A 133736-nucleotide genomic window follows, 5' to 3' on the forward strand; every position below is an offset into this window, starting at 1 on the left:
GAAATAAATAGATACAATTCAATTTAATCAATCAAAACCAGGCCCAAACCCGAGCGTAAAGGGCCTGCTCTGCGCAGATCTGAAATTACACACTCGGCAGCTGAAGGGAGGAAATCAAATTAGAGCATTTCTTCCCCCATCAAAGGACATTAGTCCCGATCCAGGTCCATTACGCTCACGGCGTGCAGAGTTTTCCCTGTCAGCATTCCGGCTGACCGAGGCGTCCTGTGGCAGTACCGGGGTAGTGACGGAGAGTTCTGTGTTTGAGGTGACAACTTTTCCCAGCTGTTCTGCAGCACACATGTCCACGTCACCTCCTTCCCAGTGAAAACAGACAATTGTCAGATGTGCAAAATGCACCGAACCGGGGAGAGGTGACACAAAGCCACACCACAGAACCTCAGAGCTCAAACACCCTGTGAAATGCCACCGGTATCGCAGGAGAAATTGCTTTGCGGGCTAATCAAACACATCCCCTCCTTGCTGCCAAGAGTGCAGCACTGCCCTGAGTCCACTCAGCCTTGCTCGTGAGCTGATGAGTGCCTGACAATTTTCTGGTCTCAAATTAAACAGAAAACTAAATTAGCAAATTAATTGTTTGCCGTGTTTTTCCTTAGTCCCCATCAGCTGCCTCAGGTCCTGCAGCCAATCCAGAGCCCCTCTCCGCAGTTCCCAGTAGAAGGTGGAGCCCTGCACTGGGTCCTGCTATCTACCAAGTGTCAGTCATGTTAATTTTAAATTACTTTTGTACAGCTTGGTGTCAAAACGATTAAAGCATGAAAAGAAAAACTGAACTAGAGGGAGGAAAGAGGGGGGAGAGAGAGAATGAATAATTTACCTTGCATTTACAGCAAGGACACTTGGATTTCCTTAATTCTTCAACTCTGAGAAGCCTGAAACTTCTATTTCTTCAGCTGTCCCCTACTTGGAACAGTACCCAAGGAGGTGCTCTGGATCACAGACCACCTGAACCACAGAGTGGTTTGGGTGGGAAGGGACCTTAAAGCTCATCCCATCCCACCCTTGCCATGGCAGGGACACCTCCCACTGTCCCACACTGCTCCAAGCCCCATCCAGCCTGGCCTTGGACACTGCCGATGATCCAGGGCAGCCCCAGCTGCTCTGGGCACCCTGTGCCAGGGCCTCACCACCTTCTGAGTAAAGAATTTCTTCCTAATGAGGATCCTCCGAGGATCTGGGATCTACTTATCACCTCCTTCATGGTCTACAGAGAGGTGATAACTGCTTGCAGCACAATGCCGGGATTTCATCTGCTTCTTTCCAGGAAAGGCTTTTTTCCACACTGAACTCCCCGGTTGCTGCAATCACTGACACGGACAAACCCACCCACCCACGTACAGACCTTTTCTCCCCTTCCCAGTGCTCCGCTCCCAACTGGGTTTACTCCATGACTCGCACGTACTGTGCTAGATAATTACATACTCAGAAAATACAGAAATGCCTAATCAGATACAGCCTTAAATGCGCAAGAATTAGGGTTGTAGGATTGCGGCGTAGCATCCCTGGAGCTCTCTGCATCTGGCTCACACAACCAGCCCACGTGCACTGTGAAAATGTTGGGTTTGGGGCACAGACTGCTTTTATCCCCCTTATTAACTCCATCCATAAATTCTTTGTCTTGCCAGCTACTGAATGCTGTCATCAGTGGTCTTTGAAATACCATTCTAAATCTGTTGAGGCCAGGAGAACAGCAAAAAGATTTGTAAGAGGGCAACTCGACCGCACCAGAAAATGTGAATCAAATTTAGCCACTTCTGTTGATGTTTATGCTGTACCTGGCTTATCCATCAATGCATCTTCCATGCATTACAAAGGGTGTAAATATTGGGAATTATTGTGTCACGAGGGATGTGCAATGGAGTGCTTTGGTAGATGATCAGTCACAGGGCGGCAGAGCTGTTTGGGCAATGAAAGAGGCTCAAGCCCCCAGAGTAATGTATCCTGCAGGATGTGTGTGGGCTTGAACTGATTTGTCAAAAGCAAAGTAAACAATTTTACTAATGGGTGTTTGATGGAAAACGAGCATGATGCGTTGGAAATTTCTGTCTGTCTTGTACTCTCTCCTCATGGAGCGGAGACACCTCTGTGTTCTACCTGCATTTTACTCCTTAGGCCTTAGGACTAACTCAGCCTTGCCAGATGCCAGACAGGTCATGTGGAGGGCTGAGGAGCATGTTTGAAACATCCTCCTCCTCCTCCAAAAGCACCTGCCTGACTCCTCCAGCGTGTTTGCTTTGGCTGGATAATCTCCCAGGAATCTCCACCTCGCTACGTGGGAGCTGTGACTGGGCAGCAGCGTTGCTGGGGCTTCCACTTGAGCACAGAGGCACAGGAACGTTTCTGTCCTTAACAGATTAAAGGGATTTCCTTCACATGACAACGTTTCCTCAGCCTCTGATTCACAAACACCCCGTTTAAATGACTTTTTTTTTCCTTTCCCATTTGGGAAGCTGCCGTAAACTTCCCTCATCCTCCGCCAGAGACCTGGCAGAAGGCTGGGAAGCTGAAAAGCAGAGTCTCCTGCAGTGCCTTTCAGTGATGTTTCAGTGATATCACTTCAGATGCAGCGAGTCCCAAGCACCCTGGGCCCAGCTTTCCCTGGTTAAAATGTGCTCAGCTTTATAAAACTAACACCTTTTTTACTGGATTCTGCTAGTCTGGATTCATCTTAGGATTGAGTTACTTGAATAACTTAAAAATTATGAAATGTTGTCAGCCAGAACATTAAAAATACCTGTGTAAATACTGCCCTGGATCTGGTAATCACTTAAAGCACATTTGCAAAGCAAGCAGGGCTGCCCTTGCACCTGGCACTGGGGAGCCAACAACGCTGGGAAGCTGGACAGGGATTTCTATTGGATCTGTTACCAAAAAATCACTCCCATCTGCAAAATCTTTATGTGCCAGTCATTAAATGGTTTGCCAGGCAGGCAATTAACATCATTAATTGAACAAAATTTATCCAGAATAATTAATTTGGACTTAATTGCAGGACCCAAGATTTCTCAAGGTGCATCTTAACCTTTCACAGCCGCTCTGAGGATCCTGGTATTGGGCAGGTTGTCCCTCGCAGTTCTTGGGAATCTGGAAACAATCCATCGCAGCCCAAATTTCTTGAAGGAGTTGTTTTAATTTACTCTAGAGAAAGCTGCCTGTGTGTAAAGTCACCGATCTGCTGATGAGTAATCGGAGAGCTTTTGTGTTTTAATATTTTGATGTTTAAGGGAAGCAATGTGAGGCTGACAGAATAAATCCAAGTATTTACAAGCTGTTCTGCACTGACTGGGGTGCAAAGAGCAAAGGAATAAAAGTACAACAAAGAGCACACAACTAGAAGATATTAACACAGCTCATCTTTGACTGAGTGGTGCTGGAGGAGTCTAAAGCCAAGAGATGACGCCTGGTCCAAGAGCTGGAGGCTGCCCTTTCCAGTAGACCCTGAACTACGGAATTTAGAGCTAAAACCCAAGGACACGGGACTTCAAAGAGATCCTCCCCCCTCAATTTACATTTGGTGTTTAGGCTTGTAAATGAAGCCATGTAGGGATTTAGGAATGGTGTTAAGGAAATGGAAGCGTAGGAAAGGTGCTGGGCATCTAGAATCAGGAAATTTCTATGGAAATGCTTGGCTGCTAACAGGATTTACGGGTATCTCCTTGCTCTAATGGATCTTTCTTTTCCAAGTAATTTCATTACATGTTGCCTGCCTTTCCTGTGTAGTCCCAGCATCCCTGAAACTTGTGGATTCAGTGGAGGAAGGGGCTTTTGGCATCAAAGAGTTGCATTGTATCACCAGAGAGGATCAACAGCTCAACATTTAAAGCAGAGCTGGAGAGTGGAGCTGGTAGAAGGCACCAACCTGGAGAAGGCAGAGGAAGTGTGAGGCCTTTAACTGCAGGGCAGGATCACCCCAGCCCGTATCTAATGAACCACACGGTATTTACTGCCTGTTTGTGTATCACAGGCATTTATCAGCATATTCGCTCTACCCTCCTGTTTTTTCCATTTTTTTTTTCCTGTGGCTTGCATGTGTTAGCTATTTGTACTGTTGTGTCATTAAATAATTCAAGTTTTAAAGTGCAGACCCCAAAACCCTCTCGGCTTGGGGACATCCTTCAGCTTAGTCTGACGGGAAGGAGTTTTACCTTCTACTGAAGTTGTTTGCAAGTAATGTAAGCAGGAGCACATCCACACGTGGGAAAATGGGTAACTCAGTGCATCCAGAGCCAGGAAAGGTTGGGCTCGATGATCTCAGAGCTCTTTTCCAACCCAACTGATTCTGTGGAAGCACCACAGGTGTGCAAACTGGCCCGGATTCGTCCCTTTTTTTTCACTCCGGCAATGTCAGCCCTTCCTCGGCCTCGGAGGCGGCCGGGCTCCCCCGCAGCCTCGGCAGGCAGAGGGCAGCAAAGGAGCCTTTTCACGTTTTTTCTTTTCTTTTTTTTTTTTTTTTTCTCTCTCCTTTTTTTTTTTTTTTTTTTTGTTCTCAGCCCGTTGCAGTTGGAGCTTTCCAGCCCGATTGTGCTAAAACGCTTCTGTACCAGCGTTTTGCATTTACCAGCCCGGCCTCCCCTCCCCCGCTCCGCCTCAGCCCGCTCCCAGCCCCCCGAATCCGGGGATCGCCCCCATCCCGAGGAACTCGGGGGGAAAGGGGCTCTTTTTGTGGGGGTCTCTTCCCCCTGTCCCCCGGCCATGCCGGGTTCTCTCCCCCCACCCCGCTGCGTCCCCCTGCTCCCCACCCCTCAGTTTTGGGGGTACAGGGGCGCTGTTGGCTTGTGAGGGAAAAAATGGGGGTCTGCTCTTCCAGACCCCGTGTTGTGAGGGGAAAGGGGGAGTCTGCTCTTCCAGATTCAATGTTGTGAGGGGAAAAAATGGGGGTCTGCTCTTCCACACTGTGTTGTGAGGGGAAAGGGGGAGTCTGCTCTTCCAGACTGTGTTGTGAGGCAAAAAATGGGGGTCTGCTCTTCCAGACCCCGTGTTGTGAGGGAAAAAATGGGGGTCTGCTCTTCCAGACCCCGTGTTGTGAGGGAAATGGGGGTCTGCTCTTCCAGACCCCGTGTTGTGAGGGGAAAGGGGAGTCTGCTCTTCCACACCTCGGGCTGTGAGGGGAAAAGGGGGAGTCTGCTCTTCCAGACCCCAGGTTGCGAAGGGAAAAGAGGAGTCTGCCTTTTCACCCTCCGGATTGTGAGGGGAAAAGGGGTCCAGCTCCCACCACTCCGCACGGCGGTTACGAGGGAGTTTATCCCCTACTTCCTCCTGCTCCATCGGTACAGGAAGAGAGGGTGAGGGTCGGTCTGAGGGGTGTCAGCGGGCTCGGGGGGCGTCCGGGCACGGGGAGGGGGCTGTGCCCTGCCCCCCTCCCATTCCCGGCCTGGGACTCTTTCGCTCCCGCCCCCCCTCGCTCCTAAGCGGGAGTTTCCAGGAAGCGCTGAGGAGAGCCGCAGCACCACACAGCCTCTCGCTGAAGCCCGCTCCTTCCGCCGAGGCCGAGGCAGGAACGCCAAGTAGTCCTAACCGCCTCCTCTCCCTCACTCGGCAAAAGGCTCCGTCCCGCGGTCTCTTAGCCGGGACACCGTTACAGGAACGGGCTGGGAGAAGCGTTTCCCTTCCCGCATCCTCCCCGCAGCTTCAGGCGGGATAATCGGGATGAAGCGATGGGGGTGGGGGAGGTGAAAAAGCCCCAGCGCCGGCTGCGGCGGAGGGATCCGGAGGCGCGGAGGAGTGAGGAGGCGCGGGGAGCGGGGGGTGAGCGGGAAAACGCGGCGCGGAGCCGGGAACAGCGCCCCCCTCCCCCTGCGGCGGGGGTGGGAACAGCTGCTGAGGGGGGCGCCGTGAGGGGCTCGCTGAGGGGGGACGGGACCCCCGCGCCAAAGTTTGGGCAAACTTTCCCCTGGGTCGAGGCCGGGGTCGCGCCTCAGCCCCGCGCTCCCGCTGCGGGCAGGGAGCGCCCTCAGAGCGGCTGCGGGGCCGCCTGTGCCCCCCTTCCTTCTGTCAGCGCACCTGGGCTCTCCCTCCCTCGCTCCCTCCCTGCCCGCGGCCGCGGAGCCGCGCTCCCTGCGCCCCCCAGATAAGGCCGGGGCTCGCCCCACCCCGCGGGGCACCCCGGGCCCGCCGTGCTGGATAAGCGGAGCCGCCACGTTGAGGGAAGTTTGCCCCGTGTTCCCCCCCCCCATCCCCAGCTCGCCCGCGGGTGTTGTGACTTCGCACAGGACCCCACAAATCCCAGCGCACGCCGCCGGCAGCCCTGCGGGGAGCTGCGATCCCGGCCGTGCCCCCCCGGCCTGCCCTTATCCCGGTGACACTCGTGTCCTCCTATTAACCCTGTGGAGAGGGGACAAAAGCTAAACTGTGATCCTGCGCTGCTTCCCCCCCATCCCGCTGCCGGCTCCATGAGCTTCACATCCTCCTGCTAAGGCTGAAAGGAACAAGAACAAGAGCTGCTGATGGTTGTAAGGCCTCGCTCGGTTCTCCCCACCCCCTCCGCCAGCACCATCCCCCACTGCAGCTCCCATGGACTCGTATCCCTCCCATTAACGCTGGAAGGGGAGGACAGGAGCTCTGATGGGTTTTTCTCAGGCTTTACTCAGTTTTCTCCCCCCACACACCGACCAGCACCAGCTCCACAGCCCTGCAGAAGTGCAAAGCTGGCTCTGCTACCACATCCATGAATGCCCCTTCCCTCTGAGCTCCAAGGAAAAGGGAAAAAAACCACCCTGATTCCCCACGTTTTGCTTATTCATTATAAGCGGTTGGCAGTGTGCTGTTAAAAACGTGCGATCTCTTGTTTCAGAAGCATCTGTGCTTTAAGAATAAGGTTTTGTCTTCTTGAATGTGGCTCTTCATAATAATCTCTTGAAGTGCTCCATTTTTGTCCTTAAAGTTCTATTTTATTACCTCTTCTGGATCAACGAAGGTCGGTTTAACCCTTTAGAGATGAAAATCAGCAGCCACTTTAGGAAAACGTTGCCCTTCTCTTTATTAATTCATGGTTACAATAATATTTTATGGAGGATTTTTTTTTCCCCAGCCTAGTCCTGCTGCATGCTGAAGGAAGTGTGTGCTTCAGCACTGATTAAAGTCATGTATGAGTTAATGAGAAGCTTGCAGAGTATGTGAAGCAAGAGAAAATCTTTAACCAGCTCTGCTGTTCCTTCTACATACCATAAACTTGCACGCTGTAACCAGAAGGTGGATTGAATATGTGTGAAATGCTGCAGTAGGAGACTCTTAAATCGCATCACAGGTGGATGCTCACTCAATTAATATGTTATCATTTCAGAATACCTTGAAGTTAAGTGGGTTTGTTGATTTTTTTTTAAGTATTTTGAGACTTCCCATTTCTACATACATAGAAATGGATGAAGGATGCTATAAGCTCACAAAGTATTGTTTTGTGGGTGGATTTTTAAATTTTGAGCAGTCTGTGTTCCCCTGTTCTCACTGCTTCCCGGGTTAATGGATTGATAATGCAGGAGGGGACTCTGAGGTGCTGGAGGAACCAGCAGTGGTGTCAACATTCCAGTTGTGGGACTTCTAATTTAAGAAATGTATTGTCATAAGGAATAAGATCAAGGCTGAATCCTGCTTGCATTTAGGTCCAAATACAAAATACGCTTTGGAAGGAGTCCCCAGGGAGCACTGAGAGTAATTAAGTAAAAATAAAACCTTTCACTTCAGCCCCCCCCCTTCCCCTTTTAACATAGACAAGTCAGTGCAATGCTGGTTTCATTCCACCATTTTCATTATGTGTCCTGATATTTCTTAATTTTGTATTGCAGCTGAAATACTCGGGTGACTTATAATTTCAGTGATTTGGGGGTATTTCTAGACCATACTTTTAAAGAAGTCATCTCGCTGTGTCCCAGAAGGAGCCATTGAGCAGTCGTTCTCATAAACAGCACTGAACTTCTTACAGCCTTGCCTTTCCAAATACCTTTTTTTCCCCCTGTAATTTTCATCCTTAACTGTTGAATTCCCTTTTCTTTACATTAAGTAAATATTTATTAGTACCACTTGGATTTTTTTCATCTTTTTAGAAGAACAGAGCGTTGTCACTGAGACAATCCTTTCGTATTGAGGAGGTGACATAAAAAAGGAGTGAAGGAGAGTTGTCTTGTGCTGGGAAATGCCATTTTTGGAAAACAATACTATAGGAAATGGAAATGAAAAATACATTTTATGCTGGTGGGAACTTGTAATGAGGCTAAGAGAGGATTTGGTGTCTCAGAAAAGCAATGATTACAAGGGGAAAAGCGGGACTTTATCATCCATTTGTAGAAGTTCTCGGGCTGAATATCCTTTTGGGGAGCTGAAATTTGGCTCAAGTCTGTTTATGAACATCTGTTGAATGGAATTTTAAAAAGGCACAGTTTATAATCTTAGTTTCTGCTGGCTGTTTAAGATGATAAAATAAAGCAAAATCAATGTATCTGCAAGTACATTTTGGGGTTTGTTTTGTTAATGATGAGCTGCATGAGTGTTCAGTAGTCTCTACTGCCAGTTATTGGGCTCGATATGTGTTCCCATAGATTTTTCTATAACATATAAAATATTGCCTCTACCCCTTTCTGTAGCTGTCTAATTCCATTTGAACACTCCTAGAAAGCATTCAAGCTTTTGCAGGGCGTTTTGTTGTGCCAGGAGGCTCTTGCATTTTGGCAATGTCTGTGACATTTCTTGCAGTGGGAGCACAGCGCTGTGTTTGGAGGGCGATGCTGAGAGCTGTTGGGTATTCCCAGAACTGTGGCCGTTTGCTTCGATTCACATCCTGCCCACCTGTCCTCTGCCTGGGCTGTAAATGCAACCACTTTGTGTCCCCTGGCTCAGGATAGCACCACTTCAGCTTCTATTTCTGCAGCATTTGTGACCTCCTCTTATTCAGGGAGGACTTCACTGTAATTTTCCCTCCTATTATTTTGCCTCTTTTCACAGCCTGATGTTTTTTTGCTGTTGTTTTCTATTCCAAGCGAGGATGCTGTGAGTGCTTCAGCTCAAAATTTAGGTCATCTCCAATAGAGGAAGGGAGACCTAAAAAGTAAAAATAAGATTTCAATGTGCCTTTAAAAGTGACAACTCTTTGGGAAAAAAATGTACAAGCTCACCTGTATTTTGTGGCAGGACAGAAATAGAAGGGGCCTTTCCTGATTCCAGAATGAAAGCTAAGCGAGTCTCTCTTTGTGAGTGTGGTTTCTTTTCCATGTGCTTTCCTGGTCTTTCATTTTCACACCTGATTTGAGCTTTAATCACTCAAATTATTCATAGACTTGCCCTGGAAAAAGAAGAGAGTGACCTCTTCCCATCTGGAGTAGATGGATTCATCACCAAGAATTGTAAATGGATGACTTAATATCGGGGTTTGCACTTAAAATTTTTAATTCTGTGGTTTCATTGCCTTTCAGGAATTCTGCAGGTTGTCTTTTCTGAACTGGTATGTTGGAGTTGTACCACAGAGATTTATTTCTTGCCATTTATCTCTTAGCATTGGGCTCCTGTCTACAAAGAGCTGATGATCCCCTGAGCTGCTGATCTGCCAAAGCACCTTGCCCAGGACCAGGCCTGTGAGTTATTTTTTTTTGTCTGTAATTATATCCAGCGCCTTCCATGACAAGGAACCTCAAGACAATATATGAAATCAACAGCCACGAAAGCACTGCCCGCTGCAAGTTATGTGATTACAATTTAGCTGTCCCTCAGCCTGAGGGTGCCTGAGGGGACACAGAGCCAACTGCTCCTCAGTTCCTGTGGGTGGCTGGAGTCAGCCACTGGAATTGATAGATATCTGTTGCTCTTTCTTTCCTGTTACTTTAGTGGCTTAATTTAAATTAATAAGGAACTTGTGAATCTGTTTTGTTTGGTTTCTGCTCTTCCTAGCAGCTCTCTGCAGTTTTATATGTATTAAAAGTGCTAAGCTTCCTCTGGCCTAGATGTACAATAAATACCTTAGTCAATGCAGTTAAGTCCAGTTTCCTCTATTCACTCAGAAGAGATTTGTTCCTTATCTGAATTGTTCCTCCATTCAGAAGGAGAGAAGCCTTGCACAGCCAGAGCTCACCTCATAAATCACCCAGACAAATGGAGCTTGGGGCAGAAGAAGATACAAAATGGGAATAGTTGTGATTTAGGTTTGTGGAGTTCTGCTGTGGGAATGTGCTTACCAACTGTTTGAAATACAAATGTTTAGAATGGTCACCATTTTCCAGCTATTCCTTCAGCTGAATTTGCAGTTATCAGCTGGGCCCTGCTCCTCAAGGGTGCCTCCCTGCACCCTTAAACATCCTCTAATATTTGGTGGCTTCTCTTTAACAGCATTGGTCTTGTATTGATAATTTTTTTATCAGGTTAGAAAGAGCTGCTTGGTCTTCACCAGGCTCTGCTCTGATGCACAGATATGGCACATTCTACTCACTGATTTCTTTGGTTCTGTCATGGCAGAGGTGCTCCCAGCAAGCAATCAGTGCAGCCACAGCAGCTCAGAGACCCGGACTGTGGGTCCTGGAGCAAGCAATGATAACACACAGGTTACATCCCCTCCCAACCCCAGTCACCCTGTTTCTGCTGCTCACAACTCTTCTGATGACACCAAGCTTCTCTTTGCTTGGTCTCCTGCCTAACTTAAACAATTCATCTCATTTGTGTTCAATATAAGCTTATTTTCTACTGTTAGCTCCTTCATAATGTCTTCATTGCTTACAGTTCTGAAGAGTTCTTTTCTATTCCAAGAATGTTTGATAAATACATTTGTTGGCACCTGTCCTTGTTTCCCTCCACTCCTCTCATATTCACTCTAAGGACCCTTCACAACAATCTCACCTCCCTCAGTAATAAGGGGTCCCTCTACCAGATTAGAGCTTCCTGTTGGTGTTGTGTCATTTCTGAGCAAGAAAAGGCTGATACCTTTGAGCTCAGTGGTTGCTTCATCTCCTCAGCTCTCCCAGGGGTCTTGCAGGCGCTTTCAGTTCTGCCTCACGTCTTTGATTTGGTGAGGTTCCCTGCTATTTACATTTCTTCACATATATCCTCTTCATACCATCTGCTACCTTATGTTTTGCTCATCTCTGAAATGTAGTGACCATATTTCGTGCAATGTTGTTCTACATGATTTTCTTAAAATTTAATTAAAAGGTTCTGAAAGAACAAAGCAAATTAGAATTCACCCATGTTGTGCAGACACTTTAAGTGAATGGGAAGCATCTCAATAAAGACCTTCAAATGCCTTGAATGAATTTGTAACCAAAATTCTGTGCAGTGTTTATCCAAAGGGTCTATTATTGGATTAATTAGGAGAGTTTTATTACTGACAAAAGTTAGGGTTGTTATTAAAGAACAGCATCTTCTCTAGAAACTCTTTCTTTGGAATTCAGCAGTTCTCCTGAGTAGTATTTACTTTGGAGTGAGTGTGTGGCTGTGCCTTGTTAGATAAAAGCTGTAGCACTAAAACTGTTTTACTGAACTTAGCTCCTGACCTGCCTTCTGAGGCCACAGCTACAAAGGGATGATACATCAATCTAGTTTGTTTGATCTAATTACAGCTGTTTAACCATCCTGAGCACAAGTGCACTCACCCCACTTTGTTATGCTGATTTCAGGTATTTTCACTGTTAATCGGGTGCACAGTGCTTGGTTCTTTCTTCTATTAATTTACCTCTCAAGATATTCTGGGCAGTTATCCCACAGAGAGGTGTTCTGCTACTCAGCTGTATGTTATTTTTCACAATGTGTTGACAGGGAATTCTCAGGAATTTGGGGATTCTGTGGGTCAACCTGACAAATGACTACTCCTTTTCTCCTGACATCCATTGGTTTTTTCCCTGTGCAATTTCTTTTCTGAAAGGCTGCAAGGTTCATGAAGAAGAAAGTGATAAATCCATTAAAACATCCTTTAACATGCAGAAGCCCGTTGCCACCTGTGGAAGAGCAGATTTCTGATTATTTCTAACTGAAAACTCTGGGGTTTATGTCAAGAATATTTTCATGGGATTTTCTTTTCATGTATATATATATATGATCTTTTGTGTTTGGCTTATGAAATTACCTGGAGTTTTTTGCATGTACGGTCTGTGGATCAAACAAGGGTTGTGGAGCTTTGAGGAATAAACATGGTCTATCTCCTCTTCTGTTTCCAGTGCCCACAAACTTTGGATTACTGACCTGTCCTCTAATAAAACGGACTACTGGTATTTTGTCCCCTCTCAATTCTACCATGAGCTCTCTCCTTTTTATTTTCTCTTTTTTTTTTTTCCCAATTGATTAAGCAAATCCAGCATTCCGGTTTGTTCTGGAGGGTTAGATTTCCTCAGCCTCCCAGCATTCTTGTTGCTCTCTTTGTGCTCTTTCCAGTTGCTTTGCATCTGCTTTTATTTTCTAACATGAAACCTGAAAAAGGACAGAATATTCCAGCTGAGAATATTCCAGCCAAAATTATGGGAAAGCATTTGAATAAACACCAACAAATACTGTTCTGGAGCTCTCATTTGGTCAAAAACATTGATGATGGGAAGATACCATTCATGGCTGTGAGGTGTCCTCTGGTGAGAACACCGAGAAAAACAAAAAGGTAGCCAAAAAAAGGAGGAAAACACCCAACCAAAGATGGGTGCTTTTGGCTCCGTGTTTGTGTGTGTTATTGTTTACAGGAAGGGGAAGAAGTGGCAGATCCAAGGAAGCCTGGAACAGAGGGATGGAAAGCATGTGCAGAGGGCAAGCACCTAGGACAGAAGATGCCAGAAGGGCAGCCCTGGTTTGTCGCTATTTTGCTGAAGCAGGTACGGGAGAGGGGAAGAGATGTGAGAAGAAAGAAATGGGTGATACGTGTTCCTGCCGGTTCCTTATGATGGAAACAGAAAGATTTCGGGAAAACCAGACCTATGGTGTGAGCCTTTATGGTCTTCTGAGAAGTGCAGTCCTCTGGGATCTTGGAAGCTTTTCCCTTGGAAATCTGTCTCTTTGAAGAGTTCCCCTGCAGAGCAGAGGAGCCTCCCTGCAGAGGTGACAGTGTGTGCAGGCTTGGCCACACAAGGATCAGTGCTGAGTCCTCCAAGCACTGTCTGACACAGGGAATGTGCTGAGCTGGTGTGTGCTCCAGGCCCACATTAATTCACCCTCTGTTCCGTGGTTCTTCACGCTCCTGTGACCCGGATGAATTCACCAGGGAGCTGAGCAGGGTGTTCAGTTTTCCTGTCTGCAGTTCTTACTCTTCTGCCCACCCTAATCCAGTTCTTTGCACCATGATGCAAACTCTAATTATAAATAAAACCGTACAACCTGCCTTCTCAAACTCTTGTCTCATTCAGAGTTTTCTTTTATCCTTGTTATTTGATGTTTGCTTCCATATTTTATTTATTGCATATAATTCAAGTGCTGCAGTAAATACAGAATTACTAATTGTAATGGATTTTTGGTACACTTATCACTACAGTGTCTGAATACTTTTTAACCACCATAAATGCATCTTCATAATATTACAGAGATTTTCTTCTCATTTCACTGATTAAAAAAAACTGTCGAAGTTCTCCACTGGGTCTGTGTTCCCCAGAGAAAAGGATTCTTTAAAATCTAATTTTTCTAATAAGACATCCTATTTTAGCAATCATTTTAATTGTATCAGGCCTTTAGATATGTATTTGTTGCCAACACAACCTTTGAGTTCAAATACTGTCTTCAAGCCATAGTCTGTGTATACAAACTCACCCTCTCACCCCTCTCTTTGTTGAGGTTTGCTGAAAGGAAGCTCCACTCTTCTCTCCTGACAGATTCCTTGCTCTTGTAGCCAGCTCAGGGAGCTTTCTCGGTCATTATTCCAGTTTTCATGTGTCATTCTTGAACAGAAACTGTACCCAAAATTCTGTAAGAGAGCTGTTGCCATAACATCTGGATGTGCCTTACCTGCTCTTTAGATCCCATTTGTCATTTTCATTTCTGTGACTAAATAACACTTCTGAGTCTTCATCCTTCCCTGCTAACTGTGGTGAATTCCCAGTTTTGGCTCAGTCCCTGTGTGAACAGCCTTGTGATTTGCAATAATCTTATTACTGCATTCCACCAGCCCATTCCTCAGGATTCCTGTGCTGTTCCAGAACCTCATCCAGTTCTTCATTTAGGATATTCCAGTCTCCTGCACTGATGCCTTGGGGTGTTGTCAGGAACCACCTGTATTAACGCTCTTTTTCAGTTCCTTGTGCTCGTGTCACTTAGAGCCCATCCATAGCACCAGTTCTGAGACCAAAGCTGCAGGAGCTTTCAAAGCACTCTCTAGCCCAAAACTTCCAATTTCAGCACAATCCAGCACTGCATTTTTAGTCATTTTTTTACCCACAAAACTTCTCTTGCCCTGACTTTCGTACTTTCCAATTTAATTGGTATTTTTACATGATGCACCAGAACAAACACTTTATTGATTTGGGGATGGGTAAGATCTACTGTGTCTTCCTTTACCCAGAAAAATTTGCTGCCCTATCAAAGAAAGACATCATGCTTTGTCTGGCATGATCACAACCTTTGTTGTATTTTATCTCTACTTTCCTCTACATCTTTTCCCCCCTCATGAGGAAAAATAATTTAAGTTTTGCATCTCACTGAGGTCAGGTTAATTAGCCTATTATTGTCTGGACTTTACTTTCACTATCTTTGGCTTTGAGTTTTTTCCTTTCTCCTCTTAATAGGATGGCAAATTTAGATTATTTTTGTACCTCTAGAAGTGGTGGAAATAAATTCACTCATTTTCATCACAACTCAGCTGTAGTGCTTCATGTTTTGGTTGAATTTTGTTTATTTGTGGGTGTTTTGGTTTGGTTATTTTATTTTAAAGAAAGTTGTGCTGCAGCTATGAAACAGGTTTAAAAAAAAAAGAAGAATTTGGAAGTATTTGCAAAGTTCTTTAAAGCATAATGATAATGAGCAGTTTCTTGAGCAATGGATCCAGGGCTCCGTTATCCTGTGGGATGCTGATAAGTGCCAGGGGCTCGTTGCAGCCTGTGGCTCATCATTGCCCTGCAGAAGTTCTGCTCCTCGTGCTGCCTCAGCATTATTTACTGCTCTCAGCCTGTGTTTAAACAGAACATGAAGCGTGCTGGGCACTCTGCACACATGTATGAGGCAGTCCTGCACAAAATACTCGCTAAAAATAGAGCAGGTAGGTGAAACAATAGGAAGGCAGTGATTGCAGAGGGTCGGGATTGTGCAGGGAGAGCTGCAGGGCCCTCGGTGAGTGCCTGAACCCAGGCACAGGAAAACCCGGGGTCATTAACTATGTTTCCTGAAGCTGGGAAAAGTAATATTTTTAAATACTTTGTTTCACAGTACTGTTAATTTCACTTTTTGTGACAGCTGTAAAGACTCTGACTCTTTCTGATCACGTTTCACTCAGGATCTAATTCCAAAGATTGGGATGCAAGCAACAATCATTACGTGTTTGGATTTGGAGTGGGTTTTTTGTTGTTTTGCCAGATATACTCAATACTTCTATAAATATTTGAAAATGACATATTTTTTATTATTCTTCAGTATATCTGGAGCTCAGTTTTACAGAGGGAGCTCTGCAATGGCTTTGTTTTAGTGAACATGTGTGTGATATCCCAGCCTCTACCAGCAGTGCTGTTGCTGAGGTGTGATCACGGGCCTTTCTCAAGGCAGAGATAACTGATAGATAAAAATGACCTCATTTCACAGTCCCACAGCTGAACTCTGAAAGTCCCAGCAAAGCTGGGCAGAACGTGTTTGGATTTTTGTTTCTGAGTGAATGGCACTTGTGGTGCCTGTTTGAGCCCTTTGAGCTCGACGGGGAGGAGGCCTGGAGCAGAAAATCAGTCCCATCCCCACACAGGGACCTGAGTGTGTGGGAAGTCCCAACACTCCCGGGGGGCTGATTACAGAATTCAGATTGGAATTATGCCTTTATGTCAGACTGTTGAAAGGTAGATAAGGACAATTTCTGTTTGACCCTTTCTTGGCCAATGTTTGCAAGCTGCTCAACACCGTGTTTATGTGGAATATTGCGATTGTTTTGGGTTATTCATTTTTTCAGCAGTTATTTGTGCCTGCCTTTGTACAGCTGGAATGAAGGGACGTTACTAAGTGTTCTCCCCATAGCATGAATATTTAATAGTTTGTGTGTTCCTTCTCTGTGTCGTGCATGTGCCTATATATTACCAACAAAATCTCTTAAAGTCAGTTTTTGCAAGAGATTTTCAAAGCACATCATGGAACTGAGTCACAGTGCTGAGTAAACCACTGTTGTAGAATTTCGCTTAAAATCTGAATTTGTCAAACGGTGGTATTTTGCAAATAAGCACAGATTCTGCTAACTTCCCCTTGAGATTTTATTCCGGTCCGATCCAATTTCCCAGTATGGACGAACTGGTGTCTTAGAAATAAAGGAGAAATGTTTAGCCTATTGAAAAGAAGATTTTCTTTGTTTCTCAGATGTGCAGATACTCATGTTCTGGAGCTCAGAGCTGCTCTGAGTGTGCTGGGCGGATCCTGCAAAGTGCTGAGTGCATGGCTAACTTTAAGGGAGTAGATCCTTAAAATCACCGGGGCTGCTGATGTTTAAAATTACTCAGAGACTTAAGTACTCCGATGGCCCCCGGCCAGTGGCTTTCACATCTCCTAGGACTGAGCCCTGAGGAGACGCAGTGATCAGCTGCAGCTCAATTTCCTCCTCCCGTTTTAAATATAAGGTTTAAAGCCCAAATTCTGACAGCTGTTTAATTAAAGATACTCATTTTAACTGTGAGGAATGTGATATGCAGCGGCGCTACGCCTGCTTTCTTTTCTTTCTGCCTCTCCTGGCATCCCAGCTCACTCCTCTCAGCGTTAGTGCAGGGCTTGCAGTTTTCAGTGCTGCTCCGTTCCTGCTTTATCCTCTTCCATCTTTTCCATCTGCTTTATTCTGTTTGGAAAATGGCAATGTAGAATGTGTTTGGTGTAACCTTAATCCTGACCAGCATCTGGGCTCCGTTTGGAAAAAAAAAAAAAGCATCAACTGCAAGGAAGGTTTCTGTATGTTTCCCCACTTTACTAAAACAAAGTTGGGGGGGGGACAGAACCCAAAATAACCGTCGCAAAATTATATGTATTTTATTTGACCTGTTAATTAATATGCGGGTTTTAATGTGTTTTCCTGCCTGCATGGACAAACCGTGGGGCTTGTGCTCTCACCTCTGTCCCGGTGGGGGTCGAGTCAGAGGTAAACCGGATTTGGACCATTTTGGGAAAGGAGAGAAAGGGGGGAGGGGGCCGGTAATTTAAATCTGTTTTTAGCAGCCTCGCTGCTAATTACTCCCAATATGTAAAAGTTAACGCCACCATAAAACACGGGATGCGCTGAAATTCCTGCCTGATGCTTCCTGACGTTTCCCTGTTAAACTTTCCCAGGCCCGCGGAGGTCCCGGTGCGGGGCGGCTCCCTGGGACCGCCGCTGCCCCGGGGTGCGCCCCGACCCCCGGCCCGGCCCGGGCAGGGCAGGGCCGCCTCCAGCTCGGTGGGGCCGGGGCCGCTCCCGGGGGGCACCGGCACCGGACACGGCTCGGGCAGCGCGGAGCTCGCTCCCATGGGGGTGGGACCGCTCCCACCCGGCCAGGACGGCGCTTCCCGGGGGGCAGCCCCGACCCCCGAGCCCCCTTTTCCATTCCTGCTGCCGCTGGATTTTCCCGAGCCGCGTCTGCTCCGCGCTCCCAGCCCGGGGCTCTTGAACTTCAGTCCCCGGCAGCCACAGAGGTCGCTTCTGAGCTCCACGCGAAGCCTTTTCCCCATTATTTATTTATTTCTTCTCCCCCAACTCAGGCTCTCCCTCCCTCACGGCCGGAGTGGAAAAGCACGTTTAAATCCCGAAGCCGGCTTTCCCACGTGGTGCCTCCCCGAGCTGCTGTCACAGCCACGCCGCGCTCCCACCGGGCACCGCAGCTTCTCCCGTGCCCTGCCCGAAGGCACAAGGTGATGAACATTTTTAATCAAACCGTATTGTCGGGACGCCTCGCTAAACCCCAAACTTGCGCTGAAAAATTCGCTCTCCTCGTGACCAGGCTCTGGCTTTTTAATTCCACCTGGACAAAGCGTACAAATAATGAGGGGATTGAAGTTCTGCTCCCTTTCCTGCTAAAGGGATGGATGTTTGTCAGCGATTTGGGGGTTAATTCAGACAAGTTTATTTCACATTCTGGGTCTGCGGCGTGTGCAGGGTGATAAAACCAATTGTGGATATGAATATGGGATGTACTGGATGTGTGTCTAAGCATTAAATCGAGGGGGGGAGGCTGGGTTTTAGGTGACTTTTCACCCCATTCCGAGATCACGGTCACAATGCACCGTGTTTCAACACTCACTGGGGAGAAAGGGACACAGAGGGGAGGCAGGGCAGTACCCCAGATTGCATCTGGGCTTCAGACCGCGCTGCAATCCCTAAGGCAGGGTGTCCCCAACCTTTAATTATTCCGTTTAGACAGGCCTAGAGCACGCCACATTTTTAAGGCCTTTTCCCTGGTGTCTCTAGGAGGCAGCCTTCAGCGAGCGAGGAGAGCTAATCTTGGCAAAAAGAGCACCGAAGGATGTGAACCCCTTGGAAAATTCCACTTCCTGCCCAGCACTGCGTGTCCTTGGGTCTCTCACTCATTCCCATGCACTTAACGAGGGATTTCTGCCTCAGGCTACCACACCAACTTTCTAAATAAATGCCGCGCACACCCGAGCGCGGTGCTCTGCAGTTAATCTCAGCCCAGCACCAGCTCTCTCTCCTCTCTTCCTACTTCCCTCCATTTTATTTCTCCGCTGGTTTTTCTCTCCAGCAGGCTCCAACTCTCTCTCCTGCTGAACTTGCCGGGAACAAAAGGCTCCGTTCCCGATCCAGCCCGCAGTTGCCGTGAGAAACTTCCTCGCCAGCGCTGTCTGTCGCTCCGCTCTCCCTCCCTCGCTCCCTCCCTGCCTCGGGAAAATGGCAGTGCAAGAGCTTGATGAAAAGGGGGAAAAAAACCTTCTTTCTCAGCGCCTGCCTCTCCCGCAGCACCCCCCATCCCCAGTCATGACGCCTGAACTCAAACTTCTCTAAAAATACACTTTAGGAGGGTAGATTTTCACGGGAGGGGATGTGTTTTTTTACACCCCACTGAAAAGGGGCGCCGAGGTGGGGGAAAGGCCGAGGGACAGCTTTTTCCAGACAGGAGAACCTGCTGCTGACCCCTCCCGCACGGCATCGCCAGGTCCCAAGGATTTGAAACACAATAAGTTTTCCTTCAGTGGGAAAATCCAGGCCCAGAGTTCAGATCTTTCTCTTTTCGAAGCTTTAAAAGCCTTTTTTTTTTCCCCCTTGTTTTAACTCTTCACAGTGGGGTTCGCAGCAGAATGTAGTTGCTCTGCCAGCCCACCCGAGAGCTCCCAAATCTGGTGGGATTCAGGGAAAACAGACTGCTGGCTCCGGATCCAGTGCAGGGGTTTTTGCAAACTCCGCTCCGCGTTTTGATTTTATTTTTTGCCCTTTTTTTTTTTTTTTTTTTTTTTTTTAAAGTAGATTTACTCTTCCTTCCCCGAGCGCACCGGAGCTGCTGTGCGAGGGCAGCCGGGGTGCACCCCCGGCTACAGAATAAACGGGGTTCGTCTTTCCCTGCACTTCATTATCGCTTTCCTCCCCTTCCCAATATCCCCCAATTTTCCCTGGAATTACTGAATTCCACCCCCACCCTTACTTTCACTGCAGGGTGAGCGCTGCTCTCCTCGTTCAGCCCCGTATCTCCACACTTGTGCCCCCAAAACTTGCGCTGTCCTGCTTTTCCCCCCGTGGGGCGGCTCGGCTGCGGGCCGGGGCCGCGGGGCGTGGGACACGCGTGGCACCAGCCCCGGCTGCCCCGGGGGTCGCGCAGGATGCTCGGGGGCTGCGCTCCCGCGTCCCTTCCCCTCCGCAAACTCCGCTTCGCTTTTTCCTCCTCCTCGCCAGCGCTGCTAAAATAATGCATTTCCTCGAGTCAGGCCGAGTCCACTTTCCTGCCTTAAAATGCATCCAAAGTTTCGCAGCTCGCTGTCAGATGTCACCAGCGGGCTCTCGCGGGGCGGCCGAGCCGGGGCTCGCTCCCTGCCCGGGGGAACCTGGCGTGGGAAGCAGCAAAACCCCTGGAAAATCCACGCCTGCCTTTGAGCTGCTCCATTCAGGGAAGGGACAGAGTTACCTTCGCCTGGCACTCACAGCGCAGAGCCATTGTGTCTCCCCAGAAAGCGACATTATACAGTATTTTAGCATTATGTTGAAGTGGATAAGTGAGCGTTGTCTCGCATGATGCTCAGCAAACAAATAATTAAAATAATGTCAATCTTAGCAGCGAGGAGAGTGCTTAACCCAGATACAACGGCAGCCTAAACACTGCAAGGAATAGGCTGGGCAAATATAAACATATTGACAGGAAATGTGATTTTCTTGAGCAAAAACCCTATAAGAGAAGCCGAGGTACAGGCAATAGCCCTCCCGGCTCCATTCCATCTTTTGCAGGGCGCCCCATGGATTATAATAGATGTGTCTCTTGTTCTCGGGTCCAGCGTGCACATCCCCGCACGCCGCCGTGCCTCTCGGTGCGGTGGAAGAGCATCCTTCCCCGCACAGCTCCATCCCTTCCTGCCCAGCTCCCTCCGCTCTGCCTCCTTCAGACTTTATCACGGGAGCTGCAGCCGGCTCCGGCAGCCGGATCCAGTCCGTGTTTGTAGCCAGGGAAAGGCTGGATAATGATAACTTGTGTGTGCGAGCTGAGCCGAGGCAGCGCTGACTTTAGTCCGGTTTCCATGTCAACGATTCAGTCCATATTTGCCATCACACAGTTGGCAGAGCCCGATTTTTTTTTTTTTTCGTGGAGGGGGGAGACACTACTCCTGTTTCTAGTACTCTAATCTAGACCAGGTTTCCTAAACTGCCTTAGTGCTGGGTTAAATGGCACGGCCACCTTCATGAAGGAGACTTCCAGTCAGGAGGAGGCAGCGCGGTGGCGGTGGCCTGCAGTGCCATGTGAGCGCTGCTTTCCCAGCCTATCTGAGAGCCAGGAGCCGGGCCGGGCTGAGGGAAGCGTGCTCGGCACTTGGGGACACGGCCAAGGGAGCACGGCAGCCGCAGCCGAGCAGGGATGGCTCCGGCTGCGAAAAGTGAGGATGTGCCACAGGGAAAAGTCGCTGCCGGTCCCCATGGATGGTCGTGACATCCCGGGACGGGCGAGACTGGCGAGAGGATTTTCAGCTCTTAGGTGGCAATGTTGTTAAGAACTGTGCTGTCATCTGCCTCCCAGTCCTCATGGCTGGGAACTCACTGAATGCCTCAGTATCGAGTAAAGTGCCAGGGCCTCATTGATGAGGCGTATTCCAAAATCTGCTGCAGCTTTCACAAACATTTGGTAAAGTGAGTGTCTCCTCATTGTGTGGGTGGCTGGGGAATCCAGGCTGCTTTTCACATTACTATCAACACCGGGTTTCATAGTCTGACATAGTGCTCCTTGGAGGTGGCTCCAAAAGACGGACACAGGTAGAGAGGTGTGAGCTCGGGATCTTTGCCTGGATGCACCCGAGCTGCTTCCCAGGCTCCTGAAGTGAAGTGGTTAAACTTTTGGTGATGCTCTGTGACATGGTGGGGCTTTGCTCCCTGAAGTAGGCTTATCTTTGGGGCTGGGGATGTGGGTGCTTGGGATGGTTCTGGGATTGAATGGCAGAATTCTCTGCACTTTGTGCTTTTTAAAGTTTAGTGCGGATGAAACACCCAAGGAACAGTGTTTTGGTGCAGTGGGGCACCAGGGACATGAATAGAATACCGGGCTTCACTTCTGAGAGTCCAGCCTGATACTGGAGGAACCTTCCCCCTCATCTCCTTTGTCTTTCCAGAACCCAGGATTTCATCAAATAACTCCTCTGATGAGATTTTCATTCTAGCACATTCCACAGTTGCCAAACTCTTCTGAAGAAGAGTATCTTGGTGTTTTTTCTTCTCTGTGATCCATACACATCTCACTAAAGCCACAGGGCCTCCCATATGAGATTTCAGCATTGTACTGGGGCTCCAACCCTTGTGAAGGCCTCGAGTACTATCAGAATACCAGTATCATCATTTATTACCTGTTTTTTCCTAATAGTTTATTTACTGCTGAGGAGAAGGGCTGACCAGCCACTTTGCTGGGTGGGATCTGCTGCATGTTGCACATGAGAAATGGCAAAGGTGCTTTGTCTGAGGGGCAGTTTGTTGCTCTAGAAAACATTTAGAATTTTGCTATTTATCACCATATCCCACCTCCCCTCCCACTTTCCAGCTTTGGAATAACCCCTTTGTTCCGCCACCTGCACTCTAGATGATAAATATTTCATATGATAAGTTTTGTAATGGGTGTGAGGGCTGAGTTGCTGTCAGTAGACACTGACACCTTCACTCGATCCCCAGCAGGCACACGGTGCTGGCAGGGACCCAGTCCTGCTGCCCAGGGCTTTGCCTCCTGCGCTGGACTCGCGTTTGCTCCGTTCCTTGTGGGAATCCAGTGGGATTCCTTGTGGTGTGTCCCGCTGGCTGCCGGGCTGGGGCCGAGCCCTGATTGTTGTCACCGCACAGGGGTCACTTCTGCCACATTATGAGTCCTGTGGTGATGTTATAAAATGGCAGCCTCAGACCTCAGAGTCTCTTTCGGCTCCCCATCCACTGTTTTCTGATATTTTCTCTCATCTTAAAGCTGTATTTACTTCAACTTCATTTTTCCAAGTATTTCCATATTCCAGAGGAACACCAGTACACGGGACCCAGGCCTAACCCACACCGTGCCTGCCATTTTTACCAGACTTCCACGTCCTGATTTCTGAGAACTTGGTGTTTATAACCCAAGTAACCCATCTTTTTGTCCCTCCCGTGCCCTGCTGCAGCCCTGCACCATCTTGAAGTTAAACAGGCAGGTTCAGACCCCGCTGGCACAGGCCAGGCTACGTCCAGGACGGAGCTCCAGGTACATTGCTCTCCTCCCTCTTACCGCTCTGCCAAGGCCTCGGGGATGGTGGAGGTGGGAATCTGGGTCTGAAAGGGTTGCAGAAAAGCATGGCCCAATTCCCAGTTCACCTCTTGACGGCCGGGGAGCTCCAGCACGGCGTTGGGCTCTGAGTGCCAGCGCATCCTGTCCCATTGCCCAACATCGTGTTGTGTCTAGATGTGCTCAGGTGGTTTTGGATCTGGGAATTCCTGGTTCCGTGCCCACCGCCCTCGCCTTGGCAGGAGCGGGGAGCCGGACTTTCTTGGATTGTCCGCGCGTGCAGTCACAGCCCTGGCGCGCCGCCAACGCCTTTTCCAGAGGGACACGGCCAAGCGGAGAGGAAATGACAACCGCTAACAGTTCGCAGAGGGCTTAATTCTAAATGGAATTTCTAGGGACAAAGAAGAGGCGCTTCGGTAACCCACGGGCAGAAACCCCAGGGCCGGCGGCCGCCGAGCGGCCAGCACGCCCCCGGAGGGCTCCGGCCGCGGGACATCGCCCGCTGCCCCCGGGGATCGCCCCGGGCGGCTCCGGCCGCGGCGGGGGAGCGCTGCCCCCCGGCCCCCGGCTCCGCCGATCCGCCGCGGGTTTTGCGGGCGGCAGCTCCGCGCCGGCGGCGGACGGGGCCGGCCCGCCCCTCCTTTGTGACGGGGGGGGGGGGCCGCTCCGGGCCGGGCTGCGCTCCGCTCCGGGTGTGGCAGGCGGCCGCGGCGCTGGGTAAAATGGCAGCGCTGAGCCTCGTGTCGGACTGACCCCGCTCGGCCGAGCAGAGCGGGAGCTCGCCCAGCCCGGCCCCGCCGCCGCTCGGCCCCGCTCCGGGGACGGCGCCCGCCCGCCCGCCGTGTCCCCCCTCCCTCCCTCCCGCTTCTCCCGCACCGGGAGCCCCGTCCCGGGTCCCCCCCCACCCCCCCTTTCCTCCTCCTTCCCCCCCACTCCCTCCTCCTCCCCTTTCTCCGCCGGCTGCAACCGAGGAGGTACAGCGGGGCCAGGCCCCGGGAAGCCCAGCCCAGCGGAGCCCTCCCCGCCTCGCCGAGCAGGCCGGGGGGGAATGAGCCCCCGCTGCCCTGAAGAGCCGCCCGCCGCCGCCTGAGCGGGGAGAGCAGAGCAGCGAGGCCTCACGCCGGCCGGCCAGGCAGGGAGCAGCTCGGGGGGACCGGTCCGGGGGGGGTGGCCGGGTGGGGAGGGGGGGGATCATGGCTGCTCAGGTCGCCCCCGCCGCCGCCAGCAGCCTGGGCGCCCCGGCTCCATCCGAGCTGAAGAAAGCGGAGGCGCAGCAGCGGGATTGTCCCCCGGAGGAGGCGGGGGGTGAGGCGGCGGCGGCGGAGCGCGGCGAGAAGCAGGCGGAGAGCGAGGGCCCGTCGGGGAAGGAGCTGCAGGGCGGGGCCGAGGGGCACGGAGGGGGCGCAGGGGCCGAGTCCGACCTGAAGAGCTCGAACGGGAACCCGGGCCCCAGGCCCGCCGCCGCCGCCACCCTGAACAATAACCTCCCGGAGCCGCCCGGTGGCGGCGGCGGCGGCGGCAGCGACGGGGTGGGGGCGCCGCAGCCGCCGCCGCCGCCGCAGCAGCAGCCGCCCCCTTCCCACCCGGCCGCCTTGCCCCCGCCAGCCTACGGCTTCGGGCAGCCCTACGGCCGGGGCGCCGCCGCTGCCTTCCACCAACATGGCGGACAACAAAGCCCTGGCATGGCAGCGCTGCAGAGCGGGGGCCTGGAGCAGAACTACCCGGGGCCGGCGGGAGCCCCCGCGGGGCCGCCCCCTCCGCAGAACTCGCACGGCGCCGGGGCCGAGCACGGCTTCCCCAACCACCAGTACAACTCCTACTACGCGGCCGGGCGCAGCGCCGGCTCCTACCCGCCTCCCCCCCAGGCCTACGCCCTGAGCCCCCCCCGGGGCTCCGCGCCGCCGGCCGCCAAGTCCCCCGCGGCCGCCGCCGCCGCCGCCGCCTTCCAGCAGCAGCAGCAGCGCTTCGGGGTCATGGGTCCCTCGGCCGCCGGCGGCGCGGGAGGAGGGGGCACCACCCCGCAGCCCACGGCCACCCCCACCCTCAACCAGCTCCTCACCTCCCCCAGCTCCGCCCGCGCCTACCAGGGGTACCCCGGGGGCGACTATAGCGCCGGGCCGCAGGACGGGGCGGGCGCCGCCAAGGGCGCCGCCCGCACGGTCTCGCAGTACGGCGGGGGGAGCGCCCAGGGCGGGGCAGCGGCCGGCGGGGCCCCGCCGAGGAGCCACCACGCGCCCATGAGCCCCGGGAGCAGCGGCGGCGGGGGACAGAGCCTCGGCAGGAGCCAGCGGGTCCGGGCGGGGCGGCGCGGGGGGGGCCGGGCACGGGGCGGGGCGGGGGGCGCGGGGCTCGGGGGGCTCGGGGTGGCGGCGGCGGCTCTCCCGCGGGGTCCCCCCCCCCGGCCGGGGCCGCCGGGCGCCGCCCTTGGCTGTGCTGCTCGCTCGCTCTAAAATGGCTGCCTCGCCGCCTTCCCTTCCTCCTCCTCCCCGGCCTTTGTGCGGGGCTCCCGGGCCGCCGCCGCCGGGCTCCCCGCCGCCCCGGGGGGCTCTGCCGGGGGGCCGCGGGTCGGGGCGGGCGGCGAGGCCCCGGCGGGGCCGGGCGCGGGGGGCCGGGGCGGGGAAGGGCGCGCCCGGGACAACGCGTGGCCCCGGTAGCGCCGCCGCCTTCCCGCGGCCCCGCGACCCCCGGCGCCGCCCCGGGGGGGTCCCGCGGCCCGCGGCGGGGTCCGGTGGGGCGGGCAGGGCCGCGGGGGGCCCGCGGGGCCGCGGGGCGGGCGGAGGGGCCGCGGGCCGGGGCGGGAGCGCTGGCGGGGAGCTGGGCGATGGGAGCAGCGAGTGCGGATCGCTTGGGTTTGGGATTTGAATTATGGAGGTAAAATCCTTCTGTCAAAGCCAGGAGACAGTTGGTCTTAGGTTGACATCCCATCTGTGATCTGATTGGCTCCCCATCCCCTGCTCTTGGCCATTTATAATTGCCTCTGATGTAATGGTACAACCATCCTGATGAGCTCATAAACTTCCACACTCGCCTCCTCCGCCAGCCCCGGGACGGGGCAGCCCCGCGCCCCTCTCCGCATCCCCCGGCGTGACCTTGAGCCCCGCATCCCTCCGGCCCGGGCGGGACGGGAGGCGAGGGCACGTTGTTTGTACCTTGGGCTTATTTTCCTTGTGATGTTGGATTCAGCCTGGAATAGAGTCTGTGTTGTCGGAACGGTGGCAGGGCCACTCCGCACAATGGGCTTGCTGTTTATTTTGGTTATGTGACTTTCCCCTCGGTATAAATGATTTCTTTGATGGATCTGAGGATGCGTTTGTTCCCGCCTGGTTTTGGCCCTTTTCAAAACCGGGTCTGTTTGGGTTCTTTATTAGATGGGAGCATGTGGGGGGTTCTGGGGTGTGTTACAGCCTAAAGAAGGAAAAAATTCCCCACACAACCAAGCAATCGGAACCAAACTTGACACCAAAACGCTGAAATCGGTCGGTTACCAAGAATTATTAATTTACATTCAACAGAACTGTGATACAGGACAGGAGTCTCTAGCTCTGTGTCTTAGGGCACATTTTGACTTATTTTGAGTGAGAGCTGATGTGTCTCCTTCCCCCCCATAAATACAGGCACTTCCTACAGACTTCAGGTGCTGGTTGTGGTCAGGCTCAGCAGTGTCACAACTCTTCTGAGGAGTGGAACTAGGAAGAGCAGGCCTGGGGATTATCATCATTGTTGCATGTGTAGAATTCCCTCTTTGCTGGAATAGGGGTGGCCAGGGAACGTGCAGAGGAGAAGGCAGTGCAGCATCAGACATTTTAGATATGGGGAAAAGAGGTGCTGGTATCTTTATCTGAAAGCCTTTGATTGAAACTGAGTTCCTTTCTGTGCTCAGACTTGCATCTCCAAGGCCTGTGGTGGCCTTGTGCAGGACTAAACTTCCCTTTTCATTCCGTGTGCTTTGCTCCAACTTCAGGCCGGGCTCGGGGACGTGTGATACCACGTAGGGTGACCTGCAGCCTGCAGAGCTTCTCAGGACTTCTCCTGAAAACTGCTCAGTTGTTTGTTCCTTGATTACCAAAGGCACCCCCTGCTGCAGCACCTTGAGTGACTGGATTGGCTTTTCTTTCACGTTGGAATTCTGCTCTCCCAGAGAGCAGATCTGCTCTGCTGGTGCTCTCAGAACGCCAGTGGTGACTGGTAGTGAGTGCTGGAGCATCCTCAGGGAAGGTTTCAGCTACTTGGGAATAGGGCCATGTGTTCCATGGAGGCAAGTGCAAAGTGCTTACTTTGTAAATCCTGAAAAATCTCAATCTAGATAAAATGTGTGCTAAAATACAGAGTCAGGTTGAACTTCTCAGGTATTTCCCTGCAGTTCACTTCTGTCAATGTTCTGGTACAAATTTGTAGAAGAAGCTTATTTTGTCTTGGCAAATGAATTTCACTTAATTCCACGGGCTGCTGACACAGTGAATGAGGAATACCTGAGTAAGTAGTCCCATAAACTGGAATTATTAATGAGTAGTTATTCTGAGAATTAGTTGGATCTGAGGAAGGACAAATAGTGAATGTAAAAGGTAAACCAGCAACTCCCTCATCTCAAAAACCAAATTACTTTCCCCACCCAGTCCTTTTTGTGCCAAGGATTATTTGACTTAAACTGACAATTCCTTTTTTTCTGATGGAAAAAGAAGGGAGCAGACGTATCTAATGAAAAAAGCTTCCACGTGTCATCTGTGCTGCCCACAAGAAAAAGTTGATTAATAATGATGCTCCAGCCCTGAATTACAGCCTCCTGTGCTGTGTACTCCTAAATTCCCTGGATTAGGAGAATATAAAACTTTGTGTCTTTCTTTGTCTTGCGATGAGCAGAGCAGGTATTTCCCACCCAACTCCTGAGAAACTCCGGGAGAGCAGAGCAGAGACCTGCCAGAAACCTCCCAGGGAACATCTCCTGGGGCAGGCTGGGGAAGAGGATGTGGGAAGAGCACACTTGGGAATCCTGGGGGCCACAGACCCCAGTTTGGGGATGAGAAGCAGGGTGGTGCCTTTAATCCATCTTTAGGTTCTTTTCAGGAATTCTGAGTGATGCCATCACGAGGGTTTGGTCGCTTTGCTCATCAAGAAAAGCTCGGTAATTTCTGGCGTGAAAGTTGTTTGGGTGGAAGGTTCCCTGCAGTGAGAGGAGTGTGTGGTCACACCAGGGTTACTCAGGGTGGCTCCTGTGTGTAACCTTGGGACACTTCACCCACAGCCAGGGAGGAGCTGCTGAGGGGGAACCCAGGGAGCACAAGGATGCTCCGTGGTTTTGGGGACTTGGCTTTTTTTCCAGCTGATCTTTCTAGCTGGGAACACAGAGCAGGACCGGGAGATGAGGATGGCTGATTTGTGCCGTGTGGGGTGAGAAATCCGTGGTTTGCTGTGGGAATGACTCGTAGGAAGCCAGGCCATGGGTCCTGGTTTTCAATTCTTCCAGCTCTGCCATGGGTTTGTTTCCACCTGCTTCCCCCCAGAGCATGTAGCAGCTCTTAGTAATGCACCAGTTTTCCCAGGGTCTTGGGATTTAAAGGAAACTGCTCGAGAGAAAGGACTTCCCTGCCTTTAATAGATGGGCATTTCTCAGGCTTTGGCTTCAGCAGTGTCCCCTGTAATGGGAGAACTCTTTGGATCACATTAAACATTGACATCTTGGATAACCTCCCCATAGGTGCCCTGGCATCTCAAGGCCTCTGTTATAAGTTCAGTGAAAGCAGTTTAAGAATCTTATGTTAATTAAAAAAAAGCTTTTGGGCCTGTTGCCATACAATAGCTATTTTTTGTTGACTTTGATTCCGACTTTAGTAGCGAGTGAGGCATGAAAAACGTTGTTGGAAATATGGTTTTTAAACTAAATTGGCACCAAAAGGCACTCTGCTGCCAGTGAGCTGCGATGTCTTGGAATGGGAAACTGGGACCTGGCTCCTCTTGGCTCGTGGTTTTTCCTTGCTTTGCATTGTAATGTCAGGAGCCCTCGAGTTGTGTGTTGTGCACTGGAGCTTTCCAACAAAAAGGAGAGTGGTGCATCTCCTTTTCTCTGAATGAGCGATTTTAGGGCTTGGCTGTTTTAGAAAAAGCAGGAAAATTGTGCTGCTTTGATTTTGTTGCTAAAATATTGTTAATCCTGGTGTGGACACTGGAGGTTTTTCTGCTTTATCTTTTTTAAAGAGTCTGAAGTCAACCAGGAGTTGTCTGATTCTCTTAAAATCTCTCATTTTCTGCAGCAGCATTTCCCTGATGCCCAGCTTGGAGGTGTCGGTGTTTCCAGGCAGGATGTGTGTGGGATACAGGACAGTAAAACTCAATCCTCACTTTCAGCTGGAGCCTTTCTTTTTCCCTGCCCTTATCACCACCAATTTACTGGGAAACCCAGGACAAACCACTTGAGTGTTGTGGTGAAATGGGGTTAGCAAGGCTTGCCTACTGCTTTTTATGAAGTTTAATTGAGTTGCCCTGTGAATTCTTATTTATTATCTGGGATAGGGGAGGGTTTCTCCCTGTGGTGTCTCTCCTGTAATGATGTTGTTGGTTGCAAGACAGAAATTTGGTTTCTGAAAGGTTTTATGTTTGACTTTCTGGTCTTTTTTGGGGGGAGGGGCTAGAATACTTAGTGGTTTCATAAAACTGCCCAGTTTTATTCCTTTTACCTGCTACAACTTCTGTTTCCTGTTTCTGTAAACAGGAAAGCTTTCTGTTTTCCCTCAACAAGCAGGCAGAACTTCTTCCCTGTTCTTAAATGATATTAGAAACTGGGCTGGGGGGTGACAGGACAGTCAAATGTTCTGTTACAAAGCTGTGCCCCACTGTTCCCATAAGCTTGGTGTATTCATAATGCTTTGGGTTTTTTTTTGTTGTCTCATTTGAGAGCTCTGGTCAGCGGTTCCTGTGTTACAGACGTATCACACGTTCCATGAGGGCTGTGCTAAAAATCCCAGCAGCTTTCCTTCAGAGAGAAAATAATGTCTAAAATTAGGCTTAATAGTGCAGCTGTTGGTTTTATCTGTTACCTCATACACGACTTTTCCACCACTTTTCTCTCTTACTCTTTTCAAAGGAACGCCACCAATTGGAAATCCAGCTTTTACCCTCTGCATCTGTGCTCTGGGTAATTAAAATATTAGAGGAGAAAATGCCCTTTCCAATTCTTCCTCTGTGTATTTAAAATTCTCTGGCTAGTGAGTCTGATTTCTTCTTTGAATTGTGACTCCTGTGTGATGGATTGCTCTGGGGAGAAGCTCATCAGCAATGCCATTGCCCAATTCCTGCCAGGAATGCTGGAAACTCTCAAGGAGCAGCAGCAGCAAAACAGAAACCAAAGGCAGCAAATGCGGTTGGGGAAGATGAAGCTTGTCTGTATTTAGCCACTTGCTTTTTCCACCTGGAATGGTCCTTAAACCATCAGCAAGGGTGGAAAACAACATTTCCCCTTTTGTTCTGGTGGGAGAGAAAGGAAGGATACCTTCCTGCTGGGAAAAAGTGTTTTTAAGAAGTCCTACAAAAGTTTTTTTCTGTTGTGTGCTGACTGCAAAAAGTTCAGTCTTTAATTTATGCACGGGCAGTGGGAAATCTGGAGTGGATGTCTGTTAGCCAGAGCCATAAATCTCCAGCTGGAAGTGAATGACAAGTGGGGTGGGAAGGAAAAAGCTGTTTTTTGGCACATTGGAACAGAGCTGCTTGGGCTGTGTCCAGGTGCCTCCTGCCCGGGTGGCACCGCAGGAGCTGCTGCCTGTTTGATGTCCCTGGAAAAGCAGAGGAGTTCCTCACCTGGAGATGAAGCACGAGTCCTTTTTGGGGCTGGGCCATGCTGGGCCCATCAGTTGAGTCCAGGAAAGTTCCAATCCCGGATTTAACATCTCTGCTGTCTGGAGATGCTGCTTTTGGTTCTTAGGGCTGAAGCTGTGTGGGAGCTGGGTTTCAGGCTGCCTTTTGTGGGGTCTGAATGCCCACCGTGGCTGCTCCTCAGCAGCTGAGCCACTGCTGTGGGAGCTTTGGGAAGGGCTGAGGCACCGAGGGTAGGGTGGGGAATACGAATCCTCTCAGTCTCATCCTGTGTTGTGTGACCCCAGCTTCCCTCCCCAGGTACCTGGGTACCCTGAGACCCTTGTGCAATGGATTTCTGCGCTTAAAGCAGCGCCCAGGGCTGCTGCAGGAGGAGCTGCTGCTCCCAGGACTCAGCTCCTGTGCCTGTTTTACAGACATGGATTAATCCTGTGTTAACACGGGCTGCAGGAGGGGGTCCCACTCCTGACTCTTCCCTGCACCTGAACTCCAGCGCTGTGACCCAGCAGTTCAGTCCTGCAGCTTGAGCATTGCTGAGGCTTCTTGCTCTGCAGCAAGAAGAGCATTTCCAGGTTTGCCACACTGTCTTTCTGGAGTGTTTCTGAGTTCCAAGTGACAGCTCAGTATTTACACAACGTGGGCATGAGTTCTCTGTAGTGAAACGTAAAGGATGCTGCATAATGACAGGTAAACTTAATGAAAGCTGCTTCAGAATTTCTCAGCAAAAATTCTTTTGGCTTTAGGTGTTAAGGATAAAATATAGCTGGAGTCTTAATTTCTAATCATGCTCGTATTTTTTTCTGGGAGAAAAAAAGGGACAAAAATGTGTAGGATCAAATAAGGGCATCGGTTAATTCTGTTAATAAGGTAAAGAAATACCTTTATGAGAGAGTGGGAGAGTGGAGATAGTGTGTATGTCTTAGTTCCTATGAAATTCCCATGGAAAATCAGTTTGTGTAAATAACTCCAAAAAACCTGCTGCTCCATTACAGTTATTGGCATTTCATGTGATAACCAGCATGTCATTATTTCCTTAAGCCAGCTTTGGTAATTGAAACTCTTTCAAGGACAAATTCAATTGCTATTAACTTTCTTTCTCTCTCTTTTTTTTTTTTTTTTAACTTGAGTAACTTCCTCTCTCTCCTGGATAATTAACATTAAGCCTAAATTGGTCCAAGAAGCTCCAGGTTAGATGTGCGCAGTAGTTTTTGGGACCCCTGATGCAGCTGGTGGAGCAGAGCCTGCTCCTTGTCCTGGTTTTGTGGGTGCTTGGCCATGTGGGGAGCCAGAGGGGACCAGAGGTGACTTTGTTTTGGTGGGATGTGATGGGGACATCTTGGATGTGGCTGGGAGGAGGCTGAGGCCAAAGGTGGCCCTGACTTTCTGCCGCTTAAAACTTTCTCCCCTTAGAGATCCTGTGACTCTTTTCTCAAAGAGAAATTCTTGAAGTTGGGAGGGCTCTAGAGTTTCCCTCCCCTGGGGAGGATGAATGGATTAAAAAAGTTCTTTCCTCCTCTCCCCACTCACTTGTGAAACTTCATTCAGGTTTGACTAAGAGAAACCCTGAAAATCAGCATTTCCCTTCTGATGTCAGCAGGTCCTGGCACCCTGCCTGTGAGCAGGAATCCAGCAGGAATGTTTGAAAACCTGGGCCCAGCTGCAGCTCCAGGCTCTGGGAATGGCTGTGCTGGGGCAGGGGCTCCAGCAGCACAGACACAGGGCACAGGACAGGGAGCTGCTCTGGAAATGGCCATTCTGCTTTGGCTTTCAGCGCTGAATTTGATCATTGTGCTGAGGAGAACGTGCGGCGTGGGCTGTGCTGCCTGACACGGCTCGCTCTTGGTTCCTTGCCTGCGCTGTCTGGTGGGTGATGGTGTTTTCCTTGTTGAGCAGAGGTCTGCAGGTGAGCTGGGAAGGTCCCCAAGCCCCCCTGTCCTGTTCCAGGGCAGGATCAGCCACACCTGAGCTCAGGCAGCACGACCACGGTTTGCTGCCTGTGGCGTTGGGCATTAGGGAAAATATTCCAGCTCAAGTCACATTAATTGTCTCTTGTGCTGGTCTCTCCAGGTGTGGAGAGCAGAGGCAAAAGTGCTCAGTAACCTGCTCTTAAACATGTGGCTTTATGCCTGTCCCCTGCTTCCTTGAGGGAAACTCTCTGGCTGTGCTGCAGAATGTCTCCCTTTGCCTGCAGGTTACTGTGGGAATTGTGTTGGAGGGCTTGCCCCGTCCTGCTCTGTCACCTGAACTCTGCCAGGGTCCTGGCCTCACTCTGCTCTCTGTGGGATCCTTCCTGCAGGCTTGTGGGGAGTTTTGTACTTCATAACAGTCCGAGGGTGGATTTAAAGTCCAAATGACTGTAGGACTATGCACCCTGTGCGAGTTTAGGAGGAGAGTCTGCTATTCATTAACTCTGTGTAAATAATTAAACCAGGGCCAGGCTGGAGGTGGTCTCCCCTCAGCCCTGCTCCCTGTGAAAGGCTTTCAGCAGAAGTTCTTACCTCTGTGCAGGAGATCAGTGAAACGGTGGAAGTGCTGGAATTAGTTGAAACTTGATTTTCTTTTCTCTTTAAATTATCTTTGACTTTGGGGTTTGCATGGCTAATCAAGGAAAAGAGTTGCCATTCAAGGCCAGTTTACTGAGTGTGATCACGTGTCCCAGAAAGTGCCTTTCCTGTGTGCTGTGGCTGCACGTGTTGTCTGTTCTGAGGAGTCCTGCAGCCCTGCTCCTCGGACTGTGTGGGTGGGGGGATTATTATTTTATTGAAAAAAAACCCAAACTCATTTACTTTCTGTTCTGTGGGGCACTTGTGGTGATTGCAGTGCTTTGGATCCCCTGGGAAGGACTTGGGGCAGCTGCTGCATACGGCCAAGTTGAACATTTAGTTTTATTTTTTTTTAATTATGTGCAGATAATCAGACAGTATTTTGATAGGAGGCATTTAAGTATCAAAGTATTTCAGAGTCTTTCAGGTTATTGTGGCAGACTGTGAGGCTTGAAGGAGGAGTTTCCATGTTTTGGAAGCCTCTCCTGGCTCTGCACCCTGCAGGTGGCAGAGAGGTGCTCTAAATCATGGCTCAGAATCCAGGTTAATGCCCTCCCTGCTGGGTCAGAATTTCTGTCTGGGCACGGGGTCACACCTAGAAGAGTTTTCACAGGATCACAGCTTGGAAGGGACCTCTGGAGATGTCCCAGTCCAGCTGCCTGCCCAGGCAGGGTCACCTGGAGCAGGTGGCACAGGAACACGTCCAGGTGGGTTTGGCACAGATCCAGAGAGGGAGACTCCAGCCTCTCCCTGGGCAGCTGCTCCAGGGCTCTGCCACCCTCAGGGAAAGAAGTTTTTCCTCATGTTGAGGTGGAACTTGTGTTTTAGTTTATGGCTGTGGCTCCTTGTCCTGTCACTGTCACCACTGAACAGCCCGGCCCCATCCTCTTGACAATTTTCTCTGGTTTAAGGAAAAATCATCTTGATGGAAATGCAGTTTCCAGCAGGCTGTGGGGAGAATGTGGCTCCCCTGGAGCAGGGCACACTGGTGGGGAAGGGACTTTGGGGGGGAGCGAGAGTGTTGGCATAAAACTCTCTCACTGGAGGAGAAGCAAAAAGCCTGACAGGCTGCTGTGCAGGAGACAACCCTGTCCCAAATTATCCTGCCTGCCTGTACTCAGAAGATGTTTCTGAGCCCCTTCCCTGTCCTTCCTGCTCGGTTCACAGGCCACGATGGCATTGCAAAAGCTGCTTTCCACGTTAATTGTGATTGATTACCTTGCAATCTGGGACAAGATTTCCTTTGAAAAGCTATATGCTGATTTGGTGTCAGGAATTAAAATCAGATGAAGTGATTAGTGTTGTATGAAGCATCCCAGAGCAGTGAGTGCTCCTTGGTTTTCAGTGTGTTCCAGCCCTTAACCCTTGCCTGCCTTTCCCTTGGAGCGGGGTGCTCCATCTGCTCCGGCGGTGCTGGGAGCCTGTGGTGGGGCTGGGAAGCCGGGAGAGCCAGGTGGGATTTGGTGCTGAGCCTCAGAGCAGGGATTTCCTGGCTGGAGCAGTGGCTGTGAGCGTGCTGGAAGTGCCCTGCTCCACGGAGCGAGGGGCAGGGATTGAGCAGAGCTTTGTGTCCAGTCACTCTGGAAACGGCAATAAACCTTTCCAAGGTGTCACTGCTGTCAAGGTACACTCGAGTCTCATCTTCCTTTCCTCATATGAGGTGTCTTGCAGTTTCTTGTTATACCTGTTCCTGGAACCAGTGGAGACTTTGCAGCGTTGGCTGTTCCTCCTGCCCCCATGGCATTGGCGCAGTTGGGAATTCTTGTATCCTCTCCCCAGCTGCCAGCACACGCTCCTCTCAACTCGCTAAGCAACTCCCCACGTTGTTCATTCTGCCTGGAAAGAAATCTGGATTTTTCTGGATGGAGATGAAATAAAAGCCCAAGGACAGAAGCGAGCATGGGGCAACAGAACCAGGCTTGAAAAACTACCTGTAAGCGAGGCCTGGTGGGCTGTTTTAAAAGAAAAAACGAGTAATATTTTTAAGTAGCAAGAACCTTGTGTCGCTCAGGATGTGTAGTGAACCTGAATCACAGCAGCCTTGGCTTGGTGAAGGCTCCAGGAGTGTCTTCCCTGCTGTCTGGAGCTGCCTTGGCTGCAGCTCCAAGTTTGTTGCCCACGTAGACTTTCCATCTCCCCCAGCCTCCTCTTCCCCAGGCAGGCACGGCAGCCCTGCTTCGCTGGATGCAAATAGCTCCTTTGGGTGTAAATACTGGAGATTGGTTGTGGCTTTGCTGTAAAGTTACCGAGCCCATCCTCAGTAAATGCAGATGGTAACTTGTCATTACTGCAACTTTAAATATTTTTGGTTCCGTGGAACTGAAGTGGAGGCTTGAATGTTGAATTTTAAGGCTAAAATAAGAGAAGGCTCACTAAAATCCACAAAAATAGCACCCAAATTTGTCAGCTGCTGTAATGACAAGGGAAATAAAGTAACTTTTGTGTTTCCTTTTAGCAAAACAAAGCTTTGCTACCTTGTTTCGTGTTTGATACAAAACTCTGTGGGATCAGGAGCGGTGGGAGGGGGTTTGGGATTCACCCAGTGAGGGGAGGTGTGTGGTGACAGCTCCTGTACCCCAGCTGTGACCCTTGGGGGGATCAGTGATGCTGATCCCGACCCCCTGGCTGGGATGGGGCTGTGCCTTGGGGCTGTTGGAGCTGCCTGGGCTGTGTTTCCCCATCCCAAGGCCGGGGTGGTGTCCAGTGTGGGGCTGAGAGCGAGAGTGCGATGGAGCACGGGGGGTTGTGTTGGCACAACCTGGCATTGCCTGTCCTCCGCAGGTCTGACCCAGCCTCAGGCTCCTTGGGTGATTTTGATCTTCCAGAAGGCACACTTTGGGATGGATGCAGTCATTCTGCAGGGGCAGGGCTGGGTCACGCTGAGCCGTGGCTCGGAGCAGCTGCAGGCCCTGACACGCAGCTCCTGGGGAAGCTGTGGATAAGATGGAGCTCTGGGATGAGGCAAGCCCGAGGATCAGCTGTGTCCCCCTGTCCCCCTCCCTTGAGGTGCTGTGGGGTGGCAGAGGTGGGGCTGTGGAGGCCTGGGCTTGTTCAGAGCCCTGAGCTGATCCCAGGAATGCCCATCCCGGTGCGGGAAGGGGCCATGGGAGTCTGCCTGTCCAGTTGAGGCTGTTCAGCCGCTGTTTATTCTGGTGTAAAATGAGATGAATTTGCAAAGTGATGAGATATTCAAATACAGATGGGTCTTTCAGACACACGAGTGGGTAGAAACCTGTGCTGCTGCATTTTACAGATGAAGATTTATCAGGAAAGTGTTCCTAGAAGGGAACCCAAGAGGCTGTGCTGGAGGTGTCTTATCAACTCCAGAGTGTGCACCAGCACCCTCAGATTTCTCTGCAGAAAAGGCTTTTAATGAATTGATAAAACTGCCTTTATTCTAGAAACTAAACTCCAGTGAGCCCTTGCGTTGGCTCTTCCTTCAGACCTCCAGTTTTGCAAAACATGCCTCGTGCTCAGTAGCAAAAGACATCTGTCCATGAGATCAGCAGGGCTTGTTTTAAAGGAAACAGGGGTTCCAGGGAATTAGCTGGATGACTGAAGTCTGCCACAGGTTGCAGTGTCTGAATGTATTTACAGGGCATCTGGAGCCCTTTCAGGTTTTCAGCGCTGTTTGGAGCAAATATTTTGGGACTCACTGGTGATGTGGAACAGCTGCTCCCGTGCTCCTTGGAGTGAGATCACTTAAGCAGTGGTGACACCGAGTGTAATTCTGCTCTTCCACCCCAGCCCTTCCTCCTCCTGCTTTTTTTCTGCCTTGCTCTTGGCCCAGGCCCATTCCTGTGGTACTGCACGAGCTCGGTTGCTCCTTCCAGCGTGGAAGCCGGGCTGGAGGGGGAGCGCTGGAATGAGACATTTGACCATCTTTTTGTTGACTTGCCTCCAGTTCATTGGAGCACAAGTAGGAGGTTGGCTAAGCTTAAAGCCTGATTTAATATTCAGGAAGGAAGTTTCTTTCCATCTTAAAAGGAGCAGCACCTCATTACAAGGGTCACATGTTCCTTGGGATCATCTCCCATGGAGCTCAGGCAGTTTTCTTTACGTCTTGGTGTTGCTTGGATTTTTGGGTGGAGTCAGCGGTGGCACTTGGGGAATCCTGGGGCGAGCTGGCTGAATAAAGTGCTTGTAAAGTGAATTGAAGCTGGACAGCGGGGGATGGATAGCTTGTTACCTAGTTCTTTGGACAGAAGGAAATTGTATTTTAAATATAAGTTAAAATTATTGGAGAAATTATATAGAAACTGTGTAGGGATCACACAGTCTGAATAACAAGCTGCATCACCTGACCCCAGCTGCCTGGGAAATGCCTGAAAGTTTCACTGGTCATCAGCTGTTGTACAGTAATCATAATCCTTTGTTAATTTTGACTGCATTTAAATCAGTAAATGGTGTTTGTCAGAGTGTCCTACCATGGTGTGAGGAGCTGAGGTGGAGGGAATGAGTCCTCAGGTTGTTGCTGGTTTTCAGGCAGAGGGGATCCCCTGTTCCCACGGCTGCTCTGAGCCTGCAGACAGGAGAGGTGTCCGTGAGGAGCCATCGTGGTGCTCGTTGCAGGCTTGGCACCTTCCCACCCTCCAGTTTTTAATAAAATAAAAAATAACACAACTCTGCTGGTACTTGGGCATGAACACTGTGCTGCTGTCGGGTTATTTCCAGTGAGGCTTTGAGGGGTGACTCTCATTTCACTTCCCCACCACATCACCTTCTGCTGATTGACTTCTTTCAGGAATGAGATGTTCCATAATGATACATCCTGTAATCAAAACTCCGGTCAGTTTTAATCAATTAGAAAAATATTAGTAAGAGCTGTGCTTTGGAAAGTCCTCCGAGATGTGTGGACTGGGCTCTTGCTGAGAAACGTTAATGGGTAATTACGGGATTGTGTTTAGCAGGGAGATCCAGGTCACAGGATGGGAGAACTCTCTCCTCTTCCTTCCACTCTACACTTCAGGATTTACAGCACATCTCACCAGAGAAGGTGGTGTAATAAATGATCAGGGAGGGGATAACATTGAGCAGGGCAGATTTTAGGTTTGCAGGAGCTCCAGATAGAAGGAGGTGGCTGAAGTAATGCAGAGAGAGTCCTGTTCTCCTTCTGCGTTGGTGTCATGAGCTTGCTCTGAGGTTGGGCTGTTAGCAGAGTTTTAGAGGAATAGAAAGTGTTTGGGTCAAACTCTGATCTACTGGGAAAAGTCAGAAGAAAAACCAGGCTCTTTCTGCTTGCAGAACTGAAACTGTGGAGCAGAGGTCATTTGTTTTGACAGCCAAACTTTAATCTGCATTGGCCATTTTGATAATGAGATGATGATACATCACCTCCTGGTTATGTGTCCAAATCCAAGTTAGATTCTGGGATTTGTGGGGGCGAGGGAGGAGTTTTATTTTTCTGTAGCTTATGTAAAAATGGATTTGTCTTGCACGTTTCCAAGGGATGAGCATTTGTAACTCTGCTGTATTCCAGAAGTCAGGTTTTGGCACTCCAGGCTTACGGGTGTGAGTCAGAGCATCCCTCCTGCTTCCTGAACGGATTGGGGTTCCCAGAGTGATGGGGCTGCCCTGGGGGAAGGCAAGGAGAGTCCCTGGTGGGAGCTGAGCAGGGCCAGCATGGGCTTGGTGTCTGCCCTGCATGTGCTGGGGGACAGGGAAGTTGGTGGATTTCTCAAGTTTAAAAAGGGAGGGGAGAAACAAAAAAGGAACTGTGCATTTCTGTGATGATATTCTCAGAGAAACAGGCTCGTTGTTTAAACTGTCCCCGAGAGGTGGTGGATGCACCTCATGGGGTGTTTATTACCCTGGGTTTTCTAGGTGTTTTCTTTTGGGGGCATTTTCACATCCTGCTGGAGGATCTTTATTTTAAACTTCAGCTTCCCCTGAGCCTCTTCTGTCCCTCTTTAAAAGCAGACCACCATGGGAAGGGAGGCATCGGGGCGTGACCTGGGCTATAAAAGGCAGTGAGTTCAGGCCGGGGTGTTGACCTCAGCACAGCCAGTTGCACCTTAAATAGAGCAGATGAGAGTTCCCCACTGGAAGGTGAGCCGTGTTTGCTCCCGAATGAGGACAGCTGTTGGTTTGTGATCATTCCTCTGGCTGTGGAGGAGCTGGAGCCTTTGCAGGGGGAAGACACAGATGGGTGTGAGAGTGTCTGATGTGCAAACACGAGTGATCAGCTCGAACTGGGGCTTGCTGAAAGCTCCTGTGCTGCCCCTTGGGTGCTGCTGTGTCCCCCATCCGTCCCCAATAGCTCTGTTTTGGTGATGCTGTGGATCAGCCACGGTGATGTTATCGCCGGAGAGGAGCTGCTGCTGTCAGCTGTGGAACCACCACAGCCTGGCTGGTTTTGGTGGATCCCCCAGGGCTTTGTGCCAGCCGTGGGCAATGCTCTCCGTGTTTCACGCTGCCCACGAGCCCTGTGCTTTGTGCTGGTACCATCACACGGGAAATGGGCTTTCTCTTGCTCAGGGCTTTGGTGCTGCAGCAGCGTTCTCCTAGCGCCCTTGGAACGTGGAGAAAGGGCAGCGGTGTGAGGGTTTAGGACGAGGGTTTAAAGGTGGAATTCCTCATCCCTCTTCTACGAGGCCCACTTGCTTCACCCCTGGGGAGGTGAGCAGCTTGTCCCCAGCCTGTGGGATGTGTTCACCATCCTCGGTGCTGCTCAGCATCGTCTCAGCCTGGCCACTTCCACCTGGCTGCGGTGGCCCCGTTCTGCGGCCAGAGCGGGGTGGCCAGGGAGCAGCTGGCACCTCCCTGTGCGTTCTCCAGGCTGCTCTTTGTAGCCGCACTCAGCAGCCAGACAATGGCTGGTGCTGCCGGGGTCCTTCCCATCTGTTCCCGGCCCTTTCTGGGATTCCCGGCGCGGGTCCAAGGCCTCGCAGGCAGCGGCTCCGTGGCCAGGGATTCCGAGCACAACCTTCCTGGCAGGAGTGGCGTGGCTTTGCTTTCATGCAGATTAGCCATGTGCTTCTCACTTGAAGGCGTTCCACAGGAAAAGACATTTCCTGTGTTTGGTTCTGGGTGGGCGGCTCCGGCTCGGGGCTGAGCTGGGTTTGGGAGGGGGATTACGGAGAGCGGCCCCCCCGTCCCCTTCCACCTCCAGCGCTACGTCACCACAACACAACCACACGCGCTCGTACTGTTGGTGTCATTCATTCAGTGCCAAGATTGCTTTAAAAAATTCCCTTGGCCCCAGTTCAAACAGGAGTACAGCTGGGATGTGTTAGATTTTAGGCAGTCTGCCCTCAATTTGAGATGAGTTATAAATAGCAGTGCCGACTTCCTTAACTACCACTCTCCGAGGTAAAATGCAGGTTAATGACTGTGGGAATCAATTAGGGCTTCTCTCGGTTAAACAGCCAGGAATGCTTTTTATTATTTTTTTATCACAAAAAACGGACAACAGAGCTGGTCAGGGAAAGATTTCAAAGCCAAGGTGAGAGCTTAGGGCTTTTTCCTTATTTTTTCGGCCTTCTTATTTTTTGGAGGGGGGTCAGGGGGGGCAGCTGAAGAAACCAGTTGTGGCCAACACCCACGTTTGCCAATAATTGAATGATGCTGATTTGAAACTGGAGAGTTCAGTAAATGACTCTCCTTCCTTTTCTTCCTCTGGCCCAATAAAATACAAATATGTAATAAGGTAATGGGGAAAGTCAGAATTCCATTTTTCTGTGCAGCTGTGGAGGGTTTGGCTCTTGCTTCCCAAGTGGGATTTGCCTCTTCCCTTTACTCATTTTCCTGACAGGACCAATAGCAAGTCCTCTCCAATTTAACCAAGCTATTCATTCAAGAGGCCAAATTTCTCTTCCACCGAACAAAATGGGAAAAGAATTGTTCATGGAATCCTCTTGTCTGCTTAAAGCTTTTTTTGTTTGTTGCGGAAAACCTCGGTGTTGTTTGGAAGACGAGCTGGTTTCACTGCACTGCCTCATTACAGGGCCTGACACCCTTCACATCACACAGACTGTTTTGAAGAGCTTTTGAACTCGGCAATTTTAAGCTCACTCTGGGCTTGCTGTTACAAACTCTTAGTCTAGAAATATCTTAAATTACCCCAAAAGCTCTGCAGTTTCTCTGGAGCACGGGCTTATGGTCACTGTCTTTACACACCAAACCACACAATTTTGTTTTTGGGAGTTTGACTGGTGGCAGGACAATGTTTTGTGGAGTTTTGGTACTTGCTGGTGTTACACAACAGCAGAGATAGTGGGACTGAGGGAGAATAGAAGCAATTTCTATGAATGCAGGGAGGTGTAAGCAGGGGGTCTGGACTTCAGTGATCAAGGAGCAACACTTTCTCTCAATTATGTCTCTCTGTGGCAGGGCCTTTGCTTTTGAAGTGTAATCACAGTAATCTACTCCTGTGGTTTCCTATTGAAAGGATTTCCCATGTATCAGCCCAGAGAAGAATTTCCAGCCTTTTGCAGTCGTTTGGTATTTCCTATTTACCCTGACGTGTTCTGCTTTCCTCCCATCTCGTGTGATGGGTGTGCAGAGGGGCTGTGCAGCCTCTGCTCCTCCCAGCGTCCTCAAGGAGCCCTTGGATCCATCCCTGCATTTCAGCTTGGCTCTTTCCTTGAGGCACCTGGAGTTAAACTCCCCTAAAAGGGTTTTGGGGCAGCAGATTCAAGAAAGCTTCCTGATGGCTGACTCTGAGCCAGAGCAACAACACCAAGTCCAGAGCAGTTAAAGCCCCATCAATGACTGATGTGTGGGATATTCTGAATTAATGGGATATTTTGAAGGAAGAAACAACACATGACAGCATTTGAGATGTACAGGGCAACCCCAGGGAGCACGAATTAGCCTTGCTGCAAGTCAGGAGTGTGTGTACGAAATCGTTCCTTCATTAGGGATTAATTGGCTTTTACATTCCTCCTGGTGATAGAATTTTATCCACAAGGCTGCAATCTAGATGCTCTCTGTGTTTGTTTTTAGCACCCTCTCTGTGCTAGGGCTGGGTGGAAGGGTGGCAGCTTGAGGCACGTCGTGTCCTCCTACGCTGAGCAGTCAAGGTGATGACTTGGTCACATCCTGGAAAGATGTTTGGGGTTTGTGTTTTGGGTTTTTTCTTTTCCCCTCTCTCTCTCTCTCTTTTTTTTTTTTTAAACAGTTCCAAGTGTTTCTTGGAAGTTTTTTAGTAGCTGTCATGCTTCCTGTAAGAGTCATGGAAAAGTGAATCTTCACCTTGTTTTCTGCTCCCTGAAGAGATGGTTGGTCTTGTGGGTGACCACAGACAAGAAAATCAGTGCAGGGGTGGCAGCGTGTGGTGTGAGTGTATTTAGAGAAAACAAAGTTTAAAAGAAACCCGAAAAGGAATGTGTTTGAGAAGCTGCCCTTGGTAGAGGGCTGCAAAGGTGAGTTACAACCAGGAGGAAGCAAGCAACAAACGGAAAAGATGCTGAAATATTTAGTCAGTAACCCTGAAGTTGCACTTTGTCAGGTGGAAGGAAGGATGTCAGTGCCTGGGGGTGGTGAGAGCAGGCTGAAGTCAAAGGCCAGGGGCTGGGAAAGCTCCCTGGCCCCGTTTTTACATACCAAAGGAGATAATGTGGGCAGGGAGAAGATGTCAGTAATCACAAGGCAAGACTTGGGAAGCATCAAGGACAATTGCTGGGAAGATGTAAACACAATTTGCATCTTTTAGGGTGTATGGGAGCTCCACATGGGTGCTCCATTCAGGACTGAGGCCCTGCAGCTCTGAGGGTTCCAGCAGAGCCTTCAAAGGTCTCTTTTTTCTGCTCCCATGAATGGAAGCTCCTTTTCCGAGCTGGCACGGCCCCGTGTGGGTGCCTGGCGTGGGCTCCGGGCACGGCGTTCCCAGGGCACGGATCTGGAGCTGCCTCTGCCCGTGTTACTGCCCAGCAGCAGCTCCTGTGGTAGCTTGAGCATAAAACATGGAATAAAACTTGTTCAGGGTTGGTTTGGTGTCAGTATGGATGAGAACGGGAGCATCCAGCACAGCCGAGCGTGGAAGGGCACCCAAAATCCGCCTCTGCGGGGAGAATCGCTCCGGGGCCGTGCAGGGGCTGGGCTGGGAGCAGCTCCCACAGCGTGCTTGGCTTTCCCGAGCCCTGCCAGAGCTCCAGGAGCATCTGGGAAACGCTCTCAGGCACAGGATGTGGCTCTGGGGGTGTCCTGTGCGAGAGCTGGACCCTCCCAGCTTGGCAGATTCCGTGGGTGCCCTGAGCTGGGGTAGAGCAGAGCACCTGGACTTTGTTCTCCATCGATTTATTGACACAATCTTCCATTGAGCCAGCAGCCTCTCCCTTTTCCAGCCGTGCCCACTGAGCCCCTGGTGGAGCAGCAGAGCCCCAGGAGCTGCCCGTGGTGTCCCTGTGCTGGCTCGGGGCTGAGCCTCCCTGGCAGCACTCAGTGTGTGCTGGGCTCCAGGCTGTGCTGGGCAAGGCTTCTCCCGAGTGCACAACACTGCAAGAACTTTCTTCCCTCCGCTACGAGGGTGGATTCTGCAAACAGCAGTGAAATGCTGCTCTGCTGAGCGGGGTTCTGTGGGGTTTGCAGCCTGAGCCGTGGGTGATGTGTGCTTGTGCAGACCTGCAGGGCCACTCCTCAAGCACCTGAGCTCAGCCAGGGTGGATCTGTGCAAACACCACCCCAGGGCTGGTGGCAGGAAGGGCTGGTGTAATAGAGAGTCCATTGTCATGGTGATCTGTGGAAAACATCTAATTGGGATTAGTTAGGTCACCAGGAGCTCAGGGAAGGATTCCCATTCAGTCCAAGGAATGGAGGTTAAGGACTGTGCTGGGATTCATTTAGAGGCCACCACACCAAAACTCACTTTGCTTTAGTGGGGGAGTAACTGCCAAGGTGAAAAAAAAACCTGTTTAGAGGTTTATAGTGTTGAGGTTTACAACGTTTTCAGGAAATTCGATTGACTATTCCTAAATCTTGGCTCCAGGCAGGGGTAGCACAGATGAAGAAGTCCAAAGAAAGTTGCATTTCCTCACTCATCTCATTGTCTCTAAAGCTCAGGGACCTGACTTTCGAGGCCCACAGTTTTTTTAACGTGGATCTGAATAAATTTGATTTAGAAACTCTTCATTCTCCAAAAGGCAGCAGACACAAAGCACATGTAAAAAAAAAATATTCAAAAATGAAACTGCAGTCTTGAAGGCTGTGGATGTCAGCAGCACTGCCCAGTGTTACTACATCAATGTGCATTAATTGAAATGCACAAGTGTAAATTAACAGCCTGTAGTGTTTTGGGAGACCTTGTTACACGTGAAAGAAGCAGTGTTTCCTGTGAATATTTAAATTTTCAGCCTAAGTTTACCTTGTTGTGGAATATCTGGACATTAAACTACTACCTGCAATGGGGAAAACCCACTTACACTGATCATTGATTTTTCTCGATCCTTCCCCCACTCTTCCCTGTCTTGCCCCAGGAGAGGTGTCAGCATTAAATGGGTTTGGTGTCGGTGGAATGGTGCGTTTGGAAGGGCAGCAGGAATCCCGCTGAAATTCCAAATGTAACTTTGTGGTTTAGCAGCCGGGCAGAGGCAGGCGAGCCTCTCCTGGTGGGAGTTTTCTGCCGGGGTTTTGGGGAAGGTGTTCCAGGAGCGGTTCCCGTGCCTGACGTGTCCCGCGTTGCCTTGCAGCCGTCGAGCCCGATGGATCAGATGGGGAAGATGAGGCCTCAGCCCTACGGAGGGAACAACCCCTACACGCAGCAGCAGGGGCCGCAGGCGGGGCCGCAGCAGGGCCACGGCTACCCCGGGCAGCCCTACGGGCCCCAGGCCCCGCAGAGATACCCCATGGCAATGCAGAGCAGGACACAGAGCACCATGGGCAGCATCTCCTATGCACAACAGGTACAGCTCCCACAGCCTGGCACAGCTGGACAGCCAGAGACACGGCCCTCGCTCCCCCCAGCCGGGCTGGATCGGGTATTTAGGGAAAATGGCATTTCTCCAGGCTCTGTTTTGTACCACACCTGCATCCAGGTGGGATGGATAGCCTGTGGAATCCTTGTCTCCAAGAGAGGCGGTGGCAGAGCAGTGAATCCAGCAGGGGAAAAATAAATAGCAGGGGAGGGAGATCCTCTTTCTGCTGCGCTGTGTTAGAGACACAGCTGTTCTTTGCACAAGAAATTACTCCAGGTCAGTTTTGGCTCATTACATGATCCAAGTGGCGCCTGCTGGACCATTTACAGGATTCAAAAGGCAATTTTTAGGTTTTGTTTTGTTAGAGCAAGCAGTCTTTCCTTTTAATGTTACTTTCGTTGAAGGGTGGTCAGATAGGGATCCCTAAAAACTTATCGATGACGCCTCTTAAAGCTTGGTTACCGCCAAGAATAATGTCACACACGAGTGATTTCTGCTGTTGTCTGGGAGGTGTCTAGGTAGTGGCATTTCCAGTGCATTCCTGCTCTGCACAGCTTTCTGAATTTCCACTCTGGGAGCAGAGTCTGTGTGCGTGTGAGAAACACAACTTTGTGACGGGCACAACTCCATCTCTCCCTCCGCAGATGCCTCCGTACGGGCAGCAGGGCCCCAGCGCGTACGGGCAGCAGAGCCAGACTCCCTACTACAACCAGCAGAGCCCTCACCCGCAGCAGCAGCAGCCTCCCTACCCTCAGCAGCCTCCAGCACAGCCCTCGCACTCCCAGCCCTCGTACCAGCAGCAGCAGCAGCAGCAGCAGCAGCAGCAGCAGCAGCAGCAGCAGGCGGCTCAGCCCCCGGCCCCGGCGCTGCCCTCGGCGCAGCCGGCGTACTCGCAGCAGCCGGCGCAGCAGCCGCCCAGCCCGTACCCGCAGCAGCCGGCCCCGCAGCACCCCCAGAGCCAGCCCCCCTACCCGCAGCAGCAGTCCCAGTCGCCGTACCAGCAGCAGCAGGCGCAGCAGCCCGCGGCCCCCTCGGGGCTGGCCCAGCCCTCCTCGTCGTACGCGCCGGCGCAGCCGCCGCAGCAGCCCTCGGCCTACTCCCAGCAGCGCTTCCCCCCGCCTCAGGTAGGCGCCTCCTGCCCCGCTTCCCTCTGGGGTGCTCTTGGGAATATTGGGGAAAACCTTCCCGTTTCCCAAAACGCGGCTTGGGCTGTGCCCGGCGGCACAAAATGGCCAAAGCTGGTGGCTTCTCCTGTGGCTGGCGGAGGAACCGGCAAAAGTCAAACTCGGCTGCCTGGGACCTTTCAGCAAAGCCCTCAGCGCAGCCAGGGCGGCCTGGGGGAAGCAGAAGGGTTTAATTGACTTGCCTTGTTCGTGGTGAGGTACCTGGGGCCAGGGTGAGAAGGTGAAGAAGCAGAGGGGCAGATCCAGGACAAGCTGTGATCTCCAGGATCTGGGATGAGGGAAAGCTGGAGAACGGCTGTTCTGTCATGGCCTGTGCTCCCAGCTCTGAGCAGCGCTTGGGCTGTGTTTGTGTGTGCTGGCTCTCACCTCCTGTCTTGGGCAAATGTCACCAAGGGGACGTAAATCTGCCCCGATGTCAGAACATCCCAGAGTGATTCCAACAGGGCCTTTATTGTATTCCCATTTGTGACGTTTTTTTGGTGTGTTTCTTGATGTTTCAGGAGTTATCTCAAGACTCGTTTGGGTCCCAGGCATCCTCTGCTCCCTCAATGGCTTCCAGTAAAGGGCAAGAAGACATGAACTTGAATCTTCAGTCCAGACCTTCCAGCCTGCCGGTGAGTGGGGCCTGGGCCGAGGGCAATCAGGAGCACAGCAGGAGAAATGAGCACTGGTAGTATTCCACGTGGAAATGGGAACGATGGAGGCTGCCTGTGCTTTTTACTAAGTCATTAGCTTCTGGCTTCCCACTGGAGATTGAATGTAATTTACAAAAGTAATGGATTTGAGAGGGGAGTTTAACCCTGAGTGCTCTGGTCTGCAGGTTCCACCCAAAGCAGTTAATTCTGTGAGCTCTCTGTGTGCAGTGTCTGTCGGAGGAGGCCCTGACCTCCAGGGAAAATCCTCATTTTTACCTTATTTTCCTGTTCCTTGGCCCATTGTGGCACTGGAACCACTGGTGGTTGCCACTGGAGCACCACTGCCTGTCTGTCTCACTGGACCCTAATGCTGCTGGTTTAAGCTTCTCTGGTCCAGTCTGGCTGAACAGTTGGTGAAAAAGACAGATTGATTGGTATCTGGAGTGAGGAAGATCAGTCCCATTGTAGCTCCTTCCTTGGCACATGGAGAATTATATTTTCTTTGGCATCCTAAATCTGAATGTGCAGTGACCAGCTGGGGATGAGGTTTGTGCCCAGGGTTCCAGCAGGTTTTGGGCCAGAGTCGTTTAATTTTGTCTTAAAACATCAAGAAAACAGAGAAGGGTTGAAAGTTTAGGTTAGCTTGCACAAGTTGGTCTGTGCCTCTGGCCTGGAAGAAGAGTTTGGAGCTGCTGAGTTTCAATTTTGCTGGTAACTTTTGTTCTAACCAGTAGGAAGTGAGGGAGCTTTTATTTTTTCCTTTAGCCAGTGGCTAAGTCAGTGCTGGGAGCTGCAGCTGGATTGGCCAGAGGAGCGAGCTGTGTGTAAAACTGAGTTATTTTTGCTCCCAGCAATGAGTACAGCTTTGTTATGAGCCCCTTGAAATAATGCCTTCGGATCATGGGTACAAATTGTCACCCAAAACACAAAGTGATTCTAGTTCTGACCACCTAATGGGAGTAGCTGTGGGTTGTTGCTTTTTCTTCCCTCTTCTTTTTTTTTTTTTTTTTTTTTTTTTCCCTTTTGGACCCTGATTACAAAGATTTAATTTGTTCTGAGGCCTGGGGGGGGGGGTAGGAAAAAAAAAATCTTTTTAAATAGCATGTTTCTTTCCACTCTGCCTCTCCACAAGTTCTTCCATGTGACCCATCTTCTGGCGAGGAGCGCGGGAGAAGTGAAGCCACTGAAGTAATTGAAGAAATTGCTGTAGCTCAGAACGGTGGGAAGTCCTTTCAGAGGCACTGCTGATGGAGCCTTCCTGAATCCTACTGATCCTCTGACTCGGATTATAGGAATTAGTAACGAGGCTTTGCAGAAGTGGCTCCTTCTCAGCACCAAGTGGGAGTTTGTTTTATACCTTGTGGTTAAATATATTTGGCCCTTTTCAAGTTGTCCCTTCTCAGGAGTAGTCTAAGAAAAGAAATCCAATCTCAGCTGTAAGAGTGGAGGAACCTAGAAACAAGGGAATATCTGGTTTTCCTGGCTTTACCACCAAATAATTTGCATTTAAGAAATCAAGCAGTCCTTAGCTTACCCAACCCTGGTGTATTTTTGGCCTTTCTCTTCCTTAGTAGGCAAAAAATTAAAAAAAGGAGACTCACTTACCCACCTTTCGTAATCTTTGGGATCCTGTAGGACAAGAGCAGCACCAGCTGGGGAAGGCTTCAGGCAGGGATGCTGTGGGGTGTTGAAAGGCAGCATCTCTGGGATGCTGGCAGCCAAATCCTCGTTCCAGTTTGCAGTGATCAATCTCCTGCGCAGAGTTTGGCCTGGGGATGCTCAGGAGCACAAGAGCTCCGTGCAAGGGCACTATCAATTTCTTTTTATCTTCCTGATATTGCTCAGTCTGTCTAGTTGAGAAAGTTTTATCCTGCTCAGGAGGATTCCCAGATCCCTGTTTTGCCATTATGGATGACTTAGAGGAGCAGAGTTTGTGTGTGGGCTTTTAATTTTGTTACGGGGTCCTGAGCCCTCTCCCAGGCCTGGTGGGTGCTGTGGAAAAGCTCACTGGGTATCCTGGAACTGGGGCAAATCATGCCGTGCTTCATCCTTAATTAAACACAGCTCAGCCCCAGCAGGAAAAGGAGGTTCCTGCTTTTTAGGTTCTTGGGAAGTGTTAACAATTTCTGTGCCTTTACAAGTCCTTGGCCTTTACACATTGAAATTGTGCCTCAGTGTTCACGTTGGAATTGTAAACAGTAAAGGGGGAATATTCCTTTGGCTTAAAGGGGGAATATTCCTTTGGCTGTCCATCACCCCTTCAGGAGGTGCTGATCTCCTGGCAGGGACATTGTCAAGTTGTTCAGCTCCCGTGGCTTTTGTTGGGATCTGCCTGAGGAATGTCCTGTGGATCGTTCTGGGTGGGGCCTTCAGGATCCCTTCCCAGTCAGGATTGTTGTGTCATTAACTAAACTTTCTCCCTGATGCCTTTTGAAGAGCCCTGCCTCCCTGTGAGTGTCCTGGCTGCTCTCCCTTCCTGTAGCAGGCAAGCTGAGGAATTTCTCTGTAAAATTCACTGCTTCCCTAGGGAGTCTCCATCAGGATTGCAGCCAAACTAAACTTAGATTGCAATTGCACAGGAGAAGTGAAGTACAGTCCTTTGTGTCTGGGTGTAATAGAGGAATAGTAATCCTTGGGATAGATCTGTTTCTCCCAGGAGATTCCCTAGTTTCTTCTCCTTAGCAAAAAATTCTTCCTGGAGAGTTGTATCCAGTTTATTCGGTGCCTTTGAGTCTTGGATTTTGAGGCTGAAGGAGTCAAACATTTCCAGGCAATAACTTCAATCTGTGGCAGCTGCTGGAAGCAGCTCTGGGGGAAGCAGGTTGGGTGCTGGGACATCCCTTTGGGTTTGGATTGCAGACCAGCTCTGCTGCAGAGATCTTTGGAGTTTTATGTTTGTTGGGAGGCATTTTGTCTCTCATTATGGAACTTTGGATGGGTTTTACCTTGCCCCAGTCTCTGCCTCATGGGCTGCCTTGAAGGAGCTCCTGATGTCTTTGGGATGGATGGAGGGGTTCCCACCAGGCTGATCATTCCTTCCCAGCCACAGGAGTTGGCATCTCTGGTGTTTGAGCTTCCAGGTTGGCCCCAAAAGCCATTAATAAACCAGGAGGACAGATTCTGGCAGGATTTTGGAGGTCCTGACACAGCGAGATTACGTTTGAACTTTTGTGGCAGCAAACTGGGCAGTTGGGACAAAAATTTTGGAATTCCCACCCCAGAATATCCTTAGTTTGGTCTCAGTGTACTGGTGAGCCTGAGGGAGAAACCACCCCCCATCCTGGGCAGTTTATTTTCATCTTCTTGTAGAGTGGGAATAGTTTTAACCTCAGTATTTTACACTATTGGGAAACTATTTTGTTTATTTAGCGATGTTTCACTCTGGTTCATCTATGAATTTTGATCTGAAAAGTGTCCTGTCAATGGCAGAAAGGATTTTAACCATCTGAAAATAATCCATGGTTAGTTTCTGGATGTGGGTTCTGGCCTTGGGTCTTTGCATTGTGGGTTTAAGAAAATTAGGTTTTGTTGGCTGGGGAGAGGAATGAGGCTGCAGAGCTTTGGCAGAAAAATCTTGTCAGTGAATGTCCCCAGCAGTTGTGGGGTGGTTTTGGTTTGATTATCTCAGTCAAGCAGTTACTGAGTTTGGCCACTGGACGTTGTCAGGAAGCACCACTTGGATTTTCCATTCTTTCCAACTGGTCATTTCAGCTGCTCTGGGAGTGCTTGAAGTGGAATAAAGTTGAGCTCTGTCAGCTGCATCCCCTGACCTGGAAATAATCAATGCAACAGGCTGAAATGCAGCAAAAAAACTCTCAGAGCTGCCATGGAGGGAGGGAGGCAGCCTGTTTCCTTAAAATTTCAGTTTAAAATTAATAATTTTCACAACTTTTTCAGGGGACAGGGAGAAAGACCCATTTATAGTTGAATTTGCTGGTCACTTCAACCCTTTTTTTTTTTTTTCCCTTCTCCTTTTTTCTCTTTCCATATGGGACTTCCTGCTTCTGTTTGGTTTGTGTTTGGCCTTTTGAGCTTGTCTTATTGCTTGCCTTAGGAGAGGGATTAGTAGTGTGTGCATTTCAAAGCAGCAGTGGATATGCAGATAAAGCCACCAGCACCCCCAGGCTTCCCCCAGGAGCACCTGGAGCCTGGCACTGCAGATCCCTGCAGATCCCTGCAGATCCCTGCAGATCCCTGCAGATCCTGCATTCCTGCTCGTGCCATCCGAAGGGTTTTATCCCAAGCTGTGGTGGCAGCAGAAATTAAAAAGGGGTTTTTCCTTGTTCAGTGCTCCTCTGCCCGAGGTTTTCTTGCTGTGTGACTGTGCCCATTTCTGCGTGGTTCCTTGAGAAGGTTGTGCTTTTTCCCCCCCCAGGTTTTTGTATTTTAACTGTGGGGAGCATCTCCAGAGCCACCCTGACCTTCAGCCGCTCCGGTGACACCTTCCACACTCGGCCCTGCCCCGGGGCTGCTTTGCTGTGTCCATGTGGCAATTCTCTCTCCTCCCACCCTGTCCTGGGGTGTGAAGGGAGCTAATCCCACCCCATCCCACCCCTGGAGCTCGTCCCTCTCCTCCCCGAGCATCCCCCGGGAGCCGCCGCAGGAGCTGCGCTCGATGCCGCGCTCGTTTCCTGTTTCTATTCTGGTGTGGAGCAGCTCAGCTCAGCTTCCTGCCTGCTCCTCGCTCACATTCCCAAAGCCAGCCCTTCCACCGCCTTTCTGGAGCTCACATTCCCAATGCCAGCCCTTCTGGGGCTCACATTCCCAAACCCAGCCCTTCCCCAGCCCTCCTGGGGCTCACATTCCCAAATCCAGCCCTTCCCCAGCCCTCCTGGGGCTCACATTCCCAAATCCAGTCCTTCCCCAGCCCTCCTGGGGCTCACATTCCCAAATCCAGTCCTTCCCCAGCCCTCCTGGGGCTCACATTCCCAAACCCAGCCCTTCCCCAGCCCTCCTGGGGCTCACATTCCCAAATCCAGCCCTTCCCCAGCCCTCCTGGGGCTCACATTCCCAAATCCAGTCCTTCCCCAGCCCTTCTGGGGCTCACATTCCCAAATCCAGCCCTTCCCCAGCCCTCCTGGGGCTCACATTCCCAAATCCAGCCCTTCCCCAGCCCTCGGGGGCCACATCCCCTGGCCAGCACAGTGGGGCAGGGCTGGGGCAGGGGACTGCTGCGGGGTCAGCAGCTCTGCTCGGGGGTCCTGGGCAGTGCTCTGAGCTCTGCCACTTGAGCTGTGCCACTCATGTCCCTGTGAGCTGTGCCACTGGTGTCCCTGTGAGCTCTGAGCTGTGCCACTCGTGTCTGGTGACCTGTGCCACTCGTGTCCCTTGTGACCTGTGCCACTCGTGTCCCTGCGCTGCCGCAGGATCCAGCACCGTGCCCGGGGGCTGAGCTTCTGCTCTCCCAGCAGGGAAACTGAGGAAATCAGGCTTTCCCTTCCTCTCTGCTGCTGACTGGGCGTCACTGGAGACCCTTTAAACGGCGTGGAAGCCTCTGTGAGTGGTGTTGGGTGTTTGATCCTCATCCTCTTCCCCTTCCATCCAAGCTGAGCCCGGCCAGACCCCGCTGTGCTGGAGGGAGGCCGTGTTGGGGTGACCTTCCTGTGCTGCACGGAGCACTTGCAGGGTCACTGAGGGTGTGCTTTAAACACTGCCACACCTGACCTTAGGAATCTTCTTCTGTCCTAAAACCTTCCTCCTGCTTTTTTAGAAATGGATCCTGTCACTGTTAATTGGTTCAGAGGCTGATGAGAATACAAAACACTGATTTACCTTAAAATCCAAAGTACTGCCGGAACAGGGGCCTTGTAAATTTTGTAATAATTTCAGGCTCTTGCCTTTGCTGCTTCCCTTTGCCCATCCTGGCTGGGGTGGTTGGCATGGTGGCACAGTCACATGCTGGGATGACTAAATGCTTTGGAGTCTCAGCGTGTGGAACACGAGCCTGGGAGCGCCTTCCAGAGAAGCTGGGGAATGGGGATGTCCTCGAGTCTGGCAGTGGAAGGGGAACTTCCTGCCTCCTCCATCATTCTGTGTTTTGTCTTCAGACTTGGATGGGGAGATGTAAAAAGCTGTGGAAGGAAAACAAAAGCTCTTTGAATAAACAGGTCTGTCAGCTAAGGCCTGCACTCATTTCCCTGCTGCACCTGCCTTTCCAAGAGCAGCCTTTCCCCTTGATGGCTTGGAGATCCCTGCATCCCCACAACTCCCAGGAATCCAGTGAGAGCATCCTCTGCTGCTGCTGCCATGTTGCTTTTCCTGTGCCCAGGACCCTCCTGCCTGTTTCCTGCAGCTGGTTTTGGGCTCAGTGCTGTTGCAGGAGCTGCAGGTGTCACCCTTTTGAGCTGGATGGACGGGACAGCTCCTGGCACAGCTGAAGTGACGCCGCCCTGTCTGGAAAAATTCCGCATTTTCCTGCTGCCTTGGATGTTCGATGTTGTACCAACGTTTGTGTGAAGCTGGGAGCACTTTTTATCAGCTGAGCAGTGTCCAAAGGGTTAAATGGGAACTCCTGTGTGGGGTTTGGCTGTTGCATCTCGCAGGGTCCTGTGGAACAGCCCAGCACTTTCCGGGTGGGAATGCTGCCCTTCCACATGGCGGGTTCTCCCTCCAGCGACATCTTGTTCTGTGGATGAATCATGTTTTACTCCTTCTCTACTTTGTGCTGCAACTACAGCTCTGAATCTCCGCTCTCCAAAGACGGAGAAGATGAGATTTGTTCGCCTGCTCCGTGCTCGGAGGGGGAGGGAACCCCCTCACCCTCCCCCCCTTTTTTTCTTTAATATATTTTATTTTATTTTATTTGGAGGGGGAAGAGAAGGAGGGGTGGCACAGGGTAGGAGCAGGAGATGTGATTAAAGCTCCTGCCGAGGAGATCTGTGGGAGTGGAGTATCGACCTCTGAAAAATCAATGGCTGCTGCGGTAGCAGCGCCGGCTGTTCCGCAAGGCTCCGGTGCAGGAATGTGGCACAGCCAGCAGCACTTCCCTCTGTCCTCCTCCCTGCTCCATCCTGTGCCTCACCTCGATTTACTGAGCTGGATTAGAACAGCAGCTTATTTTTGCAATCAGAGTAAAATTTCTGGTGTGGCACCGAGCCCCTCCTCCTGCCAGCCTCCTCTCCAAGGCTCCCTTCCCTGCAGTGCAGCTCGAGCCAGCAGCTTCTCCCAGTTTGTCTGAAGCCAGCCTGGGAGAATGAGCTCCTCAGCTTCTTTTTTGAGCAAGGAAACTGCACGAATCTCTCTGGCATGTTCCAGTCCCCATCTTAGGTTTGTAATTCTCAGCGCTGCTGCCTGAGAGGAGCTGGAACTCCTTGGAAGGGAAGGGAATATGGACTCTGCAGAGGAGGCTGAAGCCTTGCTGCGTTACCTCTCTGGTATTTTTTTAGTGGGCAGGTGTTTTCCCCTTGAAGTAGTGGAAGTCCAGCACTTCCTTCCTCTCCGTGAGGACTGTGGGGATGAGTGAGTGGCACCTGAGGGCCCCCAGGTCCTTATGGCACCCTCAGTTTGGGTACCAGGATCTTGATGTTCTTTCCTCTTGCTGAACTCCATTCCAGTTGCTTTTATATCATCAGAGGTTGAGCTTCCAGGCCCATATCCAAGGGGCCATTCCCAGTGATTTCATTGCAGATAAATCCCTTTGTTCCTTCTGGCTGCTGGTCTTGTCCCATTTCGAAGGGGGACGTCCCCTTCGTGTCTTGTCCAGCCCATCCCCACACCAGGAACGATCCTGAAGGTGTTTTTGGTGCTGGACAAATGCACTTGTGTTCTCTCCGCAATAACTGGTGGTAGAAAAGCAGAGTAAGGGGAATGATGGCCATCCCTGGCACAAGTTGTATGTTTTTGGGGTAGGACAGGGCTTGGAAAAATCTCTGTTCTGTTTTGGAGATACTGGATGATAAATCTGGCTGGATGAAAAGTATCAGCTGGGTTTCCACTGGAGCCGAACTTGTTCCCAAGCTCCAGCTTCTGGTTTCTGCTGGGGGACCAACCTGGAAGAGGCACAGCAGGAAAGCAGCCCCAGGGGCTCTCCAGACCCTTGTGCCACTTGTGTGAAACCCTCGGGCTCCTTTGTGGGTGTGCTGTGAGTGGAGCATGGAGCTCCAGGAGAGACTGCTGTGTGGAGCACGAGAGGCAGCATTTGTCTGTGCTGCCAAAGGAGGAACAAGTCTATCCATGTCCCCAAAATAGCAGGGAGATCCTGCCAGTCAGCTGTGTGATTGTTGTGATAGAGAGGATTGAGGTATTTTGGGTGTGGAAATAAAGGGGAAAGAAAGGACAAGCTTGTGATTTTTAAATGTTGGTAGTTCTTGAATAAGTGGAAAAGCAACTGCACAGAGAAAGAGCTTGTAATAGAAAGTGAAGATTTCAATTAGAAGGAAGGAAGAGGCTTTTTCCCTTTCAGAAAGAACTGGAGAATAAATTTAGCCATTGTTCTCTGGTCTTGCATGTGAGCATGTTATGGAAACAACTGGCCTTACAGAATTTATAAGCTCCACCACATGCTCGTCTCAGACCATAATTTCCTTGAGTGCTGTCTGGTGATCTGATCCTGGCGAGATCATTCCCAGCTCCCCCACACTTCCCATGTGGAGGGGCTGGGGATGGGCAGGGGAGGCTGCAGTCCCCTGTAAAGGTAAATTCCATTTACTTTCTGGTCAGTCTTCCTGCTCTTCCAGATCGGTGGGATGGGCTGGAGCAGAGCCTCGAGTCTCTCTCTGCTCCTCTGGGATTTTGTTACCTTGATCTCAAGTATTTCTCGTTGTTTCATCTCTGTGTTTGTTTAACAAACGAGCTCTATCAGGTAGAGGGGTGGTGGTTCCTGCCGCCAGATAAAAGAATCCCGGCTGTTTCCAGCACAAACCACCCGGCTCCTTGTGCTGCTCATGCCAGGACTCGCAGCCCTTTCCCTGCGAGGGATGCAGTCCCCTGCCCGCTCCGAGGGGAGCAGATTGTGCAGATTGCGTGGATTTGTTGTGGTGTGAGAAGGAGGCGTGGGAGCCCTGTTTGTCAGCAGCACTGACAGCCCCGCGCTGGCACCGGCCCGGCTCGGGCAGCCACTCGCAGCTGGAACCGCTCTGTTCCAGGGTCCCCGTGGGCTTCCGCTATCAGGTCACATCCCAAAATAACACTGGGCACTATTTCAAGTGAAGAAACTCAGGCTTTGGGGCTGCAGCCAGCCTGGAGTGTGAGATTCTGTGTGAAATAGTTGGAATCCCTCCAGCGTTTTTGATCTGCATGGCAGATGAGCAATAAAATGCATAAAAAACACATTGGAAACACGTGAGGAAATTCTCCAGACCCTGACGTTTCCTTGAGTTGGCAGAGCCGCTGCTGCCGAGCCTCACCTCCTGTCTGGGCTCCCTGGCTGTGCTGGCAGAGGGAAGGGGAGAGCCCTTCTCCTGCTGCTGCCGTGGCTTCCCAGGGCTCCCCTGATGCTCCGTGGGAGGCAAATAAAACCTCCCAGGCCCTCTGCTCTTGGGCTCCCTCCAGAACCCCCTGACGGCAGCAGGTCTCCATTATTTCCATCAGGTTTTATTGTTTTTAAAGGCTTCTCTGCTGGGGCTGCCCTGAGAACGGGCTGTAGGGAGATGCAGGGATTTCCTTTTCGCCTGGTTTGGGGTATCGGAGCTGGAGGTGTCATTTAGGTTTAATTAACCCCTGGTGCTTGACATCCTGAGGGAGGATTTGAAGGGAGGAAACCATCTCCTCACCGAGGAGATGCTGGGGCTCACACATTCCAGTCCATGTTTTCTCCTTCCCCTCACAGGAGTTTCCCTTCTGAGCAGCTCAGCCCTGCTGAATAACACACTCAGAAAATGCTGCTGTGCTGGCAGAACCCTTCTTTGCTGGGAAATGACTTTATTGTTGGAATTCATAAAACTTACATCTCTTTGGAGGTGGAAGTCACTTCAGGAGTTACTTGATTTTGACGCTCCTGTTTCAACTCATGTCCCAACAGCTGGGAAAGGGGGATGTGAAATTCACTTTAAAGTCATTTAAACTGATAATAATCTGGGGGGCTGCTGCACAGCCAAAGCTCTGCTGTTCCTCTGGGGGTCTCTCATGGGTATGAGAGGGGCTCCCAGGGGTGCAGCCACCCAGGGCCCACCTGCTTCCTTAAAACAGGATGTTTTTAATGACTTGAGTACTGGAGCATTGATACATGGGCAAGGTGGAAGACATGAGCTCTGGAGATTGTTGCCTACTTCTTAGGAGTTAATTTTCAAACTGTTTTTAACGTTCCTTCATTTTATGTCTCGCAGATATTTTCGTGTCTGGCATTCCCAAGCCTCACCCTGTTGGGCTGCCCAGTTCATGTAGAATATTGCCCAGGCCATGGAGCAGTGACCTCCACACATCCTGAGCTCCCTCCACCCAAAACCTTCTCCTTGCCTCTTGGAGAAGCACTTAGCCCAGCTAAAGAAAGGAAATTCACATTTCACCTTGCATGCTTGCTCTGTAGCTGTTCTTTCATGCCAGCATTTCTCTCAGGTGCACATTTTTAATGTGTTTTTTTTTCCCCTTGAGCCTAAAAGCCCCTCATCTCTGCAGCCCAGGCACTGCCCCTGTGCTCTAAAATCCCCTCCACCAGGAGCTTACGTGGTGCAGAATTTCAGAGCTGGAAATGGGTTTGGCCTCCCAACTTAATTTCAGTGATGAGGAAAAGCGTTGGATGCACTTGGTGATTCCAACCTTCATGTACTGAAGGGACATGGCAGTATTTCCATGCAGTTGGAGGCTGGTCTGAACTGGTTTCTGGACGTTCTGATCCCTTTGTGGGCTCTGGGGGGAATCTCTTTGTGCCTTGTATCAGTGGCTGCAGTTGGGTGCAGTAAATCTCAGCGAGAGGAGTGTTTTGCTCTTGATTGTTTGTGTTGGTTGAGGCTTTTTAATGCAAAATGTTGGAAATAATGTCTCTTTACTCCCACTTCAGATGGTTTCCTCAGTAGGAATGTGGGATTTGTCAAAGTTGTCCAGGGAAAAGCACCCAAATAGCTGCATAAAGGAGCAATGCTTTTGATGTTACAATAGGAAAGTAGTGAAAATTGCAAGAGATCTCAGAAACTATTTTTAGGCTTTTTCTGCAGTTTTTTAGCTTTCATTGAAATAAAACAAAGCATTTTTTTTTTCCCCCCTCAGGAAGATGATACTTGAGCAGTAAGCAAATATACCTCAGAGACTGTGGTGCAGGAAATGAGCTCTCCAACAGGAGCAGTAATGGAAGGGGAGGCAGGACACGCTCTGCACTAAATCATCCCACCAAGTGCCCGGGCTCTGCAGCTCCAGTGTAACACTTGCCAGCATTTGTTAGAAGCATTTTGTTCAAATTCCATTAAAACAGGGGAAACTGCTGTGCTGCAGCAGCTGAAGGTGGTGCTGAGGCCCAGCTCTGCCCTCTGTCCCACGGGGGTGATGCTTGGGTGTCACCCAAGTTGGCTTTTATTCCTCCATAATTCCACTTTCTCCATGACTTCCACGTCCTGGATGTGCTGTCTGAGCCTTTCCACGTCCCTGCTGTTGGGGACTCCCCAGGCTGAGTTGCAGTGTCTGGAGTTCCAGGTCCATCTGCACTGCCAGCACTGGGAAAACATTCCCTGAAGTGCTGCTGAACCAGGAATTGTGCCGTCAGTGTAAATGAAACCAGGGTGTCCAGGTGATTTATCAGCTGCCTCGGCCTTTCTCTGTGGGGTTTAAATGAGGTTGGCTCTGCTTGTGCTGAATTCTGTGCAGGGAGAATGACCTGGGATTCCCTCAGGGCTCACTCAGAACCCTTCTGATCCAGAGCTGATTGCTCTGGAAGACTTAGGAAGGGTAAGTGAAGTCCTGGTAAGCTTTGGCCTCCACTTCTTCACCTGCCGTGATCCTTTGAACCTCTGGCAGAGATTTTATCTAATCCCTGGAATAGTTACAACTTCCCAGCTTTCTGTTCAAATACGCTGCCACTTCCTGTGGCTGGGGCTGCTCCTGACTCATTCACTGCAGGCCAGGGCTGAGCAGCTGATGCACCTTGTTATCAACCAGCCAGCACAACGGGGCATGTTGGACATCAGCTCCTTGGAATTATCCCCATTTTCACACTTGCCAGCTGGTTTTTGATGCCGTCGCTTTGCTGCTGTGGCAATTGGAGGTTTCAGCCCTCTCAGGCTTTTTGTGCTTTTCTTCTCCAAGGTGAATAGATGCAGAAGGAAGGGTGTACTCTAGCTTTGCCTTGGAGAAAAGCTAAACTTTACAGGTTGACGCAGTAACTGCTAATTTTTGCTGTCTTTGAAGAAAGGGAAGTGGGAACCCTGAAGAGTATTTTATGGTTTTCTTTTAAATCTCTGTTTAGTTTGTTTTTATCCATCTCAAGTGAGTAGTTTCCCAGCTCATAGGAGGTTTATGAATTAATTATGGTGAGGCAGGAGTTTTCTGTCTTTCAGAGGCTGAGCCACGTTTCCCTTCCAAGCCACGATCACATGGACTGTCTCCTGTGTTTGCAGTTTTACGTGTGCTGTTGATGCATTCTTTAACTTCCCACCTCTAAACTGAATTAAAAGGAGCAAGCAGGAGAATTAGCCAGTTGTTTGGGCCAGCAGCAAGCCAGCTCAGGAGCTGCTGGGTTCAGACTGGCAGCAGGATAGGACAGGTGTGGCAGCTGCAGCATTGGTAGCAGCAGTAAGCAGAGATGACTGAGTGCTGTGTGCCCAGGGACAGGAGCTGTGCCTGGGCCGTGTGTGAGAGCAGCCCCGTGGCTCTGTGGTTTCTGATGTGTCTGTGTGCCCTGCAGGACCTGTCTGGTTCCATAGATGACCTGCCCATGGGGACCGAAGGAGCCCTGAGCCCTGGAGTAAGCACATCAGGGATTTCCAGCAGCCAAGGAGAGCAGAGTAACCCAGCTCAGTCTCCTTTCTCGCCACATACCTCTCCTCACCTGCCAGGCATCAGAGGACCCTCCCCGTCCCCAGTTGGATCTCCAGCCAGCGTTGCTCAGTCCCGCTCCGGCCCCCTCTCCCCTGCTGCAGTCCCAGGTAACCTCGCACCTCCCGGGCTCTGAGCCGTGCTGCCCAGGGGGAGGAGCTGCCCAGAGCCAGCTCTGGGTGCTTTCTGAGCTCCTCTGAGCTCCTTTGTTGGTGTGAGAGGGCTGCAGCTCTCGGGGGCTGCGTGGGGTGCTGCGAGCCAGCAGTGCCATTGCAGCGGCGCTTGCCGTTGTTCCTCCTCACCACGGCTCACATCTCCTTGTCCCGGGGCTCTCTGGGGTTCTGGGATGGCTCTGCTGCCTGCTGGGTGTGTGGAGAGCAGCTGCTGATGATCTGTGTCCTTTCTGTGGCCCAGGCAATCAGATGCCTCCCCGCCCGCCCAGCGGCCAGTCGGACACGATCCTGCACCCCTCCATGAACCAGTCGAGCATCGCGCAGGACCGAGGTGGGTGCACGTGTTCATTTCAATTACCTGGCCTGGGAACGTGGCTTCTGTGGGAGAGAGCACTAAAAACTGCCCCAGGGTTACAGGCTGAAGTGCTGAGGCACCTTGCAGTAAATTCAGCTGCTGGTGGCTGTTTGGCCTCCAAGTGTTCCATCCAAACAGGTGCTTTGGCTTCTAAGATGTTTTGTCTGGCTTCTCAACGTGCTTTCTTTAAGCTTCAAAACAAGGGGTGCTCACAGCAATACTGTGTGCCTTTCCCCTGTGAGAGAGTAAGATTTTGGGGGGAAAAAGGCATGTAAAATTTCAGCTCTCCTGGCTGAAGGTATGGAGTTGTCACCCTGAGAAAACAAACAAGTGAACAAAAACCAAGAACAAGAAGCCCCAAGGATTTGCAGAGCTGTACTGGCTTCTGCTGTGACACTAAGGGTTTTTTTCTTCTGGCTAAAACAGGAAATTGGATCTGTTATCTGCTCAGATAACACTGGCTCCTTAATGCAGCCACTAAAACGTGTCGAGGCTGTTGCTGGAAGGATTTTTGTCAGTGCTGGGGGCTGTTGCCTGGAACACGTGTGTGCAGTGGCAGCTCCAGATGCTTTGCAGTAACCATTTTCTCCCTCCTGGTGTGCAGGGTACCTGCAGAGGAACCCCCAGATGCCCCAGTACAGCTCCCCCCAGCCCGGCTCAGCCTTATCCCCCCGGCAGTCCTCGGGAGCGCAGATGCACGCCGGCATGGGGCCCTACCAGCAGAACTCCATGGGGAGCTACGGACCCCAGGGCGGGCAGTACGGACCTCAAGGTGGGAACTGAGCCACAAAAGGCCTCTCTCTGTCCTGCTGTCGTGCTGGGGACACAGGTTGCCCAGAGAAGCTGTGGCTGCCCCATCCCTGCGTGTTCAAGGCCAGGTTGGAGCAAGCTGGGGTAGTGGAAGGTGACCCTGCCCATGGGATGGTCTTCAAGGTCCCTTCCAAACCAATCCGTGATTCCATGATAAATGTTTTGATTTGTCCCCTCTTAATCTGTGGGTGATGCCAGCCAGAGCTTTGCCTCTGTTGAGATGGATGGAATGTGTTGCTTTCAGGGATAGCTGTACTTCTAAAAGCAGGAATCTTCCTCCTCATTTAGGAATTAGCGGGTTGCGTTTTGGGAAGGGTTAATGTGGGATTTTCCATCCTGTCCCGGACCATTTAGCTCTCTGTGCTGGGTTGAGGTTTGGGAGAGTTTCAGGCAGCTCCTGAATCGATGTTGTTACTTGGCTGTGTCAAAACACATTTTACGTGGCTTATATCCAAGTGCTTTGACTTTGTGTTGAGGTGCGAACACTCCCCCTCATCTCCGTTAGCGATCTTTAAATATTTGCTGATAGCAGATTTTTGATGGTGATTCATAAACCGCCCTGTTTGAGCGATGCCCTGTGTGTGTTCCCCTCCCCAGGAGGTTACCCCAGGCAGCCCAACTACAACGCCATGTCCAACGCCAGCTACCCCAGCCCGGGCATGGGGGGCAGCATCAACCCGCTGGGCGCGGGCGGGCAGCTGCACGGGCAGAGCGGGGTGCCCCCGTACAGCGGGCTGCCCCCGGGCAGGATGGGCCACGCAGCCATGGGCAGCCGGCCCTACGGCCCCAACATGGGCAGCATGCCCCCCCAGGTGGGCAGCGGCATGTGCCCCCCGCCCGCCGGCATGAACCGCAAGGCGCAGGAGGCCGCCGCCGCCGCCATGCACGCCGCCGCCAACTCCATCCAGAACAGGTAGGGAGGCTGGGGGCAACGCTCAGAGAGCATTCTGGGGTGGGTTTTTGTCCTTCCTGGAGGGTTTTTGTCCTTCCTGGAGGGTTTTTTGTCCTTCCTGGAGGTTTCTTTTCCTTCCTGGAGGGTTTTTTGTCCTTCCTGGAGGGTTTTTGTCCTTCCTGGAGGGTTTTTTTTCCTTCCTGGAGGGTCTTTGTCCTTCCTGGAGGATCTTCGTCCTTCCTGGAGGTTTTTTTTCCTTCCTGGAGGGTTTTTGTCCTTCCTGGAGGGTTTTTTTTCCTTCCTGGAGGGTTTTTGTCCTTCCTGGAGGGTTTTTGTCCTTCCTGGAGGGTTTTTTTTCCTTCCTGGAGGGTTTTTTTTCCTTCCTGGAGGGATTTTTTTCCTTCCTGGAGGGTTTTTTTTCCTTCCTGGAGGGTTTTTGTCCTTCCTAGAGGGTCTTCGTCCTTCCTGGAGGGATCTTCATCCTTCCTGGAGGATCTTCGTCCTTCCTAGAGGGTTTTTTTCCTTCCTGGAGGGGTTTTTTTCCTTCCTGGAGGGTTTCTTTTCCTTCCTGGAGGGTTTTTTTTCCTTCCTGGAGGGTTTTTGTCCTTCCTGAAGGTTTTTTTTTTCCTTCCTGGAGGGTTTTTGTCCTTCCTGGAGGGTTTTTGTCCTTCCTGGAGGTTTCTTTTCCTTCCTGGAGGGTTTTTTTCCTTCCTGGAGGGTTGATTCTCCAGTGTTACAAAGGAAGAGAGGAAAGCCTGTGTATTGGAATGCCCAGAGCAGCTGTGGCTGCCCCATCCCCAGCAGTGCCCAAGGCCAGGTTGGAAGGGGCTGGGAGCAGCCTGGGATGGTGGGAGGTGGCTCTGCCCATGGCAGGGGTAGAACAGGATCTTTCTCTAGGATCTTTCTTTAGGATCTGTCCAACCCAAACCATTCCAGCACTCTGTACATAATTTATGACACGCTTAGGGAATTTTTTCATGTTTATAGGTGAAATTACGTAACTCTGAGATCCCTTCAGTTGTTTTTGCATTTTGCTCTCTGGTCTTCTGTTCCCTGGGTGCCTTGGAGACACTGCAGCCCCTAAATCCAGCAGCCACCCAGCTGTGTGTGATCCAAGGCATTGCTTGTCCAGTGTGAGGAGCTTCTTCCTTTTAGGGCCTTGATGAGCAGCTGTGGGAAAGGAGCTGGAATTCAGCTCTGAACTTTGAACTGTTTTCTGTGGTGGTTTTTTCCCTTATTGCCCATTTTAGAGTAGGTGTGTGTGGCCTACCAGAATGCCGTGGGAGCCATGAACATCCTCTTAAATTGGGTTCCCCCAGAACTGCTGGATATATTTGTTGTCTGACTGGACACTGCTCTTTATCTTCACCTGAGGGCTGCTCCTGCAACCTCCTGCTTTTACCTGTGGCTGCCAAGTTCCCAAACCCCAATAAAGGCACCCATGGCTGTCCCTTGGAGGAAGAAGTTGGAGCCAGAGTTGTGTGGGAAGTTTGCAGTACCTGGGAAGCAATGCTTCCAACCCAGGACATTCCATGATTGTAAATCCTGTATTCTCACTCCACTGCCCAGGGCTGCAGGCTAAAGGCAATTTAACAACTGAAATGAGGCTCAGTTTGTGGATGTAGAACAAGATGAAGGGTGAAAATGTCCAGAGATCAAGTCCCACTTTCCAAAGGGTTTGCATCCCCTTTTCTCTTGAGCGTGACTTGGGCTCTGGGTACTGAGCTTTACAAGAGCACCTGATCTTTGTTCTTCTCTTGGAAAAATGGTTTGGGGCAAGTGACTTCTCCATGTCCTTTTTAGGTTTCTTTTAGCAAAGCTGCTTCCTCAGAAGGCAATATCCTAGTGCTTAATATGTGGAGTAAGTGTCTGTTTCTTCCTCTAGGCCTCCTGGTTATCCCAACATGAATCAGGGGGGAATGATGGGCACTGGACCTCCTTACGGGCAGGGGATTAACAGCATGGCTGGCATGATAAACCCCCAGGGCCCACCCTACCCCATGGGGGGAAACATGGCCAACAACTCTGCAGGTAAGCCAGAGCTTCAGGATTTCACTCATTTCATTGCACTGGGAGGAAAATCAGTGTTTTTAAAGATTCCTTTCATTTTCCAGGGATGGCAGCAAGCCCTGAAATGATGGGACTCGGGGATGTCAAATTAACACCTGCAACTAAAATGAACAACAAGGCAGATGGGACGCCCAAAGCAGAATCCAAGTCAAAGGTAAAATGTTCTGGGTTTTGTTTTTATTGACTCCCATCCTCTTCAGCATCCAGGGAAATAAAGCCATGTGCTGTGTGTTGGCTTGGATTGAACAGTGTGAGAAATGGAGGGGAGCGTTTCCCAGTCCTATGGGAGTCATGGATTTCACCTGGAAAACAAATTCAGTATTAGGAATTATTACCTGCCACAGTGAAACTGCCAAAAGCAGCATAAACAAACCCGAGTTTGTTGGTGGAGTGGGCCTGGAGCGAGTTAGCTCTCAGCTGGGACGTGGTAACTAAAGTGTTGCAGTTGTTTCACAAACAAACCTCTCACTAATCCTGTATTAAAGCCAGAAGAGGGAGGCAAACAAGTTCTTCAGGGAGTGTTTTTCTTTGCATTGCTGCTACCAGTTTCAAAAGAACCACCAAAAAAAGCAGTTTCTGAGCCCCTGGTCTCCTCCTTTGCTACCTGAAGGAAAACAGATGCTCAGCAGGTTTGATCCCTGTGCCAGCAGCAAGCAGATCCAGGGGCTCTCTCGCTTCTGCTCCTGTCTCTGGCATCTGCCTCTCTTATTTATGGCAAAAGAGGGCTTGAATGCTCTTGGCCACAAATCAGGGCTGCTCTGTCCTGCTCTGTGCTGTGGAAGGATCATCTCACGAGCCATGAACACGCTCAGTTTTGGGTCTAGGGTTCACCTGGAACATCAGCAGGTTTCAGGAACATGTCTAGTTCAGGAGCTCGTATTTAAACAAGGATTTGGAATGCCAGAGCCATCTCTGCCTCTGCTCCAGGTGGTGAAAGACACAAGAGACAGGGGCAGCATGAGGGGCCTGGGGGGAGCAGGGCTGGGATGCCACCTCGGACACGGAGGAGCTGCTGTTGTGCTGCTCAGTCCTGATCTCTCTTTCCTTCTCCCAGAAGTCCAGTTCCTCTACTACAACCAACGAGAAGATCACCAAACTGTACGAGCTGGGCGGGGAGCCCGAGAGGAAGCTGTGGGTGGATCGTTACCTGGCCTTCACTGAGGAGAAGGCCATGGGCATGACCAACCTGCCAGCCGTGGGCAGGAAGCCCCTGGACCTGTACAGGCTCTACATCTCCGTCAAGGAGATCGGGGGATTGACTCAGGTCAGTGACCCCAGCCAGGGGACAGAGCTGCCCACAGCACAAAAATCAGCTCTCTGGCCAGATGTGAGCCATGAATTTCCATTTAGCCACATTTTATCTCTGTTTGGTTTCTGTAAATGGAACCCAGGGCCCTCTAAGAGAGCCAGATACCTGCTCTCCCTTTGTCTGGGTGAGAACAGTCTGTGGCCAGATCCAGTTCAAGCCCTTGTTCCCTGCTTTGTCCAGTGCAAAGATTGGTGACACTGTCTTTGTCTTTGCACCTGGCTGTCAGCTGACCTCGTGACTAATTTGATTTGCAGTCTGTCCCTGTAAATCTGAAAAGTTTTCTGTAGGTGAAGAAGGGAGTTCAGTGGTTTTGGGGCTGCTCTGCTCAGCCCTCACTGCACCCTTTGTGCGAGCTGGGACGGGCTGAGTTCTCCTCTCGGAGGAGGTACAGCTGGGATTTGGAGTTCAGAGCCTCCTGTTTGGTTGTGCAGGTCAACAAAAACAAGAAGTGGCGTGAGCTGGCCACCAACCTGAACGTGGGCACGTCGAGCAGCGCGGCCAGCTCGCTGAAGAAGCAGTACATCCAGTGTCTGTACGCCTTCGAGTGCAAGATCGAGAGAGGCGAGGACCCCCCTCCAGACATCTTTGCAGCTGCTGATTCAAAGAAGTCCCAGACCAAGATCCAACCTCCATCTCCAGGTGAGGCCAGAGCCTGGTTTGGGGTGTGCAGTGGATGTGTGAGCAGGAGGGTCTCTGGTGCTGTGCTCTGGGCCAGGCTGGTCCAAGCTGCCACAAAAGCCCCTCCTGTCCTGTGGCTGTGTGGAATGAAAATGCTCTGGTGATGTGGGAATGGACAAAACTGGGAGTGAGTTGAGCCTCTTGGGATAGTTCAGCTCTGGACTAAGCTTGAGAAAAAGGGAAACCTAAAAACGTGCACAGACACCCACACACACCCACACCCACACACCTCTGTGCTTGCTGCTGCATCCCTGCCTGCTGAGAATGCGGTGGGGAGAGAGCTCTGGAGCTTCCCTGCAAGGTGATTGCAGCAGCAGCCCTTGTTACTGCTCCTGTTTGGGAGCCCTCTGCAAAAGCTGTGCTGGTTTGGACTGTGCCAGTGGCACCTTCTGGGAGGAAAGGCTGGATGTGGCTGTGCACTCACCTTCCTCAGGAATTCCTGCTCCCCCAGCAGGAGCCAGGGAGGATTTGAGGCTCTGTGACAGAGCACTGGAGGCTTACAACAGGCTGGGTGCTTCAGAAAATGAACCCTTGCTGTTGTTTCAGATTTGATGGGGTGCTCCTGTTTCTGAATATTTCAGCATAATGCGCAATTCAGATTTGTTAAACAAAAAAAGAAAAGACATCCAGGCCAGCCATGCACATTGTACTTTTTAGTCTTTGGAAAGTCTGATCCTTTCTGTCTCATTTGCATTGACTTCATTGCTTGAATTGCTGCTGAATTTGGCAACTCTTCTTTAAGCTTGAGTTTTCCAGTTTGTCTTACAAGTAAAAAACTTCAGATGCTTTTTCTGGTCAGGAGCCTGCTCGTGTAGGTGAAATAAAAACTTGGTCTGCTTTGAAGTTCCTATAATGTTTGCAAAAAAAAAAAAAAAATCCATTTTGGTTCTGAAACCTGGCACCATCTTTGTCTGGCTCCCGAGGAGTGGAATAATGAACTTCTTTTGACTGCAGTGCAGTTGTGTCCCAGCCCTGCTGAGCCCTTCGGTGACACTGGGCTTCTCCCAGTGCTCTGCTGGGCACCACATTTCTCTCTCCTTTCAGCTGCAGGGGGGGTTTGTAAAGAACTAAATCATGCCCTGTCACTGGTCAGGAAACCTGCCCCAGCAGAGCTTCAGCCTTGCTGTGTTCTGCAAGATAAAGTAACTTTTGTGCCGTGAGACCAAACCCCTGTCCAAAGTGGTGTCTGAGTTCTGCTCAAACTAAACCACAAATCTAACCCCACTTTCTTCCCAAAGCCTCTTTCTTGCCCCGCTGAGGCAGTGGAACAAAGATGTTGAGAGCATTTGGAGTTTATTTGGAGAGAGCTGAGACTTTTAGGAAGCCTCTCGAGGCTTGCTGTAGCTCTAGGTGTGTGTCAGAGCGGGTTAGGTGCCGCATCAGTTTTGTTTTGTTTTAGCTCACGTGGTGTTTGTGCAGGGCCTGGCTCTGCTTTCTGGGCTGAGTTCCTGCTTCAGGAAGTTCAAAGGAATTTGCAGGGCTCTTACCCCAAACTGTGCAGGTTTGGGTCCTGCTGTGACAGGGCTCTCGCCCTGCTCCAGACTCCCAGGGCTGGGAATGTGCAGAGGCAGCACTGAAGCCTGGCTGGTGGCTCTGGTGCTTTATGCTGAATCACTCAGCGTGTCCATGCTCCTCTTTCACTTTCCTTTTCTTCCTCTCCGGCCCTGGGCGTGTAGGGCAGGACAGAAGTTGCTCTGTCAGCCCAGCTCCAGGCTGAAGAGCCCTGGGGAGTGTGGAGTCCTGCCTGGATGCTGCTCTTCCAGGCCCCACACATCCTGTCCCCCAGGGAATCACCTGGACGGGAATAAATTCCCTGTTTGGGAACCTGTGGACAACAGAGGGACATTTTGAAGCCATTTCCTCATTTGGCTGAAGGGCTCTGCTGTCCCACAGACGTGGTTCGCTCTCCTTGCAGACCTCACAACCTGTTGGCATTTCACTCTTCATTTCAGCCTGTTCTGCCAAATTAACTCCTGCAGAGCCCCGGGAGCGGGGAGGATTGCACCGTGCCACCCCATCCACCACTTCCCGAGGCTGCAGAGCTTCCCAGGCCTGCCCATCACATCCCTCGGCACCCAGAGGTGTTCCCAGAGATCAGGGCCCGAGGAACTGGGAATTCCCTGGTGGACACCGGGAGTTTCCCTCTGGCAGAGTCCCCGGGGGGGGGAACCTTGGCTTTGAGTTCCCAGAGCGTGGAGCTGGCCCTGCTCCAGATCCGTGTGGATTTGTGAGTGGGAGGGATGGCAGGAGGTGGGGACAAATGGCAGCAAGGCAGGGAATGTCTCAGGGAATGTCTCAGGGAATGTCTCAGGGAATGTCTCAGGGAATGTCTCAGGGAATGTCTCAGGGAATGTCTCAGGGAATGTCTCAGGGAATGTCTCAGGGAATGTTTCAGGGAATGTCTCAGGGAATGTCTCAGGGAATATCTCAGGGAATGTCTCAGGGAATATCTCAGGGAATGTTTCAGGGAATGTCTCAGGGAATGTCTCAGGGAATGTCCTGGGGCCTCTTCCTGCCCTGCCAGCAGTGCCAGAGCAGAATTCCTGGGGGAAGCAGCGGGGCTGGGCTGGCAGGGACGGGCTGTGAATGAAACTCCCAGGAGCTCCCAGAGCTGCCCAGGCCAGGAGGGAGAGCAGAGCAGAGCACAGGGTGCCAGGAAGGTGGGGTGTAAACAAACATGGCCTGGACGTGACCTCGGAGGATTTTAATGAATAGCTGAAATGACTCATCAAGCAGCAGGACTGGAGCTGAGGGATATCGGGTGCTGGGGACGGAACTAATGGAAACATTAATTAAGAGTTCAGCTCCTGCCAGCTGCGAGGAGCGGCTGAACCTGAGCTGAGGCTGTCACAGCGATCCCGGGCCGGGGGAGAGCTGCTGCAGCTCCAGCACAGCTGGATCACACACGGGGTTTGCTCAGAGCTCAGTGGAGCAGAAAGCTCCGAGGCTGGGACTTGCAGGGAACCTGCTGGACGGGTTTTGTCTTCCAGTGAAAGATCCGGCATCTCTGGCATTCCCTGTTCCAGGAATCCTTGGGAGTGGTGCTTCACTGGTGAATTGGCTGCTCTGGAAGGGCAGAGCAGACGGAGGAGCCTCGTTCAGAGTTACTTGGTGGCTTCAGCCGAGGTTTCCATCACTGGGGAGATGCTGACACTCCCAGGACAAGGTTCAGGCGCCCTGGGGGGGGATGTGACAGGCACACCGGGATTGTCACTTGGCAGGAAGCCACAGATCCCTGCCTCGTGGTGCCACAGAGCTTCAGCCTCTGACAGGATAACTTGGGGAGCACCACATGGGGCCACGGTGTGGAAAAGATGAGCAACCTCTCATCTTCAGCTTCTTCTGGGGGAGCCTGGCCCAGCCTGTCCTTGAACTGTTGAGCTCCTCATGTTTTCTGGCCATATTTCATCTGTCTCTTCCTCAAAGCACTCTCTGTTCTCGAGGCTGATGTTCTGGCAGGTTCAGGGTTGCATCCATGGGGTGCAAAGCTGCTCACCCCACATTGCTCCTCTTGCAGCGGGTTCAGGCTCCATGCAGGGCCCCCAGACACCTCAGTCCACCAGCAGCTCCATGGCAGAAGGAGGAGACCTGAAGCCACCAACTCCAGCATCGACGCCACACAGTCAGATGCCCCCTTTGCCAGGCATCAGGTATGGAACCCCTGCTGGGGTGGGGTCACCTCTGGGTCATTGCTGAAGATGCAGGGGCCTTGGGAACCTGTTTTGGTGGGACTTCATCGCTTTTCTCCTCCCTTCATGGCTGACAGCATCACTGTGTGTGAATATTCTTTAATGCTGGGGCTGGGGCTGAGGACAGAGTTGTGGAAGGGCAGTTTCTCTTGACTGTGGCCCTTGGAGGGGATGGCAGCACCCGAGAGGGAGCTGAGGACCTCTGTAATGTGGTCTTTGCGGGGTTTTTTTGGAACAGGAGTAACTCCGTGGGCCTTCAGGATGCCTTTGCAGACGGCAGTGATCCTACGTTCCAGAAACGGAACTCCATGACTCCAAACCCAGGGTACCAGCCCAGCATGAATACCTCTGACATGATGGGTCGCATGTCTTACGAGCCAAATAAAGATCCTTACAGCAGTATGAGGAAAGGTGAGGGATCATCCTCTCCTGGAGCCCTCAGCCCTGCCTGGCTGTGTGCTGGAGCGTGCTGCAGCCCACCCCAGAGCCTCAGAGGGCTCTTGCTAAGGCAGAGGTGGCTGTGTTGAGTGGTTCTTTCTCTGTTGCAGCTCCAGGAAGCGATCCCTTCATGTCCTCAGGGCAGGGCCCCAACAGTGGCATGGGTGACCCTTACAACCGCGCCGCCGGCCCCGGCATGGGCAACATGGCCATGGGCCAGCGGCAGCACTACTCCTACGGAGCGCCCTACGACCGAGTCAGGTGGGTGCTGCCCTGGGGCTGCCCACGCTGTGCTGGGCCTGTGCTGGTCACCTGTGCTGGTCACCTGTGCTGGTCACCTGTGCTGGCCACCTGTGCTGGTCACCTGTGCTGGGCCTGTGCTGGTCACCTGTGCTGGCCACCTGTGCTGGTCACCTGTGCTGGTCACCTGTGCTGGCCACCTGTGCTGGTCACCTGTGCTGGCCACACTGTGCTGGTCGTGCTGTGCTGTTCCCCCTGTGCTGTTCCCCCTGTGCTGGTCACCTGTGCTGGTCACCTGTGCTGGTCACCTGTGCTGGTCACCTGTGCTGGTCGTGCTGTGCTGTTCCCCTGTGCTGTTCCCCCTGTGCTGTTCCCCTTGTGCTGGTCACCTGTGCTGGCCACCTGTGCTGGTCACCTGTGCTGGTCACCTGTGCTGGTCACCTGTGCTGGTCACCTGTGCTGGTCACCTGTGCTGGCCACACTGTGCTGGGCCTGTGCTGGCCACCTGTGCTGGTCACCTGTGCTGGTCACCTGTGCTGGTCATGCTGTGCTGGCCACCTGTGCTGTTCCCCTGTGCTGTTCCCCCTGTGCTGTTCACCTGTGCTGTTCCCCTGTGCTGTTCCCCTGTGCTGGTCAGGGATCCTGAGGGGTTTTTCTGTCTCCACGCAGGACGGAGCCCGGGATGGGAGCCGAGGGCAGCCTGGGCAGCGGGACCCCTCAGCCCAGCATCCTGCCCTCCACGCCCGAGTCGGGCATGTACTCGCCCAGCCGCTACCCCCAGCAGCAGCAGCAGCAGCAAAGGTCTGTGCCAGGGGAAGCTTCTGGCCCCAGCCAGGGCTCCGAGCCCGTCACGGTGACACTGACACATCTCTTTCTTCTCCAGACATGATTCCTATGGCAATCAATTCTCCACTCAAGGCACATCCTCGGGCAGCCCCTTCCCCAGCCAGCAAACCACCATGTATCAGCAGCAGCAGCAGGTGGGTGATCCCAGAGATCCTGACTGGCTCAGCTGAGAGTTTTATCTGTGCTGTTTGTCAGGAGGGGGAGATGAAAACTCTCTGGGCTGTGCGTTTGCTTTATGAATGGGAAGAAAGAGTCACACACTGGCTTGGGTGAAGGGACCTTAAGGCCCATCCAGTGCTACCCCCTGCCAGGAGCAGGGATGCATTTCCACGATGCTCCTAGCCCTGTCCAACCTGATTTTATACAGGAGACCTTTTTTTCCCATTTGAAAACAATTTTAAAAAGTTTTAATTAACGTTCCCGGTGCTGTGTTAACAGAAGAGTGTTCTGAGAATGGAGGTTGTGTGGTTTGCACACTCTGTCAGGCAGCAGAAGGTCAGGGAGCTTTACTGGGATTCTCTGTCCCTCTGGAACTTTCTGAATCCCATCCTGTGTCTGTAACACTTCTGATCCAAGTGATGACTTCGGAGTGAGGCCTGGATGGTTCAGGAGAGCTGTTTCAGGTGGATTGTTCTGCACAAACCAGGAGGATTTTTTTGGTCTTTCTCATCCTGTAGCCAGAGGCCTCAGACTCCATTGCCCTGCTGCCTCCTCCTCCTTGCTGTTCCCAAACCCATCAGGTTTGTTTCAGGACAGTTTGAATGAACGTGTGTCCCTTTCATAATCCTCACATACGGCTTGCTCTCTGTATCCACGCCAGGACCCATAATGTTTTCCTGATAATTTTAAGTCCTATGGTTTAGGAGAGTATAGAGAGGGCACTCACTGAGCTGTGCTAAGAATAATTCCAACTGCTCTGCAGTTTGGCTCTGCAACCAGAGCCACGGGGCTCGGAGCCAAGAGTTTGAGTTACTCTGGAACTTGTCATCTTTGAAGCCCTAGAGCTCCATCTGAAGCCAGTTATGACCATGGAGTGTCTGAATAGCCTCCACAGCAGCTACAGCTCAGACCTGGGAGGCAAGAGAGATCCTGGATTTTAATTTGGGCTCAGCAATTGGCTGTTTTCTCCATTGGCACTTAAAAGAATTAGGGGTGAGAAGCCTTCTTGCTCCTTTCAGCAACGTGTTTTGAAATCCACAGGAAAGGAGGAAGCAGGAAGTACAAGAGTTTTTAATGCATTTTGTCTGATACTTCATCAGAAACCTGAGAAATGCGAGAGAAATAGGATCTGATAAAATTCCTGGATGTGGAAGGAAGCAAGTGCCAGTGTCTGGTTTGGTTTGTGGTGAATGCAGAGTAGAGCTGAGCCTTTTCTGCAGGGAAGTCCTTTCTGTGGGCAGACTCCTGCCCCCGAGGCATCCTTGTGGAATCCACAGGGAAACTCCCCAGGCAGCCACAAGGAATTGGCCTTGGCTTGTGAAATGGAACAAGTGATCCAACTTTCACATGGGATACAGCCAGCAAGGAGACACAGCCTCTCCCAGGCCGTGCCGTGGGGCAGATCCTCTGGCTCTGGGGCCTCTGCCCAGACGTTTGGCTTCTTTATTTCATGGAATCATCGAGGTTGGAAAAGACCTCTGGGATCAGCGAGTGCAGCGTGTGAGCGATCGCCCCCTCCTCACCCGCAGCAGAGCTCCGCGTGCCGGGCTCAGGCGCTGCTCGGAGAGCTCCAGGGAGGGCGATTCCAGCGCCTCCCTTCCAGCGGAACCACCCCGCATTCCCGCCCCCCTGACCCGCTCCGTGCCTTTCTGTTCCCGCAGAACTACAAGCGGCCGATGGACGGCAGCTACGGCCTCCCCGCCAAGCGGCACGAGGGCGAGCTCTACAACGTTCCCTACAGCTCAGGGCAGGGCCAGCCGCAGCAGCAGCTGCCCCCGGCACAGCCGCAGCAGCCCAGCCAGCAGCCGCCGGCGCAGCCCTCGCCGCAGCAGGACCTGTACAACCAGTACGGCAGCACCTACCCCGCCGAGCGCCGCGCCGGCCAGAGCCAGTTCCCCTTCCAGTTCGGCAGGGAGCGGGTCTCGGCCGGCGCCGGAGCCCAGCAGAACATCCCCCCGCAGATGATGGGGGGCCCCATCCAGCCGGCCCCGGAGGGTCCCCAGCAAGGGGCCCTGTGGCAGGGCAGGAACGAGCTGGGCTACGGCAGTTACCCCAACCGGCAGAGCTCGGGCGCGGCGCCCCAGGGCCCCGCCTACCACGGGGTCACTCGAACGGATGAAATCCTGCATTCAGACCAGAGGGTCAACCACGAGGGACCATGGCCTTCCCACGGGAACCGGCAGCCTCCCTACGGCCCCTCCGCCCCCGTGCCCCCCATGACCAGGCCCCCCCAGTCCAACTACCAGACCCCCCCCAGCATGCAGAATCACATTCCTCAGGTATCCAGCCCAGCACCTCTGCCCAGACCTCTGGAGAACCGCACTTCTCCCAGTAAATCCCCGTTCCTGCACTCGGGGATGAAGATGCAGAAGGCGGGGCCGCCCGTGCCTGCCTCGCACATCGCACCAGCAGCTGTCCAGCCTCCCATGATCCGACGGGACATCACCTTCCCGCCGGGCTCCGTGGAAGCCACGCAACCTGTGCTCAAGCAGAGGAGGCGGCTGACGGCAAAAGATATCGGTAAGGGGGAACTCCTGCCCTTCTGCTGGAGCCTCCTGAGGGATGGCTGCTGCCTTGGCCCTTTGGTACAGTCCTGCCAGGCAGAGGGGCTCTGCTGGCTTTTTAAAAAAAACAAACACATTTTTGCAGGTTAATTGTGTTCTGAGCCCTTATCCTGGCATTGCCTGCGGGCAGGTTGGTGGTAGACACGGCCTGTACGTCATCTTAACCAGGCTGTGCTCTTCACAGGTCCAAAAAGCAGTATCAAGTGTCTCCTTTTTGTTTTGAAACTGCAGGAGCTGGAAGTATCGTGTGTTTGTGTTACAGGAACTCCTGAAGCCTGGAGAGTGATGATGTCTCTGAAGTCGGGGCTGCTGGCTGAAAGTACGTGGGCCTTAGATACCATAAACATCCTGCTCTATGATGACAACAGCATAATGACCTTCAACCTCAGCCAGGTGGGTGCAGATGCTGTCTGGGGCAGGTCTCTGAAGTGCTGATGCTGCAGAGGTTTCTGGCAGCGAGGTGGCAGCGAGCAGCTCCTGCAGCTGTGAGAGCTCTGTGTGTGTGTGCACAGGCCCTCCCTGCAGGGAGGAACAACCCGGAGCACAGGGTGTGTGCAGGGGGGCAGTTTGGATGCTGACAGCCGGTGTCTGCTTTTGTCCCTTTTCTCAGAGGACAAAAACCTCTCTTGTGCACCATTTATTGCCAGCAGGAGAAGCACCCTTAATTGCCAGCACTGCTTCAGCTCTCTGCCCTGCGTGCGTTGGCCTGAGTTGTTTTCTGATTGCTGTTCCTTCCTTCTCTCCTGTTGTGCTCCCCCCCTGTAGCTGCCAGGCTTGCTGGAACTCTTGGTGGAATATTTCCGGCGCTGCCTGATAGAAATCTTTGGAATCCTGAAGGAATACGAGGTAGGAGACCCAGGGCAAAGAACACTATTAGATCCCGAAAGGTTCTGCAAATCTTCAGCTTCCTCCCCTGAAGAAGGGGAGGAGGACGATGAGCCACGGAGCCTGAACTGTGAGGAGGAAGAGGAGGATGAGGAAGAGGAGGAGGCTGCGTTTTCGAGCAAGGACAAAGTACCTCTAGAGAGCAGCGAGGAGAAGCTAGTGAGTAAATTCGACAAGCTTCCGGTGAAGGTGGTGCAGAAGAACGACCCCTTCGTGGTGGATTACTCGGACAAGCTGGGCCGGGTGCAGGAGTTCGACAGCGGGCTCCTGCACTGGCGCATCGGCGGCGGGGACACCACCGAGCACATCCAGACACACTTCGAGAGCAAGACCGAGCTGCCCTTGCCTCACAAACGAGCTTCCTGCTCCTCTGCCTTGAGGAAACGTTCAGCAGCCGAGAGCAACCCGAGCCCCAGGGAAGGGGAGGCTCCTGCGCCCGACGGCTCCTCGGAGAAGAGGATAACTGCCACCATGGACGACATGCTCTCGGCGCGCCCGGGATCCCTGGCAGGGGAGGAGGAAGAGGTCAAAGCTTCGGAAATGGCGAAGGAGAGCAGCAAGTTTCCCTTCGTCATCAGTCCAGCTCAGAGCCACAGAAATATAAAAATCCTGGAGGATGAGCCCCACAGTAAGGACGAGACGCCGCTCTGCACCCTCCTGGACTGGCAGGACTCTCTGGCCAAGCGCTGCATCTGCGTCTCCAACATCATCAGGAGTTTATCGTTCGTGCCGGGCAATGACTTTGAAATGTCCAAACACCCCGGGCTGCTGCTGATTCTAGGGAAACTGATTCTCCTACACCACAAGCATCCAGAACGCAAACAGGCCCCCCTGACCTACGAGAAAGAGGAGGAGCAGGACCAAGGGGTGAGCTGCAACAAGGTGGAGTGGTGGTGGGACTGTTTGGAGATGCTGCGTGAAAACACACTGGTCACGTTGGCCAACATTTCTGGGCAGCTGGACCTCTCCCCTTACCCGGAAAGCATCTGTTTGCCTATCCTGGATGGACTCCTCCACTGGGCAGTGTGTCCCTCAGCAGAGGCCCAGGATCCTTTTCCAACACTGGGACCCAACGCTGTCCTCTCCCCTCAGAGACTGGTTTTGGAAACACTCAGCAAACTCAGCATCCAGGACAACAACGTGGATTTGATCCTCGCCACGCCCCCGTTCAGCCGCTTGGAGAAGCTGTACAGCACCATGGTGCGGTTCCTCAGTGACAGAAAGAACCCGGTGTGCCGGGAGATGGCCGTGGTGCTGCTGGCCAACCTGGCCCAGGGGGACAGCCTGGCCGCCAGAGCCATTGCCGTGCAGAAGGGCAGCATTGGCAACCTGCTGGGCTTCCTGGAGGACAGCCTGGCCGCCACGCAGTTCCAGCAGAGCCAGGCAGGGCTGATGCACATGCAGAGCCCGCCCTTCGAGGCCACCAGCGTGGACATGATGCGCCGCGCCGCCCGCGCGCTGCTGGCCCTGGCCAAGGTGGACGAGAACCACTCGGAGTTCACCTTGTACGAGTCGCGGCTCTTGGACATCTCCGTGTCGCCTTTGATGAACTCTTTGGTTTCACAAGTTATTTGTGATGTACTGTTTTTAATTGGCCAGTCATGACAGCTGTGGGATCCGAGCCCCCGTGTGCGTGTGCGTGAGTGGAGAACTTAGAAACTGACTGTTGCCCTTTATTTATGCAAAACCACCTCAGAATCCACTGTCTGCCCTGCGCTGTCCTGCTTCTCCCTCGGGGAAAGATGTCCCCGGCCCCTCTCCCCCTTCCCTGCCCTTCAAATTTGTCCTCAATCCCTTATTAAAGGAGACAAAGTTCTGTCTACATAGAAGACTTTTTTTATTTTAACCAAAGTTACTGTCGTTTACAGTGAGTTTGGGGAAAGACGACTTGCCGTGTTATCCCATTGACAGGCACCACTTTCATAACTGTTTTTAATGGTAAACTCTGAAGGACAAAAAGTGACTGCTGAACTCTGTGTGGTTTATCGTTGTACATTCACAATCTTGCAGGAACCAAGAAGTTACCAGTTGTGAACAGACCTTGTCCAAGGGAGGCCTGTGCAGTAGCGTGTAGAACTCCATGTACTGTACACCTTAAACTGTAAACATACTGTAATAATGTCTCACATCGATAAAAAAAAAAGAAAAAAACGCTGGATCAGCAGCAAGCTGTAGTTTTTAAAAATGTTTTTAGTTAATGTTGAGGAGAAAAAAAGGCTTTTCCCCCAAAGTATAATGTGTGAACCTACAACACCCTGACCTCTTTCTCTCTTCCTCCTTGATTGTATGAATAACCCTGAGATCACCTCTTAGAACTGGTTTTAACCTTTAGCTGCAGCCCAGCGCTGCCACGTGTGTATATATATATGACGTTGTACATTGCACATACCCTGAGACTCCCGCAGTTTTGTCCCCTCCCGCCCCTTTATAGTATGACGAGTTAACGAGTTGATGACCTGCAAAAGCGAGACACAATTATTTAATCTCTTGCCAGACATCCCTCCCTGGAGGATGCTGTACAGGTCTCTGTGTATAAAGTCATTGCTGTCTCAGCAGCCAATCAACTTATAGTTTATTTTTTCCTGTTTTTGTTTTCTTTCTAATCGAGGTGTGAAAAAGTTCTAGGTTCAGTTGAAGTTCCTGATGAAGAAACACAATTGAGATTTTTCAGTGATGAATTCTGCATATTTGTATTTCAGACGATGTAGCTAAAAACTTGATGTAAATTCCTCCCTTTTTTCCTTTTTTGGCTTAATGAATATCATTTATTCAGTATGAAATCTTTATACTATATGTTCCACGTGTTAAGAATAAATGTACATTAAATCTTGGTAAGATGTTTGTAAGGGTTTTTTTTTTGTTGGCAGGACAGGGAGGGCAGTTCAGCGATGCCCAAGGCCTGCCCTGCTCAGGAGCTCTGATGCTCCTTGCTCTGACTCTGCTTTCCCTGCTGGAATTTTTCCTTTGGAGCTGCCCAGGCTTGGGATTTGCAGCGTGAGGTGAAGCTGTGGCTGCCAGGGAGGGAAGGGCCTCGCTGGGAAGGGATGCAGTTCCCTCCCAGCTCTGTAAAATGGAAAAATTTCCTTCCCCTCGCATTTTTCGCATTTTCTTGGGAGCGTGGCGTGGACTCTTGACTTCCTCCTGAGGCCGGGGCTTTCCAGCAGACAGAGCTCCCAGGCCCTTCAGCAAACAGGCCGAGTTCAGACTCTTGGATGAGGATCTGCACGCTTCCAGGGCTTTGGAAGCGGCTATTTCATGTAGCCCGAGGCTTTGTCCTCTCCGGGAAGTAGGGTAGCTAGAACTGCTCCGAGCCCATTAAAGAAAACGCAGCTTTTTTTAAAGGCAAACGTCGTTTTTGTTCAAAAATTCCCCTTGTTTTATCTTCCCAGTCCTCTCCTCAGGAGCTCTCAGTTCCTAGAGCCTTCATTCCTCAAACTTCAGATTCCTGGGAGTGATTGTGCCAAAATCAAAGAGTCTTTTTCCTGAAAAGTCTTGTCTTGCCAGCAGGGATTGTGGGAGCTCCTCCTGGCAGGAGAGTCCTTCAAATGGATTGCTGGAAAGGCAGGAATGGTGCTGGGCTTCCTTGGCTTTAGAAAATGCTGGGAACCAAGTGTGAGCCCAGGATTCTGCTGGACTCTGCCATTTTGCCACGCTGAGTGCAAACCCAGCTTCCCTGGTAATTCAGTTGTGTGTTCCAGGAGTTGTGTTTAACCTGATGAAGTGGATGTGGAAGTTCTGCTGCTTTTCCCGGACAGAAAGGAGCCAGCAGTGAAGTGGAAGCAGGTAACATCAGCAGCTTTTCTTGTGTGGGTTTAATCTGGAGTGGATGCCACGTTTGGGAGGGAGAGGAGAGGCAGGACTGCTCCTGAGGACCCAGTTTCCAGAATTATCCACCCAGTTGATCCGAGGGGAGTAATTCTGTTTCCCCATCACTTGTGTGTGCACAGACACAGCCCCTGTGCACTTCTAAAGCAAGAAACAAAGGGCAGAGATGAGAAATGAGTAAAACCAGAACAGTGGCACTGGCTGGAGCGTTGGAGCCACAGCTGCCTGCAGCTCAAACCCTTCATGCCTTGTACCCAAATCCTTCCACTCAAGGAATTCCTCGAAAACACCTTTTGGACCCAAATCACTCTGCTGTTCCCCATTTTTTTGCCAGCGAAGCAAATGTGAGTTGTTCACAGTCTGATGCCCGATTAAAAGCTCTCGGGGAGTCTCCTCAAGGGCTCAGCAGCCCGCGATGGTTTCTCTCCATCCCAGGCCGGGTCCCCAGAGCCCCAGAGGTTTTAATCAGGGATCTGGCCTGGGGTGAACTTCAGTTTTCTCCTTCGCTGGCAGAAATGCGCAACAGCAGAGGTCGGGTCAGGGAGAGGCGTTTAACGAGCTCGAGGAATGGAACGATTCGGGCGCAAAGCACGAAGGATTTGCGTTCTGCTTGGGAATGAGGGCTGGCGGTGGGTGTGGGGACCGGGGACAGCCGGGCCGCTGCTCTCCCGACAGCCCCGCAGGGCGCAGCTCCCGCGGGCCCGCCCTGCCCGCCTCAGGTCCTTGTGCTGCTGCCGCTGGCGGGGCACAGCGCTGAGCTGGGCTGGGCTGGGCTGGGCCCGATCCCGGTCCCGGTCCCGGTTCCGGGCCCGGCTCCCCCGCCCGCCCTCAACAAAGATGGCCCCGCCCTCCTCTTCCCCCCACGCGCGCCCCGCCGCCACGTGACGCCGGAAGGGGCGTGGCCGGAAGCAGCGCGTGAGAAGGGGCGGGGCCAGGGAGCCGCGCGCTCCGGGAGGGCGGGCTCTGCTCCTCCGCCCGGCCGCAAGGGGGCGCTGCGGCCCCGGCAGCGGGACCGGGACCGGGATCGGAGCCGGGATCGGGATCGGAGCCGGGGTGTTCCCGCAGCCCTCCGCCCGGCCCCGGGACCGGCAGGAGCCGCACGGTGAGGCCCGGAGCGCCCCAGCCGCCGGGAGGCCTCGCCCCGGGGTCCCCCCCGGCAGGCGCGGGGTCGGGCGGGGTCGGGCGGGGTTCGTGTCTCCCGGCAGCGCTGTGCGGCCTCGCCGGCGGCAGCAGCGATAACGGAGGGGCTGGAGACAGCCCCGGGACTGCTCCGTGTGCTCAGGGCCAGGCTGGCCCGTGCACCCTCCTGTGCCCGGCCCCTCAGCGGGGCAGCCCGGTGTGCGCCCGGGCCCTGCACGGCGCCAGCTCGGCCTGTCCTGAGGGGAAGCTCCGCGGCCCCTTGGTGCCCGTGTGGGCAGCGGCTGTGGCTCGCAGGAGCGGCCGGGAGCAGCAGCAGCTGTCCCGTCCCTGGGGCATGCTGGAGCTGCAGCCGAGCCTCGGGCAGGGCGGGCACAGCTCCTTTCTGCTCCACGAAGGGTTTGGTTCACCCCCCTGAGCGGCTGCAAGAGATAAAAACACTCCCGTTGGCATCCGGATACAAGGGAAGGAGCTGCGGCCTCTGGAACCGGGCAGGAGAGACGGCCGAGAGCTCCCAGGCCAGAAACAGCACCAGGCAGACAGGATTCCCAAAACCCCGCTGCCTTCCCTTGGCAGCCTGGGTAGAAGAGGTTTTAAAACACGCCTGGAGCTGGGTGTCACAGCAGGCTGGAGAGGCAGCAGGGGTGCCCAGCCTGCTGGGATTCAGGCTGGGGCAGGATTCCTCGGCCGCCGGGAGCTGCAGGTGCCGCTGTGGCGAGCGGCTGCTGCCACCGGCTGGTCCCGGGCCCGCTGCGCACACCGGCCGGTGCCGGCCCCGCTCACCCGGCTCTGCTCCGTCCCTGCTCCTTCCCTGCTCCTTCCCTGCTCCTTCCCTGTTCCATCCCTGCTCCATCCCTGCTCCGTCCCTTCTCCGTCCCTGCTCCCTCCCTGCTCCTTCCCTGCTCCGGCTCTGCTCCGGCTCTGCTCCATCCCTGCTCCATCCCTGCTCCATCCCTGCTCCATCCCTTCTCCATCCCTGCTCCATCCCTGCTCCATCCCTTCTCCATCCCTGCTCCATCCCTGCTCCATCCCTGCTCCATCCCTTCTCCATCCCTGCTCCATCCCTTCTCCATCCCTGCTCCGTCCCTGCTCACATCCCGCTCCCAAACTCTGATCCACAGCTGAGAGCCGAGGGAAGCGCGGAACCCAGAGAGAAAAACATCTTTAATTAAGACTTCGCATCTTTTTCTGCTGGAATATTTTTAACGCCCTTCTGCCTCTCCCTCTCCTTTCTGCGTTCATGCAGGATTTCTTTCCCACAGGATTTTTGGGGCAGAGCCATTCCCAACGCTGCGTTCTGGATCCAAACGGGGCTTGTGGGCTGCAGTTCTTTTGAAGGCTTTGCTCTGTCACAAGGTGTGCTGCGTCGTGACAGGAACAGGCTTTTTAAAGCTGTTTGCTTTGAGCTCTCTTGGCACATTCAGGCGAGGCTTTTTCTCTGCTTTTTGAAAAAACTATATTTAAAGTGCCGGGACAATTTTTGCCGCTGTGCTTTAATAGCATTTGCAGCTGTGAACGTGCTTTAAAAGAGTTTACAGCTGGGTTGAAGTGTCCCCTCGCTTAAAATAACGTCACAGCTTCGTGATGCAGGAGAATGTGCCTCCCACTAGTTGCTTTGTGAGGGCTGGGGAGCACAAGGGGAATAGGAGTAACCCCAAAACTTTTATTTTGTGGTTAAATAGGAAGCAAAACCCTGTGGTTGGGGATCGGAGTTGTCAATGAGCCAGTCTGGATCTTGGTTTTTGCCTTGCTGATGATTTGCTCTCTGCCCTCTCATGCAGTTTCAGCCTGGCAGGGTTTTTTCTTCACTGTGGTACAGGGAAATCTCGGTGGTTTTAGGTTGTGGAGTGATAGATTTGGGGATCTCTGTGTGTTACAAAGTGCTGGAGCAGAGAGAAGGGCAGGATGTGGTGCCACTGGGACCCAGCAAGAGCTGTGGGCTGTGTGTTTCTCGAACTGGAAAGCAGTTGGTGGCCAGGGAGCCGAGGGAAGAAATGTTTTATCTTAAAGTCCTGCCTGCCTCCCGTGGCTCGGGGCCAGGGGTTCAGAGCTGGGCCACCACGGCACCCAGGACATGCAGACACCGAGCTGGGGAGGCTCCACAAAGGGGTTTAAATCCCTCGGGCGAGGTTTGCAGGGAGGGGTGGACGGGTGGGCTCAGCACCTGCAGAGTGCCAGGAGCTTTGCCAAAACACTGCAAAACTGCAGGTGGTGAGGGGGGAGTGGTGCAGGGTTTCTGTCCTGCCGGTGCTGGGGGAAGCTGTGTGCCTGAGTTCCACCCTGCTCTGGCAGAGCTGGTGCCATGGAGCCAGCTGAGTAAATCCATTCTTGGCTTCCCAGGGGCAAACAGGGAGCAGGAGAGAGGAGGGAGCTCCTGGCAGCCCCACTCAGCAACTGCTTACACAGGGGTTGCACTCAGAGTCCACATGAATTCTGTCTCCTTTCCAAGAAAGAGGGGCTCGAATCCCTTTTGCTGCATTGGCACTGGATGTGTGTGAGGATGCTTGGCGCAGCCCTGGCTCTGGAGCTGCTGGAGTTGCTGCTGAGCAGCCTGTCTGCTCCAGGGATTTACTCCGGCCCGGTGAGGAGTGGGGTCAGAGAACACACCGTAACCTCTCTCCCCCAGGGTCTTGGCCAAGGTTAAGAAGTCAGGGATTTTTTTTTTTTTTTATAGGAACAATATCAAAGAAGTCTCATGTCATCTCCCAGATCCTTCCATCTCTTCCCTAAGCGACTTTCTTGTTCACAGAGACTTGCACCCTTTCAAGTGCCTGACAGTAAATAAAGGAGCAAAATTCACAAATGAGGCTGAAGCCAGAAATCCCTTTCTTTGTCCTCTGTGTTTACCAGCCCAGGTTTCCCAAACTGGAAGGAGAATTCCCCTGGCACCGGAGACTCCTGCAGCAGTTGCTGAGTGTGGGATGGAGCTGTGGAGCAGGGCAGACCCCCAGCTCCGAGAGGTCGTGTGGTTCGCCCTGCGCTGCCGGGCCCTGGCACTGCTGCTGCAGGCAAGTCTGTCCTCCAGCCAGGGAGGCTCTGCTGGGGTTTGCTGCTCCCGGGCTCCTCCCTGAGATCCGTCAGCTGCTTCTGCACAATGGGGAAATCATCTCTGGAGAGCCAGCAGACTGTCTGCAGCCATGGCTTTTACTTGCAGGTTGCTGTTCAGTAAAACTGCATCAATTTCCTTGTGACTTGGTGTGTTTGCACACTGCTGCTGCTGGTTTGGCTCCAAGTGTGTTTATGCACAGAAAAGGAACAATAATCTCCTCCTGTACGCTCCTCCCAAGTCTTATTTCCAGAGCCATCCTGCTCTGAGCATGGGGGAGCTTGGTTGTGACAGCCAGCAGAGCCCAGTCGTGGGTGAGGAGCTTTCCCTGCCCAGTTCTGCAGGGATTCATGCTGGCTGTGCCATTCCTCTGTTCGGATGTAAAACCCCAAAAGGTTGTGCTTGCACCTTTTCACAGCCTCGTGGGCTTCTTTACACACAGCCCCGAGAGGGTCTGGCCTCGGTGCCAGCCTGGCCCCTCGTCTGAGCCCCAGCAGCTCTCGGGAGCCGAGTGTCTCTGCCAGCCTGCAGCGCTGTGTTGTCTTCCAGGCCGTGTTTAACCTGCTGATCCCGGATCACGCCGCCGACGCCTTCTCCCCGCCGAGGCCGGTCCCGCAGGGCCCGTGGGACGCGCTGGTGGAGCGGCTGCTGGGCGGGCTGGGCCGCTGGGACGCCGAGCACTTCGTGTTCATCGCCGAGCGCGGCTACCTGCTGGAGCACAACTGCGCCTTCCTGCCGCTGTTCCCGCTGTGCCTGCGGGCGCTGGCCGGGCTGCTGCCCTGGCCCTCGCAGCTGCAGCCCCGCAGCCGCCTGCTGCTGTCGGCCGCGCTGCTCAACGCGCTGCTGGCCCCGCTGGCGGCCGCTGCCCTGCTGGGGCTGGGCCGGGCCGTGCTGCGCCAGCCCCGCCAGGCCTTCCTGGCCGCCCTGCTCTTCTCCGTCAGCCCCGCCGGCGTGTTCATGGCAGCCGCCTACTCGGAGAGCGCCTTCGCCTTCCTGGCCTTCAGCGCCATGCGGCAGCTGGAGCAGGGGCACAGCTGGCTCGGCACGCTGCTCTTCTCCTTGGCTTCTGGGGCCCGAGCCAACGGGCTGCTCAACGCCGGCTTCGTCCTCTACGCCCGCGGCAAGCGCTTCGTCCTCCGGCTGCAGCTGGGATCGGCGTCCCCAAGGAGGCTCCCCTGGCTGGGGAAGCAGCTCCTTAGCCTGGCATCTTCAGCAGCCCTGGAGTGTGCCGGCATTTTCCTGCCTTTTGCTTTGTTTCAGTACTATGCCTACGTGAGGTTCTGCGGCCCTGGCGCGGACCTGGGTCAGGCCATTCCCGAGCCGCTGCTGCAGCTGGCACGGGACAAGGGCTATCGTGTGGCAGGCGTGGCTGGGGAAAAACCCCCCTGGTGCTCCCAGCGCTTCCCTGTGGTCTATTCCTATATCCAAGATACTTACTGGAACGTGGGCTTTCTAAGGTACTTTGAGCTCAGGCAGATCCCGAATTTCCTGCTTGCTCTGCCCGTCACCCTTCTGGGCTCATGGGCTGCCTGGACCTACATCAGCACAAACCCCTGGCACTGCCTGACTCTTGGTCTAGAGAGGAGTAAGAGTGAAGAGAGGGGAAAGGCGAGAGATGGATTTTGTGGCCCTGATGTCTTCGTGTACGTGGTGCACAGCACGGCCCTGCTGGTGTTCGGGTTCTCCTGCATGCACGTGCAGGTAGGACACGGAGGGGATTCCTTGTGGGGCCGGGGCAGTGACAGTCACAGCAGTTGGGGTGATTTCTCTTCTCCCTCTTGTCTCCAGGTGCTGACCCGGTTCCTTGGCTCCTCCTCTCCCATCCTGTACTGGTTCGCAGCTTACCTGCTTCAGGAACACGAACCTTTACTCTGGAGCACAGGGACTGATAATCCAACCTCTGGGAAGCCTCTCCTGGGTAAACCTCCCAGTTCCCAGGGGAAAGGGACCTCGGACAACCCCGTTGTGAGGCTGCTGCTGAACTGGCGATCGATTACCCCCCTCAGCAAGAGCATCCTGGGCTTCTTCCTGGGCTACTGGCTGCTGGGGCTGATCCTGCACTGCAACTTCCTCCCCTGGACATAGCGGGCTGTGCTGGCACAGACCTGCAGTGAGCTCTGCTCAGAACTGAAACTCACCTGCTGGAAAAGCCTGAGGTGGCTGTGATGATGCTGCTGTTGCGGTTGCAAAGGTGTTACTCCTCCGTCATCCAGACGGGATGTTCTCTGTGGTGTGATGCTGCAGAATCCTGCCCTGCTCAGCTGGGATTGCTGACAGCCAAAATTCCCGTCACCTGCCTGGGATGGGGAATGCCCCTGGGTCCTGCAGCTGCTGGGGGAGATGATGGCAGGCGCTGGTTTGTGGCAGGATCCTGTGATGGATTTAGGGATTCCCTGGATGTGTGGTGGGCACAGCCGGAGGGCAGGGCAGCTCCAGCTGCCCGGAGCCGCTCAGGTCCGGTTCCTTTTCCATGGTGCCGGTTCCAGGCTCTGGGCCGGGCCGGGCGGGGGTGGCGGTGCTGGGGCCGGGAGTGCCGGGCGCTGTGTGGGCACGACCCCAATAAAGGTGAAAATTACCGGAGAGGCGGCTCAGCCCGCTCTGCCGGGCCGGGGTCGGGATCACGGCCGGGGTCGGGATCGGGAGCCGGGTCACCGCCGGGGTTGGTCGCGGGACGGGCCCGGTGCGGGGGCGGGGCCGGCGGGGGGCGCTGTGGGGCGGGGCCGGGCCGGTGATCGGGGCGGGACCGGGATCGGGGCGGAGATCGGGGATCGGGGCGGGACCGGCGGGGCAGGGCGGGGATCGGGGACCGGGGATCGGGGCGGGGATCGGGGCGGGGATCGGGGATCGGGGCGGGGATCGGGGATCGGGGCGGGGATCGGGGATCGGGGCGGGGATCGGGATCGGGGCGGGACCGGGATCGGGGCGGGACCGGCGGGGCGGGGCCGGGGCTCCGGGCGCCGCGGCGGGGCCATGAAGGACTGCGAGTACCGGCAGATCCCGCCCGGGGCGGCGGCCACGCCAGGCCCGGGCCCGGGCGGGTCGCTGCCCCCGGCGGGCGGCGTTGCCCCGCGGGCCGGAGCGGCGAGGCGGCCCCGCAGGAAGTGGGAGGTGTCCCCGGGCCGCAACCGCTTCTTCTGCGGCGGCCGCCTCATGCTGGCGCGGCACAGCGGCGTCTTCGCCCTCACGCTCGGCCTCATCCTCGCCACCAGCGGCCTCTTCTTCGCCTTCGAGTGAGTCTGGGGCCGGCGGGCTCGGGGCCTCGGCTCCTGCCCCTCGGGGCTACGAGCAGCGCCTGTCCCCTCCCTGAGGCCTGCCCTCGGGGCGGCCCGGCTGAGCTGGGTCCCTGCTGGGCCCGCGCTGGGAGGGAGCGGGCTGGGGGCCGCCTTCCCCCCGCAGGGTCCCCGCTGGCCCTTCTCCCCTCTGCCCCCCAGCCCTGTCCCCCGGCACAGCCCCCAGGCCCCCCGTCACCGCCCCATCACCTGTCCCCGGCTGTGTTTATGGGGGGCAGGGGTTGTTCTGCATCTTGTTTGCTCGGTCTGGCCCCAGGAAGGGGTTTAACATCCTCCTAGGATGCCCCCCTGACCTCTAAATACAGCTCCCAAGTCTCCCCTCTTGCTCCCAAGAAGAGAACTGGCCTAAAATTGCACTCAGGAAATCCCCAAAGCTCGTGGGCTTTGTCTACCACTGGGATCTGGGAAAAGAGGTTTTTCTAAATGGTGAAACCCTTCAGGGTCTCACCTCGAGGGTCTGCACTGGAGCTCGGCCCCATTGTGCAGCAGAGCCTGGGGACCAGGGAACAGCATCTCCCCAGTCCCGTTTCCTTTGGAAAGCTGGTCCAGGGAATCTCCCTGCTCCTGCAGCCTGAGCAGGGGCAGAGCCAGGAGCGTCCCCAAGTGTCCTGTGCTGCCCTGGGGAGCCGGGGAAGGGGCACCGTGGGTTCCTGACCCCTTGGAGGGTTCTGTCCTGCCTCCGTTTCTGTCCCGGGAGGGATGGGAGCCGCTTCTCCCTGGAGCAGGGGCCCCGCCTGCCTTTGGAGCACGGCGTTATCCCTGCAAGTCTCAGGAAAGCTGCCCGAGCCTGCTGGTGGGGAGATGAAAGTGCTTGATCGGATTAGAGGTTCTGAGAAGTCAGATGAGCTGAAAGGGACAGGCAGCTGCGGGAAGCAGGCTCAGCATCCCGATGGAAAAATCCCTTTCTCAGCATCCCCCGTGCCCTAACAGCTCTCTCTGCCAGGTCGGGGGCTGACGGGCAGCTCGGCACAGTAACAGCTTTGTGTGGCCAGGCAGAGGACACAGAACATCTGCTCTGCCTCCCTTCTTGCCGAGTCACTCTCTTGCCTGAGGATGCCCTGGGGCTCTCCAAATCGTTATTTTAGCAGGATGCCTCTGCTGCAAAGGCTCCGGTTTGCTGGGTGTACAGCAAATACATCTTGCCTGTGTCTGCACTTCGTGGTTTCTAGGGGAAAACCTGGCACAGGGTGCCCAGAGCAGCTGTGGCTGCCCCGGATCCCTGGAAGTGTGCAGGGTCCGACTGGAAGGGCTTGGAGCAGCCTGGGAGAGAGGAAAGTGTCCCTGCCATGGCAGGGGTGGGATGGGATGATCTTTAAGGTCCAAACCAAACCATTTGGAGATTCTATGATTTCTGTGATTCTTGTTCTAGTGGGGCAGATCGGGCTCTGGAGGTTCTCCCAGGAAAGGGGTGACAACAAGCTCACGTCTCTCACAGACCTTTCTGTGGGTGACTGAGGGGCTCAGGCTTGGACTGAAGGCGTTTTGTTGCTTGCTGGGTGCTTTGTTCTGGACAGCTGAGCTGGGGAGGTGAAACAAAAGTTGCTTAATCCTCTCAGAGTGCTGCAGAGCCTGAGCACTGCCTGCAGCCATCAGGACTGGGGTAGCCCATCCTGTGCTGGCTCTGGCTGCTGCTCAGCCCTCTGCAGGAGGGGACAGTGGCCCTGTGTGTGCAGGGCTGTGTCCTCTGCTGTCCTCAGCTGCCACCTGTGGGTGATGGAGCTGGCCTGGTGTGGGGTGTGATCACACCAGTCCCCATCTCTGGGAAAGCTGCCCCAGGTCGGCTGCTGAGCCCACAGCCCCGTGACAGTTCATGGTGTGATGTCCCAGCTGACAGCAGCTCTGTGCAATGATTGATAACCATTCCTTTTTATTTATCTTTTAACAGCTGCCCCTTCCTTGCCAGTCACCTGACCCTGGCCATCCCCATCATCGCCGCCATCCTCTTCTTCTTTGTCATCAGCTGCCTGCTCCAGACAAGCTTCAGAGACCCGGGAATCCTGCCCAGAGCCACCCCCAGTGAGGCTGCAGATCTGGAGAAGCGAATTGGTGAGAGCTCTGATCCCTCTCCTGTGCTTGGCTCCATGCTTGGCTCTGTTTCTTTGCACCTTTCAGGCTCAGTGAGGCCCCTTTTTTTGGGTCTTGGCTCTGTAAGGTTTGTCCAGGAGGAGAAAAATCCAGAGTATCAGATTGTCAGGCTTGACAGTGTTTGCCAGTCATGATAAGAGGTGCAACAAGCTCCTCTGGCACAGCTGGCAGTGCCTCAGAGAGGATCTGCAGAGCAGCTCAGGTGCTCTTTGTTCCTGTTCAGTCCCAGAGCTGAAGGATAATTAATGCTTTTTGGTACTGCCATTGAGCCTGCTGTGCTGCAAGGTGTTCTTTAGAGTAGCCTAATGTTTGTCCTCTTCTAAAAACTGCTCTGTCACGCTGCTTTGGGGACAGCCAAGGAGGTGTTTGCATCCAGGAGCTGTGGACCTTGGTGATGTGACAGGTTGGAACAAATGCCTCAGCAAAGCTGATGTGAGACAGCTTGACTCTGTCCCGCTGAAGACAGATGCAAGGCAGTAATTCTACATCTGACTTTAAAAATGGTTTTTAAATATCCCCAGAGTGGTGATCCATGTTTCTATTTATAAGGGCCTAAAGCAGTAATCTGGCTGCAGATGCTGCCTGATGTGCCAGCTGTTACTGCTAATATAATTCACTTATTATCCTCTTAACATGCTCACTGTTGCATCACTGTTTTCAAAGAATTCCTCACAGTTGGAAAGGTACTTTTTTGGAAGTGACTAAAAGGAATAAATCCCCAAACTGCAAACATGATACCAGGGGTTTCCAGCTATTGCTGTGTACGGGAACAGTCTCCAGCCCCCAGGGAATATTGGAGTGCCAGCACACAGAGATGTAACTTGCAGTGCCCCTAAAAATCCTCAATTTAAACGGGGAGGAGGAGGAATCCTCTCATGCTATGAACACAAACATACCAAATTCCAGGGAATCTGCTGGACCTGGTGCTGTCCTTCCCTACAGTGAGGGAGGGGAGTCCCTGCAGGCTGGGAGTGCTGCAGCTGTGGGGTGACAAGCTGTGTGCTGGCAGTGGCAGGGATGCTCCTGCTGCTGTGGCAGAGCCGCAGGTGCCTTCAGAGCCAGGCTGCCTGTTGTGCCCCGCTGGACACACAGAGATGAGCTGCTGTTGCTGGGCTGCTGCTTTGCACTCGCTGTTTGTCAGTTCCCACAGCACCGGGCACTTTCTGCTTCCTCTTGGCATCCCAGCAGCCTCTGAACAAAGGCCATAAATAAAGCGAGGAGCTGACTGGAGCTCTTGGCTTCCCACCCTGCAACAAATCCTGTCTTGCGTTCTGTTAAAGCCAGGAAAGCTTGTGCCAACCCCAGCCCCTGCTAGGAGGCAGCTGGGGGTGGCACAGGGGTGGCACAGGGGTGTGAGTGTCCCTCCTTGTCCCTGCAGACAGCATGGGCAGCTCCACGTACCGTCCCCCGGCCCGCACCATGGAGGTGGTGATCAACAAGTACGTGGTGAAGCTCAAGTACTGCTACACCTGCAAGATGTTCCGGCCACCACGCACCTCCCACTGCAGCGTCTGCGACAACTGCGTGGGTGAGCGGGGCTGGGGGGGCAATCCCAGCATATCCTGAGCTGGGAGGGACCCACAGGGATCCCTGATCCAGCTCCTGCTGGCCCTGCACAGACTCCCCAGCAATCCCCCTGGGCATCCCTGGCACTGCCCAAACGCTCCTGGCGCTCTGGCAGCCTCGGGGCCGTGCCCGTTCCCTGGGGAGCCTGGGCAGTGCCAGCACCTCTGGGGGAAGAACCTTTCCCTAAATCCAGCCTGAGCCTGGCCTGACACAGCTCCAGCCATTCCCTCTGGTCCTGTCACTGATCCTGTCACTTGTGTCCCTGGACAGATTGCTTTTTGCTTCTCCTGAAGGATTATAAAACAAGATACTACATGGTCTGTCTCCTTTGCATTTAAACTGAAAGCAGCCCTAGTGCACTGGCTCTGGGCAAGGGCAGCACACCCCAGACTCCATGGCTCTGTGTTCTCTGGTTCTGGGAGGAGGGCTCTGTAAAATGCAGTGCAGGCCTCCACAAACACAGGGTTTGCAGCAGGCTGCTCGTGGTGTGTGGCCTGGCTGTCCCCAGGCTGGTACAGACACCGTGGGCATCGGTGCCTGTGCAGTGCTGCAGGGAGGTTCTGCCCTCGGGCTGCAGGCCAGGCTCGGTTTGCAGCTCCTCGTTTTGTGGGGCTGAGCAGAGTCTGCTCCGAGTTGGGTGTTAGGTGGCACGAGCCCTCCTCACCACGAGCCTTTGTTCCAGAGAGATTCGACCACCACTGCCCCTGGGTGGGCAACTGCGTGGGCAAGCGCAACTACCGCTACTTCTACGCCTTCATCCTGTCCCTGTCCTTCCTCACCGCCTTCATCTTCGCCTGCGTTGTCACCCACCTCACCCTGCGTAAGTGCCGGCCCGGGGGGGCCGCGCTGCCCGGCACAGCTCCCGTGGGACACAGCAGGGCACGGTCTGATGGGAGACACCAGGGGAGGGGCTGGGGCTCCGGGGAACGGGGCAGCCACGGATCCGCCTGTGCCTGGCTGCAGAGGCCCTTTGGGAGCTGGGGATGGGATTTGCTTCCCCGGGCAGGTGAGCTGGTGGTGCATCCACCCTGACCCTGCGACTTTCCCGTCAGCCCGGAGCCGTGTCCCGGCGCTGCTGCGCGTTCCAGACTGCGGCTGTTCCTCCACGGGGGTGGAGTTCTGGCTGGAGGGGCAGGGCTGCCTGCTGGGATGCCATTCCTTCTCCTGTTTTGCTTTGCAGGCTCTCAGAGGGATGGGTTCCTGGCCACTCTGAAGACAACCCCTGCGAGATATCCTTCTGCTGGCAGCAGCTGCACTAATCGCTAACAGAGAGGGGCCAGGAGCTCTTTGCAGGTCGCCCTGGTGTCCTTTCCCCAATTTAATTTAGTCCCCTGGCTACCTGGGACCAAGGGTGGGACAAAGTTGTTTCCCAGTTTGTAAGTTTAGGTGGAAAGGGAAGAGCTGGAGCAGGCTGTGCCTTGGTGGATCCCTGCAAACCAGCTTGCCCAAACCTTCCCAAACAATCCTCTGCTTCTCCCTGTGGGATGATTTTGTTCCTTGAGACTTCCTTGACTTTTGTTTCACTGTGCTGGAGCTGGTGATTTGTTTTTTCTCAGTCTGGTCTATTTTGGGCCTCTCAGGTTTTCACACTTACTTAGTCGCCTCCAACCTGACGACCAACGAAGATGTAAGTACCTGGATGTTTGTCCTGCTGCCAGGCTGCCCGTGAGCCATCCTGAGGAGGTGTTCAGGGAATTCTTGGCTGCCTCAGTGCAGTGTTTCACTGCCTGTGATAGCCCAGTGCAGAGCAAACAGCCTGTGCCCACGGCTGCACTTTCAGGTGGCTGAGTTAGAACCGTCACGGGTGTGTTTTTTCCAGGCTGTTTGTGGCAAGGCTGGCCCAGAGGAGTATTTGGGTGTGAGCTTGGTGATCTGAATTCAGCATCCTGTGTAACCACGGGTTTCCTCTGAGACCCTGGGCCAGTCCCTTTGTGTCTGCCAGTTCCTCATCTCTAATTAGCAAATGATGTACAGACATCTGATGAGAGTTACCTTCAAATCTGGGGTGTGCACAGACTCCAAGGACCAAAGGAGTGCCCTGAGTGGGGCAGATTGTATGGAAAAGCAGGATCTGTCTGATCCTCAGAATCAAAATTTGCCCTTCTGGCCAGAAGTACCTGTAATCCTTGCTGGGAACTTCCAGCACTGCAGGAGGCGTGTTTGCATCCCTTTGGTTTTTGCTTTTTCCCCTTTCCCCTCCACCTTTCACTCAGAGGTGTGACAGAAGTGCTCAGGGCTGTGTGAGTGAAGCTCTGTACCCCAGCTCTGGGAGCACCAGTGGCCCGTGGCTCCAGCCCTGTGCTGCAGCCAGGGAGAGGAAGTAAAACCAGAGGAGGAAATGTGCTGGTGATGGTCCAGTGCAGCCTGATCCAGATGTGGCAGCTGCTGGGGTGGGGCAGAGGAGGCTCTGCTGGGAATCCCCTCGCTGTTTGTTCAGCCTGAGGCACCACGGGCTGAGCCCTGCTCTGGTGGGCGCCAGCCTTGGACACCACGAGGGGAGGAGGATGGGCTGGTGTGGCAGGTGGTGACAGTGGTGACAGTGACAGCAGCAGGGGCACAGCTCAGGAGCTCTGCAGCTGCAGGGCTGCACCTCAGCAGAGGCAGCACGTGGCTGCTGTGCCTGCAGATGTCCTCCCTCTGCTCCAGGACAAACCTTCCTCCTCTACAAGGATCCGTTGTCGTGTCACTGCTCTCACGTCCTTCCCCTCCTTACCTGTGTCCATCCCTTTCAGATCAAAGGGTCCTGGTCAAGCAAGAGGGGCTCGGAGTTTGCCAATCCCTACAGCCATAAAAGCATCCTCACAAACTGCTGTGCAGTGCTGTGTGGACCATTCCATCCCAGGTGAGAGCCTGTCACCTCCAGGCACTGGGAATTGCATCCTGCTGAGGGAGAGGAGCCTTGGCAAGGACAGATCTGTCAGCACAAACACATCTGCTCTGATGGGGAGGAGGAAAGCTTCCCACTCTGCAGAGAAAGGCTGAAGATGGATGAGTAGGACATGAACTGTGTTGGAACTGGATGAATTTGGGTCTGGAACTTGGAGATAAGACAAATCCTGCAGTTGGATAGGGGGAAGAGCAGCACCAATGGTCTTGGCAGCAGATGGTCAATCCAGCACAGGCACTTCTTGTCCCCTTGGCAAGGGCTGCAGGGTGATCTTTAAGGTCCCTTTCACCCCAAACCATTCCATGATCCTGAGATCCTTGGCATGTTTGTGCTCTGGAGCCTTTGGCAAACAGCCAAGGAGATCCCCACCAGCTCAGGGCCCCTGGGCTCCAGCACCCCTGAGACCACCAGGAGTGCTCAGGATCCCCACCAAACCCTGGCTCTGGGTGCTCCTGGGCCCAGGAATAGCTGCAGCTTCGTCACAAGATGGTGCAGTTGGGCAGAGTCAGGCCCTGCTCTGCTCTCTGCAGCTGAGGAGCTGCATGGAGCTCCCAGCCTGTCCTGGGCATGTGGGGATCCCTGGAGGATCCGGTCTGGAGTCGTGAAGTGCTCAGTGGTGCTAACTCAGTGCAACAGCAGCAGAGTAAAGTGTGGTTTATATTTTATAATATAAAATTATTATTTATAATAATTTATAATAAGCCCTGCTCTCTGGAGTGTCCCCAGGTGGGTTCAGAGGTGCCAAAATGCAGTGCTGCCATTCAGAGCTGGTCAATCTGTGCATTCAGGGAGCCAGGCAGGGAGGCTGTGGGGAGGAGAACAGCGTTTTACTCCAGTTCGTTTCTGTTTCACCTTGGTTTCATGTTGCCCTTTGGGTTTGTCGTGGCCCAGAGCTCCCTGTGGCTCGTGGGATGGGGTGTGTGGCTCGTGGGATGGGCTCGTGGGATGGGGTGTGTGGCTCGTGGGATGGGGTGTGTGGCTCGTGGGATGGGGTGTGTGACTCATGGGATGGGGTGTGTGACTCATGGGATGGGGTGTGTGGCTCGTGGGATGGGGTGTGTGGCTCGTGGGATGGACAGGAGCCCTGTGGTCCAGCATCCTGCCTGTGCTGTGCTCAGCAGCTCTCGGGAGAGGAGCCTTCCCTGTGGCCTGTGAGCTCCCAGCTTCAGTCTTTGTTCCCTGAGCTCCCCTTCCCTTCCTGTTTTGCAGTTTGATAGACAGAAGAGGATTCATCCAGCCAGATACCGGGACCCCATCCAGTCCCAAGAGTGAAATCCCTTCCTTTGGAGCCAAAACTGACACCAGCATGGTAGGAGGCATTCCCTAGCAGTGCTGTGATGTTCCCAGTGCCTGCTGTGCCTGCACCTTGCTCCAGCCAGTACCTTCCCCTGTCACAGCCCCGGCCTCAGCCGGGTCAGCCCTGGGACCCAGAGCTGCCAAAGACTCGAGCCATGTGTTGCCTTCTTTTTTTACATTTATTTATTACTTTTCTATTATTATTATTTGTTTCACTGTGATGTGGCCTGCCAGGGGTTTTGCCTGACAGAGCCCAACAGCTTGTGGGACCCTTGGAGTCGTGCTGGGAACAGGGGGTCCCTGAGGAGCCCTCAGACCCCTGAGCTGCAGGGCACTGCTGTGATTCCTGCTGGGAATGAGATGGGCCAGGGAGGGCACTGACAAAGGATTCCCAGTGGGGCTGGAGGAGCTGTTATCTCCCTGCTGTCCCTGTTACCTCCAGGATCACACCCTGTTCCCCTGGCCCCACCTGGAAGGGCAGTTCTGTCTCAGGCTGGAGCAGCTTCCCCTCCCCAGCAGCTGCCGTGCCTTGGTGAGTTGGGCTGTTCACCTGGGAGGACTCTGGCTCCCAGCAGACCTGGAGGCAAGTGAGGATGTCCTGGGTGATCCCTGCTGGTCCTTTTTTCTGGCTGGGGCTGTGTTTTGGCCCTGCCAGTTGGCCAGACACGTTTTGCGGCCGGGACACGACTCCTGGACCCTCTAACAGGGAAGAAGAAACATTCTGCTCTGTGACTCTCATGACATGCAGACCACAAGGCTGCAGGGGTGAGGTTTTGGAACTGGAGCTTCCCAGGATTGTGTCTGTGGGAGACCAAAAGGCAACAGAAAAGTGTGTGAATTCCTGAGGGTCACACCCTTCCCAGCTGGAGTTTGCAGAGGAAGCAGTGAGGGGTGCTGCTCCCTGCTGCTCATGGTGTGCTCCTGGTTTGGGCTGCTGAGCAGCAGAGTGTCCCCAGGGCTGTCCCCAGGGCTGTCCCCAGGGCTGTCCCCAGTGCCCTGGGAGCTGTTCCAGCTGCCCATCCATGAGCACCACTCTGCACCCAGGCAGCCAGCTCTGTGTCCCTGGGCTGAAGGGAGAGTCACAAACCTTGTAGCAATACTTGAATCGTGTTATTAGAAGCTGCTGGATATTTTTGCACAATTTGTAGGACTTTTTTCTCGGTAGAACGTTTCTGTCCTGCGTGGGGAGCGCTGTGCACGTTGGCACCAGGGCAGAGGCTCACAGTGCCGAGCTGCCTGTCAGGTTTCCTTGGATCAGACAGACCAGTTTCAACCTCGGGCAGGGGCAGCACATTCTGGGGGGCATCCCAGCCCCCCTGAGTTCACCAGCATCGTGCTTTGTACTCTGCAAGTGCCTGTGCCAGGGGGATGGCAGAGGAGCAGTGAGGAGGGGGCTTACCAGGGGCCAGACTCCTTCCTGTTTTTATTTAAACCAGTTTCCTTTGTTACTCAATAAAATTCTATTTTTAAAGAGTTAACTGCTTGGATGATTATTTTCCTCCTTGAAGATAGAAGAGGGCAGGTGTGTCCTGGTGTTTGGCATCTCTCAGGTGCCACTTGGACCTGGTCAGGCTCAGGCCTCACCTGGAAACTCCTGCTTCGAGGGAGGAGCAGCGTGACTCCTGCTGGAGTGGAGGGAATTTGCTGTCCCACATTTCCAGGCTGGGCAGGGGCTCATCCCCTCCCCACTGTTGTCACCTCAGTGTCCCTTCCCCAGCTGGGACCTGTGCCAGCCGCTCTGGCCCCGTGGCAGGTGTGAGGTGCATAACCTCTGGTGTCTTCCCCAGGAGGATGCCTGCCAGGACTTTGCCATTTCCTGCACAGCCTGACGGGACTTGCCCCTCCTCGGACGTTTGCCCTGATTTCTGAGGGCTGCCTGGTAAGAAAGTGCTTCCTTCTCCCTCTCACCCACTCAAAGCCACCCATCTGTGTCTCCTGCATGACAGCTCTGGCCTCAGAGCCATCACCCTGTGCTGGCACCCACGAGCCCCATCCATCCCCGCAGGACCCACGGGGGCAGCGCTGCGGGGCTGGGAGCGTGAGGGGTCACCTGAAGGCTGTGCCAGAAGAGGATGGCTTTGGCTGCCCTGGCTTTGGGCTGGGGACACGTGTGGGACATTGTGGGCACGGCAGAGGGGTCTGCAGCCTGGGGCTTGTGTGAGGAGAGCCCAGCCAAGGAGAGATGGGGTGTTTGGGGGGAGCAGCGGCCCCTGGGGCAGGTCTGTTCTCCCATCCCTGACCCGTTCTGTGGCTTAGGGGATCCCTCTGCCCGTTTTCCTCTCTTCAGCACCCGGTTCCTCCTCCTGTGACCAAGGTAAGTTCCTTCAGGGCATGTTGTAATCACCTGTGTCACCTTTGGGCTGCGAATTGTCCCTCTGCCCCCGTCCCTGCAGCACCCCAAGAGCTCCCTGGGCCTCGGAGCCCCTTGGTGCCCCGAGCCAGCCCGGTCCCACTGAGCCAGCGATCCCGGCTGCTCTGCCCCGCTCCGCTGCTCCTCGGCTCCTGTTTCTGGCTCTAACTCTCTCTTTCTCTTCCTCCCCTCTCCTCTCCCTCAGCGCGGGCTCCAGCAGCCCGTGCCTCCCGTGCATCCCACGGGAGCCGAGCCCACAGCCATGACCACCTCGAGTGCCTCCCTCCCCGGGGAGGAAAAGCCTCTGCAGCCCCGCTCCGGGAGCCGAAGCCATAGAGCCACGCCAAGGAGGAGCAACACCTGCAATAACCGCGGCTCCCGCTGCCTCCCACCGCCGGACGGAGCCCGAGGCCGCCGGGGGCTGCCCGTGGCCGGCAGCCGGACGCTCCGTGGCGGTGTCTCCCCACACGCTGCAATGCCGTGCTTGGCGTCCCAACGGGATTTTGGAAGGAGCAGGACCACGCCAGGGCATTTACAGCCAAACCAGGGGCACCAGCCCCCAGAGCCGTGTCCGTGTGCCACAGGACTTTCCCGATGGGAATTTGTACCCGGTCAGTTCATCCCTGCAGCCCCCCGGGCCGGCTCATCCCAGCATGGCTCTGGTTTTAGGGGAAGGGGTTCCAGCACCTTGAGCAGCCTCCCCTGGAGCTGAGTGGAGCAGCCAGGCCTGCCCCAGCCCTGTAGGATTCACCATCTGTTTATGCCTTTTACTTTTGTAACAAAATGAAAGTTTCTCCTATTTCCTGTACTCCGGTGTCTGGCTCTGCTCTGGTGGAGGGGAGCGGCTCCTGCCTGGGCAGGCCCGAGCAGGGAGCCGAGGGAAGTCACCGAGGGCTGGCACCGCTTTGCCATCATCAGCCGTGGAGATGGGAGCCCGGAGTTTCCCAAACTGGGCTGCGGCACAATCTGGGGCCGGTCTCAGCCGTCCGTGGTTCTGCGCCCTCCTGTGCAGGGGAAGGGCCGGGAAGGAGCAACGGGCAGTGCCCGCAGGACCCGGGGCAGTGTGAGCACCCTCGCAAAAATGCGTTGTCCGCTGATGTTCCGGCGTCCCCACAGCCAGGGGGAGCAGCAGGGCTGGGCAGGGTGGCCAGACGGGCTCTGAGCATCCTTCCAATGCCGCTGGGAATAGCCACGAGCATCCTCTGCCTCCTGCCAGCGCCCAGCCCACGCCTGCCCTCGGCTCCCGGGGCTGGAGACGCGCACTGGCCCGGGCAGCGTCCCCAGGGCTGGCTTAGCTGGGTGCGCCTCTCCACACAGAATGCTTTGGGATGCACCTTCTGCTGCTGCCCTTGCATGCGGGGCACCCACGGGTGCTCTGTGGGGTGATGGTGCAGCCCCACAGCCCCTGCGGGGGCTCTGCCCTCCCCCAGCGCTGATTTCCCACGGAGCCGGTGGAGCGGAGCATCCCCGCAGCCGAAATTGGGCAGCGGCTCGGCCCCTTCGGCTGCCACAGACACCGGAGCCACCCGCGCCCCACCCGTGTCCTGGCTGGGGAAGGGGATCCCGGGTTAAAGAGCCCAGTGCAGGGTGGGCAGGATCATCCCGGGCAGGTCCTTCACCAGCGCGGGGGACTCGGACCCCAAACCCAAACCACGGTTTTGCTGCCCGAAGGAGTGCGAGCTCGGCTTGACCCACCCAGGATTCCTGCCTGCGGTTTTCCAAGGGAAGGAGCTGGATTTTGGCAGCCTGGGTATATCGCGGTGACCCTTCCGCCCCAATCCCTCTGTGAGGGGCGGGTTTTGCTCCCGATGGAAGTTCTGGGAGGGTCTCTAAGGGTCTGCCTTGTGTGCGGGGCAGAGGAGAGAAGCCGGGCCGTGCTGTCCCGCTCGCCCGTTCCTTTGGGAAGAGCCTTTCCCGGCTCCGCGGGGCGGGACCAGCTCACCTGGGGAAGGAGCTCCGATTGCTGCCCGCGGCGCTGGGGGGGCCATGGAGGGGCTTGGGGAGGCTCCTGGGGCTGGAGACCCTCACGCTGCTGCCACGGGAGCCCCTCGATGGCACCCCGGACCCCCCAAACCCCAGCGCCTGTCAGGGGCTCGGCCGGGAACGTGAACGGCCCTGAACCCCTTCCCAGAGTGCAGAGATGGTGATGTGGAGGCTGGGGGTGCTTTCCTGGGCTTGAAGTGGTTGGGAAAAGCATCCTCGTGTCTTTCCTGCGTCCTCCATCCCAGCAGGGTCGGCCGGGGCGGAGCGGGAGCTGAGCGGGGCGCGGGGGGATCCCGGGGCGCTCCGGGCCGGGTGTCGGCAGGGAGGAACAAAGCGAGTCAGGCTCGCTGAAAGAATCACAACGCCCCTTTTGGCCTTGGCCCGGAGCCGCCCGCCGCACCCTGCCCTTCCCGCACGCTCCCGCACCGAGATAAGGCCGGGCCGGGGCCGGGGCTGCGCCCGGCGTGTGCCGACAGGCTCCGGGTGAAACTCAGCGCAGATCCTATCGCAGCCCCGAGCAGCCCAGAGTTACAAAAAGCGAGCGCTAAAACGCCTCGTTCACAGCTCGGGAGAGGCGAAACGCCGGCGGCGGGATGGGGACGGGGAAAGGCAGCCCTGGGATGGGGGTGGTGGGGATGGATGGATGGATGGATCCCCTCGCTCGTCCCACCGCGGGGTGTTTGGGGGTCCCACCGCGGGGTGTTTGGGGGTCCCACCGCGGGGTGTTTGTTCGGGGGGTCCCACCGGGCGAGGTCTGACCGTGCCCCGCGTTTTGGGACGGTCCCTGCCGCGGCGCCTGGGAGAGGTGCGGAGCCTGTGCCTCGGTTTCCCCACCTGTGGGAATAAATACCTGCCCGTCAAGCCCTCGCAATTACTGCCGAGTTAATCACCATATTAAAAACGACAGTGATATGGCTTTTTCAGGGGGGAGGAACCATTTTCACCAGCGGCCACACCCCGTGGCCCATTTCTCCGCTGGTGGGGGAAGAGTCGAGCGCTGCCGCGTGTCCCCGAGCCCCCCAAACCAGAGCGCAGCTCCTGTCACCCTTCCAAGGCCTCTCAGCAGCGGGATGGGCGTTCCCTGGGTGCCGGGGTGGGCGTTGGCTCTGGGGAGAGCCTGGGGGCACCCAGGGGTGCCGCACCCACGGGGAGGGCAGGGCGTTTCCCCCCCGCGCCCCCTCCCCAGCGCCCGCCGCCCGCGGCCGGTGATTCACCGCCAGTTTCCTTTTAAGGCCGCGCTCGGCGGGGAGGAAGCAGAGGAGGAGGAGGAGGAGGAGGAGGACACTCCTTGGACCTGGCTGGCTCCTCCTGCTCTCGCTCGAGGCTCCGACGCCCAGCCAAAAGCGAATCCCGGCGGCAGCGCTCGGCAGAGGCTCCGAAGGCTCCCGGCCCCGCTGCTCGCCCAAGCGTCCGCCCCGCGCCCGCGTCCCAGCCATGGCAAGAAACCACCAAGTGCAGAAGGCCAAGCTGGCCGAGCAGGCTGAGCGCTACGAGGACATGGCAGACTTCATGAAGGCGGTGGTGGAGCACGGGGACGAGCTCTCCAACGAGGAGCGCAACCTCCTCTCGGTCGCCTACAAGAACGTGGTGGGCTGCCAGCGCTCGGCCTGGAGGGTCATCTCCAGCATCGAGCACAAAACCGAAGAGGGCGACGACAAAGCTCAGGTGGTGAACGAGTACCGGGAGAAGGTGGAGCAGGAGCTGAACGCCGTCTGCAACAACGTCCTGGGCTTGCTGGACAAGTATCTCATCAAGAAGGACAGCGATACCGAGAGCAAGGTCTTCTACCTGAAGATGAAGGGTGACTACTTCCGATACCTGGCCGAGGTGGCCAGCGGGGACGACCGGCTGTCGACGATAGAGAAGGCCCAGGAGGCCTACCAAGAGGCCATGGACATCAGCAAAAAGGAGATGCAGCCCACGAACCCCATCCGCCTGGGGCTGGCCCTCAACTTCTCGGTGTTCCACTACGAGATCGCCAACGCCCCCGAGCAGGCCATCTCCCTGGCCAAGACCACCTTCGACGAGGCCATGGGCGACCTGCACACGCTCAGCGAAGACTCCTACAAGGACAGCACCCTCATCATGCAGCTGCTCAGGGACAACCTCACGCTATGGACAGCCGAGTGCGCCGGAGAAGACGGCGGCGAGGCTGGCGAAGAGCCCAAGAACTGAACGTCCCCTGCCGAGCCGGGGACCGGCCCCCACCTGCCCCTGCTCCAGACCCTGCGGCATCTCTTCATGGTTTTTTTGTTTTGTTTTGTTTTGTTTTGTTTTGTTTTGTTTGGGTTTTTTTTTTTTTTTTATTGGTTTTGTTGGGGAGGAGTCTCAGCTCCCCCCAGCCTGGATACCGGGAATTGGGGTGGTTTTGGCAGGGCCCTTCCCTCCTTCTGCCCCATCCACTGCTCTGGGGATGGGGAAAAGAGGGAGAGGGGGTGTTTCTGTCCTGGAGAGCTGCCAGACCCCAACTATTTAACATTTTTTTGTGGGGGGTGTCCAGTCTGGCTTGTGCCAGCTCCAAACCCCCTGTCCCTGGCGGGGACTGGAGCAGCCACAGGAGGAGGTGAGGGGCTGGGCCGAGGCGAGGGGGGGTCCGGGCAGCCCCCCCCGTTCCGGGAGGGGGTCGCGTGTTGCCAAAGCCTCTGAGCGTCTCCAATAAACCTTCTCCTGCACCTCTGCTCTCGTCTGCCTCGTCTCTCCCTGCACACATGTCCGGGCAGCTCCGGGCGCCCGCCTCGCCTCCCCTCCCATCCCGGGGTGGGGAGGGGCTCCCCCGGCGCTCTCGGTGCCCCCCTGACCTGCGGTCCGTGGAGGGGCTCAGGGCTCTGTGCATCCCCGGGTTTTGGCAGCCCCACGCTGGCCTGGCTGCTCCATCAGGTGCTCAGAGGTCCCCAAAGTCCCTGACCCCTCCGCCCTGGTACAAGCCCAGGGTTCCCCAAAATCTGCCGCTGGCACCCCTGGGTGGGTCCCCAGGTCCTCCCCCATGGTTCCTCTGAGTCCGGGGAGGAAAATCCACAAAAGCTGCCTCTGCAGCGACACGGGACAGCCCTGGGGTGTCGGTGGGGTGGGGACGTCCCTCTCAAGGTCCCGACGCGCTGGGACAGGTGAAAGCTCAGCACTTCTGGCCCTGGCACGGGGCCACGGCGAAGGGCGCAGCTCCCTCCCCCTTCCCCCCGCCAGCGCGTTTCAACATGAAAAATAATTACAATAAAATACAGTCACGGCACCCTGGGCTATGAGCTCACCTGAGCCAGCAGGGCCGGGCGGGAGCGGCCTTTGATGGGAGCTCCGGGGTGCCGGGAGGAATCGCGCCCTGGCTCAGGACGTGCTGCCCCGCTCCAGCGGGGACAGGGGGGACGCGCCAGTCCTGAGCCCTGGCGTGGCCAAATCCCGGCCCGGGGGGTGCCAGGAACCCCTGGGCATTGGGGAAACTGAGGCACAGGCGGGACGTGACCCCCTTGGTGCGTGCAGGAATTGTGGGGTACCCAGGGAGCGAGGGGCTGGCCTGGGAGGTCATGAGGTTTGCCAGGGCTCTGCTGTGGGAGGTTGGGCTGCACAAACCATCCACGCTCAGCACGGATGGGACACCTGGAGCAGATCTCAGCAGAGGGGACGAACCCCTGTGAGCCCCCTGGTGACCCCCAGCCCCATCACAGCATCCCCTGCTGCTGCCGTGGTGGCTCCGTGGGGGTCCCCAGGTGTCAGGGCCCACGGAGGGACCCCAAAGCTTGGCCTCCACCTGGCCCCAAGCACTCCCAGCCTGGGAACAGCCCCAGACCTGTAATTACCCAAAGCGGGGCAGCCGACGGGAAAAGCGAGCCAAGGGCTCGCGCTGGCCCCTGACCCGCCGGCCTGGGGCCACCCGGACTGGTTAAACTGGAGAGTGGCGGGCTCAGGGTGAAAGTGCTGCTGCCCAGGAAGGGGTAACTGGGGGTGTCTGTGCCTCCCCGGGGCTCTCCCTGGCTCCCAGGAGTTAACTGATTCCAGCAGCTCCGAAGCTGCGGCGTGGCTGGGCCGTGTAGGAGGACTCAGCTCCCCGCTCCAGCCGGTCCGGCAGCTCCTCCAGACTGGGAAGGAGGGAGGCCCTGGATCTCCAGGACACTCCTGTGAGAGGGTTGTGCTGCTGGGGAGTTCTCTGGAGTCCTTCTGCTTTCCACAGGATGGTGGGACCCAGCTGGAAAGACCAGGGAGACATCGGGACCTCCATCCCCGTCCTTGTCCCTGTCCCTGGCTGTGGAATGCTCTCGGCATCCCTGAAGGGGCACCCAGAAAAGCTCTCAAATAAATCAGTTTTATTGTCTTAAACACCATTAGAGCAGAGGGACTGGGTGCCCCAGGGCCGAGGAGTGTCCCCAACCTCACAGTCACCCCCCAGCAGGGTCCTGGCACAGCCCCCACACAGGGGCTGCGAGCCATGGGGAAAAGGCCACCAAAACAGGTCTGTGAGGGTGAGCAGGGATGTTCTGCTGCCTGTCAAAGGCTCTGCACATCCAGAGTGGGAGCTGCAGGAGCCAGAGCCTGGCCTGGCCTTGTCAGCAGCTCTCCCAGCCTCCCCCCAGGGCTCTGTGCCCGGGGCTGGGGCTGGCTCCAGTCTGGGCACCCAGACATGGGGCGTCCGTGGCCCTGGGGAGTCCTGCCAGGCTGGCCCCACTGCCTGCTCTGGGGGCTTTGGCGTTTCTGAAGAGGCTTTTTATCCCCATTAGAAAGCACCACTTGATGGGGAAACAGCTTTTGAGCAGGAGTTCTGTGATGGAGCAGGAAATTAGAGCTGGGAGCCGGGAGGGGAGCCAGGAAAGCGCAGTTCTGTGGCTGGGATTGATGCTCAAATCCCCCCAAATTCCCCCTCGCCAGCTTCAGTCTCACAGTCAGGGTGGGCTCAGCAGGTAGGACCAGCTCTGGCCCCCTCCCAGGGATGTGCCTGCCTTGGGGTGACTCATCCTGGCCCTTGGCCCCGCCGATTGCTCAAGGCAGCGACAGGAGCCAAGGTGTCACCTCCCTCAGCCTGGCCGTGTCCCCTCCCAGCCCAGGGATGTGTGAGGCAGGAGCAGGCTGGGTTTCACCCCTGCCTCTCACACCAGGGCTCCAGCTCCTTTCCCAGCTCCTTTCCCAGCTCCTTTCCCAGCTCCTTTCCCAGGCCACCCTGAGCAGAGCAGAATTGTCCCCCCTGGGCCGTGGGTCCCTCTCAGCCCCGGATTCATCTGTAAGAAGTTCCTTGGTGCAAAACCGCTGCAGTTTTGGGGCTGGAGCTCCCTGAGCCCTCACCTGGCCTGAGCTGAGCGCTTTCCATCCCAGGGCTGAGGCTGCAGATATCCAGGGCATTCAAATAAAAAAGCCAAAAAGCCACAAAAGCTTTGATGGCTCTTGCATAACTCAGCCTGACCTGGCTGTACCCTTTTAAGCCACCAAATCTCTCAAAGCCATGAAAAAGCCACTATAAAATTAATATTTTTATGATCCCGTCTCCCACCCCTTCACAGCAGCTACAGAGCTCCAAAATGACCAGGACAAGGCCAGGAGCCACAGGGTGAGGATGGGATTTCAGCTCAGTTTTGGTTAGATTGGCTTCCAGAGCTTCAGCACTGAAATGCAGCTGCTGGGTTCCAGCCAGGGAAATTCCTGGGCTCTCGGGAAGAGCTGAGGCACCGGCAGCACACCGGGGTTTGACTCTGAAATCTCAGTTTCATTGGGAAGGGGTCTGGGTGAAGCACAAGCACGTGTGTCTGCACCCTCCTCTCCTTGTCTCCAAATCCTGGCCACAGAGTTGGGAGATGTGGGAAAAATTCACTTTAATTCCTTGTCCAGCTGCTCAAGACCCCGCTCACATTTAGATCCATCGAGGATCCAGTCTCCAACCCCTCTGCCAAGAGCCAAACCATCCTGTGAGAAAATCCTGTTGTACTTTATGCAAGATCTTGGGCAAGAGGCGATGCTGAGTCTGCAGGGAGCCGGGATCAGGAGTCTGCTGCCGTCCCCAGAGGCACCGGGAGCTCCCTGATGTGACAGCCCCGGTGTCACCCCCAGCCCTCCTGAGCCTGCAGGATCAGGGATCAGAGCGGGGCACACGAGGCGAGGGCAGGACAGCGAGAGCGAATTCCACGGGCAGGAGGGGAAGCCCCAGGATTTGGGACGTGGAGAAAGCAAGGCCAGAAGAAGGAAGGTGGATGAGGACACGCAAAGCTGCTCTTGGGAAAGGCCCGAGATGCAAACCGCGAGCTGACTCACACAGGGGCTTTCTTAATCAAAAGCCTCCAAAAGCCGAGCTGGCGTTTGGCTGCTGGATCAGCACAGGGAGCTGCTCTCTGTGCCACAGCCCTGCCTCCTCCAGCCAGCACCGAGCCTGTTCTCAGGCCCTGTTCTCAGGCACAGTTCAGTTCTCAGGCCCTGTTCTCAGGCACAATTCAATTCTCAGGCACAACAGCCAGCGACAGGTCCCGGCCAACGCGGAGCCGCCGCCGTTCCCACCGCAGGCGCTTTGGCCTCAGGCTCTGCAGCACTCTTGGGTTTATTTATTCAGCTTCAGCAAACTCCTAAGATGAAAGTGAGACCGAGGAGTGTTTTATTAAGAAAGAGTCCATCATTATTTCTAAGAAAAAGAAAAACAAACATCTTTGTGTCCTTGAGACGGCGTGGAGGCGTCTCGGCCTGGATTCTCCTCGGAGCACGGGGCCCACGCACGCTCCTCCTGCAGCAGCCCCAGGACTGCGGCCTCAGCTCTCGCTGCACATCAGGCAGCTCCAGATGATTTTGCTTTCTCTGGATCTGTCTTGGTCATGATGGAGACTTTATCTTGCTTCTTTTCCATGCCCTGCCTGCCTTCCCTGGCTCAATCTCTGTTGCTGAGACCCTCAGCCACCTCCCCTCTGCCAAATCCCTGCTCTGGGCAGCAGGCCTGAAGCTTGGCAGGTCAAACCCACCCAGAGAGCGAGTCCAGACTGCCTGGAGAGGCTTTCAGGTGCTCTGAGTCACAGCTGAAGCTCCGGGTAGGAAAAGGAGAGGTGTCAAAACAGAGGAGCCGGGGAAGGGCGTGTCACAGATCCATCACCTCCTCTTCCACGGCTTTGTCCTGAGATTGCACATACTTCTCCTGCACTGCCAGGGTGCTGATAACGCACTAATTAAGGAAAACGAGGGGCTGGGCTCAAACACTCCCTTCTGCAGGAGCTCCGAGTTCCCAGAGAGGAACCTGCCCAGCCTCACATTAGCCCGAAGGCCATCAGGAAGAGGCAGCATCATCTGAGCTACTTCTGGCTCTGCCTGATCCCAGCAAGCCCAGGAGAATCAATTGTACGGTTTGAAGGAGAAGGAAAGAACCCATCCAAGGGAGGGTGAGGGAGGAAAGTTGTCAAAGGACTCCTGACACATTCAGGGTTTCAATCAGCAACAGCTTTGGTGGTTTTGGTGAGGACAAGTGTAAACCCAGTCCCCACTCTATCACCCACCAGGTGATGGCAACAACCACCTGGGCCTGCAAATTCCACCTTTGTCCCCCAGCGAGAGAGAAATTTAACTCAACAGCACAGAGGATACGAAGAGAAGTGGAAATCGGCCCCCACAGCTGCCGACATCAGCGCCTCCAGGCTCCGGTGCTCCTGGTCCCCGAAGGAATATCCATTGGCCTTGTCCACGGCCTGCATCACCTGCCGCATGCTCTGCTTGTCCTGGGGAGGGACACGGCTCCCTGGGCAGCTGCTCCTGCCCCACAGGCAGCAGGGCTGGGCTCTGCTCCGCCCGACAGCGCCCGAGGCCCCGCGACACCAGCAGGGACAAACAGGGACACTGGTGACACCCTCCACCCTCTCATTGCCTTTCATCACCTGGCCCAGCCCATTTGCCTGCTGACACTTCTGCCAGCTGCCTGATTAAGGACATTTCCAGCCCTCCCTCCCCAGTGTATTCCTCCCAAACTTCTCATTATTCGCTGCCCCCTAATTTAACACGGTTCTGGGTGATCCTCAGCCCAGGCCAGATGAAGGAAGGGGAGCCTGGATTCCCCACCCCAGGACACAAGGCCCAGGTAGCCCCAGGCTCATCAGCCTTTCTCCTTCCTTTGGCTGCCACAGATCATTTCCAAGCCTGGGTGTGTTTCCCTGTTTTCCCAGCTCTGAGTCTGTTCACAGCTGAGGTTTCCAGCCCTGTGGCTCCCAGCAGACAAAAAGCAGCTGCTGCACAAGCAGGGCTCCCTGTTCCCTCCTGCTGGGTCACCTGGACGTTGAGTGGCACGAAGGACACCAGGCTGTAGTCCTCGATCACCTCCACCAGCTTCTCGTTGAGGCGGCGGAAATTCCTGAAGAAGGGATCGGAGGCCAAATGGTCAAGGAGGTAAGAGAGGTCCAGGACCTCGGTGTAATAGTCCAGGTTGAAAGCTGCAGGGAAACAGGGAGCTCTGGAGGCAAGCTGGAAGCTGAAGAGCACAATGGGACCCACAGAAGTTTCCCCCATTCTCACCCAGCCGATTGGTGCCAGTTGCACATCCCTCCCCCACAAACTCCTCTGTCCAAGGCCAGAACGGAGCCCTGAGCCACCCTGGCCAGTGGAAGGTGTCTTTGTTGAGGGAGGCAGCGGAGGTGAGGTTTGAGTGCCTCCACCCTGGCCAGTGGAAGGTGTCTTTGTTGAGGGAGGCAGCGGAGGTGAGGTTTGAGTGCCTCCCCCCGCAGCACGCTGTGGCTCTGGGGGATTCCCTTACCCAGCTTCCCGTACTGCTCGATCAGGTCCATCTTGGAGAGGACATTGACGTGGGGCAGCTCCACGTGCAGCATGGTGGAGAGGGAGGTGCAGAGCACGGAGATGAACTTCCCAGGATCTGTGCAGTAGTGGGAATCCACCAGGTGCACGGCAGCCAGCTGAGAGCAGAGGCACAAAGGGACACACACGGTCACACCTGTGACAAACCCGTGGGACAGCGGCCACAGGACCTGACTGCAGCTCCTGGGGAAAGCAGCACCCAGCTCCCACCCCCTGCACACAAAACACAGCAACAGGGAATCCTGGAATGCTTTGTTTCAGAGGGGACCTCAGAGCTCACCTGGCCCCAGCCATGGCACCTTCCACCATCCCAGCCTGGCCTTGGGCACTGCCAGAGATCCAGGGGCAGCCACAGCTGTGCCAGGGCCTGCCACCCTCACAGGGAACAATTCCTGCCCAATATTCCCACCCAGCCCTGCCCTCTGGCACTGGGAGCCATTCCCTGTGTCACGTCCCTCCAGGCCTTGTCCCCAGTCCCTCTCCAGCTCTCCTGGAGCCCCTGCAGGCCCTGGAGGGGGCTCTGAGCTCTCCCTGGATCCTCCTCTGCTCCAGGTGAGCACATATCCAGGTGTATAAAGTGTCCATTGCCACATTCCCACCATGGATGGGCTGTGGGGAGGCTTTTAGAGCTCCACCAACAGCACCACAAGAAACTCCAACCTGCAGCTGCTCCCCCTTTTCCCAGGGTTTCTCTCTCTGCAGCTGAAGTTTCCACACTTGTCTGGACTCTGCAGGGTTTTTGGGGTGGCAGCTGGGGCAATCCTGAACAGCACAACTGTCTCCAGATCCCCCCAGCACTGCCCAGGCCCACGCAGGAGCAGTGAGTGCAGCACACCTTCTGCTGGGAGACTCGACTGCGGTTTGCACTAATGATTAATAGTTACACTAACGAGCAGTTTGATTCCCTGGGTTTTGTGTGGCTGGAACAATGTGGTCCCAGAGCTGGGGAGGTCACTCCAAGCCAGGGCTCTGAGGGTGAGTCACAGCAGCAGAGCCCAGCCAGTCTGGGGCTGCCAGGCAGGTGTGAGCACCTGGGAGAGCAGAAACCAGCCCTGTAAATGCCTTATATTAGCAACTCCAATTCCATGTCCACTTATTCCAATGAAAACAAGCTCTAATGTGCAGATTCCCCGTGACATTCTCAAGCAAATGAAGTCGCCCTTCTTGCTCAGAGCAGCCAGGGTTTGCACGGGGATGGTGCAGAGCTGATCTCAGCTGCAGCTCCCGTTGGGCAGGAGCCCAGAGCACGTCCCACGGGCTGCAGGAGGAGCCTGGCACGTCCCCTGCGTTCCTCAGGGCAGCACCAAGGCACCCAGCATGCACACAACCCCTCTCTGGATAAAACAGGAGGTGCTCCTTGTCCCGTCCCTGTGAGTGTTCAGGGACAGGCTGGAGTTACCTGGACTCCTGAAGGTGTCCCTGCCCACGGAATGGGCTGGAACAAGATGGGCTTTGAGGTCCTTTCCAACCCAAAGCATTTGGGGATTTTGTGCAAAGCGTGAGGAAGGGATCTGTGTTCCTGCTCCCAGCCCCACTAAAAGCCCTGACAGGCCATTCCTTTGCCAATCTCTCCCAGCAAGAAAAAGGGTAAAATTCCACTCCTCCCCTGGTAAAGCCCCTTCCCACGAAAGGCCAAGCAGCTCCTGAAGACAACCACGAGCACCCTCAACCCCAGGGCTGCCAGGTACTGACCCAGCCCATCCCTACCCTGAAATTCCACTTGGCCAGCTGGGCAAAGACGTTCTTCAGGGCCTCGTGGTGGGTGTAGAGCTCCACCTGCCCGGGGCAGTCGAAGAGGACGTAGTGTCCCCGCAGGCCCTGCAGCCTGTCCCGCAGCCAGTCTGCGTTGGCCTCCAGGTACTCCATGCAGTAGATGAGGCCCCCGTTGGGGCCCAGCCCCAGGCTGCCCATGACGTCGGGCAGGGTGACGAGCTCGGCGATGTCCAGGGCGCAGGGCCAGGGCAGCGCCTCGTTGGCCGGGTCCAGGTTGACCACGGCCACGCTGCGGCCGATTCGGCTCAGGAAGTCCCGCATGGCGTGGCAGTAGGTCGTCTTCCCGGAGCCCGGTGGCCCGATGACCACCTGGCCAAAGGCCAGCGAGCCGCCCCTGCTGCCCTCAGCCATGGTGGCTGATCCCCGCCTCGGCTGAGGGGGGACAGCGGCTCCTCAGCGCCTGCCTTGATGGGGATGGCTGAGGCAGCGAGCGAGGAGAGCCTGCGGGCCCATTCCTGACCCAATCCCTCCTTCCTTTCTCTGCTCGCATCCCCCTCACCATTCACCATTCCCTTCCCCAGCACCCCCTTTTCCCCAGCACCCCGTGGATCCCCACGTCCCTTGGTCCCCGCCACCCCATTTAGCCCCGAGATCCCCTCGCGTCCCCTCCTTCCTCACTCCCGCTTCCTCCCCACATCTCCCCTCCTTGCCCAGACCGCTTCAGCCCCTGATGAGCCCCCCGGTCCCGGTAATTCCCCCCTGTCCCGGTATCCCCCCTGTCCCGGTATCCCCCCGTCCCCGCAGGCCGCTCACCGCCGCCGGTGTCCCCGCTGTGGGTCCGGGTGGCCGCGGGCCCCGAGCGCCGCGTTCCGGGCGCGGAGCGGCCGCCGGTGCCACAGCGCCCCCTGGCGGCCTGGCGGACTCGAACCCGCGGCTCCGAGTCCGGGCAGGGTCGTGGGTTCGAGTCCCGGGACCCGCTCTTGTCCCTCCAGCGTAGCCCCAGCCCCGCTTTTTCCAAACCATAGAATCAACTGGATTGGAAAAGGCCCCTGAGTCCATCGAGCCCTACCTCTAAACACCACCATGGCACTGAGTGCCACGCCCAGTTCTTTCCTTAAACACCTCGGTGGACAGCAACTCCACCAGCTCCCAATGTCTAATCCCCGCTTCTGTGAAGAAATTCTTCACAATGTCCACCCTAAACCTTCCTGGAGCAGTTTAACACAATGTCCCTTTGTCTTGCCACTGACTGACGAGAAGAGCCTGGCTCCCACCTGGCTACACGCTCCTGGCAGGTAGGAGGAGGAATTGCTCCCCGCATTTTCCCCCTGCACCCCTTAAGGAAGTCACACTCAGCCCTGCAGCACACAGGGACGGAGCTCTCCCCTCTGCCTGGGCCAGGCGAGCGGGGCAGAGCAGCCTGGAAAGCACCGCTACCCACAACCCCAGGGCCTCCCGAGAATTCCTCCGCAGGCTGCCAGGACTTTCATCCCCACCTTTCATCCCCACCAGCTTCCCCAGCAGCGTGGGACGGCCACGCCCGAGCAGCAGGACAGTTACCGTGCCCTGTCTGTACTTGTCCTTTCCTGGCTCTCAGGCCGCCCTCAACTGCGAATTCTGCTTTTTCATCCTCACTAAACACACACGTGGCTTGATCCCAGCACGAATATAAGTTTCAACCCCCCAAAATCCTTCCCCATTCACACAGAACACCATTTCCTTTAATCTGAAGGGCTCGGTTAATGGGGAAAAGAAAAAACCCACCGTGGTAGCTTTTGTCACAAATCTGTATTTTTACTAAAAATAAATCTATAAAGGCCCTGCTTCACACTGAGGCCAGGAGCCAGCCTGGACTGGGGAGCAGGACAAAGGCTGTGCTCAGCGTGGCTGGGCTCTGAGGCTGCCCAGGGCGGGGTGGGACGCTCGGACAAAGGCCATGTCCTGTCTGTACTTCATGGCCGTGGGGGGCTGGCGCCGGAGCAGCTGGTCACCCATGTCCTGGGGCTCGGGCTCATCGTAGATGGTGGAGATGACAACAGAACTGTCCCCACGGGGCTTCTTCCTCCTGATAAAAGTTGGCAGCTTCTCCCCGTGGTAGCTGGAGGGAAACAGGAAAGGTTTGGTTGGAGGGGCCATCAGACATCCCTGTGCTTCCCAGCTCGTTTCCTGGAAGGGTTTGGGTTGGAAGGGACCCTAAAGTTCCACCCCCTGCCACGGGCAGAGCCCTTCCACAGAGCTGCACGTGGTGCCAGCCCTGCTCCGCTGAGGGAAGAGCAGCGTGTTCGGCTATGGAGTGCTGTGGGATTCCCCAGCTGCGCAGAGAAAGGTCCCTGGGACAGCCCTGACCCCACACAGCTCCCTTTGCACCTCTCAGCTGCCGCGAGCCCCGGGAACAGGAGCTGGGAGGGCACTTGGGTACTCACCCCAGCCCCCTCTTGCACCGGGGGTTCTGCCCCTCGTTATCCAGAGCTTCGGCCATCCCAGAGTTGCTGCTCCCCAGGCCCAGCCCCTCTGTCCAGCCCTGCTGCTCCAGGACCTTCCTGCCAAAGCCCTGGCAGAGGGAAAAAAAAAACCATCACACGCTTGCTGAACAAGAGCTCATCTTCCCAGAGCCTTCTGCCCTCTTCCCGCAGACCTCTCCACCTCCTCACCCACGTCCTGTGGGCATCACCCTGGCTCAGCCCTTGCTGCCCTGAGCAGGCACCAGAGCTCACCTTGGTGTGTCTCTCGAAGGAGCCGACGTGCTGCCCTGCCACAGAGCCATCCTCCAGCCCGTCCCGCAGCCGCTGCTCCAGCCACATCCGCACCGAGTCCCGGGCGTCCTTATCCCCTCCATCTGGGGAGAGAGCAGCCAGAGTCAGCACAGCTCAGGGAGCCTGCTCGCCACCACCATTTCCCCCAGAGCGCCAGCAGAGGAGGCAGAACCTGTTCTTTTTGGCAAGCCTTGCTGCCAGACCAGAAAAACGTTGTTGTTTCAGGTTCACTGACAGCTTGGATGCTTTCAAAGAACGGCAAAGAGCTCCCAGATTCTGCATGGTCAGAATTTCCCTGGTTTCCCTGGGGTGGGGTGGCTCAGCTCTGATACCTTTGTCATAGTAGATGCTCATGTCCACGTCCCAGTCATCGGCTGTCTGCTCATCAAAGTCTGCCAAGAGAAGGGAAGCAGCACTTTGGGTGAGGTCTGGCACAGGGGAGCTCTTTGCTGCTGGCCCAGCTCCCTGTTTTCTCCAACAAAATGGGAAGGAATCACAGAATCATTGAGGCTGGAGATCCCCATTCAGTCCAACCGTGACCTTGTCACCAGCCCAGGCCACCGAGTGCCACGTCCAGTCCTTCCCTGGACACCTCCAGGCATGGGGACTGCACCCCTCCCTGGGTCTGATCCCCTTTCCATGGGGAAATTCCTGCTGCAGTCCCCCCTGAGCCCCCCTGGCCCAGCCTGAGGCCGTTCCCTCTCCTCCCGTCCCTGTTCCTGGGAGCAGATCCCAAATCCCCCCGGCTGTCCCCTCCTGCCAGGGACTTGTGCAGAGCCAGAAATTCCCCCTGAGCCTCCTTTGCTCCAGCCTGAGCCCCTTCCCAGCTCCAGCCCCTGCCCTGGGCACTCCCCAGCCCCTCCATGTCTCTGCTGCAGCGCTGGACGCAGCACTCGAGGTCCAGCAGCACAGAGGAAATGGCATTAGCGACTCCCCAGATGCCACTGCCCACCCGAGAGGCTGCCAGCAGCACCACAGGGGTCTCTGGGGGGGTCCCTGTGCCCAAGGGAAGGCTCAGAAGCCATGGCAGGGTGTTGGTGGCTCCAGCTGACCCGACCCTTTGAAGCTCAGTGACACAAACACCAAGGTCACCTCCGTCCTGCTCCTGCCAGAACTGGGCATCTGTGTAGAACACGAGGCCAGAGCCGCCCTTCTCCCACTTGAGCTCGATCTCCTCCTCGAAGAGCCGCTCCCGCGCCCGCTCCTGCTGCGTCACGTCCTCGTGCAGTGCCTCGTGCCTCTGCCACTCCTCACACGTGTCATCGTCCTGCAAGGACAGCTGGATGGAGCTGGGGCCACCAGCACAGTCCCCATGCCACACGTGTCATCGTCCTGCAAGGACAGCTGGATGGAGCTGGGGCCACCAGCACAGCCCCCATGTCACACGTGTCATCGTCCTGCAAGGACAGCTGGATGGAGCTGGGGCCACCAGCACAGTCCCTCCTCACAGGTGTCACTGGGGTCACAGTCCCTCCTCACAGGTGTCACTGGGGTCACAGCCCCTCCTCACAGGTGTCACTGGGGTCACAGCCCCTCCTCACAGGTGTCACTGGGGGCTCCAGCAGGTCCCTCCCCGCCCGCTGGCCGTTCCCAAGGTCCCTCAGCAGCTCCGTGGCAGAGCCGGGCCGGGCGCTCAGGCCCCGACACGAGGGATGAGCTCAGCCCTGACTAACGCCACTGCCAGAGTCAGCAGGAGAAATCCCACAGCACACCCACCCCACGGGCCCCACCTGCCCTGCACTGATGCCCATTTAAGGAGCAGCAGGGCTGGAGCTGGAGTCAGCACTAGCGAGGAATTAATTCCACTGCAGCTGATCCCTGGGGAGATTGCGTGGGCTCCCAGGAGCAGCTCCCTGGCACAGAGCTGGGCACAGCCATTAACCAGCCCAGGAACAGCCAGGAAACAGCCTGGGAGAAGCAGCTGGAGGAGTCTGGTTAGTCTGGAGAAGAAAAGACTGAATAAAAAGCTGGAAAAAGGAGGGAACAAAGCGCTCTCTGTGCCCCGTGTTGCCAGGAGAAAGTAATGGGGTGGAATTGCAGCAGGGGTTTGGCATCTGAGTGCATTGTGGTGGAGGAAAGAACGGGAATGGCTTGCCTGGGGATGTGTAATGACACAGGTTTGGGAGAACAGGCCAGACAGGCGTCTGCCAGGGACAGGGGTGGGATGGCTCCTGCCCTGCCCAGCTCTCCAGGAGCCTTTGTCACAAAAGCCATTTTCCTCAGAGTGACTAAACTCCAGGGCAGGAGCGTGTGAGGTCAGCCCTTTGTGCAGCTCTGCACGTCACTCCCAGCACACCAACGGGGTCCCCAAGCTCTGTCACAGTTCCCAGCACACAAATGGGGTCCCCAAGCTCTGTCACCTCAGTTCCCAGCACACAAACAGGGTCCCCAAGCTCTGTCACAGCTCCCAGCACACAAACAGGGTCCCCAAGCTCTGTCACAGCTCCCAGCACACAAACAGGGTCCCCAAGCTCTGTCACAGCTCCCAGCACACAAACAGGGTCCCCAAGCTCTGTCACAGTTCCCAGCACACAAATGGGGTCCCCAGGCTCTGTCACAGCTCCCAGCACACAAACAGGGTCCCCAGGCTCTGTCACAGCTCCCAGCACAGCAGAGCTGTGCCCACGTGCCAGGCAGCAGGGCAGGGTCTGCTGGGCAGCACCAGCCTCCCCTCTGCTCCCCCTCAGATCAGACCCTTTGGGACCACCCTGAGCAGTTCTGGGGGCTCCAGGCCCCCCTGTGGTGAACAATCTCATTTAAAACTGCTTTTAACGAGCCATTTATCCAACTGAGAGGTTAAAAATGAGCTCTGAGAGTGGGACCTGCCCTCACAGCTCCAACGGCTGAGCCTGGATGGCGCTGGAATATTCCACTTACATCACCCGAGCTCGACTCCTCTTCCTCCTTCTGCTGCCCCTCCTCAAGGTCCTGGGGCCGGGCTGGCTGAGTCAGCCCCACGGGCTCCTCTCCCTCGGTGATCTCATCCCCTGCAGCCGTGTAAACTCCTCCTTCCTCAGCCACCGTCTCAGTGCCCTGGTATTGGAAGGGCACGTTCCCATACCTGCGGGACGAGCCACTCCTCGGGAAATCCAGCTGCAGCTTCTTGATGAGGCGGGGGGGCAGGCGGCAGGCCCGGATCAGCTCCAGGAACACGCCCAGGGGGGTGCCCACGTTCCCAAAGGGCATGAACGAAGGGGGGTTGAACTCGGGCAGCCGCTTCAGCTCCGCCTCGGTGACACATCCCCCGGGGACTGATCCCCCGGGGACACTTCCCTCGGTGACTGATCCCTCGGTGACAGATCCCTCGGGGACACATCCCCCGGGGACACTTCCCTCGGTGACTGATCCCTCGGTGACACATCCCTCGGTGACACATCCCCCGGGGACACATCCCCCAGCAGCTGCCCTGTCCTCGCTGCTGGGAGACACCTGGGGGGCTGTGGGAGAGCAGGGATGGGTTTGAGGGGTTCAGGAGAGCAGGGGGGGTTTGGGGGTTCAGGAGAGCAGGGATGGGTTGGGGGGTCCAGGAGGGCGGGGGGGGTTTGGGGGTTCAGGAGGGATGGTTTGGGGGTTCAGGAGAGCAGGGATGGTTTGGGGGTTCAGGAGGGATGGTTTGGGGGTTCAGGAGGGATGGTTTGGGGGTTCAGGAGAGCAGGGATGGTTTGGGGGTTCAGGAGGGATGGTTTCGGGGTCCAGGAGAGCAGGGATGGTTTGGGGGTTCAGGAGAGCAGGGATGGTTTCGGGGTTCAGGAGGGATGGTTTCGGGGTTCAGGAGGGATGGTTTGGGGGTTCAGGAGGGATGGTTTCGGGGTTCAGCAGGGATGGGATGGTTGATGGTTTGGGGGGTCCCGCACCCCACTGCGGGTGGGTAAGTCCCGGCGCTCCCGAGTGGGAGGGGGATCAGCAGAGCCCAGCCGGGCTCTCCCCGCCCCGGAGCAGGTTTAAAGCGTTCAGGGAGCGGAATGAGGAGTTTTCAGCCCCCGGTGCCCCCGGGACCCCCGCCCCCCGTACCTGTCCCGGGGCTCAGGCGGACCCTGCGGATGAGGCAGCGGCCGGGCAGCGCGGCGCCGCCGGGCCCGAGCCAGCGCTTCCCCGAGTACATGCGGACGAAGCTGCGGGCCCGGCCGGGCCGCCCGGACACCAGGCACGAGCAGGTGCGCGGCGCCGAGGCCCCCCCGCCGCCGCCCGCTGGCGGGCGCTCGGGCCGGTGCCGGTAGTGGAAGCAGAGGAATCCGCCGGCCTCCAGGAACTGGCTGAAGTAGGCGCGGAGATGCGCGGAGCGGAGCGCGGCCGGGATGCCGCTCACCAGGCAGTACCGGGCCGCGCCGCCATCACCGCCGGTGTCGCTGGGAGCCGCCATCTTCGCCCGACGCTGCCGGCGCGCGGTGATGACGTAACCGCGCGACGCGGGGAGGAGGGCGGCGCCTGGTGGCGGAGGAGCGCGCGGCAGGCGCGGAGTGCTGGGGGACAGGGACAGAAACCGGGGGGGGCAGGGGACAGAAACCATGAGGGGTGTGACAGGGCCTGGGGGGCACAGGGACAGAGACCGTGAGGGGGTCCCAGGGATGGTGACAGAGACCCTGGGGTGCCACAGGCCTTGGGGACCAAGGTACCCCATTGCTGTGGGTTTAACAGGGCCCAGGCTCACATGGCCGGCCTGACAAACTCTGAGGGTCACAAGCCCCGGGGGTTTCAGGGGCTGGGGGTGTCTGGGGGTGTTCCTCATGCCCCACCAGGGCTCTGGCCCTGTCCCCGTTCAGTGCCAGGACCTTTGCTGCCAGCAAAGTGGGGGCTGTGGGGATCCCGTGGGGCTGAGGGATCCCGTGGGGATCCTGTGTGGCTGTGGGATCCTGTGGGGCTGTGGGATCCTGTGGGGATCCTGTGGGGCTGTGGGGATCCTGTGGGGCTGTGGGGATCCCGTGGGGCTGTGGGGATCCCGTGGGGATCCTGTGGGGCTGTGGGGATCCTGTGGGGCTGTGGGATCCTGTGGGGATCCTGTGGGGCTGTGGGGATCCTGTGGGGCTGAGGGGATCCTGTGGGGATCCTGTGGGGCTGTGGGATCCTGTGGGGCTGTGGGGATCCTGTGGGGCTGTGGGATCCTGTGGGGCTGTGGGATCCTGTGGGGCTGTGGGGATCCTGTGGGGCTGTGGGATCCTGTGGGGCTGAGGGATCCTGTGGGGCTGAGGGGATCCTGTGGGGATCCTGTGGGGCTGTGGGGATCCTGTGGGGATCCTGTGGGGCTGAGGGGATCCTGTGGGGCTGAGGGATCCCGTGGGGCTGAGGGGATCCCGTGGGGCTGAGGGGATCCCGTGGGGCTGAGGGCATCCTGTGGGGCTGTGGGGATCCCGTGGGGCTGAGGGGATCCTGTGGGGCTGAGGGGATCCCGTGGGGCTGAGGGGATCCCGTGGGGCTGAGGGGATCCCGTGGGGCTGGGGGGATCCTGTGGGGATCCCGTGGGGCTGCCCGGGCCTGGCGCTGCCCGTGGGCACTGAGGTGAGTCAGGCGTTCTCTCTGGGTGGAAAAAGGCCGTCACGGGCTGACGCAGCGCCTCTTCCTCACACCGCGCTGCCAGCCAAGGTTCCGGCTGTTTCCATGGGCACGGGAGGCTTTGGTGCAGCCTTCCCCACACCTCAGCTGTGCCAGCCATGGAAATGGGATTTGTGCCGTGGCAGCCGGCTGAGTCAGAGCTGCCGCCTCTGACAACACCCACGGGAGAGGCTCAACACCTGGACCCCAACACCTGGACCCCAACACCTGGACCCCAACACCTGGACCCCAACACCTGGAGAAAGGTGAAATGTCGGGATTTGCCCCCGGGAATTCCTGTGTGCTGGGAGCACCCAGGGGCTGTTCATCCAAAACACCAACATTTTATTAAAAAAATAATTTATTGCATCTTATATACAAACCACACAAATGTTCACTTATAAAATACTGACACCTCACCTGCTGGAGGCAGGAGGAGCGAGTTTTCCAGGTGTGCACCTGGCTCTAACTCCAGGGAGGGAGGTTTGGATCTCCCACTAAAGCAGCTCTGCTCGGGTTTAACTTTTCACAGTCAGGAAAGCCCAGAGCCCCACATGAGGTGCAGTAGGTTTAGGTGTTCCTAAATGCTCTTAATCCTGTTGTATCTCATGGAATTATGGAGGAAAAAGGGAATCTAATGAAAAGGGGGGTGAGTCTGTACACCCTGTAGGATTTAACACTCTGGCTTTTTCCCTGAAGAAGTTTCCTGAGTATTTCTGAGATTCCAAGCACAGAAGCCAGACCTAGAGCTCATTCCCTAATGTTTGCCCTCGGTTGGTGATCCCACGGCTGTCAGGCACCGTGGGACCAGGCTGAGGACAGCCCTCACTGCCTGGAGCTCACAGCAAAATGAGTGAAACCCGGGGCCAGGGCAGGGAACCCCATGGCCACACACACTCCCAGCACTGGAGACCGCCCAGGCAGAGCCGCAGCTGCTTCCCCAGGGCTGCTCCAGCCCCAGTGAAACACAGCAGAGTCCGGAGAGCTTCTCCCCAGCCCCTGCTCAGCAGGGCAGGGGCAGCCACGGGGCCTGTGGCCACCCTGCCACCTCGAACAGCATCTCCACCAGCAGCTCCCCCATGCCGGCGTCCCCGATGACGGGCCGGAAGAACAGATCGGTGACGAGGGCGGCGGGGATGGATCTCGAGGAGGAGGTGACCCGTAAGATGCGGGAGAAGCGGCCCTGGCCCTCGGGGTGCAGCAGCTCCCGCAGTGCTCGCTGGGCTTCCCACTGCAGGCTCTCGATGTAGAGCGGAGCCCTCAGCCCGGGGATGGCTGCGAGGGACAGGAGGGAGAGAGGGAGATGAAGGATGGGAAACAGCTCCAGGTTTCTCCCAGTCCCACCCTTCTGCAGTTCTCAGAAGGGATCTTTGGGGCCACACACACTTAAGGAGATGCACACACTGAGGCATAGCTGCTCCAGGGATGCTGTGTGAGGGAGGGAAAGCACTCAACAGGCAAAATCACGCTTTCAAAGTAAAGGAATCCAGGATTTATTTATTGTCTGCAGATCGGGCAAAGGTTCTGACATCCTTCCTTCCTGCCTCCCAGTGCATTTAGGAATGACAAGAGTTAGGGAAAAGGTGACCAGCCCTTTCTGCCCTCACACCTGCCCCTCTCTGAGCATCTCCAAGCCACGAGGCCTGGGTTCATCTGGGAAGGTGGTGGAGTCCCTATCCCTGGACACGGCACTCAGTGCTCTGGGCTGGTGACAAGGAGGGGAGTGGCACAGGGCGGACTCCACGGTCTGGGAGAGCTTTTCCAGCCTCAGCGACTCTGGGATGCCGTGATGGTGTGCCCAGCTGCCAGCGCTGGCCAGCAGAGCCACGAGGGCCTGGCACTCACCTGGATTGAAGAGGATGGCTCCCCTCAGGTAGGTGAATTCGCTGGGGCTCAGGTCCAGCCTCCAGAAGCTGTTGAGGCACCACTGCAGCCGCTGCACGGCAGCCAGCGTGGGCTGCGTCCCCTCGGGCTCCTGCCCTTTGCTCTGGCCGCTGAGGAGGATCTTCTTGAGCATGCTGGGGGCCGGGGCCTCCATCACCTCGAAGGTCACCATCTCCTGCACCAGCCCCAGCAGGAAGAGGGGCACCCAGCAGCTGTCCAGCAGCAGCAGCTGATCCTCCCGTGGCAGCAGGTGGAAGGCAGCGACGTTCTTGACGAAGTTGATGGTTTTGACCAGCACGTCGGAGGCGGCCCGGCAGGTGACGTGCGGCGTTCGCAGGCACACGGCGCGGCGCTGGTGGCACAGGCAGCGCTGCCGGGCCCCTCCGGGGCGCAGCTCCTGGCTCAGCAGCGTGTACAGGATGGCGGGGTGCTTGTCCTTGCTGTGGCACTGGCACCTCTCACACTCCGTATCCACACCGGTGCTCATGGCTCAGCCGGCTGCTCGTCGAAACTCCCGTCAGCTGGCAGGAGAGAGGCGTAAAATCCCAAAATATCACAGATTCTCCCCGTCCTCCCAGCTCTGCCGGCCCGTGGCTGCTCGGGGCGGCTCTTATAGGGCCGGGTCACAGTGAACTCCCCTCCGCAGCCTTGACCGCCCTGATTAAGCAGCCCTCATTAAAACCACCCGTGGTTGCTGGGCTGATTGGCCGGGCCAGGCGAGCTCCCAGCGCGGTCAACGGCCGTTTTCTCAATGAATCGGCACGGGAGGGGTTGTGTGGCCTTATCAGGATTACCCAAACAGGATAAACAGAGTCATTACCCCAGGCTGTACCATGGCACCAAGGCCCCATGGAGCAGGTGTCGCTGCCAGGGTTCACAGACAAACACGGGGCGCTCGTCTGGGCCCGCGGCTCAGCGGCCTTGGCAAAGCGACCTGCAAGTTGTGGAAGTTGTGTTATCAGCGCCTGTTTGCCTGGCCTTGCTCGGGAGCCGCTTGTGCAGGAGGAAGAGGAACCTGGTGAACTGCCAGGCTGTGATGGGCCCGGGGCGGGCTCGTGTCTCTCACAGGAAACACAGGGAAAATTCTCCCCTTTGCAGAATGAGAGATAAAATTCTCGTATTTTCCCAATGGGAAGGGCCCCGGAGGTGCTGCTCGGCAGCCGCTGAACGCGAGCCCAAGCGGGCAATGACTGTTCAGTTTGTTGAGGCAAACGGCGGCAGCAGCTCTGGGCCCCTCGCCGCAGGACAGACACCGAGCGTGTCCCGGGAAGGGAGCGGAGCGCCAGGGGCGGCTGAGGGAGCAGCGGGGGCTCGGAACGGAGGAACGGAGGCTCGGGGCTCGGCTCCGGCCCTCAGCTCCCGGCCAGGAGCGGCCAGGCCCGGCACCCGCGGCCCGCCCCGCCCGTCGCCATAACAACCCCGCCGCGCCTCGCGCCCCGCCTTTTCCTGCGAGATTGACAGCGCTCGCGACCAATCAGCGAAGAGAGCTGCGCGGGGGAGCGCTGGGATTGGCGGGTGCGGCGCGTCTCGCGCTTCCGCCGCCGGTTGCGGTTCCGGTTCCGGTTCCGGTGGCGGCCCGGTGCGGGAGCGGCGGCGCGATGGGGCTGAGCGCGGAGGAGGCGGCGGAGCAGGAGGACCGCTTCGACGGGATGCTGCTCGCCATGGCCCAGCAGCACCAGGGCGGCGTGCGCGAGGTAGCGCCGCCGGCATCGGGAGCGGGAAGGGCGGGCAGAACCGGAGGAGCGAGCGGGGAGCGGCCCGGCCTCCTCGGGCCCCGCCCCGGCACGTGGAGCAGGGGACGCACGTGCGCTGCTCCTGGAGCGCCGATAACGGCCCCCGGCAGCGCCAGTCCCATCGTTAATTAGCGTGGTGTTAATGAGGCGCCTCCGGGCCGCCCTGAGCCCCCCGGGCCGGGCCGGGACCGGGACCGGGAGAGACCCCCGGGAACATCGAGCTCCCGTTCAGCCCCCAGCACAACCCCGTGAGGCCTGGCCGTGATCCTGGGATCCCCTCGTGCTCGGGATCTGCTCAGACACCCTGATCCCAGCCTAAACCCTCCCTGATCCCACCCTGATCCCAAATCCCACCCTGATCCCAGCCTGATCCCACCCTGATCCCACCCTGATCCCAAATCCCACCCTGATCCCACCCTGATCCCAAATCCCACCCTGATCCCACCCTGATCCCACCCTGATCCCAAATCCCACCCTGATCCCAGCCTGATCCCACCCTGATCTCACCCTGATCCTTCTGCTGGGGGCTCCAGGATCCAGGCCCTCACCTGCAGCAGGGCTGGCGGGTGTGGGAACATCCCACTCACAAATGACTTTTTAAAAGTGTTCCTGTAACAGCCCCTCGTGTTGTGGCAAAGCTCTGACTGAAAACCCTGCAGGACAGGATTCCTGGGAAATAAAGATCAGCCAGGTCCAAGGAGAATATGGGTTTCTAGAGGGGGTGTGGAGCTGCTGGTTCATTCACTGGTGATCCCTGGCAGCTGTAAAAATAAGGATTTTGCATGCTTTTAGGTGTGCAAAGAAGCACAATATATGTGTGTATATATGGGATATAGGTGTGTCTGCATCTGTAAATCCGTTCCTGCCTTGGGTAACAGCCTGGAATAAACTGCAGCAAACCACACAAACTCCTCCTCTGCAAGCTGGGAATCCAGGGCTGGATCTCCAGAGCTGGGTGTTCTTCAGGCAGGTTTTCTTCAGGGGCTGAATGCAGGGCGATGCTGGCACAGCCACAGATGGGGAGGACAAAGGATAAAGGCTGCTCCAGAGACACGAGGTGGCCTCACTGCTCAGTGACCTGGCTCACTGCTCCTTTTCTCTGCACCCTCTCCCTGTTCCCCAGCTCGTGAACACCTTCTTCAGCTTCCTGAGGAGGAAGACGGATTTCTTCACCGGGGGAGAGGACGGAGTAGCAGAGAAGGTAACAAACAAACCTTCAGCCTTTAACTCTTCTCCCTTCCATCCCACCCGTGCCTGTGCCGTGCCAAGGGTCCCCTGCTTGGACAGCTCCCAGCATCTGGGGGCAGGTAGGCAGCTCCTGAGGGCAGGAGACCCAGAGCTGCCCCTGTCAGAGGTGAGGAGCGCACAGTTCCCTGCTCGCCTGGTGGCACAGCGCGGGTTTCTGGCCAGGCTCTGGCCAAAGGCTAGTTTGGAAAGCAAAGCTGCCAGACACACTGACTTAACGGTGACACAGCAGGTGATAACCCCACGTTACCTCGTTTGTTCAGCTCAGGAAAAGCACAAAGTCCACGGCTCTGCACAGGCAGCTGCCCCTTGGCTGGGCTGGGGAGCCTGGACGGAGCATCCCCATCTCCTGCAGGGCAGCTCTTGCTGGGTCTGGAGGAGCTTTAAGGGCCTTTGGACCCAAAACATCCTGTGGTTCTCTGAAAGAAAGAAAGGCGAACCCTACTGCCACTTTTCTTAGAACAGAGAGCAAATCTCTCCCGTTCCTGGGGGCTGTGTGATCCCACTGGATCAATTCAGAGGGGCTACTGTCCTTGGCAAGTGTGTGCCTGTGGAAGAAAAGGCTCAGTGCCCTTGGGTGGTGGCATGTGTCAGAACGCTTTTTGGCCTCCTGGAAAAGCGCTCTGACACCGTGGCACCCACAGCAAACGGGGAAGGAGCTGCTTCCCCAGTCCTGCTGAGCCCTGGGCACGAAGGAGAAAGGAGAGGGGGAGAAATGCATTTTTTGGGTGCCATTTCAGCAGGTTTGTGTGGGGTGAGGGAGGTGTGGACAGTGACATGGACAAGGTCAGGCAGTGAAGACAGCTTCCTCACCATGGATGATCGGGTTGGGAACAGGCTGGGACGTCCTGGGGGATGCACATTTTGCATTCTGTACTCCAGGAGACGCTGGAGTTGAGCTGTGTAAACAAACCTTGTTTGTAGAGCAGAGCAGAAATACCCAGTGCTTGCTTACAAACTAAGTTTGCCGGGAAAAGGTTCTGGATTTTCCCCCTACCCTGAAGCTCCTGGGATGTTTATAAATAAATTTTCCCTCTCTAATTCCTTTCTGAGGATCTGTCTCTGTTGTTTTCTGGGGCAGACCTCAGCTCACCTACGTGCTGCTCTGCACAGCACCCCTGGCCTTATCGAGCCTGGGGCAATTCTCTGGCTCCCTGCCTGTGTACTCAGCTTTCCCGCTGAGCACGCGGCCCTTGGCATCAGAGACCTTGGGATTTTGCCTCCCAGAGTCACAACAACCTCTGGAGAATTGGGAGGCGAGGCTGAAACAAAACATTTACGGTGGAACTCACCCCTCAGTGTAAGAACACGGGGCTGTTTCAAGCATTTCTCCTCTAAATCATGGCACTGGGCTCCTTCTGGAGAAAAGCCCCAGGTGTGGAGAGGTCAGAAGGAGGTGAAAAAGTTGGATCTGGTGTGTCCAGCTGTCCTGGAGGTGTGGAGTAGCTTCAGATGGCTGGGGTGGGCATCAGCTCGTCCTGCTGGAATTGCACAAAGGACAAAATAAGTGGAGGATTTTTATTTCACTGTTATCTCCTGGAAAAGGAGATTCTAGTTACTCTAGTAACTAGTTACTAGTTACTAGTCCCTAGTCCCTAGTTACTCTGTGTAACTAGGGAGGACTACATTTAAATATTTCCAATTTTCTCTTTTTCCCTCCCTTTTCACTTCCTCTTCTGTTTTTTGAATTGAAAAATCTCTAGATTTTCAGTCAAAAAAAAAAAGAAAAAAAAAAAAACCTGAGCAAAGATGAAGGGAAAATTCTCACCATCTGTGTGACTCAGCAGATGTTCTGTGCTCCTCAGGAGACAGAGTTTGAAGTGGCTGGTGTTTTTTAACCCCCAGCTGATCACAGAGGCTTTCAGCCACCACAACAAGCTGGCGCAGAAGGAGCGCAGGGAGAAGAAGGCGCGGCAGGAGGCCGAGCGGCGCGAGAAGGCCGAGCGCGCCGCACGCCTGGCCAGGGACGGGCAGCAGCCCAGCGAGCCTCGCATCAAGGAGCTCACAGAGGAGGAGGCAGAAAGGCTGCAGCTGGAAATTGACCAGGTGAGAGCCGTGTCAGGGGTCTGCAGGTGCCTCTGGCCTCCCTGTGGCTCTCAGGAGCTGGAGCGGCTCAGGCTTGCTCTTTGTCCAAGTGAGACGAGTTCCCCCTGGCAGTTCCTCTTCTAAGGGCTGAAAATTCCCTCTTTCCAACGTGGGATGCAGTGAGTGGCGCTCCTCAGCCTGAGCTGAAAGGCTGAGGCCATCTAGTGCCAGCTCAGGAGGTGACACAAAGTGCCAGCTCTTGGCTGAGCGTGTTCCTGCTCTTCTCTTTTCCAACAGAAGAAAGAGGCACAAGGGCAGGGTAACAGTGTCCCAGTGAAACCCTCAGAGGAGGAAGGGGAATCTTCAGATTCCAACAAACAGGTAAAACTCGGCTGGAGATACTTTAGAATCATAGAATGGTGTGGGTTGGAAGGGACCTTAAAGCTCATCACACCTTCCACTGCACCAGGCTGCTCCAAGCCCTGTCCAAAATACACGCTTGGAAAATACAAATTAGAAAATTTGGCTTTAATACACATTTAATTCCTAAATGTGCCACTACAGAGGGCTTTTGGTTTTTTGGGTTTTTTTTTTCCTTGTAGTCATGTTGTATCAGAAGCAGCTATTAATTATGGAGCTAAATTTAAGTGGATATAAAATACAAACAAGTGACCTGCAATCCTTATAAAACCTAAGAGCTGTTGTTATAGTGGAAACTGGAAAAGCTTTTCTTTACACTTGAATTGCTTAGGGAACAGATGATGAAGAGGAAGATGAGAAGGATAAAGGAAAACTTAAACCCAACTCTGGGAATGGAGCTGACCTCCCAAATTATAGATGGACACAGACTCTTTCAGAATTGGATGTAAGTAGTGCTTTGTGACCAGGATCTGAGGAATCTGAGACAGGCAATACGAGCAGGTGCTGGTGAGAGATGAAGCCAATTCCCTGTGTCTCAGTTGCCTCTGGAAGCTTGCTGGAAACAGCAGTGTTTCTGTGTCTGGGGGAGAGCCTGGTAACTCAGTAAAATTCCCTGGAGTTGTAGTTTGCCAAATTTTGGTCTTGTTTTAACCAGGCATTAAAATCTGCTTCCCTTTTTATGGTCCCTTTCACCTCCTGCTCACTCAGTACCTCAAGGAAAGGAGTCCCTGCTCTGTCTGGCTCTGGTGAAACCAAGGCAGAAAGGCTTGGAACAGCAGCTTGGGAGGGTCAGGAGGAATTTCCCTGCCCAGCTCCTGAGATCTGCTCCTTTTTGCTGCAGCTGGCTGTTCCCTTCAAGGTGAGCTTCAGGCTGAAGGGCAAGGACGTGGTGGTCGATATCCAGAGACGCCGCCTCAAGGTCGGCCTCAAGGGCCACCCTCCTCTCATTGATGGGGAGCTCTTCAATGAGGTCAAGGTGGAGGAGAGCTCCTGGCTCATTGAGGATGGTAAAACAGTCACAGTGCACCTGGAGAAGGTAAAGCAGGATGGGCTGGGCAGGATTCAGGCTTGGCTGCCTCTTCTGGGCTCTCGAAACAGGACCACCGTGCTTGTCCTGGGCACAGTGGTGCCACTGGTAGTGGGTGTTTAAGTTCCCCTGTGTTCAGCCTAATTTTATTCAGCTATTCCAGGATATCCAGTGTATTTCTCAGCAGTTCAGGAAAAGCTGGAAGGAAATCAGTCATTTTAATGTTGTCCTTTAGTGTGTTTTGACATCTGTCAGTGACACAAAAATCCAGGGACAGAGGTCCTTGTGTCCCTCCTTGTGTCCCCTCTGGGCCTCTCCAGGTGGTTTGTTGTAATCCCATTTATGTCATGCCAAACAGGACATCTGACATTCTCTCAGATCTTCCAGCTGTGAAAATTTAGGCTGCCTAAAGTAGTTTGAAACAAAAATACCTTTTATCTCTGTTCAGATTTTACCAATATTTAGAAAACTGTCAAATAAAGCTTGATTCCATCATTTTTTATCCTGTGACTGAGACTTAAGAGCCGTAGAACAAGTCCAAGAAAGATAAACTGGTTTTGCTTCTTTGTCCTCTAGATCAACAAAATGGAATGGTGGAACAAACTGGTCTCCACAGACCCAGAAATCAACACCAAGAAAATCAATCCAGAGAATTCAAAGGTAAGAATTCTTCTGTTTTATGGGACAGAACCTGCTCAGCAGTTAGGTCAGTTTGGATCTAATTTGGATCTGTCAGTTGTCAGACCTGGACAGCGAAACTCGCAGCATGGTGGAGAAGATGATGTACGACCAACGACAGAAATCCATGGGGCTGCCCACCTCTGATGAACAGAAGAAGCAGGATATTTTGAAGAAGTGGGTACAGCTCATTCCTCTGCATGGCTTTGCCTTCCCAAGCACCTTCTCCTCTTCCTCTCTGGCACAAATTAGGGAACAGGGAGCAGCCTGGCCTTCAGTGCTAGCCACGCTCACATCTGCACAGTCACTGTGTTGCTGGTCAGCCACCAGTGTCTGTAAAAGCCTGGTGGGAGAATCTGGGAATAGCCTGGCTTTGGGATTGTCTTACCCTGCTGAGTTCAAGTCCTGAAGGCACGTTTAGAACTCGAGGTGCCACCTCTGCTGAACTTTACCATGGTCTTGATTGGGGTCTAATCTCCCTCGGTAGCCAGCTAATCATCCCTCCCTCCCTCCCTCCCTCCCTCCCTCCCTCCCTCCCTCCCTCCCTCCCCTTACCCCCAGACAGTTGTCCCCAAGCCACCTTTATGGCTTTATTGCCCTGGTTGGCATCAACGCTGTGTGGCAGGGAAATGACTCCTGGACCTCCCAAGGCCATTTGGGAAGGTGTGGAGGCAATTCTGGGTCACGCAGCTTCTTCAGCAAGCAGCCCCACACCTTATCTCTGGGTGAAGGATTACCGTGCCTGAGCTGTCTCCTTGCTCCCCTTGGCTTTATCTCTAGAAGCTTCTCTGTGAAGCTGAGAGGGGTTTGAGCAGAGCAGGCTTCCCTGGTGGTCAGGGGGATGGCTTCCTCTGCTCCCAGGGAGCCACAGGACACCTCACTGGCAGGGTCACTTGTTTGGTGCTCTGGAAGTTTGGCTGGCAAAGGATGGAGAGGAAGTTTAGACTTTGTCCAGGGCAAAGGAGACTCGGTGACAGCCATGTGGGTGCTGATGTCTGCCAGTGGAGCTCTCCTGGCTGCCAAACAAGGACAGGATCCTCACAGCACAGGTGGCCCTGGGCTACGGGGGCGTTCCAGGGGAAGCCCTGAGATGGGAACACAAAGGAGACCAAGCTGCCCTTACCTGCACGTTGTGTGTGAGTCCTCCACAGGGCTGTGAGGTGTTGTGTCCCTTGGGGAGCAGAGCAGAGGAGCCTCTGTGTGCACTGGGCACTCCTGGGCACAAATCACAGCCCTCAGAACTTCCCAGTGTGGCAGCCTGAGTCCAGACAGTCCCTGGAGGGTGTCCCTGTCCATGGCAGGGGGTGGGAACAAGATGATATTTAAGGTCTCTTCCAACCCACACCATTCTGTGATTCCCTCTGCTGGGAGTGCAGTACATTTGAAATCAGATTGCATCTGGTTTGAAACCAGATTCCTCTGGCCATGTCCTCCCTGAATTTTTACTGTCAGAGCACTGGGGATATTCCCTGTATTCCCAGTAAAGATGTCAGCCTGGAGCTTCAGCCCTAATCTGCCTTCACCATCTCCCCTCTGCCCCTCAATCTGCTGATTTAGGCAGCCTAAATCAGAGGTAACAGCAAAGGGGGTGTGTTTGATAATTAACAGTTCCCGTGTGTCTGGACTTGCTGACCTGGTAAACCAGCAGGAATGCTGCTCCCACTGACCCGAGGGAAGGTCCAGGGAATGTGTCCCAAGGAGCTCAGCAGAACCCTCCCTCCACAGTGCAGGAAGCAGAAATCCTTCCTTCCCCAGACTGAGCTGTTTGGCCCCTGCTGAATCACCCAGACTCTTGTCTTTGTTTTCCTTGCAGATTCATGGAACAGCATCCAGAAATGGACTTTTCAAAGGCTAAATTCAACTGAGCTCTCCCCTTTCCCCCCTTTCAGTCAGCCCATTGAATGGGGCAGGATATGTATGGTTGGATATTCCTCACCTTGGGCAAGTAAAATTTCAGCATCCCCCACCCGAGCTTGCTGTGGAGGCACCTGTGCAGAGTCACCCTCAGAGTCCTGGGGAGCAGAAGGCAGGGCCCCAGAGCAGCTCCAGAAGGAGCCATCTGGCACAATTCCCAAAGGGCAGCGAGGAGAGAAGGAGGGGTTAGAGCAAAAAAGGGGGTTAGGGCTGGGAGAGCCAGACCTGACAGGTTTGGGGATGAATCCTCAAGGTATTGCTTCGCTTGCTCTTTGTCACTGGCAGAGATCCTGAGATCTACTCCCTCCTGTTCTCCTGTGAAAATAAGGGTCAGTTTATTTTGTAAAATAAATCTTTTTTCTGCCTTCCTGGGAAGGGAAAAGAGCAGTTTAAAAGCACAGCTGTTGCAGTGGAGACAGACCCTGCTTCTCCTTGCTGCTGCTCCTGTTTGTGCTGGAAGCAGCTGGAGCACTCCAGGGCTCCCAGCACAGCTGGAGAGCTCAGCCTGCTGTCCTAGAGCAAGGAGAGGCTGGAGTCTGTGGGTGGGAGAGGATGTGGGGGCTTTGGGGATGCTGTTGTTGCTGGGAGTGTCTCCTGCCTCTTTTCCCAGAGCTGTGTGGCGTGCGAGCTCCCGCTGACGGGTGGCATCACTCTGCATGTTCATTCTTCGTTAAACTGCAGTGCAACATAAAGGAAAACAGTGGAATGTCTCGGGCAGAGCGTGTGGTTTCTCTGGCAGAAGGGATCTGGGATCCAGGCTGGGAGGGAGAAGGAGGGGGTGCCGTGCCTGTGCTCTCTGCAGCCGCCTGTGAGCAGCCCTCCTGCTCCCAGCTCTGATGGTCTGTCCCTCCCTCGGAAGGGGCAGTGGGAGCTGTGTCTTGCTCAGGAGCTGCTGAACCCCATTCCCAGCCAAAACCCTCGGGACTGCCCCAGGGTGGCTGTTCCAGGGCACGTCACCACACCAGGAAGCCACCCTTGCCCCAGGTCTCCTTTATGCCGAGCTAACGAGGAGAGTGTCAGGAAATCCTGGGCTCTCTCCCACATCTGCTGCTGTGGCTTTTCCTTCTGCCTCCCCCAAACACTCCCAGCACCTCCCCGAGGGATGGGCACAAACGGCTGAAAATCCCATTTGGGCAAAGTCCAGACAGCAGCACCTGGCTTGGTGGGGCTGTTCTTTGAGCAGCAGGGCACCGTTGGCAGGAAGGCTCTCAGTTTTACAGGCTCCTGGGTTAAAAAGCAGCCCCCACCCAGCAGAGCAGTGACCTTCAAGTGCACAAGGACCCAGATCAGGGCAGCTGCCTCTGGAGTGCTCTGGCCCAGGTCACTGACACACACCTTCCTTCTCCCTGCACGCACCTGCCTGTCCTGCTTTGGTCCTGGTAAAATAGCAGCATCTCCTGTTTTTGTAAAAAAAGCCAGACTGTGCTGGATTTGAAGGTTTTAGCCCCAGAACGAGCTGCCTGCCTGTGCAGTGAACCCTGGTTTGTGGGACAGGTGAGCTGGGAGGGCCGAGCTGCTCTGGGGCGTGACAGGCTGTCACTGCTGTGCTGCTGCTCCCTGCCGGTGCTGGAGCTGGGGGAGCAGGGCCAGACCTTGCACCTGCAGCAGAATCCACATCCCAGCGCCAGCCCCTCCTCAGGGACAAGCACGGGCAGGCACCAGGCCAGCCACAAACCAGCAGAGGCCACGGCACCACCCCAATCCCACCTGCAGCTTTGTTCTTTCCCCGTTTCCTCCTCGGCCCTGCATCCTGCAGCAGAACCCTGAGCCTGGCCCGGCAGCCCCTGGGTCTGGGAGCATGGTGGGAGAGCTGTCCTTGTCCTTTGGAAGTGCAGAGCTCCCTGAGTGTTCCCAGAATCCTGGGGCTCTTCTGTCCTCAGCCACTGTGAGCCACGGCAGCCTTGGGGAAATCCCAAATGTGCTGGTTCTGGTGGCAGCTGAGAGAAGACAGAGGAAAGGCAGCACCAGGAACCCCAGGGAAGCTGGGCCAGTTTTTGGGAGTCAGGGGGGAATGGGGCCATCCCTGCCCTGACCCCTGGAGGAGGTGAATGGCCGAGCTGTGTTTGTGAACGTGGCTGATCCCAGAGCTGCCCCTGGACTTCAGCCCCTGGGCCAGCGGAACAGAAGGTGTTTTCACTGCTGGCCTTGTCCTCTGCAAACATCCCCCACCACCACCACCTTCCCCAGGCCACAGTGAACTGGGATCACCCTGTTGCTTTCCCTGGGATGAATCTGCCAGCTCTGAGCTCAAGGTTTGAGGAATGCAAACCCCACCTGAGGGACCACGGAGCGAGGCCCTGTCCTCCTGCCCAGGCAGGGAATGCCGAGCACCACCAGGAGCGTTGGGATCCAAACCCTGGGAGCACATCCCTGTCGTGGTGAGCCCCAGCACAGCAGGAGGGTGGTGCTGGACAGGGACAAGTCCTGAAGGTCCCTCTGTCTTTCCACACCCGTGTCAGGTCACCTGAGGAGCCGTTTCGGTGCTGCCACCAGCCGGAGGGCAGAGCCTGGAGCTCCTCACCTGCCCGGGGCTTTTGCAGGCACCACAGGCTCTGCAGTGAGCTTTCTGCAGGGTAAAGACTTGCCTGGCATTTGGGTTTTTGTCCCTAACAGCAGCTTCTGGCTTAGCTTTCGTTAATGAATATTGCAGCTCAGAGCGTTTGGGAAATATCCCAGACTCCAGGACTGCTTTGGGAAGAGCAATGGAACGGCAAAACCGCAGGGAAGGGCACAGGAACAGCGAGTGTTGGATGGTGCTGTGCAGTTTCAGGAGGAGCCCCAGCTGCTCTGTTACTGCAAGGACTGAGGGTCCATCCATCTGCTTCCTAACGTCTAAGCCACACTGAAATAAATAATTCAGCAGCTCAGGGTGTGGATGTGGAGAGGAATTTCTTTAACACCCCTACAGCCATTCCCTGCAGAGCTCCTGAGCTTCCTTCACTCGATCCTGGGGGACCTGGGCAGGACAGGGACCCCTCTGAGGTCACAGCATCGCAAGGACCGACAAAGTGGGAGTCTCTGGAGACTGCCAAATGCCAAAAGCCAGCCCCATAGAACCAAACAATGTCTTCAGGAAAAGCCAGCTGCTGAGTCAGGCTCCCAGAAGGAAGTGCCTGTGAGAGAGAGAACACCTCCACAGGTGTGTGGCCAGGTAAAGGCTCTCGTGTTTGTGAGACCTGCACCTGGGCAACCCAGTCAGATCACTCAGCAGAACACTCAATGCTCAGAGCAAAAACCACTCCAGCAAGAGCCAAGCCAGCTTCATCCACAGCAAAAGCCCCACGGATTAATTCCACGTGTGGATGTGAGCAAGGAAACCCACGGCCCCTGCAGCAATCTCCAACGGGAAGCTGCTGAATTCAGCTGGGCTGACAGGCCCCACCCAGCTGCTCTGGGGGCTCCAGACACAAAAACATCCCCAGAGACCCCTCCCAGCCGAGAGAAGGCAGCATTTACCTCTTCATGGCTCTGAAATCCTCCCAGGAAACACATCCTGGTCCTGTGCACCAGAGGGAAACCCCCACGGCCCCTGCCCCAGGAGGGTGAGGGAAGGTCAGCGGCCAGGAATGGAGCCCTGCAGGTTATCCTGGGATTTGTGCTGCAATTGGGAAGTGCAGAACTGGTCCTTCAAGTCACAGGGTCAGAGGCTGGGCCACCCTCCATCCCCCAGCTGATCCTGTGGAGCAAACCCCACACCTGCTGCCACGAGCTGCTGCCATCACAGGGACAATGTGGAAATTCTCCCCCCAGGCTCAGCTTTTCCAGAGCTCAGCTCCAGCATCGCCGCTCAGGGAAGGTCCAGGTTTCCCTGCAAGTCAACAAACACCTCCCCAGAGGCTCCTTCATTTGCATCCAGACACCAGCCTGGCATTCAGCATCCCCCTGCAGCTACCAAATGCACGAGAATGAATCAGCCACCACCCCACGAGCAACCCCCAGCCCACATCCCCAAGCTGATGAAAACAGGAACGTAGAAGTCACAGCACAGGTAAAGAGCACAACTTTTAGTTCATAAAAAAGATCAAACCAGAACATTTAAGGCCAATGAGTGCAAAAGAATCCCATAAGACACCACAGGTGAACCAGCTTCAGGGACCATCGAGTTGACAGTCTTCCTCTCAGTGAGTTTTTGGGGGCTTGGGGGGTATTTTTCTAGTTTAATGCACACACACTCACTCTTCATTCCCAGCCTAGACATTAAAAACGTGTATTTGCTCTGTAGCAGCGACTGCAGCTCGCTGCAGCTCAGCCCTTGTCTCCAAAGCACAGCCCACAGAGCAGTGTCAGTGTGACCCAAGTGACGCCTCAGCACACAGCTTTGAGCAAACTTGTCCAAATAACAATGTACAAACCCATGAGAGGCAGAAGCCAAGCAGGTCCCTCAGGATGGGCAGCATTTGGAAGGAGGTGACCTCACACAGCTCCCCTGGGAGTCCCAGCCTGGCCTTGCTTCAAGTCATCTCCTTGAATAAACTCCATTTCTCATAAACCAACAGCTTCAAACACAAAGCAGGGAGGGGAAGCTAAATCCAGGCTCAGTCTCTTCCCTTCATCTTTGAAATATTTCTCTCTGCCAGTGTCTCCAGGTGTGGTCTCAGTAATGCCCCTGATTCCTGGAAGCACACTCTGAACAGAGCCAGTGGTTTACAAAAACAGGCTCTAACAGGGACTGGAACTGTCCATTTCAAAGGGTTTTGGCCTTTTCAAGAAGCCTGACAGCTCCTGAGAGGAATCAAATCCTTCCTCCCTGCCCAAACCTCTGAAGAACAATCACAGGCAATAAAATAAAGGCACATTTCAATTCAACTAAGGCACATTTCAATTCAATTAAGGCACATTTCAGTCCAACTGAGGCACAAAACCATCATCCACACTGAAGCCTGGGGCCTCTTTGGGCTTCCCTCTCCCCAGAATCCAGTGGCTGTGTTTATCCTGTGGCTGCTAAATTCAACGAAGCGATTTCTGTCCATGTCCAAGGGCACCCAAATCTCCAAACAAATCCCATGGCTTGACGTGTTTGCTTTGTGATAAACAACCAAATGGCAACACCACGGATGCAGCTTCCTCCTGCTGCAGCCCTCAAGGCCACCTGGCACTGCCCTGGGGACAGCGGTGCCCCATCTCCTGCCTCCCCCAGAGAGGACCAGCAGTGCCTCTCAAGCCCTCTGCAGACACTCTCAGGAGCTTTTCCTGACCACAAACCACTTTTAAGGGATTTTTCTAGCAGAACAGCCAACAGCCCAAGGTCTGAAGCACAAAAAGTCAGGAGTGAATCAAGTGTTGCTCACCTGGAGCCACAGCCCCGCTCCAGGCTCTCCCAGGGGAAGCATGGAGGGCTTGGCAGGGTGAGGGAGAGCTGCTGGCAGGGCCCTGTGTGCTCTGGGGATGTCTCACAGCAGGGCTCACAGCAGGCTGGCAGGGCCCTGTGTGCTCTGGGGATGTCTCACAGCAGGGCTCACAGCAGGCTGGCAGAGCTGATCCCCATGGGCTGCTCAGGCAGGGCCAGCCGAGCCCCCTCCCAGCCCCCAGCACTGGCACCGTGGCACCGGATGAGCCAAGAGGCCACAAATGAAATGAACCCCAGAACCTGAACCTGCTCCTCACCAGGCAGCAGGAGAT

At 54.9% G+C, this 133736-nt stretch overlaps 9 protein-coding genes and 1 long non-coding RNA gene across 23 annotated transcripts in view; 6 read left to right on the forward strand and 4 right to left on the reverse strand.

Annotated features, from left to right (window-relative positions):
- The first annotated feature begins 5731 nt into the window (after positions 1-5731).
- LOC148182543 (uncharacterized) lies at positions 5732-13210 on the forward strand. Its single transcript, XR_015774583.1, has 3 exons — positions 5732-5766; positions 9500-9578; positions 12654-13210. It is a non-coding gene; the product is annotated as an uncharacterized LOC148182543 (long non-coding RNA).
- A 10737-nt stretch (positions 13211-23947) lies between these two features.
- ARID1A (AT-rich interaction domain 1A) lies at positions 23948-77827 on the forward strand. 2 transcript variants are annotated; one of them, XM_005529681.2, is made up of 20 exons: positions 23948-25264; positions 44944-45156; positions 45813-46292; positions 46853-46966; positions 59754-59994; positions 60299-60388; positions 61017-61184; positions 61820-62135; positions 64000-64145; positions 64229-64338; positions 65239-65448; positions 65925-66132; positions 69689-69821; positions 70099-70271; positions 70409-70559; positions 71208-71339; positions 71422-71518; positions 73205-74063; positions 74370-74500; positions 74873-77827. In XM_005529681.2, the coding sequence occupies exons 1-20, from the start codon at positions 24167-24169 to the stop codon at positions 76595-76597; spliced, it is 6795 nt and encodes a 2264-aa protein (XP_005529738.2). In that variant the 5' UTR covers positions 23948-24166; the 3' UTR covers positions 76598-77827. The 2 variants fall into 2 exon arrangements, with proteins under 2 accessions (XP_005529738.2, XP_087923438.1); XM_088067312.1 differs by having other exon boundaries at positions 25136-25264; positions 65242-65448.
- A 1981-nt stretch (positions 77828-79808) lies between these two features.
- Positions 79809-85573, forward strand: PIGV (phosphatidylinositol glycan anchor biosynthesis class V). 5 transcript variants are annotated; one of them, XM_088067324.1, is made up of 5 exons: positions 79831-79919; positions 81217-81310; positions 82805-82962; positions 83550-84701; positions 84789-85573. In XM_088067324.1, exons 3-5 carry the CDS (start codon positions 82876-82878, stop codon positions 85083-85085), a joined length of 1536 nt encoding a protein of 511 aa, XP_087923450.1. In that variant the 5' UTR covers positions 79831-79919; positions 81217-81310; positions 82805-82875; the 3' UTR covers positions 85086-85573. The 5 variants fall into 5 exon arrangements, with proteins under 5 accessions (XP_005529737.2, XP_087923450.1, XP_087923452.1 ...); XM_005529680.3 differs by lacking the exon at positions 81217-81310 and having other exon boundaries at positions 79809-79919; XM_088067326.1 differs by lacking the exon at positions 81217-81310 and having other exon boundaries at positions 82810-82962.
- A 397-nt stretch (positions 85574-85970) lies between these two features.
- On the forward strand, positions 85971-97275 carry ZDHHC18 (zDHHC palmitoyltransferase 18). Of its 8 annotated transcripts, none has more exons than XM_014258514.2 (11): positions 85971-86230; positions 88176-88336; positions 89754-89903; positions 90624-90761; positions 91122-91170; positions 91466-91568; positions 92674-92783; positions 94038-94137; positions 95912-96003; positions 96130-96438; positions 96680-97275. In XM_014258514.2, exons 1-9 carry the CDS (start codon positions 85971-85973, stop codon positions 95951-95953), a joined length of 1113 nt encoding a protein of 370 aa, XP_014113989.2. In that variant the 3' UTR covers positions 95954-96003; positions 96130-96438; positions 96680-97275. The 8 variants fall into 8 exon arrangements, with proteins under 8 accessions (XP_014113989.2, XP_087923462.1, XP_087923463.1 ...); XM_088067336.1 differs by having other exon boundaries at positions 96692-97275; XM_088067337.1 differs by having other exon boundaries at positions 96695-97275.
- Positions 97276-99736: 2461 nt separating this feature from the next.
- Positions 99737-101091, forward strand: SFN (stratifin). The gene has a single exon (XM_005529679.3). The coding sequence runs from the start codon at positions 99892-99894 to the stop codon at positions 100630-100632; it is 741 nt and encodes a 246-aa protein (XP_005529736.1). The 5' UTR covers positions 99737-99891; the 3' UTR covers positions 100633-101091.
- A 3135-nt stretch (positions 101092-104226) lies between these two features.
- Positions 104227-109770, reverse strand: GPN2 (GPN-loop GTPase 2). The gene is made up of 6 exons (XM_005529678.3): positions 109726-109770; positions 108907-109344; positions 107141-107297; positions 106660-106820; positions 105985-106115; positions 104227-105557 (listed from the first exon to the last, which is right to left on the reverse strand). The coding sequence occupies exons 2-6, from the start codon at positions 109321-109323 to the stop codon at positions 105485-105487; spliced, it is 939 nt and encodes a 312-aa protein (XP_005529735.1). The 5' UTR covers positions 109324-109344; positions 109726-109770; the 3' UTR covers positions 104227-105484.
- A 911-nt stretch (positions 109771-110681) lies between these two features.
- Positions 110682-116025, reverse strand: GPATCH3 (G-patch domain containing 3). The gene is made up of 7 exons (XM_088067323.1): positions 115677-116025; positions 114543-115102; positions 112758-112932; positions 111998-112057; positions 111627-111748; positions 111336-111463; positions 110682-111010 (listed from the first exon to the last, which is right to left on the reverse strand). The coding sequence occupies exons 1-7, from the start codon at positions 116023-116025 to the stop codon at positions 110791-110793; spliced, it is 1614 nt and encodes a 537-aa protein (XP_087923449.1). The 3' UTR covers positions 110682-110790.
- A 1536-nt stretch (positions 116026-117561) lies between these two features.
- Positions 117562-120451, reverse strand: NR0B2 (nuclear receptor subfamily 0 group B member 2). The gene is made up of 2 exons (XM_005529797.3): positions 119037-120451; positions 117562-118466 (listed from the first exon to the last, which is right to left on the reverse strand). The coding sequence occupies exons 1-2, from the start codon at positions 119560-119562 to the stop codon at positions 118195-118197; spliced, it is 798 nt and encodes a 265-aa protein (XP_005529854.1). The 5' UTR covers positions 119563-120451; the 3' UTR covers positions 117562-118194.
- A 178-nt stretch (positions 120452-120629) lies between these two features.
- NUDC (nuclear distribution C, dynein complex regulator) lies at positions 120630-128828 on the forward strand. The gene is made up of 9 exons (XM_005529677.3): positions 120630-120769; positions 121932-122009; positions 123899-124099; positions 124376-124459; positions 124830-124943; positions 125340-125534; positions 126102-126185; positions 126262-126380; positions 128017-128828. Exons 1-9 carry the CDS (start codon positions 120674-120676, stop codon positions 128066-128068), a joined length of 1023 nt encoding a protein of 340 aa, XP_005529734.2. The 5' UTR covers positions 120630-120673; the 3' UTR covers positions 128069-128828.
- Positions 128829-132106: 3278 nt separating this feature from the next.
- KDF1 (keratinocyte differentiation factor 1) overlaps positions 132107-133736 on the reverse strand; it is an 8059-nt gene continuing 6429 nt past the window's right edge. For both annotated transcript variants that reach the window (XM_005529676.3, XM_088067340.1), the window contains exon 5: positions 132107-133736. This exon is cut by the window's right edge and continues 726 nt beyond it. The gene's annotated coding sequence lies outside the window, so the exon portion shown is untranslated.

This window comes from Pseudopodoces humilis, chromosome 27 (genome assembly GCF_049639895.1).
Source record: "Pseudopodoces humilis isolate 2021_Gansu_Grassland_sample_001 chromosome 27, ASM4963989v1, whole genome shotgun sequence".
NCBI classification, from domain to species: domain Eukaryota; kingdom Metazoa; phylum Chordata; class Aves; order Passeriformes; family Paridae; genus Pseudopodoces; species Pseudopodoces humilis.

Excerpts from the sequence above, each read along its gene's own strand:
- GPN2 (XM_005529678.3), bottom strand. The coding sequence starts at position 109,323 with ATGGCTGAGGGCAGCAGGGGCGGCTCGCTGGCCTTTGGCCAGGTGGTC. Across the intron at positions 107,298-108,906 it reads TGGCCAAGTGGAATTTCAGG|CTGGCTGCCGTGCACCTGGT; the intron begins GTAGGGATGGGC and ends CTCTGCTCTCAG. Across the intron at positions 106,116-106,659 it reads TCGTGCCACTCAACGTCCAG|GACAAGCAGAGCATGCGGCA; the intron begins GTGACCCAGCAG and ends GTCCCTCCCCAG.
- NUDC (XM_005529677.3), top strand. The coding sequence starts at position 120,674 with ATGGGGCTGAGCGCGGAGGAGGCGGCGGAGCAGGAGGACCGCTTCGAC. Across the intron at positions 124,100-124,375 it reads TGCAGCTGGAAATTGACCAG|AAGAAAGAGGCACAAGGGCA; the intron begins GTGAGAGCCGTG and ends CTTTTCCAACAG. Across the intron at positions 124,944-125,339 it reads AGACTCTTTCAGAATTGGAT|CTGGCTGTTCCCTTCAAGGT; the intron begins GTAAGTAGTGCT and ends TTTTTGCTGCAG.
- NR0B2 (XM_005529797.3), bottom strand. The coding sequence starts at position 119,562 with ATGAGCACCGGTGTGGATACGGAGTGTGAGAGGTGCCAGTGCCACAGC. Across the intron at positions 118,467-119,036 it reads AGCCATCCTCTTCAATCCAG|CCATCCCCGGGCTGAGGGCT; the intron begins GTGAGTGCCAGG and ends TGTCCCTCGCAG.
- ARID1A (XM_005529681.2), top strand. The coding sequence starts at position 24,167 with ATGGCTGCTCAGGTCGCCCCCGCCGCCGCCAGCAGCCTGGGCGCCCCG. Across the intron at positions 45,157-45,812 it reads GCATCTCCTATGCACAACAG|ATGCCTCCGTACGGGCAGCA; the intron begins GTACAGCTCCCA and ends CTCCCTCCGCAG. Across the intron at positions 69,822-70,098 it reads CCCCCTTTGCCAGGCATCAG|GAGTAACTCCGTGGGCCTTC; the intron begins GTATGGAACCCC and ends TTTTTGGAACAG.
- PIGV (XM_005529680.3), top strand. The coding sequence starts at position 82,876 with ATGGAGCTGTGGAGCAGGGCAGACCCCCAGCTCCGAGAGGTCGTGTGG. Across the intron at positions 82,963-83,549 it reads CCCTGGCACTGCTGCTGCAG|GCCGTGTTTAACCTGCTGAT; the intron begins GCAAGTCTGTCC and ends GTTGTCTTCCAG. Across the intron at positions 84,702-84,788 it reads TCTCCTGCATGCACGTGCAG|GTGCTGACCCGGTTCCTTGG; the intron begins GTAGGACACGGA and ends TCTTGTCTCCAG.
- ZDHHC18 (XM_088067334.1), top strand. The coding sequence starts at position 85,971 with ATGAAGGACTGCGAGTACCGGCAGATCCCGCCCGGGGCGGCGGCCACG. Across the intron at positions 86,231-88,175 it reads GGCCTCTTCTTCGCCTTCGA|CTGCCCCTTCCTTGCCAGTC; the intron begins GTGAGTCTGGGG and ends ATCTTTTAACAG. Across the intron at positions 90,762-91,121 it reads TGTCACCCACCTCACCCTGC|GCTCTCAGAGGGATGGGTTC; the intron begins GTAAGTGCCGGC and ends TTTGCTTTGCAG.
- GPATCH3 (XM_088067323.1), bottom strand. The coding sequence starts at position 116,025 with ATGGCGGCTCCCAGCGACACCGGCGGTGATGGCGGCGCGGCCCGGTAC. Across the intron at positions 112,933-114,542 it reads AGGAGTCGAGCTCGGGTGAT|GACGATGACACGTGTGAGGA; the intron begins GTAAGTGGAATA and ends CTGTCCTTGCAG. Across the intron at positions 111,011-111,335 it reads CGGTGCAAGAGGGGGCTGGG|CTACCACGGGGAGAAGCTGC; the intron begins GTGAGTACCCAA and ends GTTTCCCTCCAG.
- SFN (XM_005529679.3), top strand. The coding sequence starts at position 99,892 with ATGGCAAGAAACCACCAAGTGCAGAAGGCCAAGCTGGCCGAGCAGGCT.